General features: G+C 40.8%; 2 protein-coding genes across 2 annotated transcripts; one reads left to right on the top strand and one right to left on the bottom strand.

The window, feature by feature from the left end:
* Positions 1–54,501: 54,501 nt before the first annotated feature.
* Slc24a5 (solute carrier family 24 member 5) lies at positions 54,502–73,280 on the top strand. The gene is made up of 9 exons (XM_027421974.2): positions 54,502–54,631; positions 55,264–55,443; positions 65,465–65,548; positions 65,638–65,741; positions 66,063–66,163; positions 67,825–68,105; positions 70,426–70,632; positions 72,401–72,502; positions 72,958–73,280. The coding sequence occupies exons 1-9, from the start codon at positions 54,502–54,504 to the stop codon at positions 73,278–73,280; spliced, it is 1,512 nt and encodes a 503-aa protein (XP_027277775.1).
* Myef2 (myelin expression factor 2) lies at positions 69,185–108,595 on the bottom strand. The gene is given in 18 exon segments (XM_027421973.2): positions 69,185–74,026; positions 79,534–79,585; positions 79,757–79,965; positions 81,499–81,570; positions 81,843–81,941; positions 82,249–82,317; positions 82,603–82,653; positions 84,048–84,149; positions 92,412–92,475; positions 92,588–92,637; positions 93,088–93,241; positions 93,890–94,081; positions 98,497–98,590; positions 98,689–98,696; positions 100,068–100,120; positions 101,305–101,513; positions 108,354–108,390; positions 108,393–108,595. Coding segments are annotated over 18 exon segments (1,773 nt in total). The 5' UTR covers positions 108,487–108,595; the 3' UTR covers positions 69,185–73,862.
* Positions 108,596–110,046: the final 1,451 nt, after the last annotated feature.

Below are 110,046 nucleotides of genomic sequence, written 5' to 3'. Positions count from 1 at the left end.
ACACACACACACACACACACACACACACACACAAATAGATGACTCAGAAAGGAAGCCAGAGCCTCTGGCCCAGGGAGAAATATTCCCAGACTTCCACACTTAGCTAAAAAATGTTTGAATCTTTCATCTGGAGCTGAAAATGGCTGTTTCTGTAGCACCAATGACTTCTTGCCTCCACTTTTCTCTTTCATGGCCAGGCATGCCCATGGTGGTTACTCTGTGTTTCCTGCACTGTCCATGGGGTACTGCAGCAGATGGATAAGTGGATTTTCTCATTTCACAGGTGAAGAGGTGCTGTGCTTGAGTTGCGTTGAACCATCTTTGAGAAAGGACACCTGAGGAGCCACATCTTCTCCTCAGTCTGGTTTAATACGAGCTGATTCTTTAAATGATATTAAATGCTGGGGCCTCAGGCAAGAATGAAGGTGTGCTGCCTGTGACACTGGTGAGAAAATTAGATAACAGAGGGCAGGCTCTGATGCCCAGCCTCCACTGTGGTGGACTCAGTGTAGCCTTTCCCACCCTAGCACGGGTAAGCTGAATGAGCACATCAAGAGGTGCCCTTCTTCTGTACCATGTTATAAAATCGGTAGCTGCTGCTTTCACGGAACTCTGCTCATGTGGAAGAAGCTACTTGGTTTGCGTGATTAGCATGTAGAGAGGCCACCATGGCAAGAGACTGACACCTCCAGACAGCATCTAAGCCAGTGATCTTGTGGTATCTTCTACTTCAGATACTTGCTTTCCTGGGTGACATCTTACTTGCAGCATTCTGAGATTCTGAGTCCTTCTAACCCAAAGATCCCACTTCAGTCTCTTGGTCCACTGCAACTGACATAATAGATGCTCGTTGTTTCTGGAAGCTAAGTTTAGGGTCATTTGTTGCACAGAAATTTATAACTGAACCATTCACCCTCTCTAGAATCCAAAGTCAGCCCTGCAAGGATTTCTGAAATGGAGGTGAACAGCCAAGTGTGAGGAGGAGGAGGACGCTGAGTCAATAACAAATTAGCTAGCAAAAGATAAGGAAGCAAGCAAGGGGAGAAGACTCCCTGGAAACTGTGGATAAGAATCAATCTTCCTGAAGAATCATAACACATACCTCATATCAATCAGTCTGGAGATTTAAAACTGTTTTCTAGGGCAAAACAGTCAGAAGAAAGGCAGCAAGTAGTTAAACGTAAATAAGTGGATACCTGTCCAGCCCTCAAATGCAAGGCTAATTTAAGGCAGCAATATATTTTTGAGAATGGGACCTTCATCACTGTCAGAGTAAGAACAGACTTCAACTCAGTATGACAAGCAAGTGGTGGCCACTACTTCTGAGGCAGGGGGAATGGCAGGTGATCTAAGTTAGAAAGCAGGTCAACAGTGGTTTGCTGCAGAGTGTTGAATCACACACTGCTGCTCACACTGATAACAAACTGGTCCCTGGGCACATATGCTAGGTCAGTTTAATCAGGATTCACATGACAGAACAGAGGCAAGACAACAAAAGAATAGATAATATAAATTTGGACTTCAGGTGGGGGAAGATACCAGGAAATTATCAAGACCCTTAAATAGTGTTTAGGGTTGACTCTGGTGTTTCTAAGGGAGAAAAGTCAAAAGCATCACCATCATCCTCAGCATCACCACCCATCATCACCGTGTTCACTATTACTGTCACCAGCAATCACCACCATCATTACTATTGTCATTGCAAACGTTAAGTATCCACCTGTGTGCCAGACGTTCTAAATTGCTTTTATGGACTAATTTATTTAATCCTCACAATAACCCTGTGATAAAGCTGCTATTATTTCTTCTCATTTAAAAATCACCAGAGCGTGGAAGACAAGTGAATTTCCTCAAGCCACATAGCTGCTAGCAGGCAGTGCAAGGACACAAACCAAGATATTCTATCCCACCCTGTGCTGTTCTCTTCTCAGTGAGCCCATGTGGACCCCACTCCTTCTCTCTGACCTCTTGTCCATCAGAAAATGAGCTTGCACTTTAACCTGACAAAGCAAAAGGCAAAAGAGGAAAACTAGGCTTAGGAGCCCTGGATCCATTACCTTCCTAGGCGATCCTCAGCCAAATGAGGGGGAAAAGATCAGCCATGCTCAATAGGCCAGCCTTTCTCCCTGGCATCAGATCCCTGTATCCCCTTCCTAGGTTTCAGGAGGAAGGAGTCTCTTGGGGGGCACCCTTTCCTCAGATCACACTGGAAAACCCACCACAGAGAACCTCTGGAACCCTGAGTTTGATGGGAGTTAAAGCATGCCTTTATTCTTTAACTCCTTGCAGATGACTGATAAATACCCCTTACTCTTTAACTCCATCCTGTGTAGGATATCTTGACCAAGCAGTGTTTTAATGACACATAGGAGACAGTGGGTAATAAAGCAGAATGTGTGCTTGTGTGTATAAACTAGAATCAAGAATAAGCTGAAAAATTGTTGCTACTGCTTATAAACTAAGTACCCTACAGGATGCTCATTTCTTTATCTTGTTCCTTCTGGATTCTTCTAGAGGTGACAGGACATGAAGAACTATAATTCTCAAGTCTCTTGCACTGGTTATATTTTTGTTCCAGGGAGCATCAGGAAAGTGTTTCTAAGCCTCCTTCATAACCTCCCACTCTGCTCCAGAAATACATTTGAGGACATCTTTGCCTCCATGTTTTTGTGTAAGTCTTGTATTTCTTATGTCACCTCCTCTCTTGGTCCAGACACTGAGTTTTCTAGCCTATGTGGCTTATATAATCTCTGTCCCCAAGGCAAACTTACTGCTGTAACCCCAAGGAATCCATGGACAGTAACATATGAATGAATAAGCTTAAAGACATTCCCATAATATCTTATTTACAAATATTGAAATTTGAAGTTTATATGTTTTCATGTGTCAGAAGTTATTCTTTGGGATTTTTTCCTTTCCCATTTAAAGGCAGAAAAGCCATTCCTTTTTTGTTTGTTTGTTTGTTTAGCTTTTTTCTCTACCTTCAATTTATTCATTTATTTTACATCCTGGTCTCAGTTTCCCTCCCTCCTCGCCCCCGCTGCCTCTGTTCCCACCCCCAACACACTACTTTGTTTCTGTTTAGAAAAGGATTGAGTTCCCATGAGTATCAACAAAACAATGGCATATCAAGTTGCAGTAAGACTAAGCACCTTTCCATGTATTAAGGCTGGACAAGGCAATCTAGTATGAGGAGTACAGTCCCAAAAGCCAGTAGAGACAGAAACATCCCCAGTTCCCACTGGTAGGACTCCCACAAGAGGACCAATTTACACAACTGTAACATATGTGCAGAAGCCCTAGGTCAGTCCCATGCAAGCTCTGTGGTTGGCAGTTCAGTCTCTGTGAGCCCCTGCGAACCCAGGTTTTGATTCTGTGAGTTTTCCTGTGACTCCTACACTCCTTTCTCCCCATTTTCTCTCGGATTTCCTGAGCTCCCCATAATGTTTGGCTCTGGGTCTGCATCTGTCTCCATCAGCTGCTGGGTAAAGTCTCTCCGGGCTAGGCACCAGTCTATTCTTAGTTCACAGGACATGTGTAAGGAAGAAGTGTTTGAATTTGCTCCCCAGGCCATATCTTTCTGACGATTTCTGAAACTAGAAGCTACTGAAAGGCCAGTACTGATTCACCCTCTGAGTCACCAGCACCAAGCACACTGTTTCAGAGAAGTTCAATATTTGTGTCTTGAATGGTAAACCCCACATATGTTGTAATTCTCCATCCTGAAGATCTCAGTATGGATCGCTTAGCTCTTTGAAAGTTAATTTATCTTTGCCACAAAACCCCATGTTTCTAATTACTGTACCCAGACTTCAACCTCATTTCTTCCTATGAGCCGTATCAGCATCTGTATTTTGCCTTCGTGGTTGGTTGCTGGTTCATCTTTGTATTTACGTCTGTAGAGTGCTGGCTGGCTGCTCTGCCTTGAACTTCATATTATTTAGTTTGGGCCTGGTGGTTGTATTCCCAAGCCCACCAGCCCCAAATTCCTCAGGCATAATCTGTTTTCTATCTCTAACTGACATCTGCTTGCAAAGGAAAACTTAGTTTTCTCTGGGGGAGTCTTACTGGGTATATTAACCACACTTCAGGGTAGATCCCATACTCAGTAGTAGGTAGCCAACACAAAACTAACTCACTGGTGTTTTTGAAGACTTCTGTGTCAGATTGCTTTGTTTGGACAGTTTTCGTTCATTGGTTGTTTTTCTTGGATATTATGGTTTCTGATTTCATGTTTTTATGGTGTGTGTGTGTGTGTGTGTGTGTGATGTGTCTGTGTGGTGTTTCCTGTGCTTTTTTCTTTTTTCTTTTAAATCCTGGTTTGTTTGCCTGTTTATTTGCTAAGATAGAGAGAAAGAAAACATGAAGTTGGGTGGGTGGAGTAGAGGGCAGGATCTGAGAAGAGTTGGAGCATGGGAGATAAATCATGATCAGACTATATTGTATAAAAAAAGAATTTAATTTCAATTAAAAATAAAACAAAAACAAGATGCAAATATGTATACCTCAGCCTAGTGGGTGGAGATCACAGTGATGCTCAGTACATGACAGGAAGCCTCTCCCCTCCCTGCCCTGATACCCTTAGGTTGTGTAAGGAAACCAGATACCAACAGCATGGCATGTGAAGGCACAACTTCAGGGAGAGGCCATGGTCACAGGGAGAATAAAATAACAAACTAGCTGGACACTGTGACTCAGTGTGCTCACAGCAATGGCATTGCCAACCGGGGTCACATGGCCCACTCCAAGGACACCAACATCAAACTCAGGCAGACTTCTAGTGTTGATTCCTAGCTTCCACTAGCTTGAGCCTGTGGTCATGGAGGCATCTGTGGAAATGAGAGCAAAATTTCAGGCCAAATCTGCTACTTCTGTGCCCTGGGACTCAATTCTAGAGAGCTCAAGCATCGTTAGCTCAGACACAAACAGCCAAGAAGGGTCAAGAGACTCATGGGAGATACCTGCACACTCCCAGAAATACCCAGGACAGTGACCAGAACCATTTGAGTCCCCAAGTAGTTGCAGTCAGAAATGTATGTGGCTATGAAGTGACTGACATCGACCACAGCCCATACTTGGTCTGCAGAAGCCACTTGATGAATACCTGATGACAAAGTGATTGGATTCCATCTACAGCACTTACTTTATCTGTGAGTTCTATATCCCAGTGACCACTAAAACCATACCTGTTGTGAAAATGGTATACAGGATTTGATGAACTAGTTTTGTGCTTTATTTTTAATGTTTTCTATAATAGGATTTATTAACCAGGGATACCATTTAAGAGGCAAGTAAATCAACAAATCAGGGGAATTCTTTTGTTCTATTTCCCGATTTATGTTTTAAAACATGTGATCACTCTTCTTAATGTCATTCTTATGAGCTACTTTCCTTTGAACCTGCAGCGACCACCATCCTCTCATCCAGAAGCTTATAAATTAGAGAGGCTTTGTGTGCATGACAGCGCGGACAATGTTTGAATATCCACTTAATAGCAACTAGCACAGGCATTTTCTTCATGTGGTTTCTCTTGTAATCCTGACAGCTTTATGAACGCCCCGGTAACTTTCAACTAAATCATCACAGAGTTTCAATCTCCATCGTTAAGCCCTGCAGATAGATCTGTAACCACATTATGCTAATAAATAACTACATCTCAGGTGGCTGGTGGAAAATGATATAAACGAATGCACAAGGTAATAATGCAGATTTCTAAGGCCCAAACCGAACCTCATTTACTCATTTCCTCTCCAGTGATCAATGGCACACTAGCCAATTAAAAATGAAATTGGTAAATGGTGCTGACATGATTTCATTCTTGCCGTTTACTTTAAAAAAAACAGAACCCTGCAATTTCACTAGCCCTGTTGAAAACACTGCAGGCGAGTGAGCAGGACATGTGAGTGGCTGTTTTCTCAGAGAGTGGAAGGACAGAGGCACTTTGCTGTTAGTGTTGAAGGAGTTGATTTTTCGTTTACGATCCCAGCCACTCTAGGAACATAAGGGGAAAAAAAAGAAAAGAACTCTGACCTTCTTGGAACATCTTTAAAAACTACCATGCACAATATTTATTAGGATGTCTCAGGTTTGCTTAGGAAGACTTGCTTTAAAAGATCTTTTTTTTTATTCCATAATACTTCAGTGTTTCAGAGATTCCATGGTTTCAAGTGTCTGACTTGACTAGTTCAACGTGTTCTGTCTTTCAGAAGAAAACAAGAGTAGTGAGGGCTGTTTGGAGTGACTGAATGTCTCATGCAGATTACTTTCTCTTGGTCAATCTAATTCTCAGCCTTGGAGTCTGTTGGGAAAGTTGTTGATAAGATTTCAGAGTACACTATGCTTTGAAAACGAATTTACAAACTCTCTCCAGTAAATCATACAACCCCTTTTGTTCCAAGTATCCTCGGGGAGTGCTACAACTTCATCTACTCATGTGGGATCCAGGAGACTGCTCCACTGTCTACTGACAAGTCCATCAACAAAGACGTGCCAGGTCTCAGAGGGCACATCCTGTGACAGCAGACAGTACAACACCATTGTTGCTGTGTCCCAGTCCCAATCCATGGAGTCTGAGAGCTTTCTTTTTCCTGTGGAGGGACCTTGTGGGTAAGGCTAAAGATCTCAGACACTGACCAAGATTTACACTGAACCTCTAAGAGGAGATTTCAAACACAGAATCATGCAGAGAAGATAACCACACACTAGAGAGACGGTAGTTAGAGCTATACAGTACTAAACAACAGAGCTCCTGAAGCCAGCAGGAGCAGGGAAAGGCAAGGGAAGATTGTCCCCCTGAGATTTCAGCAGGAATGCAGCCTTGGAAACACCTGAATTTGAACTTTGCTTTCCAATATTAGAGAAACTGAATTTCTGTTATATAAAAACTTTAGTTTGTGGCAAGCTGCTACATTGGCCCTGAGAGAACTAGTGGAGCCAGACCTCAAGTTCACTTTCTGCTTGGAGACATGACTAGGATTGATTCTCATAGCTTTATTCGAATCCTTTTTTTCTGACAAGCAGCTTCCCAGCTCCAACTACCCTCCCCCTACCATGCCCTGCCAAAAGGAAAGAAAAGAAAATCTATTCTTGTATTCACTTTAACCATATCAGTACATAATGTTACCACAAGAACATAGTTAAGAATTATTGTCAATTTACTGTTGATAATTAAAATGGCTAATTGTTCCCTTTCCACTTGGGTGGCCTTTCATGTCCTCTTATTGAGAACGAAAATGATACTATTTTGTCATAATACTTCCAGTTATTCTTTGATGGATCAACAGCTCTGAAAGAGCAAGAAGGTCCACAATGATGAAGTAAAAGAATACAGAAGACTAATTTTGTCCAGGTCCTGGCCTTGAGCATTTGAGTTCCTGTAAATGTTTTTATGGAACTGGATGATTTCCATCTGGTTCCTTACATGCCCTGTCACCCACACATTTCAACATCCCTAAAGAGACACCATAAAGACAGTAATGTGATTTCCACCTCTTAGACCGTGCATGACCAACATACTATCCCAAGGACATATTCTTACCAAAAATCAAAGCCCAACACACATACTTCCCAGCTGGGATGGAGCAATCACTTAATCAAAGGCCTTGTAGCAACTGGTTAACACGCCAGGATGTCTTCTAGTCCCAAGAAGAGGCTCAGAACATTGCACAACTGAAAACAACTAAACCACAACTTCCAAAGCACTTAATTAGATTTCCAACTGTTATTCTAAAATTCATTAACAAGACAAAACAAAGCACTAGCTATAAACAAGGCTGTGCTCTGCCCATCCTGTGTTTAAACACAATCGTATAACATCTCCCAAGATGCTCCACGGTTCTGTGCTCCTCTAGGTATGGTCCCTATACTCCCTTCTTCATCTGGAGTATGGACTATGGTTTGCAATATTGTCCCTAGATGGCTTGCTCTTACACAAGATACACATGACGGACAATAATGCAAATGAACATTGGACTGAGGGGATTCCTAGGCACAGAAATCAGTGTACAGAAGCATAAACAGCTTCCTTATACCACACAGATCTCAGATATTCTTCATGCAACTCACCACTGAGTAGTCCATTCCTGCACTATCTACCTTCCCCAGGATTTTACGACCCCCCTCATTCCTCCCAAGTTGCAGTGTTGAGATCTTCCTGATCTAGAAGGTGAAACTCAGCTTCCAAAACCTGATTTGGCTCAGCGTGGAACTCAGTCACATCAGAAGTTATCAGGTGTGCCTGTGATGTGGAGCTGTCTGCCCTGAGCTTCAAGGGCTTTCTCATTCTCTTCCCTCCTCAGAAACCCCAGGCTTCACCCAAAGGAAACACTGTTTACTTTGCAAATATGCCAGAACCTTTCCATATCCTACGGCTTAGGCTGACTCCACCTAGAGAGCCCACCTCACCTATCTGTCTGGTTACAAGTCCGCCCACAGGGCTTCCTCTACCATGACACTTCTCTTGAGTACAATAGCCGAGAAGGATGTCCTGAGCCTTTCTGAGCGATAAATTTGATTTGTATACCTCCATTGCCTTTAATCCCAACCATTGCCTAATTCATTGCCAGAGGTCTGTGCTGCCATGGGTCTTTGTATAAGTCACAGGCTTGTCTCTTGTCTTTACCCTGCCCATTCCTGTTGCCCCCAGGCAAAATACATTCTGAGTAGGTATTTGTTGCTGGAAGACTGTGGACACATAAGTCATATGTCTGTTCTTGCAGAAACTGTTGGCTTTGATGATTAGAGAAGACTCAAACTGAACAAGGAGATAATAAATTTTCCCTGGGACAACATCATGTCCCTAGTGACTTCTCATTATGCCCTCTTTTCCTTTAGGAACAAAGCAATGTGGGAAGATATAAGACTCCCCCTGGGAGGGTCTAGATCCTGCTCCAAATGATGTCATAGGCTTTGATGGTTCCCCATGGGAAACCTCACCCTCCATGAGGAGTGGATGGGGGTGGGATAGGGGATGGCGGGGGGGGGGGAATGGGATGATGGGAAGGAGAGGGAACTGAGATTGATATGTAAAATAGGATTGTTTTTAATTTAAATAAAAATTACTTTTAAAAAAAGACTTCCCTCTGTGGTAGCTCCATGCCTGTGGACTTCCTATGCCATGACAGGATGTGACCATCCCACTCTATCCCCACCACTATCCTCCCATCCTAAACTTGTGGCAAAGTACAGAACAAGGGAAGGTCTGGAAGGGAAAACAAAGCCAACAGTGAGGAAAGGAGAGTCAAATAAGCCTACATGATGGAAGAGATGACTACAGAAGCCCACAAGTGTCCGCCACTTGGCTGCCTTTGGCCTCTTTCCACATCTTCAGGACAGGTTTATCATTTGAGACTGGGCTGTGCCCCCCGCCTTATCTCTGACCTCCTTGCCACTGAAGATTTTCCCAATATTGACTAAGAATTCTCTTTTACCCATAGCAAGGACCACAATGTTCATGTAGAGGAATGAGATCAGCAGTCCTGGCTAAGCAGTCAGACCACAGATAGAGATCACTTTAGGCCATTTTCAACCATGAGGACAGCCACAGGGAGGAGACTCATATCCTGTGTGGGCAGCAAAGTGGAAAGTGCAAAGTGGCAACACAGTTGTTAGTGGGGATGGTTCCAAACACAAGGCATATATTTGGAGCCAGGTGTGCTCTTGAACTGGTACAGAAGAGGGAAAGTTGGTCCAGGAGGGAGTCATATGTATGAAAGAAGAAGAGTTGGTGCAGAATTGACTGCTAAAGCAACAAGATGACCTCCTCATCAACATCCCAACCATGGCTGACAGTCTGCAGGATAAAGGGGAAGAGGTGGAGAAGATTTCAGAGAAAAAAAGAAGTGCTTGGTATGCACACAGTCAGACTGGAGAGAGCCTACTTTGGAAGAGGAGGAAAGAGCAGAGGAGGTGGGCGTGGCTGAGTACAGCCATAGAGCAGGGAAATCCAGATGTGCTTGGAGGAAACAAGAGTTCCTTCTAAAAAGATGAGGAAACAGGCCTTGACAGCCACAGTGGACAGTGTGGCCAGAAAACAGAGTAGCTGAAGAGATTGAAGTCGGACCACAGTACGGAACGCTAGCTTAAATTGGTTCCTGGGCAGATTGGAGAATTGGCTAGCTCAACCAGTTTGCAGAATTGCCAAGGACATTTAATAAAATGCAAGTTCCCAGCCTTCAACCAGAGGCTATGATTAAGTAGATCTTGCATAGGGTCCAGGATCTATAAACAAAAGATGCTGAATAAAAAGTCAGGCTAGAAAGCTAACACAGTGAATTCAGCTGTAGTGCATATCTGAATAAAACTCCCACTGACAATGTCAAATACTGTTGTAAACATTTTAATAATACTCTTGTCCTCCCCCGCCCCAGACTAGTGACAAGGCAAAGGCCCTTACTAAGGTAGAATAGCAGCATCAGGTATAATGTCTACACTTGCTATCTCCCCAAAAGATCTCTCTCCAAAGCCTGTACTTGGAGCCAATCTGCTTCCTTGAGGCAGGAGTACTGTGTGCTATGGTCCAAGAGTCATTGCCTTCACTTGCCTCTGTGGTCACACTGCCTTGTGCAACAGTCCATGCCATCCTCTCAATTCACAGTGCCTATCAGTTTATCTTGAGTGCACCCATGGAATGCAGTGGCATCTCCGAACTTAGGAACAAAAGACAATGCCAGGCCTTATAAAGTGGAAAAGTTAACTTCTCAATGCCACGAGAGTGACATGGGAATGGCATTGTAAAGGCTGAATGACCAGACAGACTAGTCATATGCACTCCTTCCGAGAACCAAAGCCATGTAAATATAAACTATCATTTCCTGTAATCCAGCCACCCTCCTAATAACTAAGCCACTGCCAGCTCTGGGCGCTGTGTACATCATTTGCCCCTGTTTAGAGCAGGGCACTTTGCCCCTGTTCAGAGCAGGACACTGGAGTCTAAGTGCAGGGGTTTCTCATGAGTGCTTCTGCTGCCAGACAGCAGAGCACAAGGCAAGTGGAACATAGCAGATGCCAAAGTGCTCCCTGGACAGCCAAGGAGAGCTGCGATCGGTGTCATTCTGAACACAAACTAGAGGATAGATGTGTTTCGAGAAGGATTTCAACCTTGTCCCCTGAGACACAGAGAGAAAAATTGGCCACCTTGATTCCAGTGGCATTCATGGTGCCAGCCACAGCATGAGTTAGGAAAAAAAAAAAAAAAAAAAAGTTTGCTCATCCATTGACCATCAGCAAAACGGCAAAGGAGACAAATGATAAGTACCTATGCCCGGTGTGGATGAGATTTTGAATGGTTATTAGGCCAGTCTAAGACTGTTGTTTGTTACAGACAAGCTAGATGTCTCATGGAGTCCTTCACAATCACACACCGGTTCAGAATATATTAAGGGATACAATGATACCCTTTCTCTACAACTTGATTTGTAGATTTTGTTTTTCTGCTTATAGGAACATTGATGTTAGCACTAGGTCTTTTCTGCATATAAAGTGCCTCTTTAAAATTCTCATTTGGAGTGAATAGTCCATTAGTGCTTTGTAGTATTTGGCTTTGTTCCTTGGTGTCTGGGTTGTTTGCCTCCCTGCTTTGAGGAAGAGGCAGGGGAAGGAGAAGATGAAAGCCTCGTGTAGCAATGGGGAAACAGTGTATATGCCACTGAGCCACAAGAGAGGGTGTCACAGAGTGCCGTAGGGTACACATTTTTCTTATGTTTCAGGCAAGTCTTGAGGGAGACTCTCTCTCACTGTTCCCATGGTCCCTTACCACCATTAACTAATTTGTGCATCATTTTCTGTGTGTAAACTTTACCTGGTTCTGGAAAGCTTTGGGGAAGGCTTCAGCATTACTCCAGTTACTCTGAGTAATGGATAAAAACACTCAAACACTCATTAGCAGTTGCACATCATGGACCAAAATGATTCAAGTATCTTGGGATCTGGAGAGGCTATAGACTCAAACTAGTGCTGATAACCCATTTCAGACATGTCCAGGGTTCCTACAAATCAACCAGGCAATGGAACTAGCCTTTCCAAGAGCTCAGGTGCAATACCATCTGGAGGGTGTCTTAGTTACTGTTCTATTTCTGTAAAGAGAAACCATGAGCAGGGTACCCCTTACAAAAGAAAGCATTTAATTGGGGGTTTGCTTATAACTTTAAAGGGTTAGTCCATTGCAATCATAGCAGAAAGCCAACAGGTGTGGTGCTAGAGCAGTATCTGGGAGCTTTATATCTTGATTTTCAGGGAGAGAGAGAGAGAGAGAGAGAGAGAGAGAGAGAGAGAGAGAATGAGAGAGAGAGAGAGAGAGAGAGAGAGAGAGACTGAGCTTTTGAAATCTCAAAGCCTAGCCCCACTGACACACCTCCTCTAACAAGGTCATACCTCCTAATCCTTCCCAAACAGTTCCACTCTTGAGAGTGACTAAGCATTCAAACATAGGGGCCTATGAGGGTCATTCTCATTCAAGCCACCACAGAGGGCAATCTACTCTCTTAATCTGTCAGTTCTTTACATCAGGGCTTTTGGGGAATTTGGGTGGTATTCCACCAAGAATATCTCAACATACCAGAAAGACAGTGAACCTCAATGGGGCCACACCTTCCCTGAAAGGGAGGAGCCATGATGAAGGGGACAAGAGTTCTCAGCTCCATAAGCTCCATAACATAACCCTTGCTTTACCCCTGAGCCCTAGGAGTCCATATGATACCCAAGGACATGGCTAAGCTCTGGTAGGTCATTGCACACCACACGCCACAGTTTTGTGGACAGATACTAGGCTGCCACAATTGTATCAGAGCATATTTGGTGGGTCATGGTGGCAGAACATTATCCCTAAGCCTCAACCCAAGTATTTTCAGTTAGCATCAAAGTTACTCTGCTTGTGTCATACAGATTTTATACTTGGAATCAGGACAGAGATGAAGTAGTCATAAGCCAGGAGGCAGCAATTACAGAAGTAATTTCCCTACTCTGTGTGGACACCTGAACCAGCAGTAGCATCCTCCAGCTAATAGAAACACAAAGGTTCTAGAAACCATATCAGGACAATATGAGCAGGCCAAGCATCTTGAGGGTGCATGATTGACTACATTACTCTGGAAGTCACTAAGACCTTTTAAACATGTGACTGATTTGGGTCCTACTGCAAAATCTGTCCCAGTATGGAGTGGGGTTCACCAGAAAGTTCACCCAGGTACCAGTGAACAATTTTCATAAAAAGAAGGACTTGTCTGTGTTACTTGTGGTCAGATTTCCAGGAACAGCAGAATGTCTGGTGCCTGGTGAAAGAATAAATGAGGATAAATCCCGACCTCAGAAGAAACCTAGAAATCTACTTCTGTAAACCCTGCATGGAGTGCTTTGTGATGATTTGGAAAGGAAAACTTCAAGGACTGGCTGATAGAAATCAAAAGATTCCTAAGTCTCTAGGAGCTGAAATAAATACCATGAGATAGCCCAGCCAGGCTACCAGAGGATGCTTGCAATGGAGGAGGTAGGAGGAAAACCACGTGGTGTCCCTGCAGAAGCACTCATGAGTCCACAGCCCCAGAACCTAGACATCAGAGACAGCTGTCAGTTGCCAATGTCCTCTCATCCTTCCAATAACAGCACTCCCATTCTATAGGATTCTTCATAGTAGACCATCTATGGAGCCATCTGATACTATTTTAGGGTCAAAACTGGAGAGTAAGTGATGATTCTCCACCAAAATGCTTTCATTTAGGAGTAATCTTAGAATGGTATTACTTGTATGGTAGTTGAATTCAACAAATCCTTATAGAATCTAAGGAGCTTGAACACGAGTCTGGCCCAGGCCTGAATTCTAGGTCCAGAACCAAGGCATTGTTTGGTTTGGAAAGCTCTTTACAGTTTGCAAAGTGCTTTCATTTTGTTTTAGCATCTGGACACACTGGAAACCACTAACACTGCTTAATGGACTCTGAGGCATGGGTAGGAAAGGGTTGGCCCCTTCTGGGTTCCTAAAATCCAATCATTCATTGGGCCTTCTTAAACTTGCCAACCACTGGGATGTAGTCATTAGTTATACGTTATAATGGTGGCTTTGTATAACCTTAGTTTACCTCATTTCCATGAGTGTGTAAGAGTTTTGTGAAATAAATTGAGAATATGAGAAAGTCTGAGCAATTCCAAAACTAAATATGAAGATGGGATTAATTAGAAAGATCAAAGTGGGTCTAGTTGGATGCCTAGGCTCTGTGAGCTAAGCAGGTCATTTACCTTTTCTAGACTCTGGACTCCTCACTTGTTGAATAAGAATTGATGCTTGCCTGCTAAGATGATCTGGGATTCTTGGGAGTATGTGTGAGTATGGGGTGCTCCACTAGCAGTGGCTCTCACACAGGATAAGACGGTGTGTGTAGCCAAGGTTACTGGCTGCAGGAAGGATGTATCAGGCTCCAGTCTAGGCTGGTAGGGTGTGTCCCATCTCTGCTTACACTTATATAAATAACTCTCTGGAATGCAGGTATCAAGTCAAGATACAAGAGATTTATCTCAGTCTCAGAAAACTAAGAAGAACTTTAAAGGTGAAAGAGCTTATTGTAGGTAAATAACAACCAAAACAACAATAATAATAATTTATGTGTATTGCCAGGCAGTGATGGTGCACACACCTTTAATCCCAGCACTCGAGAGGCCGAGGCAGGCGAATCTCTGTGAGTTGGAGGCCAGCCTGGTCTACAAAGCTACACAGAGAAAGCCTGTCTCAAAAAATCAAAAACAAAAGTAATAATTTATGTGTATGGGTATTTTGCATGCTTGCCGGTAAAACACACATGTACACTGCCCTAGGAGGCACTGCCCAGATTTGCCCAGAGGTTTGATCCTCAATCCCATCAAGTTGACAATTGAGACTGAGCCATAACAGAGCCTTCTTGACAAACAGAATCCACCATCTCGCCTGGAATACATTCACAGCCTTCAGGGAAACTCCTGTACTCTTATCTTGTTTGGACCCCATACCCTGTCAGCTACAGGATTGCTCCTGGCCCTACATTCTGTCCTAACAAGATAAGTTCTCGCACAAATGCCTCTAAACATCTTGGCAAAGTACTGGGTACACTATGTGTCCTAGCAGCTGGGAGAGTGGCTTTTAGGTATCATGGCTGACCTTGTTGGGTATGGAGTCAGCTTGGAATAGTCTCCTGGCTACTTCTTAATGTATCTCACTGAACAAAATCCTTTATCTGAGTTCAAAGTAGAGTCAAGGTTTTCTCCCAACCCACTTCCAGGTCACACTGTGAGAGCCAAAGTTCCATTTTAAATTTTAATTACTATGCCTTAGAGATCTACGAAACAAAAATTGTCTCTGATCTTGCCCCAGGGACAGATAGTTCCTGAAATGCTAGAAGCTATTGTTTATGGGAAATAACAAGCCACATGCTTTCATTCCCCTAAAGTTTGTTTGACCCAACTGCACCAAATGTGCTTGATCACATGTGGGCAGGAGGTTCACAGGCAGGAAATATGAAGTTATATGCTTGCCCCTGATTGGATGTGGGCTGGAGGTACCTCAGGATGTATGTTTGCCCCTCATTGGACCTAATGAGAAATGCAATGAATTATGGGTTTTCCTTCTTAAGCTGCTGCAAACTGTGACTCAGGGCCATTTCCCAGGAACCAGAACCCATCTACCTGGCCAGTATTTAATTAAAGCTTGCTTCAAATTTGACCATAGCTGCCATTGACTGCCTCAAATGGCTTCCAGGAACAAAATCAACCCTCTTTCCCCATATACAAAAGGTCTGAATATGCTTTGAAGAAAGGTTTCTTTATTTCCTTTCTGGTCCTCATTCTATCGTCACACACCAGGGACACACTCCTTCTAGAGTACTGGTTCTCAACCTATGGCTTATAATCCGTTTTGGGATCAATCCCCTTTCACAGGGGTCACCTAAGATAATCAGAAAACACAGATGTTTATACTATGGTTCACTACAATAGCAAAATTACAGTTATGAAGTATCAGTGAAATAATTTTATGGTTGGGGGTCCCCACAACATAAAGGGTTGCAGCATTAGGAAGGTTGAGAACCACTGCTCTAGAGACTCTTGCAGGTCTAGAACCTGATCAGCTCTTCTCTGCCTCATTTCTTGAAGTCTTCTCTAAAGTCATATACTATGAACTGTTTCTTGTAGCAGTTCATAATCTATATGACTGGCCAATGAAAACAGAACTACAGAATTCCAAGTAGAAAGGCCTCCTTCCTCTCTCTTTATTAATTCATTTTTATTCATTTTAATACCACTGGGTGTTCACTTTGCTTGCTCCCATAATGCATCATTCCACCCTATGGCATCTTCACACCTAATGGGAAGTCAGTGCATCCGACTCAGGCAGGCACAAAGAAACCACTTTAGTATGGAGAGTAGACACTGTAAGAAACGAACTCCAGACAACATAAAAGTAGATGAACTGCAGCTATTCATTACCAAAACAACAGAGACTTTGAGTCTATTTCATTTTCTTTTCTACTTTTATCTCTACCTTCTCCCATCCTGCCAGCTTCAGTCTCTCCATAGCCTCCCCCTACCAGCATCTGCCAGCAGACTGTAGCAAGGGGGTGGCGCAACCCTCTATCTACTTCCTTTGAATAGCTTCCAGCATTTCAGGAGGGCGAGGCCAAACACCAAGTCACCTTGACACTGAGAGGAGGGATACTCCCCTTGTGCTCTGCAGACCCCTTCCTGGCTCCCTCTTCAGTGACATTCCTCTCCACCTTCTGAACTGTTCCATATTGTCTCTAGCAGACTTTGACTTTTCACCTAAGCCAGCCTTGACCTACTATAACCATATCTGCATTGCTTAGCTTTCAGCTTCCAATATCTCACCTCTGTCACATTTTAAGAGAGTGCCCAATTCAAAACGTTACCCCTTTGGGCAGGCAGTCTTGGCAAAGGGGAAACGATCTGTATTTGAAGTCGTACATGTGCCGTAGTAGACATTTAACCAATATAACCATATACATCAAACCCATGCAAGACGTGGAAGTCTGAATGAAGGTGACAGTAAAAAGTTGAGTTATTTTCCCACAGTCATACCTGAGTAAGGGGCTGAGTGAGAATAGAAACTAGTACTCATAAATCTCAGGGCTCTCTGCACTGTCCTGCAGACACAGGGAACCATTCCCTCTTCACATTGTCACCACACTAGACTCACTAACCTTAGTCTCTGCTGCAGCCAGACAAGTCCCAGCAGGTAGAATTTCTAAACTTCTGAAGAGGAGGTTCCATCCATCACAGTCATGAGCCAGCCCACCTTGAGCCTGTGGGGTAATAGGAAGAATGGTTTTTATACTGAAGGAAGTGAGAGACTTAGGAATAGAGAGGATTTAGACTTTATTTATCTGAGGGGGTCAATTTTACTATAAAATGTCTTTTAATCCAGTTAAGTATTCATTTTGCTGTTAGTCTGTCAAATTTCTGAATTGGTATTGTTCATGCTTCTTTCCTAAGACAAAACATCTGCCCTTGTTTGGGAATTTGGGATATTTTTTTCCTTGTTTCACTTTCTCTCTTTCTTTTATCACCCTCCAGACAGCTACACCAACACCACAGCATCATTAACCCAGCTGCATCTTTGAACTGCCAGATCTTTACTGTGGACCACAGATGCTGCCTGCCATTGTCCCAGCCTGCAGAGAGGTCAGCGGAAGCTGTAACTCATGGGCTGAAACATTTGAAGAGATACCAGGGAGCCATCATCCAGGCTTTCAAAACAGCAAGGAGTCTACATTCTGAGAACTTTACTGCAGCAAGAAATCAGGACAAAGTCTGCCTTTTGTTGTCCTTGATGCTCAAGGAATCTTCCTGTCAACATCCTGAGAGAGACAGGAAGCCTGAAGTAGCTTGACAGATGGAAAATTATCTTCTCTTAATACCAATCACGGGAGCATCAACTGGACATCTGGACTAGTTGCTCTACCCAAATCATCCAGAGATGTTTTCTGTGATGTTTCCCAGTGAGGAAACCAAGGTTCAAAACAGCTTGCTCCTTGAGACCAAAACTGTTCAAATGGACCTTGTCCAGTGTTACACAAGCATCTCAATTCCTTGGGTCCTGCTCAGAGAATAGGTCAACATCCACCCACATGGAGGCTGAAGGCTTCCATCTGAAAGCTTCACTCCAAGTGAACCAGGACCTGTTGGCCACCCAGGACAGAAAGGCTAAAGACAGAATTTTAGCACACTCAGACTCGCTGCAGCAAGATGGTCTCCTGGGTCTCTGCTAAGAAGCTACTTGAGACAGGGCTGCTTCAGCAACTAAACCCTCTGTAGAGAATCTAAGATGAACTTGACTAGATAGCCTATGTAATGGTGCTATGTTTCCAACAGAGTCCATTTTCCCAAAAATACAAACAAGATTTGGAAGTGGAAATCATATTTTTTTGTGTTACAGCTAAATACAACATGGGCAGGTATCGGAAGATTTCCACCCAATTCTTGGATTCTGCCAACACTGATTGTGCTATACCCAGAAATCCATGATAAAACATCAAGGATACAACCATGACAAATGCAAATGTTTAGGGGAAATTTGAAGAAAAACACCATCTCCAGTATTGATACTTCTTAGGGAGGGCTTCGTGTTTTGTTGTGTGGGCTTTTCTGCTTTGTAGAGAGTTTAGAGTGCTGCTCTGCCTGTGTCGCTGTGTTTGCCACACTCCGTGACTTCTGATGAGAGCTTACTTGCCTAACGGCCTCATAGCACTGAGGAACACTCTTCCTCCTCACTGTGCTGAGAATTTGCGCTGTCTTCATGGGAGCAATGCACTGAAACGTTATGCTGGCTGGGGCTGTTAATGAGGCCCAGCCATATATGTACCCAAAGAATTAAACGGATGCATTTTCTGCCTTCAGAAAACTCATGATCTGGTAGTCCCTTGTTCCATATACAGGGAAGTCACAGGTCAACCTAGGGAGGACCCTTGATCGGTATCCATGTTAGCTGCAAACTCAAAGCCATTCAGAGTAGCAAAAGCTGACACACAGGGCCAGTTTTACATTGCTGCTTTTATATCTGAAGCACCGTCTCAACACTGTTTTTTATTGTCCATCTGGTAAAGCTGGGGGTGGAGAGGATGGAGAATAGAATAAAGATGTCTGGTTTGCATGTTCTTTGATATAACCTGAAATATATGGTTGTAAAAGTAACACATGATAACTTACTATAACTTTCAGATGGGGGGAGACTTTTAAGCATCATACCAAACCAGAAATAGTGAAGGAGAAGACTGTCTTATTTGATGATGGTACACACATGCGCACACGCACACATACACCAAATTAGGCAACATGTATCATGTATACTGTTGACTGTCAGTTATTCATTAGGTCTTTTAAGTTGGTTTAACCTTGCTTTGATTTTGCACTTGGATTCTCATTAAGCTCTGTCTTTTATCAACATGATAATAATTTATTTGCATACTTAATTAAATGATAAATAAAACCTAAGAAATTCTCATCAGTCAGTGGAGACAGCAAGCACATGATAATGAAAATGCAGCATGGGATCTTTGACTACATTCTGGAAAGAGATTACACACCTCAGGAAGAAAATGGCTGAAGGGTACACATTGGTAAGTCAAATGAAATAAGTGAAAATAAAACAGTAAAATATAAAAAGATGTTCAACCACAATCATTGTCAAAAGAAGGAACATCATATGTAATATAATGTTGAACAGCAATACACACACCCTTAGATTGGCAAAGGCAAAACCAATCAAATTTATTCATTTTTTTTAAATCATCTGCTCTCCAATACATATGCCTTGATCATGCCTTTCTGTAATTTGGTTTAGTTTAAGTTGTTGTCACCTGTCACTTGGATTCCTTCAATGACCTCCTAACTTATCAACATCTTCCTTCTTGCTTCTGCTACTCAGTTCTCTCTACTCAGCCAAAATTGTCTTTCAAAGTATAAAGATGATCTTCAGGCCCTACTTATATCTCTTCTTCCTATTAAAAATAAAGTAGGGGGGAGGGCTGGAGAGATGGCTTAGTGATTAAGAGCACTGGTTGCTCATCCATAGGTCCTGAGCTCAACTCCCAGCAACCACATGGTGGCTCACAACCATCTATAGTAGGATCTGATACCCTCAAATACATAAAATAAATAGCTAAATTTTCAAAACTTAAAATAAAAAAAAATAAGGTGGGATCCTTGTTATGACCTCTAAGCCCACTGGTGCTCGCTTCTTTTTCCTTACAACCTTGTCAGTCTACCCCCCACCCCTTCCCCATTTCCAAGCAGGCTTTCTTCACGTCCGGTCCAGCTGTGTTTTTATGAGCCAGCTGCAGAGCACTCACTAGTCCCTCATTAGTCAGTTAACCCCTGCTTGACCCTTGGGCCTTACCTATAATTCCTCTTCCTTCAGGAAGCCCCCCTTGAACTTCCAACTGAGTCAATTCATCTCTACCAACTCAAGAATACTATGAATCTTTCTTCAACTGAACAGCAGACTTCACGGAGACCCAGCACATGGTTCTTGAAACATACTTAGGTCTCAGTCAATGTTACTGAATAAATTATGAATCTTTCCAGAGATCAGTTTGATAACACATGCTAACTTTTGACATAAGTATATTCTTTGCCTGAGAATTCTACTCAAAGAAATTTATGTTGCTTTTATCTTTTACATGCATCCTGCACACATCACAAACATATACACATATGGGAGCCAGGTCTCAGGTTTCCCTTCTTTTAATATGTGCATATTATTCATGCAATCAAAAAAGAACAAAGAAGATATTTTTGTGTTGGGGATAACATGTAAGCTAATTGTGTCTAATGTGTGTTGTATTGCATCAAAGGAAGAGCCTCAAGATGTCACTATTGTTAAAGAGGCTACCCCAAATTCCTGTGGCAAAGGGATGATGTCAAATGGAAGAGCAGGGGCCAGTGAGATGGCTCACCAGGTAAAGGCACTTGCCACCAAGTCTGATGACACTGGACCCACAAAGTGGAAGAAGAGAATGGATTCTCACAAGGAAGTTGTCCTCTAACCTCTACATGCAAGCCATGGCATGTTTGTGCCCCGTCCCCTGCCACACAAACACCAAATAAGTAAAATGTAAAGTTCTTTATTTAAAAAACAAAAACAAAAAAAGGTAAAAGCAGGTAGACTTGCAGCTGGGATGGGCAGATGAGGAGGACCCAGCAATGCCTTCAGAAATTGGATGCATGGAGGCCAGATGAGGACTTAACAGATGAGGGGCTGTGGGAAGGGGTCTTGTCAGCAACAGGACCAGCACAGAGAGGAGCAGAAAGCTCATATGGGAACATGTAGATAAACAACAAAACCAGAGTGGAAGGAGTGTAGAGAGTCTAGAAGACAGGCTGGCAGAGTTCAAACATCTCCAACCTGACGCAAGACAAACATGATCAGCACAAGTGGACTGTCGCACAATGGGCTCTGTGCTTGTTTGTTCAACAATGGGCTCTGTGCTTTGTTTTTCTTTTCTACTTTACTTTGTCTTTTATATTTTTAATGGTAAAGCACACTACCATGTTCAATGTTACAGGAAATACATTTACCTATTTATATATTTATTCAGGTACATGTCTGTTTAATTGTTGAGCGTCAAGAGACCCAGTATGGCCGGGCAGTGGTGGCGCACGCCTTTAATCCCAGCACTCTGGAGGCAGAGGCAGGTGGATCTCTATGAGTTCGAGACTAGCCTGGTCTTGAAAAAACCAGAGAGAGAGAGAAACAGAGAGAGAGAGAGAGAGAGAGAGAGAGAGAGAGAGAGAGAGAGAGAGAGAGACCCAGTATGCAGTTGATCCATAGAGGGGTTCACAAGGTGTAAATTTTGATAGATTCTTAAGATGCTTAAGATGAACCTTCAGAGTTCTACTACTTTCCACCCCCGGTGTGTAGTTCACTACATGCTTGTCAAAACAAGCTGGTCAAAAATACATTTATAAAATCTTGGACTATTGGTCTTAAAATGCTATTTTAATTAGACATACCAATTGTGAAGGACTCAGGAATGTTTTCCAATACAGTGCTGATCTGTTTTCTATTGGTTTCTAGAAGTTTGTTGTATTTTCACAGATTTAGCCTTTCGTCTGACTTGGTTGCTACAAATATTTTTTACCTGTACATGAATTGTCTTTTGACTTTATTTAGTGTTTCCTACCATGGAGAAATGTTTGATTTTTATGGCCAAATGTATTAATCTTTCCTTTTATGGCTCCTGAATTATATCATGCTTCAAAAGACCTTCTCAACTGTAAGACCATTAAATCGTTTTTTCAATGTTTTTCTAGACCCTTGATAGTTAAACTTCCGTGTTGATAGTCCATCTGGCACTCATTTTGTTAGTAAGAGTTGGAGAAATACAACTTTATTATTTTCCAGATGGCTACTCAATTGTCCCAGCATTATTTATTGAATTGTAAAACTATTCTGCCCTGATGGAGATATTCAACATTTATTAAGCACTAAATCCTCAGCAGTACCAAGGTCAGCCTCAGTTCTGTTCATCTTATGGTTCTGTGTGTCCACACGCAGATATGAATCTATGTTCCTGGCCAAGGCTTTATAATGTGGGCAGCTGAGGGGACTGCTCCTACCATTTCATTCCTCCTTTTCTGAATTTTCCTGGATACTTTGGTATGCTTGTTTCTCCACTAAAACTCTCATTCCCGTGTATGCTGTTTCAAGAAAATATTTACTTGCTCTTAGTATTTTTACTTGGACTCTGCTAGGTTCTTAGTTAATTCACAGAGAATTGGCAGCTTTCTAGTAACTTGTACTCTTGGCCTTTTCATTTATGAAGTTTCATTTTTGAAACCCTTGTAGGCACTTGACAGGGCTCACACTGATCCCACAGGCACCTTTCTATGTGAGGGTTACTCGTTGTTGGAGAAGAGCAAGACTAGAAGTGGAATGGGGTATGGTAGCTCGTGAAGACTGAGGCAGGGGGGATGCACAATGAGTGCAAAGCCTGATTGGATAACTTAAGAACACTTGGTCCCATTGTTGCTTTTTTTTTCTTTTTTAACTTAAAAGTGGAACAATTGGAGATGGAGACCAGTGGTGGGACCTGAGGTTCCATCCTCCAATATTGGAGGGAAGGGGGGATGGAGAGAGAAAAAAAATGAGAATCAGATAACTAACATGAGAGGAGTAGGAAGTGAAAGGTTATAGCTTTTAAGTGATATGTCTGTCTGTACGTCAAATTGACAAGGGGTGGAGTTCTGCTTAGATTTTATTATTAACTTGAACGAACCTAGACTCCACTGAGAAGAGAGCCTCAAAGAAGGATTGTCTACATCAGGTTGGCCAACGGGCATGTCCATAAGAGACTGCCTCAGCTAATGTGGGAGGTCCACCCTGAATGCAGGCAGCAGCATCGAATGGTGCAGCCCAGATAAGGAAGAAGGGCATGGAAGAAGGAGATCATTTTGCTTTTTTGCCTTCTTGCCCTTCATTCTTGCTTCCAAGTTCATCTTCTCTGGTGCTGTTGCTTCTGATTCATTCACTGATCTTAGAACCAACTTCTTGATGCTTCCAAAGTGGACAGATGACTCTGCTGACTTCTTGGGGGTAAATGTCAGTGGTAAACTTCCCAGGCAAGATGTTTCATGAGTTTCAACAAGATGAAATGTCCAACAGATGGGTGGAAATGAGTGTCTGAGTATATGGGCACAGGCTTGGAAGGTAAACCCCTTGGGTGAGTCAAACCTCTTCTGAGAAGATGGAAGGTAGGTGCTAGAGAGAGGAGGACTGGGGAGGGACCTTGGATACACTCTTGTTTGAGAAGAAAGTAGAGCCAACAATGATGTGTGCCCATGAGCGTGGAGAGTGTGGGAGAAACAAGCCAATACAGGGTTGAGGAAGACAGACAGCAGAAGGGATGGAAAAGTGTTGCTGTGCTGCCCAGACATAAAGCATCATGATAAACTTACACTGGCGAGAAGCTAGTGAAATCTTGACACCAACACTTCAGACTCACATAAATCAAGACGAGGTCACTTCTCCTGGCCTCCACCTCATCATTTGTAAACTATAGATTGTAGCAACTCTCCCACTCTGCCACCATAATATCCATGCAAAGGGAGCAGGCCATCAGAGAGCTCAGCTCCACCTCCAGCACACAGGGCTACTGAGCAGCAGAATTTTGGACTAGACTAGACTCATTTCATACTGATGGAGGACAGAGAAATCAAGGAAGCTGGAGGCTTTGGCATTTAGAATATTTCAGAGGTGAGCCAGGAGAGAGAGAGAGAGATTTCTTCAGAACAGAGAGTACAAAGAGTAGATTCCAAGAGATTAAGAAATCACCAGCTTGTTCCTCTATGTTCCTTCCTTGCATCTTCTCAGCCTATCCCTTATATGGCCTTCCAAAGAGTCCTTTTCTAAGCATACACAAATACTGTCTGGACATGCACACTGTTCTGTACCTGGCTTTCACTGGCATATGCCTTGGAGCTCGGTCCTCTGGGTTTGGAGACCATAGTTGTTCTACACAGCTGCACTCCACCATGTGGCTATCAATGACTTTGTTCTCCACTGATGAGCACTTGGGTGGTTTCCAATAGTCTGCCTGTGTAAAAGATGCTGTGATGGTTAGCCACGCACACCTGTCAGTTCACACAGCAGTTCAGGCCACACTGGAAACTCCCCAAAGTAAAGTTGCTTCGGAACAAAAATCTTAATCAGACCTAAAGGACAGTCAACTCCTGAAAACACATAAACCAAAACTACGGCTCTTTGTGAGGTGTCCAGAGCAGCACAGGAACAGATAACTGAAGATCCCCACAGGGAAGATGTTTCTATTTCCTCTCGTCATAAAAACAGAAAACCAGAGCAAATATCCATGATGAATGTGAATTTTATTCCCTATTTAATGTGCTTTACTCCAGATGTTGCAGAAATCACTGCTTTTGACATGCTCTGCTGAGAGTTTATTCACGATACTGCTCTAAGACTTTCCAATAACATCGGGAGACAGCTAAACTTTGTGGGAATTAATATACAGAAATGTGGTTTGGAGGTGGTTAAGATGTCAACTATAGAGTAGTTTTGTCATCAAACAACTACAGCAATGACACACTCCTGACTGAATTGTTGAGTTGGTGGTTGGCAAGCCTATGGATTTGAATTCCCATGCCCTCCCCTCCTTTCTTGGCTGTTCCCAGCACCAAGCTCAGAAACAAGTGCATAACATACACTTTAAAACATGGGGCTTCTTCTTCTGGGAGGCCACAAGCATGAGGTCAGCCAATCTGTCCGTGGCAGCTGAGGATGGAGTCTTGGCACTTTCATGTGTAGGACAGAAGAGCCAAAAAGAATAAAGAGCCAGAAGATGGCCCAGTCTCTTTATTCCTAGCATGCATCATTTCCTCCTAGATGGTTCTGACAGGAAAAAGGTGGCGCTTTTCTAGGGGAGTTCCCTCCCAGGTTACAACCTCATAAATCAGGACATGCTGCTCCCCCACAAGTCCACACCAAGGACAAGCACTTTGGGTTGAACAGGAAGCCAACCCAGGCACCCTGAAGGGATGGCAAGAATCTGGCCCTGGTGGAGACATGGGAGAAGACCAAAGACACTGTCTACCAGGCAGAACATTGATGCCCTGTTCCTTGGAGCATTTCCTATCAAATTGAAAAATCGTTGTAATAACAAAAGGTCTCATACTTCAGCCTTCAAGAAAGAAGCAGGAGAGAAACAGGTCAAGCTAGAGGTGGCTCACACATGGGGCTGTGGAGCTGAAGCCACCTGGGGATGACACAGGGAGACACTACAAGGTTAAAGGAGAGCATCCAGGAACTCTGGAGATCTGTGGGAGCCTGGAAGAGCAGCCTCAAGAATCAAAGCACGGCTGCTCTTTTTTTTTTTTTTCCCACTGCTTAAATCATTATATATTAGCTACAAATTTAGTTTGTTGGCCAACACTCAAATGTGACATATGGCCAATAAAAGGTTCGGAGTTTTCCATCTGCTGCTCAACTTTATCATGGCGGCCACACGTCAGAACTCTTTCCTGAGTCTGCACAGCCTGTTAACTGGGCACTGTTTTAAGTCAGCATATGCCACCAGCACAGCAGAACGCTTCACAGGTTGGTATGCACGTCCTTTGAAATCTGTCCCACTCCCAGATCCAACTGCCTGCCAGGAGCTACAGACCCAAAGTGGCTGAGGAGAAGCCCCCACCATGTCCCAGGCAGTCATGCAGTAGCTGCCACAGCACGGCAACCCGAGGCATTGTCTAGATGCTCAGCAAAAACCTCGTGAGACGACACTCTGGGTACTCATTAAAACCCAGAGCCAAATGCAAAGGAATTGGCAAGCAGGGTGGCCAGGCTTTGGAAACTGTATCCACTGGCATCAAAACGCAGAGAAGAAGTCTATTTCCCTGGCTCTGGATCTTTCATTTCCCCTACCTTGAGACTAGAATTGTCTGCAGCTGAGCACACCAAGCCTAGGTGGCCCCATTTGTGATGTGTTCGTGCATCAGTCAGCCTGTTTGCTCCTTGTAAACGCTGTTCCTCTGCCACACAATTGCTTTTTTAACTCAACTGCCACAAGGACAAATTCTTACTGTGAAAGCTCATGATGAAAAGGATCCAGATACTCCAAATCATTCTAATCATTTCCTAACTGTTGTGTTCTTAAGAGCAGGGCACTGGAGAGGGACTGATAGCCACAGTGATTTTCTCTGTTCAGGCAGAAGAAAGACAGTGGGGGAAAGGTGATTTTGTTGATCCCACAGGGATGTGGTGGGAAGGCCGTCTCCACAGTGCTTGCTTGCTCCCGTCCTCCGTGATGATGTCATCTTGCCTGCCTGCTCTGCACCTGTTACAAATAGATTACTAGAGGAAGAGAGAGAGATTGGGGTAAGCTCAAAGCAAGCTCCTGTTTCAAATGTGTTGGCAAAGATGGGGTAGAGAGATGGAAAGGAGAGGAAGCAAGCCTCATTGAAACACTACACGGGAACTGATGTTTAAAAAAGGTCCCTGAGACTGCGAGGAAGTGACACAAATTCTAACAGAATGGGTCCTTGGTTCTGACAGACAGCAGGGATTTAGGAAGATGGATTCCTCCTGAGTTCAGCAAGCAGCTGTGGCAAGGAGGCCAACAGGGCTTGGGGTTTGGCTGAGAGTCAGTCTTTCTCCGAAGTGCTGACTTGGTGGAAACTGTTCACAGGAGCCTGCCTCTCTGGAGACTATATTTTTCAACTCATGTGTATGTGAGGGAAACTTTAATCTCTCTGCCTCTGACCCATTTACACTTAAGTCACTCAAGTTGGTTTGTTCTGTGTTACTAGATGGCTAGTTAGAGTTTAATTTAGAAACAGCCCCTGGGTCTGGAAAAACACCCAAACCAAGACCCAGTGTTCAGGCCCTTTTTCTGCTTGTCAAAATAGGAGGCTGTGTCTCTCTGGGAGCCACTTCAGAGAAACGGTCTACGTCTTCATATTTCCCTCAACTTCCACACTCCCTACATCCTGTGCACACTAACCTATGGGACTGGCTCTGGCAGACATCAGTGGAACAGGTTGTCTGGCTGGCTATGATGGCCATAAACACACATACAGCTGTGACTAAGATACGTCAGCTTGAACCAAGAACATAGAAGTGCTGCCTGGGGGTCAGGGGTAGGGAGGACATAGATTCAGGTACCACTGTTGTCCTTTCTTTAGTATTGCCTTTGGAAAGTGACTTGATTTTTTTTTCAAGACAGGGTTTCTCTGTGTAACAGGCCAGCTGTCCTGGAACTCAACCAGGCTGACCTAAAACTCACAGAGATCTGCCTGCCTCTGCCTCCCAAGGGCTGGGATTAAAAGCGTGTTGTAAATGGAGTTCTTAATTTGTCTAAATAGTGTAAAAAAAAAAAAAAGAGTCAGATATAGAGGAAAATGCAGAGAGATCAAAGAGAAGAAGGAGCAAGCCAAAGCCACCTTTACCTCATTAGCTTCCCAGCAGCAATGAGCCGAGTTCTCGTTTCTTCCCGCTTACATCTTCTCTCTACCCAGCCATCTCACTTCCTGTTTCTGCCCAGTCATCTCATTTCCTGTCTGTCTGTACAGACCTCCAGATCTCTATGGTTAGCTAGTGGCATGCTCCATCCGCTGATCTTTAGAGAAGCTTTATTGGTACAAGCAAGATATCACCACAATTTGTGCCACCACTGTCCAGCCTGTCTTTTAAATTTTATACTTATTTCTTATGTATGGGTATTGTGCCTGCATGCATGCCTGTATACCATGTGCATACCAGGTGCCTATGGAGGCCAGAAGACCGTGTCAGATCTCCTGAAACTGGTGTTATACATGGTCTGAGCCACCATTCGGGTGCTGGGAATGGAATTCCACACTTCTGTAAGGGTAGTTAATATGCTTAAAAATTGAATCATTTCTCCCCTCCCCACCCCAGGAACTTAATCTTTGGAGGTTTTATGATACCATTTGACAAATGCTGAGACTGAAAATATTGATCACATGTCACATTGTGTTTAGCATGGTCACTACGAGGCTAACTACCCAGAGCCTACTTAAGCTACTGAGCTCTGATTCTTTTTGCTGGGCATGTATCATACCTATTGGATTTAATCCTCTCAGCCTCCCCTGATTGCTGCCTCAGTGGTCTTTAGTGACCAGCCTCATGCACCTTTACACAGACATAATACGGTAGTACTCACCACTGGTCTGAACTTCGACACTCTCACCTTCACAACAGCCTCTCTGTTGCCTAAGGTTGGGTTCTCCCTGGATCAGATGCTGAGTTAAATGTTTAGAGATGATTCTAGCAATATTTTGCTGATATTTCCTGATCAAGTCTCAATGCCTTGGCAGCCCGGGCTGTCCTCAACTCATTATGTTGCCAAGGATGACTTTGATCTGCTGATCATCTGGCCCTACTTCCCAAGAGCTGGTATTACAGGTGTGTACCACAATGCCAGGTACTCTAAATTTTAAATTAAATCACTCTCCCTCCATCTCTCTTTCTCCCTGCCTACATTCCACCCTCATTCCCTCACAGTGTGTGTGTGTGTGTGTGTGTGTATGTGTGTGTGTGTGTGTGTGTGTGTGTGTGTGTGTGTATCCAGAGTCACAATCTGCTAGGCAGTGCTCCATCTATTACCTCTACCACTGAGACCATTGATGAAGTAATAGCAAGATGAGAGAGGAACCAGAAGACAGCAGATGAAGAATGGATAAGTTGTTGCAGTAGCTGACTTGGATGCTACTTCCCCCAAAGTCTCAGAAGACCACACAGCACATGTTTTATAATGGGCTTACTCAGTGAACAAAGGTAGCAAATTATTGGCCCATCACTTCTCAGCTTCCAGTGATGTTAACACCCTACCATGTAGACTTATCACACTTCTCTACCCAGAGAAAGCCATAGATAGCTACAGGTGCTGGCTGGAGAGCCAAAGTTTATGCAGAATTCGGGAGTTCTGAGAGCCAGAGGCAGACACAGATGCAACTCCACTCTTCTCTGGGACTTTGAAAGACTCTGGAGCTGTGCATATATCTAAGACTCCACAGGCAATGAGGAACACATGGCAGAACTCTTCCGGAGCTGATGGGAAAAACAGGAAGTGGTGGGTAAGTCCCCCGTTTATCTCTTCAGAGTAGATTTTTCTTTCCAGGGAACCCAGGCTAAGGTGAGTTAACGTCTTCTCAGCTGCGAATTTCCATTGCTGTACCAACTTCACAGAGACAAGAGGCACAATGTGGGCCATTAAGTCACATGGGCACCTATTGAGTGTGCCAGACCTCCAAAAGCATACAAGGGAAAATGTGAAATCCTAGTACTTGAGTAAGCCCCAGCTAAGGAAATTCTGACCCTGTGAATTATATACTCCACTACCATAAAGTTTCTGGTTCTGCATATTAATCAGTAGAATTTGCAGATAAACTGAGGATTCATCTTTAACGGCTTTCAAGAATGGAGCTGGAAGCAGTATCCTTACATTCTATTGTTATCTGCAGTTGCACACTATCCTTACTGCTGAACAGCAGAAGACTAGGCCCTTACGGAAAAGGAAATAAAAACACAGACCCTGTGGCTCACTTCAAGTGTTTCAGGTCAATGTCAGATTCTGCTGTTTCGAGCACAGAGACCTTAAGTGTCTTCCTCAATGAAAAATCCATGTGCAATAAAGGAAACAAAACTCACACCCTACATGCCCTGTGCTGTGGCGTGTCAGCACCATCCCAACCTGCCTTCTCATGTGTCCTGGCACAGAGATGTCAGCCTTGCAGCCGCTGAGGCTGCCCTGGTGCTTGTAAATGGGAAAAACTCAGTGCATAATATACCACTTGTTTCTGGGACGAGGGGGAGGGATGTCCCTTCCACTGCTGAATTGTCAAGAAATAGTCAATGAGGACTGCTGCCCCTACCCAACCATGGCTCACCGTGTGCTAGCAGAGTCCGTAATGACCTGAATGATTTGATATCCATGTGCCCTCCTGTGCCACATTCACCCACAGGGAGTACTTTGTAGCATGAAAAATAAAAGACCCAGAGACTGATATTGGGGTTCAAGCTTGAAGTTGAAGATAAGAGAAACAAAGCAACCAAGCCCAAGGATCCTACCTCTACCCAGCTGAAATGGCAATCCTGTCCCCATGAATCCCCAGAGGCAAAAAGCTCTCAGTTCCTATCTCCTCCTCCTCCTTTCATTCCTCTCTCTGCCCAGCCGTATCACCCCTGTCTCCACCTCCCTAGCGCTGGGATTAAAGGCAGGTGATCCAAGGTGCTGAGATCACCTTTATGTGAGCTGTTTATTTTAGAACTAGATCAATTTCTTGTAGTCAGTGTGGCCTTGAATTATCAGAGATCTGTCTACCTTTTAATCCTGAGTCCTGAGATTAAAGGTGTGTACCACCACTGCTCAGCTTCTGTAGCTAACTATATGGCTACTTTGCTATTTTGATCTCCAGTGGCTTTAATAAATCATAAACAGTATATCACCACAGTACCTGAAATGCACAGAAGAAAAAAATTGGCACTGTAGAGCACCTGTACATCAGCTTTGCCTTGAACCCACTCTAAGTTAGACACATGGTGGCCACAGTCCTAACCCTGAAGCCAGCTAGCCAATGTGTTATCCACTGTGGTTCATATAGTCTTGTTTGTAATCATTCCACTCTGTGAGTGCCAAAGCAGTGAGAGGCCAACAAATATATAAATGGATGTGCCTGCCTCACCGTAAAATTTACCCAAATAGGTTGTGTTCTGATGGACCTGGATTAGTTTATGTCACCTTCATGAACACACCAGGGTGATGTGTTGTCCATACTGTGGAGTTTCTCCTCAAGCCCAATTACTCTGAAAGGACATTGCACAGCAAGTCCCAAGCATCCTAGTATAGTTGAACTTACTATCTACTCCTCTAGAAATGAGAAGTGGGGGATGTAGTGGCGGTATCCTCTCAAACAACTGTGATAATCAGAAGATATTCAGGGAGGGAGGGAGGGAGGGAGGGAGGGAGGGAAGAAAGACAGAGAGTAAGGAAAGAAAGACAGAGAGGAAGGAAGGAAAGAAGGGAGATAGGGAAGGAAGCAGGGAGGAAGGAAGGAAAGAAGGGAAGGCAGGAAGGAAGAAGACAGCAAGGCAGGAAAGAGAAAAGGAACAGGTAAGATGACAAGGTGTAACTTAGGGGAATGTGGATGGAGTGGGGGATGGAAGCATGGCAAGGTGGGCTGCCCCTTCAGAAGTAGCAGGAAAGGCATGAGCTGCAGAACTCAACTGCTTCAACACAACCAGCTGTGCTTCTGACACGGCTGGTGGAACCTTGAGAAGTTATCACTGTGGTCATCCACATCCTCAATTGTAAAGTAGGCACTCATAGGACTGAAATGAGTTTAAAATTAAATAATTTGTAGAAAGTACCTAGTATAACTTGGCCACTCAGCGAGGGTCAGTTGTCATCAATGTTGGTGTGTTCCAATCCAGTATGAAACTAAGGAAAAGAATGTATCCATATGATAACACAACTATAAATTCATCCATGTTCGCAATGGGTAGTCAGTAGTAGGAAGACCTCTGGGGAGTCCATTGAACTGTCTGGGTAAGGAATGAAAGCAGAGGCTCAGCACACACACTTGCCCACAGAACAGAGCCCTTCTGTAAGTCCAGAGCCTGTTAGTCCTTGCCCCTAAGAAATCTCACTTTCCACAGATTTACATGCTTGGATATATTACACACTAGAAGTTACCTTCCACACTCGAAGGGTGCCTGTCAGGAAAGCTGAAGTGTGATTCTCCTGTCATTTATTATTTCACCCATGCTTTCCTGAAATTTCAAGTAGAAACCCAAGAAAGAACAAATCAGATAAAAGTATAACTCTTAGGACACAAGAGACTAATTGCTCTATAATTCTCCGTCTGTGGGAAGCACAGTGAGACCTTGTTCACTTCTCTTGGTCTTAATGGGCCAACATAAGACAAGGGCATTTAAGATACAGAATTAAATTCCTGGGCTAAGCACAGACACCACCAGAAAAACTGAAAATGAGAATTGGAAGGTGAGTGTTTCCTGGGTTGAAAATGAACATTTATTGTGAAGTCCTTGTAGCCTCAGTCCCTCTCAGCTTTGGAGATCTGAGAGCTCTGAGTTCTACCTCTTGGGGAGAAGTGTGGATGTATGATGCCATCCTATACTGGTGTCTGGCTCCTCTGCCTACAAGACAAACAGCAATGACAGATAATCTCAGACACAAGTTAAGCTGGGACACAGTAAAAATTACCTAGGAACTTGCCCTCCACGTTCTGATTAAGTCTTGATAGGACTAGGAATTAAAAGAGCATTTAGCTTTTTTGACGCAGAATATATTCACAGAAAGGCACATTGGTATACAGCTCAATACATTTTCACAAGAGTGCAGAGCTACATGACTACCACAGAGATCAGTAGATGTAACATCACAACAAAAGACCCCTCACTTTCCAGGCCTACAATTCCTCCAGTGGTAACTAGACTACTTCTAATGACAGACTAATTTTGTCCATCTTTGTGGATGCTGTAAATTAAACCACACATATAGTACACTATGGGAGTGTTTGTTGTGGTTGTCAATTGATACAATCAAGAATCACCAAGGAAGTCACAGTGAGACGTTGTTTAGATCAGGTGGGCCTGTGGGCGTGTCTGTTGGGGGATTGTCTTAAACGCATTGAAGTAGAATGGACCTGCCCACTGTGGGTGGCATTGTTCTTTAGTCACAGATTTCTGAACTGTAAGGCAGAGAAAGCTAGTCAGTTACATGATAACTAGTTACATGCATTAACTCATTACCCTCAGATCTTGACTGTGATCAGTTCTTCAAGGTGCCTGAAGCTGTGACCTCTGATCCACAGTAGACTGTAACCTGCAATTGTGGGCTATAATAAACCCTTTTTCTCTTAATTCCCTTTTGTGAGGGTGTTTTTAATCATAGCAATAGGAAACAGAACCAAGACAGCCATTTAATATGTAAGCTCTGTTTGCACTTCTGGGGACTGACTCCAGAGCCTTGCTAGGCAGGCACTCTGCCACAGAACTACATCCACACCCTTATGTAAAACTTTTGATTTTAGATTGGTCTTACAGAAAAAAACAAAAACAGAAAAAACACAGATGGCCCAGAGAGCATTTGTGCACCTATCCCACCCTGGGTCTCTCTTGTCATTAACACTTTGCCTAACTATGGAAATTTAAGGGGGGCTTTTCCTCTGTTTTCTTTCACTCAACATTTGACTTCAGAGATTTACCTCCTGTTGATAGTGGTCGATGTTCTGTCCTCATTGCTGAATGATGCTCCATTAAGGGAATGTTCCCTAATTATTTATCCATACTACTATGGATGTGCACTTGGACAGCTCCCAATTCAGAGTCTTTACAAATGGTCCTGCTATGAGCAGTCTAGTAGGTATGGTGTGATTAAAAGGCTCTTTGGGGGGCTGGAGAGATGGCTCAGAGGTTAAGAGCACCGACTGCTCTTCCAGAGGTTCTGAGTTCGATTCCCAGTAACCACATGGTGGCTCACAACCATCTACAATGAGATCTGGTGCCCTCCTCTGGTGTGCAGATATACATGGAAGCAGAATGTTGTATACATAATAAATAAATAAAATCTTAAAAAAAAAAAAGGCTCTTTGGGAATTCTAAGGTTCAACTCTGTACCAAGCTTTCTTTTTTCCTCTTGGGCCATCAGCATACATACAGGTAACATTATACAGATGGAGCAGGCTATATTTGGGGATATACTTCTATATACTTATACATATATGCATGCAATAGCATTTAGTGGAAAGAGAATTTGAAAAGAGCAAAGAGGGTGTATGGAAGGATTTGGAGGAAAGAAAGGAGAGGAGGGGATAACGTAAATTTATGATAATCTCACATACTGCAGTACCAAAGCCTCTGAACCCAGATAGGAGGTAAAACCAGAAAGACTCATATCCATTGCCTAGAGGTGAGTTGGTAAAGGGATAGAAACATTACTTTTCAGTATATATGATTAATACCTTTAGGGATTTGGACTGCCGTGTGCATGTGTTGCTTTTTATCAAAATATAAGCACGTTTTCTTTAAAGCCAAGAATATTCTCAGCAGATCCATTTCACTGGCATTCCAGAGAGTCAATTAATTACATTTGATCATTGTTCTCACAAAGTATTTCTCTAGTAGCTATGAACTTGTAAATGACAACTGAACACAGGATGTGAATTCAGCATTACCCCTCCCATGATAAGCCAAAGAATTATCGAAATATGTGCCTGGAAAGCAAAGGCACATTAGGAATGCGAGCTCATGATTCTTGACTGCTGAATAATAGTCCTAGCACACAACCAACACGCTCGCATGAGGGGTTTGTTTGCTTATTTATTTTCAGATACCAGGTCAGCAAAAGACCCCATGCTGAAGATTTTTGTTTCATTTGCTCTCTTGAGCCAACTGCAGGCAAGATAGAAGGATGTGGTTCTTTTAGGGGCTATCAATTTTTTTCCATCAGAAAGTTAATTTAACTCATTATTGATGCTTTTTTTTAAATGCCATTCTCTAGTCAACACACTACTGTTGACCTAAGACAAAAGAAAGTATCTTGGGAAATGCAAGGCTCGAGTCCTTTTAATACAGTCATTGCTTCATCCTAACAGCAGTCATTAAATTATCTTCCTTCACAAGTAAACAAAACAATGCTGGCAGAAATTCTCTGTAAACATTCCTACTCTTCTCTCCTAGCATCAGGCTTGATGCAAGAATGATGCTTGTGATTCTGGGTTGAAACGTTCAATGTTATACTGACTACCAGCTAACAACCTTAGCCAATTTCCTTAACTCTTCTAAGTTTCTCTTTGGAAAATGCAGACTATCTGGTGTGCTTCTTTCATTGGACAGGAACTTGGAGTAAAAGGATATCTTGCAGTGGAGGAGAGCTGTAGCATCAGCTGTTATGTTGTAGGTATTGTACAACATGGTATTGTAACAGCCTGGTTGGTTGGCAGGCACCTTAGTCCACTTCTCTGTTCAGCCATAGCTTCATTGTTGATCCATGCATGGACAGCAAGTTCCTGTTGATTTGCATGCCCTTCGTATCTCATGGTCTCATTCTGCCTTGTAGCCTAACAATCTATTCATACTGCTTTAAAAAAAATACCTGACACTAGGTATCTTTCAATACAAAAATTTACTCTTTATAGTTTGGAAAGGGTAAAGGGGCCAAGACCAAATTGCTGGCAGATTCAACATCTAGTAGGATCTGCTCTCCACTTTCAAGATGGAGCTTTGGGCAGAAGGAAAGAACACTATCCTCGTATAGCAAAAAATGGAAGGACAAAGCCCTTTTATAAGTCTACTAACCTGTTAGTCACCTGTGCCAATGGTGACTCAATGCCCTTGTCTACACAGGCAGACTATGAGGACCAGTGCTGTCTCAGGAATGAGTTCACCCCTCATCTTTGAAGAAGGCTCAGACTTATAGCACTGGGTCTGTTAAATCTCCCATTAAAGGAAATGAAAGAGAAAGTAAATGAAACTAAAGCTCTCCTTTAAAAAATGACAAGATTTTACCTTGTCCACACTACCTTGAACACAGGCTTAAAGTGTGATGGAAACATAGCATGAATTGGGTTATGTATGAGATATCTTAACGTATCAAATCAACTGGCTTTAATTTCAGTACTAATGGGTTGTGTTTCCTCCTTCGTCTCTTCTCAAATCCCACTCATTATTCTGGATTATGTTATAAATGTTCCTTCAAAGAATGAACAGACATAATGATGTCCTGTACGTCTCGCTAATCCTTGTTAATTCCAGACTTGAGTTGAGGTTATTTGGGTACTCTGGAAGTTGCTGACTAAGTTCTAGCTTATCCAGAATGCAACCAGAGCTCCTGCTTTTATTTCTTATCCACAGTGTATAATCCGAATCCCTTTTTCACATTGTGTCATCCTTGTGACTCCAGCACACACTGATAGCCCCATTTGCTATATGGACAACAATTACTGAGAGAGAGCCAGACCTATAGTGACTCATCCAAAATGACATTACATAACCACAACCATGGCATCAACCAAGAAATAAGTACATTGCTTTTTTAATAATGCAACTCAGCATAAGGAAAAAAAGTAATGCTGGAGCTCTTATGGTGGCATGCATACAGGGTGGAGGGGTGTTCTTTTAATAATGTGATACGGGAAATCTCAGGATGCCTCAAAATGGATTATCTATTCTTAGTTCCAACCTGAAAGTGACTTTTCTCACACATAAGAATTGCAGGCCTCATCAATAACTGAAATCCTTTAATTTTTTTTTTTTTTTGCTTCTGGCTCCCAAATTATTAATCCTCACAGAGGGAATGCGGCTGTCCAATCAATCTCTCTTTGGAGCCACAAAAGCTAGAAATCTATATGACCATAGGCAGCACATTGGAGCAATATTGATGAGAAACAAAGTCTAAAAAGTGTATTTGAGGGACTCAGAGATAATGACACTGGAGGCAGAAAGATCATTTTGTTTTCATCAACTTAAATCAACTCAACGCTCAAGTCCTTCCGTGGTGGGTAGATATGCCTTCTAAGACCTTATTCCACCTGGCTCCTCCTCCAGGAAGTACAAGATTTATAAGAAATCTTGAAAGGAGAACCAGAGACCCATCCCCTGATCTAACACAATTCTCAGAGTCTAACTGCCCACCAACAGAACACTCCACCCATCTTTCCTAGCTGCCCTGGCCAGCCTTTTCCTCAGAAGCAACACACACACACACACACACACACACACACACACACACACACACACTCACACACACACACACATCCAGCCAAGTACTGGGTCTCAGTGTTGTCTGGACCGTGACCTCAGATACTTCTTAAGATCTGGGACTCTGCCACTCTCACCCTGGTCTCCAACATTCTGCTCCAGTCAACGCTGCCTTTGATCCGTTCATGATTTTCTAGAACACTAGAGGACTTTGGCCTTCCTGCAGCTTTTCCTGTATACCTTGTAAAACTTTCCAGGAAAGAATTATATTTCTAGGAAAGACAAATAACCTTGTATCCTATGAAATGGGGAGATGAAAAATGGGGAAATGTGCACACCAATTGGTAGCTAAATATCTTATTCCACAATGAAGATATAAATAGGATGCGGGTGTCCAAGGGCAAATCAGATCTTTTTAGATAAGAGCAACCCAAGACATGCAGAGAAGAAATCAATGTGTACCAGAATTAGTCTAGAAAAAGATGATCTTTAAGGTTTTTTGGGGGTGGGTGTAGTTAGACACTTTTATGCAGTCTGCCCTGTCTGGTTCCCCAGACCAGTTTCTTTCCTACTCATGGGTCCCCACAACCACTTATGAAATAACACTCTGAGGCTTAATATCAATAAGAATTGTTTGACCAATGGCTCAAGCATATACTGACTAGTTCTCACAATTAAATTATCCCATTTCTATTAATCTGTGTATTGCCACAGGCTGTGACTTACCAGTGATGCTCTGGCATGTTACTCCTTCAGTGACTACATGGCATCTCCCCGACTCTGTCTTCCTTCTCTCTGTATCTTTGTTTGGAATTCTTGCCTAGCTATATTTTGCCTGACCATTGGCCAAAACAGCTTTATTCATCAACCAATAAAAGCAACTCATATTTGCAACATACAGAAAGACATCCCATATCAGGGGGGAGAAGAGGACAGAGGGCTGTATACCAACTCTTCTTAGCCTGAGATCTGCAAACAAGAACGGTGAATGGAGAGTCAACCCCTCTCCACAGCACATTTAGGATCATACTGAACCTCAAGTTACAGAGCACTTACTACACGTTAGACACTAGGCCTATGTTACCAAGCACTAGACATTGGGTTTATGTGATGCCCATTTGATCATGAAATCAAATAGGAAGCAAGCCAGATATACAGCTCCACTGAGACGACTGTCTCACCCAAGACTATTGACATCTGTATGAACAGAATGTAAAAACCACATCATTTTTAAAGCACATTCAGGTTTTGGGCACAGCTTTTACATAGCATAGATGATTTGAAAAGTAGCCCACCCTTGCGTTGGTGGCTCACGCCTTTAATCCCAGCACTCGGGAGGCAGAGGCAAGCTGATCTCTGTGAGTTCGAGGCCAGCCTGGTCTCCAGAGTGAGTACCAGGATAGGCTCCAAAGCTACACAGAGAAACCCTGTCTCGAAAAACCAAAAAGAAAAAGAAAAAAGAAAAGAAAAGTAGCCCACCCTTTGTCCAATTCATTATGGTAATCAGTTACTCAAGAGACAAAAATTTTGGAAATCAGCCATCTATATTTAATGCAAAGATTGGCACTTGTCAGAAAGGGGTGGAGATAAGCCCAGTTTGTCATGCCCATCACACCCAGCCAGCACAAGGCAGAAATCTTCCAACCATAGTATATGGTCTCAAGACTTCAATATTTTCCCCATGCAATTATTTGCAAGTTGGTCCTAAGTGGAAAAATGGAAGAATCTTGAATAGGTTTGGTGACCAGGCAACAAGCCAGACTCTACACGTGTGGGAAATGATGGAGTGGATCTTCACATTGCACAAGTAATTCACTAGTTCCTGTTTATTGTTAAACAAAGAATCCTAGAAATTATGTCGATTAGCTAATAGTAGAAGTGAGGGATTGCCTATTATCCTATCACCTAGTAACAGCTATGATTAATAACTTGGAATATATATTTCTACATGCACATAGAACACATTTCTAATTTTTACAGGAATACTACCATTGTGTGTATTGACTTTTTTTTGCTTACTTTTAAATGTAGGAATATATTTTCATATAAACAAACAAACTCCCATCTAATCTCTTTCCTATTTCCAGGGCATTCAGTTCCATCATGTTAGAAAATGCAGGTTCTCCCAAGCTTTTAACATTGTTAACAACATAAACAAATAACCTATAGATGTATTTGTGGTCACTCCTTTGAACAAATGCTTTCAAAAGGAAGTTTTGGTGAAAGCTATTCGGATTTCAAAAGGTGTTTTGATCCAGCCTGCAGAACTGCCCTTCAGAGGAGCCATTCCAATTTACACCACCACATTGTCTGGGTGAGGGTCCAAAACATAAATCTTAATGCTGTCTAGCCAACTCACTGACAGACTGAACTTGTGATTTAAGACTCTGAAGCCCTTACAACAGACTGTCCATCATGCACATGAGCACACCCGTGAATAAGATGGTCAGGTTAATAAACTATATATACATATATCAACTAAAACAAAAATCCTTAGCAAGAGATTTGCCATTAACTGTGACATCACAGGCTGTTTTCTAAACCTTGTTTCATCAAGTCCCCATCTGAATCTCAGTTCTTTATCAACTGGATCTACTCTGACCCTCTTCTGCTACAAAGTCTCTGGTTCCATCCTACAAAGGGCAACAAGGGGCCCAGCCCTCTGTCAGGCCCAGCCTCCTCTGTAGCTCCACCCTCTACTTCTCTTCAGGGAATCTCGAAAGCCACTGTGTTGCTTACTGAAAGAACTTGGTCCAGTATATGTTCCCTGTATCTCTAAACGACACTGTCCTTTCTAGCTCCCCACAGTTGTACTCATCTGTGAAAGTTCACTTGCTACAACGTCATGTTTGTGAAGCTTTGTTTGTCTTTCCCCTGCAGTCACTCTGCTCCCCGCCACACATCATTCTCTTTATGCCTATTTTGCAACACTTATCACACTGAAAAGAAAACTATTATGCATGCCTGTCTCTTCCTTATTACAATGAATTCTCGATGTTTTCTGGGTTTAATATTTTACTATGCTATAAGAGATGCTCCATGTGTAGTTGATGAAAGATGTGCGGCAGGCAAATGAATGAATGGGTGATGCACTTTCTTGCTTCATCTGTGACTTCTCCAAAAAACCCGAGACTTACTCAAAATCACTAGATGACCACCTTTTTTTTTTTATCTAAAGGTCAAGGTCTCATCAAAATCTAGTCACCCCTCAGTGGTATGTTCTCTTCTTGTGAACAGGTGCCTGCTGCCAGTTCTGACAAGGAAGCAGCTGACAAAAGTCCTTCCAAACACCCAGGACAGTGGGATCAGGCAGGTCCTGTCCCATCGATGGAGGGAGAGGAAGAAAGGTTATAGGAACTCTGGATGAACAAGGGTGGGCTGCTAAATGTCTGGGAAACAAGGCTTCCACATTCCCTTCCAACAGTGACTACAGCATGACAAGGGAAATAAACAAGGAGATTATATGGGGACATACCTCCACTGTAGTGAACTTTATCCCCTAGAACTCAGGCTGAGAAAAAAAAGGAAAACGTCCTCGTGCCGCGTGAGCAGGGTAGCGCTTTCGAGGTGCTGACTGTGCACCGCACCATTTCCCAAGGCACGCCCCGCCCTCTGTTTTCACAGCAGAGCATATCCCGATGCTTTGCAAGTAAGCACAAATCATAGACATCTGCACCAATTTTCCACGAAATTGCTCCCTGCAGCAGCCATGGGAGTCCTATCACTGAGCATCTGCAGGCAGCAAGGAGTTTGCAAGTCAGGGAGGGAGATTCTGCTTTCCCCACCGCACTCTAGACCAGTGGTAGAACTAGCCCTGAATGTGGAGGCAGGGACGATTCCAGATTCCACGAGCTTACATTTCAGCTCATTGTATAACCCTGAGCAAAAATTCATCGCTTTTATGAAATGCCAACTGCTCAGGTGTTTTCCCGTCAGAAAGGCGCTTGCAGTCCGCCCTGGGTGAAGTGCCACTTGCTGTCACTCTGCGTCATCGCCGCTTTGTATTCCTTCAGGCACTTGGGACCATCAAGAGTCTGTAAGATGACTCGGTTTTTATCCGCTGCTAGTAGGAAAACACCAAGAGAAATAGCCAGGTCTTTGGCTCTCAACACTTCGCAGAAACTTGAGAACTTGTTGTATGAATAAACGCGGAGATAGTGACAGCATTAGCCATCAGATGGCTAAAGGAGTGAGAAAATAAAACAGAAAAAGCTTGGGAAGTTGCCTAGAGCGCTAGAAGCATGCAATGTACACCAGTCAACAATCCTAATAGCACCAACAAACATTCCATTACCTATCATTTTTAAAAAATCCAATACTGAAAGTATGGCTTTGTATTTCCTAATAAATGACCCAGCTTCTTGCAAGAAAGGGCCTTTCAGTTTACAAAAATATGTAAGATTGTCTGCACCCACATAACTTACCAGTCCCAAAGATTTGTATAGTTGTCAATAAAATTTCAGCACATTTCATTTGACTTATTTGTCTATTTCATGGCAAACGCGATGAACAATCTTCTTTCCATGTATACAGCACTTCATGCTTCCAGAGAACAAAGCTGGGAGAAGGCACACAGCCATCTCTCACCACCCTGAAGGCCGAGTTCTGGTCACAAGCCACACATTGCAGATGCCCTGCTGAACTGTACTCCTGTGACTTGGTCTGTCCCTGAAAGAGTCACACCTGTAACCTGTAACCTGAGCAACACTCATAAATGGAGTAGATGCCTCATCTAGTGTTCTGGAAGAAACCCTCCCACAGTGACACACTCATACCTACTCAGTGTATTCACTGGCTCCCCAGTACCGTACAACTCACACGGTAATGCAGTTTGCTTGTTTCTTCTCTTTCGTTTCCTTTTTACTGTGTAGATTTTGTAATTGATTCTATAGAATCTCAGTTGTCCCCTGTTTGTGCTCGTTCTTCTTCATCTGCCATGGTCTCTGCTCACATCTGTCCTTTTGGTTTCTACATTCTTGTGCATTTGCATTTCTTTAAGGGCCTTTCAGTGCTTATTTCTATGCACTCATAAAATGACCTGAGCAAACACATGCTCCAAAATTTACGAATCCCCTGATTAGCTTAGTGAAGTCTCTGACAGGGGCCTCTGATTTAATTGGTCAGTGCAGAAAGGCTTTTTGCTTCTGGTGATCTATGAAACATACATGGACACAGTCAACATTTTGAGCTGTGGAAATTCCAAGAAGAGTGGCTGGTTGAGTCCTGGGAAATGTGTGTTGGTTTAACTGACTCTACTCTAGATCTGCAGTCATCGTTCCTGAAGATGGCCAGGGATTCTCGAATGATCACCAGACAGTTGAAAGCATCTGGAGAACAGGCTGGCCAGCCGTCCCAGCAAAACAACCTTCGCATTTCACTTTAGAGAAAGATTGAAGAACAGAAAAAGGAGCATAGGAAAAAATATCAAAAATGAGGGCATCAAAGAAGATAATTAGATAAACAAGGGATAAAATTAGTTCTTAAAAAAATACAGGCCCCACCCCTAGACAAGAATTACAGGCAAAGTAAAGACTACTGAGGGAAAGAGAAATAGTGTCTCCAAGAGATGAGCCCCTGATTAGTCATACAATACCAAGTGGTCAACCCTGAAATCATATACACATAAGCAACACTAAACGGACTCAGCAGCTAGTTTTCTCTATTTATGTATTTATATATAGGTAACATTAATAGTATAAAAGAGGCCATCAAATATGAGGGAGTAGAGGAGACATGGGAAGGAAGAGCTAGAGGATGGGATCTTGGGAATGACTGGAAAACAGAAAGGGAAGGAGGAAAATGGTACGATTATATTTTGATTGAAATATTTTAAAACTAACTTAACAATCTAAAATAAAATACAAATGTGTTAAACCATTTTCAAGTAAACCTTAATGATACCCAGGTTTTCCCATTGGAAAAAAATACTTGCTATGTTTTTCTGGATATTGGTTAAAGTTTAAGCTGGAGCATATAGCTGGCTCTAAACCAAAAAGGAAAACTCACTTAAAAGATTCACAGAAATGTATATTCTTATGAGGTGGAGGGGAGCAGAGGTGGCTTAGTGGCTCTGAGCGCTTGTTGCTCTTCCAGAGAACCCAAGTGAGATCTATTCCTAGTATGTGTGTCAGACAGCTAACAACTTCCTGCAATTTCAGTTCCTAGGACCTAAAACTTCCTCTGTCCTATGTTTCTGGAACCCAGATATATGTGGTGTATACCCCCATACACACACACACACACACACACACACACACACACACACACACCTATAAACACAAAGTTAATATATAAATGAATAATTTTTAGAGAATGTATCAGCTTATGTAGGAAAAGCACAGGTCTTCCTACCCTCAGAATCCTAGAATATATCTACCCCAAGCTGAGGTTGACAGTTGATGGCTGTTAGGGAAGGAAAGTCAGTTTTCTTTAGTGTTGTGGTCTTTGGTAGGTACTCTAGTGGGTGACCACCTCCAAGTGTATATGGGGGTACTTACCGGACTCAGTATGGTACAAAATAAACAAAAAAGAGAATATTACAATAGGAAGGAGACATGAAGGGGAAATCTATGGAGCTGGGGGCCATATGACTGAAATACATTATTCATATAGATGAAATTCCCAAATTATACACATGGTGTGTGAATAACTTTAAAGTAATTCTATATTTCTACAAATAAATAATATTTGCCTTAGAAAACTTTTGCCTTGCCCTGTGGAAGGACCAAATTATTTTTCTGGGAGTTTTTGAAGAAAAACAGAAAACAAAAAGCAAACAAACAAAAAATATCACAAGTCTTCAGGGAGTAAGACTCCTAAGACTTGTCTAGAAACTTTAGGTTTTACTTTGGTCTCCCCAAAAACAACAGGGGAAAGCCTCACCCTCCCGACAGCCCGCTTGTGACTTCCCACAGCAGAAGCTGAGCTTGCTTGCAGTTACTGGCTGTGTGAATGTCAGATGGGGTACAGGTAAGTCATTCTCCTTCAATGAGAAATCTGAGTGATGGTGGTTGGAAGTTTACCGCTAGCCACACATCCAGGCACATGAACATGAGTCTGCATGCAGGCAGGCAAAGGGCAAAACTGTCACATTCAAAGGTAAGCACAAAAGGAGCTTAAGGAGAGGCTGTCTTTGCACTTGAACCTCTTGTTCCTTCTGTATCCCATTGGACAATCTGCCAACTAGGCACAATTCACACAAAGATATCTTTGTGTGAATTGGAGGGAAGATAGGAAATGGTAAGCAAAATAGAGGCTGAAACTAGACTGTAATCATACTACAACCGCCATCAGGGCTGAGGGCTCTTCCTATCCATGCATATTAGCCTGCCATGCTACCTAGAACAAGATGGACAGATGAGACCAGCTAGGACTCTTGGGCTACAACCAAGTCAAAGAACAGCTCCCATTGGGTTCCAACAACCAGAGCTGGCCTGGTACCCAAGGGTTCATAAGTCTCTAATACACACACATTGGGAATATTCTTAAACACATTCTGACTTTGTCTTCATTTCCTTTTTTGCCCTATGGCTACCACCCATTGAATCAGTAGCATCTATGGTGCCTAAAATTCATTGCTTATATGCCACAGGGGAATCTGGAGTTCTGAGTACTGACCTCTGCAGAGCTTGGGGAGGCTAGTGCCCATCCATCACTGCAATGTCTCTTCAGAAGTTGCCACTGGGATACATTGAGGGAGGGAGCACTTGTGAAATAAGAGCAAACTAGAGGAAGCCCAGGTCTCAGGAAAGTTTCAACCTCAGTCAAGCCAGCAGGGAGTTCTTATTGTCTCACCCACCATGGCTGCTTTATTTTAGGCTGAAATGGCCGAACTTTAAGTCACTGCTCTGACTACAGCTGCCTGTGGTGGCGTGATCTCAGGTGAGGTAGCCTTCTGCTGCTGAGGCCTTTGCCTGAAGGGCTTGGATGCTGAAGTCCATGTGTTACCTGTATGTCTAGCTGCTGCGATAGCATTCCTTCAAGGGGTGAGGGCGGCTCTTGTCCATGAATATACTCTCCAGCCCCCTCCCAGTTTGAAGAACAGGAAGACAAGTGATGGGGGGGGGCGGAGCAAAGTTGTGTATGTCTTCATGTCTACAAAAGGAACTTAGTTCTGGTCTGGGTAGCCAGGTAATATGCCAGCAGCATGGAATGCAAGGTTTCTCCTTACACAGTTCTCCAGACAATGCATTCAGGAGGTTGATTTAGTAGCTATAGCTCCATTCTGAGAAGAGTGTTGGCCTGCAAGGCCTAGTGCACTGGTCATGGAGTGTTTCCAATCAATTCCCTTCTCCTCCAGCTCCTTGCCCTGACCCCCAAACAACAGACACAAGGCTGACCTGCAGCTGATTGTGAAGGAAGGCCTTTGGGGGAATATTAAGAACTTGCAGAGGCTGAATAGCATGGAGAGAATTACAAAGCCTATATTGGGTTTCTCTTTTTAGAACCAGAATCTCTTCTGTTCAGCCTGGATGAGCTCTGTGACTTTTGATTGCCAAGCCTAGGGGAGAACTTCCAAGCCCAGAAAATTCTGAAGAATCCCTGCCGAACTCCTTCATCCCGAGCAGAGGGAGCATCAATCTCTCCTCGTAGGGATGGCAGCCTTCCCACAGCAGCCGGAGGAAAAAACGATTATGCTAACTTAGACCCTGAGGGTGTTATTATATTAAAGCAAAGAAAATAAATCTCCACACCCCAGTGTGCTCGACTCAGGGTCCTCCGCTTCTTTGTGCCCTCAGCCCCTCCTCTGGACTCACAATGCAGTAGAGATGGAGGAGAAAATGATAAAGCCATGCTGGAGACAGGCCACTTTCCAGATCACTCATTAAACCACAAATAGTGAGACCCTGGGAGGGCATTGTTTGAGCCCTGAGAGCTAAGATTGAGTGAGATGGGCCCAGATGAACTGAGAGTAACAAGTATCAAAAATGTCAAAATTCACTGAATTTAAATACAGCCAACAGAAATCTGTTGAATTTTCCCCGGCTGAAGTTTTCTGCCCAGAACATTCAGTTTCACTGGGAGCTAGGCTACAAGCCAGGTCCCAGTACCAACCTAGTGCAAACTGTACTGTCCTCATGCCCTGCCTAAGAAAGGATGGAGGAGGGAGGATTTAATACAGGCTCTGCTAATTCTAAAATTATTTCAACTCTAAAATGTTCATTTTTTTAAAAACATGTATGTGTGTTTTGTTGGCATGTTTGTCTGTGCAGCACTGTGTGCAGCCCCAGAAGGGGGCACCAGAACCCCAGAACCTGGAGTTACAGACAGCTGTGAGCTGCCACGTGGGTGCTGGGAAATGAATCCTGGTCCTCAGAAGGACAGTCTGCGCTCTTAACCACTGAACCACCTCTCCGGAACTGTGTTGCTTATTTTAAATAATACCTGATGTGCAAAATAGTCGGAATAGTTCCCAGTAATTCAGAGGAGTGAGATGTGCTCTACAGTGAAAGAGAAGGGAAAAAGTTCAAGCTTAACCAGGCAGTGGTAACACACTCCTTTAACCCCAGCATTTGGGAGGCAGAGGCAAGTGGATCTCTGAGTTTGATGTCAGCCTGATCTACAGAGTGAGTTCCAAAACAGCCAGGACTACACAGGGCAACCCTGTCTTGGTTGCAGGTGGGGGTACAAGCTTTGAGAAGGCCTAAAAGCCCAAGAGTTGTTGGTGTGGTTTACTCGAGGTTCTTTGCTTGTTGTATCTCTTAGTGAACTTTTTGACAATTTCATACATGTATGCAATGCATTGTTGTCACTGACCCTTCCATACCCTGTCTCCCTCCTGTCCTTATTCATCTTCCCTTCTCCCTACAGTTCCCTTCACTTTCTAGCATTTTTATTAATTTTTGAGCATTTGATGCAATGCATTTTGGTCAACTTCACCCTCCTCACTGCTCCCCGTGGCTCCTCCCAAATATACCATCACTCCCGTACCTCCTCAACTTCGTGTTCCCTTTCTTGGCCCCATCACCACGGAGACCAATTTGCGTTGCTCATCTGCTCTTGAGCGTGAGGCCACCTACTGGGATATGATTAAGAAAACTGGCTCTCCCTCCCCGAGAAGCCACCAACTGTCTGCAACTCCTCAGAGGTGGGAGTTCATGAACCCCTTCCAACTCCTTTCTAGAATGTTGACTCGTTTGTGAGTTCATGAGTGCAACCCTCCTGTCATGCTGTCATGTCCAGAAGATGCTGTTTTGCTTCAGTCTCCCCTGGCCTCTGGCTCTTACGGCCTTTCTGCTCCTTCCAGTGTGATGGTCCCTGACCCTTGGGGATGGTATAGATGTCCCATTAATAGCTGAGCGGTCCACCGACACTCTAACCAGATGTGCATTTCTGAATTAATTATCATCCACTACGCAAAGATGAAACAATGAAACCCATTTCAACTGAGTTGCAAACTGCGGATGCTCACTCATGGCCAAGATCAGGGCTCAGTCTTGGTTTTGAAGCTCAATGTTAGTGGGTTTTCTGGCTAGCTCACTAAGGATGGGGTCTGCAGAAGGTGACTGGGCTCATGTAAATATAGGAAGCACTGAGCAGAAATGACGGCTTGCTTCCAGCTTGGCTGTGGCTTGAGTTAGCAATGCCACAACCATCAAAGGCACTGAGAAGTCGGATTCCCAGCTCTGATTCATGCTGGGACCCAATCCTTGGTATTGGGTGAAGAATACAAGAGAATGAAGTTGAGGAAAGTAGCGGTGGAGACAGTGAGGACTCCAAGGAGCAACCCTCTTACGTCAGTGCTCCCGCTATTTTCATCTTCTCAGGCTGTTCATGATATGGTGACAACCACTCGACACATCAAATGCTACATGTGAGACTTGAATCTATGTGTTTAAATAGCAAATGACAATTAGAAAAATATGTGCCCTTTTACATAAATACATTATCTATACTATCTAGGAGTTAGGAAATAAAAAGGCGATATTAACCAGCTGAGTCAAGCACAGGCATGGCCTCCCCTTCTTTTGCCTTGAGCAGTCCTCCTCGTCATAGGGCAGCATATGGGACCCTCCATTTCAGAGACGAGTGTGCAGGTGATACAAGCAGGGGTGGCCAGCATACTAACTGTCATTCCATCTGAGTCAGCTCTCAGTCACAAAGCCCAGCACCTACTTGATGCATCAACAGGTGGAGCTGAAGAGCTTTCTGAGCCAGAGTTAGGGGTCATCCCAGACAACTGTTTGGAGGTGCTGGTGGCATTTATAATCAGATAAATGACAGGAAAGACCTGATGTATCCCTACAGGTCCAGGGATGCTTTTTAGAGAAACCCAGTGAGAAACGAATGCATCACCCACTTCATTCATTTGCCCTTTCACTGATCACTCACAATGTCAGAGCACCATGCTTAACAATGACGAGCCAGAGGAAGGCAAGTAGACAGAGTCCGGCCCTGAGGAAACTCATCACTAAGGAGCACAACATCATTTTCTTTCATGTACTCTGGCGTCAGACAGGCCTTGTTCAAGTCACATCTTGACGGTCACATGGGAAGAATGTACTCTCAGATTGTAGGCCACTGACTCACCATACAAATGAAGCAAGGATTGGTCAACCCATCCCAATAGTTCTTCATCTTCTAATATTACCTGAATAATTCACTTTAAGCTTCATGCCTGGACCCCATACAAATTTTGGTTCAGCTGACCTAAGTAAATATCAAATCACCATCAATTTTCAAAGTCACAGATACTTCTAACTAAGAAGCCAGTGAGAAATCCGTTCTTCTTTAGAGTTGGGTGTTAAGCAACACACACGAACACCACCTGCTAAATGAACATGCAACCATCGGCTTTGATGCCCAGGCACAATAGTGGTTGTCTGCATCAGTAAACTCGAGGTATCTACAGCCTTTATCTGAAACTGGTCAATGAGCAGAAGGCACTGAATTCTGGTACCTTTCTTACAAAAAAAAAAAAAAAAATGGCTTCCCTTTTACAACCTGACCAAAATGCAGCAACCTCCTGCATTATTCATGTCTGTTGCTGTGATCAAATGTCCTAATGAAAGCAACTTGAAGAGGCAGGGGTTTCTCTTTGGATTTATAGCTTCAGGGAAGGGATGGTAGAAACATTTGCTAGCAGGTCCCACTGCAAGCACATACAGGAAACAGAGAGGGAGGACAGGAAGGGAATCCAGACTACAAAAAACCCAAAGCTCATTTCCAATGATGCACATCCTCCAGCAAGGCTCCACCCCCTAGAGATTGCATAACCTTTCCACACAGTGCCACCAGCTGGGAACAGAGGATCTGAATAGATATCAGGAGTGGTGGTGCATGCCTGTAATCCTAGCACTTGGAGAGCGGATGCAGAAGAAGCAAAAGTCCAAAGTCATCTTCTGCTACACAGCAAGTTCCAGGACAGCTTGGGCTCGAGGAGATGCCATCTCCAAACAAGATAAACATGCTAAGAAAACAATGAAAGAGGAAGCTCTATGAGTTAAGAAAAGCCAGTCTGAGCAAAGACGTTCTTCTATAAGTTCAGGAAAAATTAATTTTGTGTAAAAATCAGAACAGATGAAATCCCCACAAAACGTTATGACAATAGGAGCTAAGCAATATCCCTTCAAAGAAGGTAAAGACACGCCCTGAAACAGTCACAACTGTGGAGTCCAGACTCTAAGACACAAAGGAAATCAGAAGACACAAATATAAACTAGAATGAGAGAGGGGAAAACTCAGAAATGAGCTCGTACAAAGAGAGGGGGCTTAAAAATGAATCTTAATGCAGAAGAAACTACAGAGCAATGGACACAACCGATGATATCATAAGACATCTTAACAAGAATGGAGAGGAAAACGTAAGCAAACAAAATGAGCATGAGTGGCGAAACAGGACTGCAACACTGGGGAGACTGAGGCAGAAGCATAAGGGAAAGGAGCTGGGCTATCCTGAGCTACAAAGCAGAACTCATGAAAGTCCATTGTGGAAGGGAGTATAGAGAAGAGAAAGGGGAAAGAGGTTAAAAAGCATCCATCGGTGGGCAAATGCTGGATACTCAAAGAATACCTGTGATAGAAAGTGTAGACGTCTGTAAAGAAGAAATCCAAAGAAAGGGGAGTAGAAAAACACTACACACACTTCAAACAAACACTCTTGGGATACTCTCAAAAATGATACAGAAAAGAACACATTGCGCACTGAAGAGCATGAGCTCAGGACACTGAAAGCTCTGAAGGTCCAGTCTGCAAGAGAAAGGAAAGCACATGGCTCATAAAGGAAAGAAAGACATACCACCTTCTCAACACCAGTGCTTATGGTGGAAGAAAACAGGAAACGTATTTAAGATGCTGAGAGACCAGCAGGAGAGAACAGTTTCTATCTGGCAGCACTGCTCTTGAGACTCTTTTCCTCCTATTAGGCTGCTTGTCCAGTCTTACTAGGAGGGCTATCGCCTCATTTATTGTACCTTGTTTTGTTCTGTCATCTCTTGGAGGCCTGTTCTTGTCTGAAGAAGAAACAGAGGGGGGTGGATCTGGGGGAGAGGGGCGGTATGGGAGAGCTAGGAGTGGAGAGGGGAAACTATGATGGGGGTGCATTGGATGAGAGAAGAATCTTCAATAAATAAAATAAGTCCCTTGAAAACTTCTCAGCATGGTAGAACTCAAAGATTATTCTTCCATCTGTCCAAGAAATTGAGAAAATAAATTTCTGGCACTGGATATTTGAAGGAGCATCAGCCTGAAGACGAGGTGAACATCAAACACGCACATTTGTGAGTCCAGGGCCAATATGAAACTACTGGGAATGACAGAGCTAAGGCTGTGTGCTGGAGCTCTCCAGGTAAAGAGTGGTGCTCAGACAGAACAGAGGGAGGATAGAGGGCAGCAGAGTGCTGGACTCCCTGAGCAGTTCCACCGGTGTCCCTCCGGGATGTACTTATTATGTCGAGACTCTCTCATGATAACATGAGATCAGTCTGGTTCCATGATTCCCCATGTTCATGAGAACAGGCTCCTTGCATGTGAAAGAAGCACATACAGACAGGAGCAGAAAAGGCTCAATTTACAGTCTTAGTTGTGAACCTCAACGAGGTGTCATGGGGAGTCTTGAACTACTTTATTAGAAAGTAGAGTTATCAGAACTCTACCTGTGATGTCAGATATGGCAGCAGAGTCAAGGATGCCAGGCCAGCCTGGGCTACATGATGAATGGCCAGTCAGGCTAGCCTGCATAGTGAAGCTCTGTGTCCCAAAAACCAACAGAAAAAGAGGGCCATGAGTTTGCATGAAAGAGAGACACAGAGCCAGAGACACAGAGAAGGAAAAAGAAGAGCGATTGGAAACAAAGTAGCAATAAGCACGACTAACAATATATACTCTTGGATCCTGCGGTCTTGCAATGCTGCTTGAATTGCTTCAATTGCATTCATTTCTTTTCTGTGTGCACACCCCTGTGCCAAGGCGCACATGTAGCAGTCAGAGGACAACCTGTGGGAGTCCATTCTCTCCTTGCATCATATGGTTCCCAGGATCACAGTCAGGTGATCGGGATTGGAGGCAGGCACTTTTATCTGCCATGTCACCAGCCCTTTGCCTGGATATGGCTTCAATTTTAAAAGCAAATAAGCATTTTGAAGGAAAGGGCTGATCTCTAAGGTAAGTCTGGAGTGTCTTTTTCTACCAGTTGACAAGGAAGCTACTGGCAATCATGTCGGGACTCTCACCAGGCATGATAAAGAGGTTCCACCTAGCTGAGACAACTCAGACTTCAAAAGGAGTATCCAATGCGGTTGATCGAGCCTTTCAAATCTAAAGGAATCAGTTCATGCAAATCATTTTAAATCTAATTAGCTATTTTGGAGGAAGATGAAGGCCCTGAGAACTAGTGGCTGCTGGGAAAGTCCCAAGCATGCTTTATCTTCAACTGCTCGCCTTTGGGTTCAAGGCTAAAATGCTGTGGCCTTTGAAAGCCTCTTCATTCACAAACATCTAACCAATTAGCACGAATTGGCTGCTCACACTGTAGAGAGACAGACAGCAGATCTGGTGTGGTTCCTGAGAGCATGCCACCTCCATTCTGCCAGAACAATGGCAATAGGTATGAGGAAGCCTTTGCATGCAGCTGCCCACCTGCAGCAAGGGCAGACACAGGAGCAGAGACACAAGGATGACACAAGGACATAGGAATCAGAAATATGGGGAAGGGGGGAAGAAAGAGAGGCCCATAGCCCAAACCACACATAGAGGGCATCAATGGAGACAAGACTAGACTGTGGCTTCCTGAGGGGGTCCCCCAGAGGGACATTATATTGCTGACCAGATACACACACACTAAAGTAACCAGTGCATAGGTCAGGAGGGTGGTTTCCTTAGCAAAACACACACTGATGTGTATGAAGGGGCACTCGGGGTGGCTGCAAAGTTCTATTTCTTAACTAGGGTGCTTACAAGGATCTTCGACATATATAATACTATAACAGAAACTGTACACTTAACTTATCTGGCTTTATCTATTTTGTTTCCCAGATTTTTAAGATTGATGCACAGGAAGTAATAAATATTTAAAGAAATCTAACCTCTAACGTCTTTTTCTTGTTAAATTTATGTTTAAAAGGTTACTTTATTTGGACTGGCACTTGCATATTTCTGGGACTTTTTCCAAGAATCATTACTTTTTAATCAACCAACTAATGTTCCCTGTGTGTGCCTACTGTGTGCCATGACTTTCTGCTCTGTGTCACAGATGAGCTTGGACCTCTGGCACTTGCTTCCTTTCTTAGCTTGGTTGACATGTGTTGAAAGGTCTCACTGTGTCTGGGCTTCTGCTATCGCTGACACTCCAACTGTAAGTGATGCTTTGTTGTATGATCTGGTTTGTATTTTGAGGAAGAGATCACAAAGGACATCCCGTCAGCACCCACCGAGTAACCTGCACCCCTCCCCCCATTACCTGGCCCTGCTTCTGTGAGTATGTAGGCAGCTGCTGCTCCATGTACTGAGAGTGACTCTTCTTGTCTATATTTGGATGACTCAGTGTTCCAGCCTGAGCGCCTCATGGCACATCCGGAGAGCTGGGGCCACAGAGTTTGCACCAGGCAGGTTCCCAGCAAAGCCTCAGTGTGCCGGGTGCTTTTTTTAAACAACACAAGTTCCCAAACAGCAGGAAGCAGGTTACTCTTTTCACCAGATGAAGCAGCTTCTCCATCTTAAAGGCTTGGCATATCCATTTTCAAAGTGTTTCAGTTAATTTATTATTTGATAATTGCATACATGTATATAATACACTCTCACCACACCAATTTTACAAACAAAGCAAAGGAGCCATAACAGTTGCAAAGCTACAGAATTTCTCTATGGCAGCTTTTATCCCAAAGCAAAAATTAATGATAGACAGACAGACAGACAGACAGACAGACAGACAGTAAGATGAAGACAGAACACTAGCCATATGAAAGAAACTGTCTGCAACAGATTACATGCATTTGTTATGTAGTACTCATCCAACCCAAATAGAGGTGATCCCTGCTTTACAGATAGTAGAAAAGAGGAACAGAGAGGTTAAATACCTTGCCCAGGTCACATAGCTAATACACATTGCTAGAACTCAACCCGGGAGGTCTCCTCCATTGCCACAGGTTTCTCAGGATCTTGGCAAGCTAAAGAATGTGTTTCAATGCTGGCTGCCTTGTCCAATTAACGTTTTATACAGCTCCTTCTGGCAAAAAGCACAGCTGATCTATGATCAAACAGCATCCATTCTGTCTCCTTAATAGCTCATGGCATGTGGGCTTCTCTCCATCCCCATTGCTGCTGCCTTCATTCAGGCCGCCCTCATTCCCCAGTTCAACTGTTACAGTCACCTCCTTATTGACCTTTCTGTCACTAGATGAAGATGAGTGGTCCAAATCAAGATAAAAAAAAAAAAGGTGTCATGGTGGCCAAGCAGTACATATGCACCAGTCCAAACAACTCCTAGAGGCAGGGGCAGGAGAGAAAGAAGGGCAGCATCAAGAAAAATCGGGCGCTCACACATCTAAAGAAAGTCAAAGGCAGTGTCAGGATGAGGACATTAAATAGATCCAGCATGAGCACAGACGCAGGCTGCCCGGGCCTGCCCTCGGAGACCCCGTGTGGAAACAGCTGGAGATGCTTATCTGTGCCCCTCCCCAACTCCTCTAACTTCCTTGGGGCTCGGGTCTTCTGATCAGAGGAGCTAGGCTCCTGTGCTGGCCTCCTAAGCTGTGCCCCGCGGCAGGCACTGGGCAGGAAGGAGCCTCCTCACATGATTCAGCATAAGCCTCGGTTGCTCCCTTCCTGAACCACATACTGCAAAGAGCATGCTGAAAATGCAGACAAAATGGGGCCCCACTTGGACAAGAAGGGTCCTGCTGCTCGGGATCTTCTGGGTCTCTGCATACCTTCCTGTCCGTGGTGTCTCCCTACCCCGGCGCCTTCCAAGGGCCACAGGTAGGTGGACAATGGATTCAGACACCGCGGTCTCACATCTAAATATGGGACAGAGAGGGGAGCCCCCCGCCCCCCACATACACACACACTCCTGCTGTATCTATTCTGCTTCGTGGCACCACGGAGGATAGGAAACACACTTGATAGACAGTGCGCTCTCAAGAGTGTTCCGCAGTAGTTCACAGAGACCAGGGCGAACTGGCTGCACTTTTCTTTGTTGGAGAAATTATCAGAGCATTCTACCAGAAATTCTGCAAGCAGGGGATGACTCTTTGGAGGTCCGAGGACAGCGTGGGCTCTGACAACAGAAAATGACATTGGCCAGTGGCCAGAAATCCTTACTCATCAGGGCCATGGTTTCTTCTTGGGGAATCGGGCAGTTTCAGAAATACCATTTAGAAGCAACATGCAGGAGCACTGCAATAACTCTTTGCTTTAATTCTCCCCTATCAGCTCATTTAGTGACATCATCTCTTCCAAAGACTAAGGTTTTGTATCCTGCTCGTACTTCACATTTCCACTGATTTCTCCATATTCCAATCAAATACCCCCAGTTCTGTCATGGTGGACTTGAGATGTGTGACTCCAACATCTTGTGATCTTCTCCTTTGCCTTTGCCTTTGCCTTAGCAGGAAATGGCACGCAGTGTGCATCCTCTCCAGCGTCCGAGTTTCCCGAAGGGTTCTTCACGCAGCAGGAGAGCACAGATGGAGGCATAGTGATCTACTTCCTCATTATCCTCTACATGTTCATGGCAGTGTCTATCGTCTGTGACAAGTACTTCTTGCCCTCCCTGGAAATCATCAGTGACTGTAAGTTGCTGGGAAGCTCTCCTGTGACCTCCCAAAAGAGCTGTCACACAATTCGCTATGCAACAGCTCAGTAACTGCTCTTCACCTCAGCTGGCAGCCGAGTGTCAGTGTCTGTCCTGGGGTCCTGTGTGGCTCATCCTGGAAGTTCAGGCAAGGGCGCATCTTGCCGTTATTATTACACGCTGGTTACTTCCAGAAGCTTGCTGTGTGTTCTAGTGGCTAGGTGGCTGTTAGAAAATGGTCCCAAGAATGTGCCCTCCATGTGCCCCGGTACTCAGCTTCCTATTTGCAAACGTTCTTTGTTGTTATGCTGAGTAGGTGATAAGCAGTTGTGACTGAGGACCTCCTTTCACTCTACTCCTTTACTGGCATCCTGCCACTAAGAAAACTGATATTCATGAACCAATAAATAAATAAATCCTGAACTCCATGTAAAGTGATCTCAGCTATCAGAAAATGATAAATTTAGATATTAAGCACTAAGTGTTAGTAATTTCTGGAAACAAGATCAGATAGAAAAAACCTCTTGCACTTATAGATTTCCCAGAACTCTGAGTATAGTAGGCCTTTGTGTGTGCACTGGTTCCTAAAGCAAGGGAAAGTGATGGCTATGCCATCTACACAGAAATGCCGGTGTCTGCAGTCTGTCCCAAGGTTGGTTAAATTGTTGAGCATCTTCATTTCACAGAAAAGTCAAAGTTAAGGGCTGTGTCCTATTGCAAGACTACAGGGAACAGCATCCTCCCCAACTCCATCCCACACAAGCACACACACACACACACACACACACACACACACACACACACACACGCTCATGAATTGAGTGTCAATGTTCTTTTTTCCATCCTCCCACCCTCCACTCTTGCTGGAATGCTAGGCAAGTTACTTTTCCTTTTCACAAACACCACCATCATCCTTAAGAACTAAAGCAGCACCTGTTTGTTTTATTTGTTCAATAAAATAAGTTTATCATAATTAATATTTAATAGACACAAGTGGGTTTTTTATGTCACCAGCATATTTTATGTTGATAATACATGGCTATGTTCCTGTTAGCTTATTTTAGTACATTATTTTTATTTAATGAAATGCACCACAAGGCTAAACCCACCTACATTTGTATCTCTTGAAGATCCCCAAAGATCCCTGAGCCTACCATTTTGCAAGAGTATTTTCTGTCAGCCTTGAGTATTGCTATTGTATACCCACCCATCCATCCATCCATCCACCCATCCACCCATCCACCCATCCACCCATCCATCCATCCATCCATCCATCCATCCATCCAAGGGTCTTTACTTTTCCCAATATTTCCCATATCACATATCTTCAAAACCATGATTTTTAATGATAGTATGACAGTCCATGATCCTATGACCATAGTGCCCAGTGAAAATCTATCATTTTAACTATTAATCTCATAGGATTGCTCTAAATAGTATTATGTCCATATTGTATAAATTCTTGGCATACTTCTCTGATTAAATGACAAATCTATGGATATTTTAGCGTTATGATAAATATTGCCAAAAATATTCCATGAAGGGTATGTCAGTTCCAACCTCCATAGCATACAGCAGCATCCAATCCTGGAAATGAGTATTAGTTTTAATATCTTTGACAATTATGTTAAACTAAAAGTTCATGTTATAGAATTCATATTTCTCCCATTTGTAAAGTTGGCTATTTTTACTTTTGTGCTTTCTTGCTCTCATTTGGTTGGAGAGTGTTTGTCTTGTTTTTCCTACTAACTTTTTCATGACTTTAAAAAGTTCATGCATATATACACTAACATAATTTTTATAATTTTTTGGTTTGTCATTTCCTTTTATATTGTGTGCATTCATAGTGTTGAAGTTGAGACATTTTAAGATTAGGAAGTCTGCTTTGGCTTTTCCTTCAGTCTCACTTTTGAAAAGATCTCTTTAACTGCAGCCTCCAAAAGCAGCAGCTGCTGCTGCTTATTTGCTTTTCTTCTACATTTATTCCTCCCACCCCAAACTCATCTTCATAGAATACATGGTTTTGCAAACTTGATCAACTCTCACATACTACATACATCTATATGTCTGTTTCCATAATCCTCACTGTAACTGTCTTTTCATTTTTATGTCAGCACTGCACATTGAGCTAGAAAATGTGAAAAACTGAAAATATAAAATATTGCTCACACCTCACTAAGAACTGTAAGGTTCAATGACTCAGCTGAGCTGACTGAATAAATCTAGCAAGATTTCTGTTTATAAAAGTTGCCTGTAAATGGCAAAATACAAAAAAAAAAAAACCTTCGTCCTGCAGAAGCCATAACTTACTGCATTAGAAGTTAGATCATGACCTCCACATATTCTTCATTAAGTGATTTCCACCATACCACTTGTACAATTCTTTGAAACATCGGCAAATATGCATTTCTCAAGAAAGTCACTGTTGTCAACACAACACAGTAGCTATTAGGATGTGTAATGGATGGATACCCACAGGACATGACACAGAAGCCAGTCTTCCTCAGCTGTAATATTTGACTCAGCTCTTGAGTATCAGAAAGACTGCCTACACCACAAGATGAAAGTAGTGCTCCTTCAACCCACTTGTTAGAGTATTATCATTCCTCTGCCAAGGTCTGCTTTGAAATGTCAAAGGACAACATCAGCAAGAAGAACCAATCGCCACAGTGTGTCTCCATCCACAGGAACTGGCTTCCAGAGTCTGCAAGCCTTTCCTCCATGCCCCTTGAGAAGTAGAGTTGTACACTTCCACTCATTTCATTAGCTAATGAGAAATAACATAATCCTCAGAATATTCCATGAGTATTCCACATTCGACCTCAGATACCTATCATGATGCAATCATGGAAGCCCAAGCACATTGTGTGTATATATACATGGATGTGTGTATCTGTACATGTGTGTGCATATATATATATATATATATATATATATATATATATATGGCTTCATCTACATAAGAGCCTTACAAAATAAGGACTAGTTTTACTGAGGAGGAAAATGAAGCTAAGCCCACACAGCCAGTACAAAGAAAGCCCTATTGTCTCTGGTGTTCCACAACCCAAGCATCATGTCACCTGCTATGTGCTATACTTTTATATATCCTCTTTTGAGATTAGTTACCATCATAGGGTGGTTTCAGAAGACCAGTTCTATTTGAGCAATCTTCAAGCCATTTTCTGACCAAGGGCAGAAAAAAATTTTGACAAAAACATATATGAGGCATTCACTGTAACCATAATGCATACTACAAAAAGCAAGAGTTGTTTACTGAAATAGGACTAGACTCCTAGAACCTATTGAGGGTTGTAAATTAATTTTATAAACATTTTCCAAGATGTCTAGGCTTTCAGCCTATTATTTTTCCTAAAATACAGATGGGATTACTGTACACTAGTATGGAATTCAATGGTCATATAAAATGCTGAACTTCCTGTTGGTATGTATATATGCTTTAGCTCAAATAAGGCTGTGATGGACGAACTGATGGGCCCCTGTCCCAGTACAGTGTCATCGCCCTAGTGCTCTCTCCTCTAATTGCTGGTGCCTTACTGGGTCAGCAGCAGAGTCTTCAGAAAGGTGAAAGTGTAGGGGTCTCAAGACTACAACCTTCATGTGAGGGAAGGGTTGGAAGCAGTGGAAAATAGCCTCTTATTGACAACATGGCAGGACCCTAGCCAGGTCAACAGGTGTTCTGGCTCATTCTGCCTATCTATGGTTTGCTGGCAATTTCTCCTTAGAGCTGCTGCCACTAAGGGCTTCTAGCAAGAAGGGTCACAAAAGCCACACAGCCCCATTCATAACTTTCAACCCTGAAAAAGCATGCATTTCTCTCTACTGGAAGGCCAGAGACAGTCTGACAGTTGTATGAAACCCACATCAAGAAAGTGATGCTGGTTCTCCCCCTTCCCCTGACTCTGTCATCTTCACCCTTCTCCTCTGCCCATTTTGACTCAGATTTCAATTCTGTTTCTTTTCCCTTTAGGTTGGGGTGGAATGGGGAGTTACAGGAGATTCTTTGAACGCAGAGGTCTAAATTATTTCACAGGGAGAATAGCTGCTCATCATGTTTTAACTGGAGAAAAGACCTGGCTTCTGTGGGGAGAAACAGAACACAGACTCTGCAAAGGGAGGTAAAAGATCAGGTCAGCTAAAGCCAAGGGAACTAGGATATGAGGTCATAAACCCAGACTGTCCTCACCCTTGCCAGTTGTGCTTGCTAGACCATGATGTGGAGGATGCTGAGGAGTGGGTGGGGATACAAGAGACAAAGAAGAGGTAAAGGATTCCTCTTTAAATGACAAGAAGAATGGGGCCTTGGTGGTGTGTGGTCATTTCAGAATGGCTCAAGAAGCTATGTCAACAACTTTCCCACTTGGTTTGTGAAGTTTGTTACACTCACCTGTAGCTATGTCTTACTTCTTACTTGCTTGGGGATTTTTTTTTCCCTTTTATCTTTTCCTCCTATACGTTCATGTGCTCAATGAAAGGTCTACGACACTGCTGAACATACAGGAGGGCTGGAGGTGGAGACGCAGCAATCACATGGCATAATTGCTAGAGTGAAATAACGGAAAGTGTCCAGCCTAGAGACAGACACACCTGGGTCTAACTCCCAGCTCTGCAAACTGCTAGAGCTTGGGCAAGTGCTTAACATCTTAGGCATGCCAGCTGTGAAGCAGAGAGTTTACTTCAAAGAACTCTGTCCTATATACGTGAGAAAATATAAGTGAACAAAGGAGATAAGCACTGAGCATTTTTACAGAATACACTTAGAAGGCTATTGAGACTCCTTTACCAAGGAGAAAATTAAAGTGTAAGAAGGGAAATAAGTCAATAAAAATGTGCTTGGAGCAAATACCAAATCTGTGGTGCAACTATGACAGCTTGAAGCCCATCTGAGGGTAAAAACATCAGTCTCACAAGGCAAGACGTAAGCTTATAAAGCCTTTACCTAACAACCCATGTGGCAACTTCACACTATTTAAAGTTCCTTTGGGTTTTTTTCTTGAATCAACATCCTTATTGTATTATTCCATTAGTAATCTTTGTTACAAAAGCAATCTCTAAATATAAACTAACGTATACCCATGAACACACAGCTCAACTAAGAGTCCCTCTTCTGTCTACACAGTGATGAGATGTGCATCTCTTTATAAATAGAATACAGCATAAAAACAGTATCCTCTTGCAGCAGGTATCTCAGGTATACTGAATCACTCTTTTTTTTTTAAATTTTATTTATTATGTATACAGTTATCTGCATGAATGCTTGCACACCAGAAGAGGGCACCAGATCTCATTACAGATGGTTGTGAGCCACCATGTGGTTGCTGGGAATTGAACTCAGGACCTCTGGAAGAGCAATCAGTGCTCTTAACCACTGAGCCATCTCTCCAGCCCCATACTGAATCACTCTTGAACAACTTTCTTTACATTTTAAAATATCTACATAAAGAACAATGAAGCTCTTAATAGTCACTTCCTGCAGCCAAAATTCCAGTGAGCTAGCTATAAAACCTTTCATTTAAATGTTACTTCAATATGCTATCCAATTACATCTAATCTCTCCAGCATGCTAACACATTTTAAGTGAAAATGATCTTCCTGTTTTAGAAAAACAACTCAAATATTTGCCTTTTGTTTTTAAAAAGTACTTCTATTACCTCTGCATGAACCAGTGTTTGCCTCTGTTCTACAGTGTGTTTCAGACATAGATGATTTTTTTAAAAAGGTAAGTTTTAATTCCAGGTAGAGCCAACTCTAATGGGTGAAGTTGGGACTTAGTAGTTCCCAGTCTGACATTTGGAGGGCCTACAGTTTGGGGAGATTATCTGACTCTTAAGCCTCATGAAATTTACAGAGGCAAAAGCTGTCTCAAAGAACAAAGACACAGAATAGTGCCTCTTTCTCTCCCCTGCTGTGCAAGCGCAGCCTCCTGAGAGCCTGGCAGAAGCTCCACTGGTGCTTTTTTTCCTCTGGCCTCAACTGTGGGATCCTCGCACTGCATCTGCATCTATAGTAGGAGCTAAGTACTCTGTGTACTTTCAAGATGCTGGTGCAGGAGAAGGCAGAAATGTTAAAAATCAGGCTGTGTGCGAATGGCTTTCTTAGTGGGTGGCCAAATGAACCGCTTCTTTGACAGCAGAAAGATATAGGTCCTATTCTGCCTCTGACCTTGGGCAACAGTCACCATGAGGCTCAGAGGACAGGTGAATCCACTGTAATGGTACAGCTGGCAGTTTAGGGGAAATCCCTTTCCAGCAGAATCGGACCTTTAAAAGCATGATAGGGATATTTACAAATTCACTCGGTTTAAAATATGAGGTGGTGAACACAAGGCTTTTCTAAGTGACCTCTCTCAAGTTTCCCATCAAATTATTTGGCAGTGCCAGAATTTGGGTCTCCATTTTATCTTAGTTCTTTTTACTACATGATATGGAAGAGTATTTCCAAAAACTATCACAAATTCCCAACTGGGCATTACAGAAAATAATACACTTAGGAGATAATCCAGTGGATTTTAAAGCCATTTCATTGCCACAATGCTGTACATTATGTAAGCAATATGTTGGCTATAAAGAAAGCATACCTTAGACATCTATATCTGCTATCTCTTGAGGTAAATGTGGTTGTTCTTTCAGAAAAACAGAGAAAAGGAATAATAGCAATAGGTGAAAAACCGAACAATTTATCTTTAGTAATAAACTACAGCAGAGGAAAATGTTACCCAAAGGTCAAGAAAGACAATGCCAATCTACTGTAAAGTTCAGAGGTATAAACCATTTTACAAAATATTCTTACAACAATAAAGCAGGGTTCGTAAAAATACCTTTGAAGTTTTATTCAGCCATCTAGCAGAATCTTTCCTTTCATAACTACAATTAGAGCCCAGGGAAAAGCAACAATGCCTTTTGAGGCCAAAAGCATTCCAAAGGCCACTGCTTTTCCCACCTTGATGCAGCCCAAACCAACGCCGTTTCTCTCTCCAAACAGTTTGTGTAATGAAGCAGTCTTCAGGGAGGAAACTAAGGGAAGACCGGTCACTCACTGTGCAGCACCACTGTAAGGTGAAATGCTGTCTTGTTCCAATGTCTTCCCTCACTGGTTCTGGAAGGCAAAGCCTAAGAATTTGTAACAGTAATTTTTAAGTTCTTGGAAATGTGCTAGGAAACTGTCAGGGATTCTTGGCTCCCAATAACTAATTTTCTCCTACTTAAGAACAGATTAGGGGGCTGAGGATCTGGCCCAGTTGCATGAAACCCTGGGTTCAATCCCCAGCACAATCCGGGGGTGCTGGCATTGCTGCAATCGAATCTGCTGCGAGGCAGAGGCAGGGAGAGAGATCAGAGGTTAAAGGTCATCTTTGGCAACACAGTGAATTCAAGGTCAACCTGAGATACACTCCAAAAAGGAAAAATATATATATATCAAAAACATCAAATATAGTTATGATGCCAATAGCACAAAGGCATGGCAGTGCTATTGCCCACATAGGTCTGCACCTAATTCCCACATTTGTAATCTTTTACAATCCATGACTTGACAAGGTTTCTTTACTCCAAAGTCCTGATTTGTTTTAGGGGGTGTACTGGCTATTAAAGCCAGGGACTTGTGCATAGCAGACAAATGCTGTAAAATATAAATTCCAAAACTCACATCTGAGGAGAGTTAACTTATGAATACGAAAGTAAGTTGAATACCATATTGTAAGATAGCGCCTCCATTTCTAAAATGAAACACTGAATTATAGAACAGTCTGCTTTGCCTTTTTTTTGTTCAATTTAAAAATTCTATGGTAAATTAGTAATATATGTACATACGTGTGTGTACATTTGTCATGTTGTATACACCCTGGGGGTTTGGTTCTGGAACATCTCCAAGAATGCCAAATTCTGAGGACACTTAGGTTAAGCATATAAAATGATCTATTATGTGTTCACCACCACCCCCTGAGTACTTCAAGTCATCTAAACGATTTATAACTAACACAATGTGCAGTGTTGTTCATGGGGAAAGAAGAGTCTTGTCCATATTCAGAATGAAGGTAATTTTTTTCTTTGAATATTTTGATGCATGAGTGGCTGAATCTCAGGCTATAGAACCTATGGGGACAAGGCTAAGTATGTATGATTTATATATGTCCCACATGTATGACACTCTCAAGCACTAAAACACTATGAAAGCTCTCAAAGTCATTACTTATTTCTCCCTTCATTGCTCACTGAAGTCCAACATTTAAGTGATACAAAGGAACAGATAGGAAAGCCTTGACTGAAATCTCATTCCAACTGTTCTCAACCCTGTTCACAATTAAGTTGTCAGGTGGCAGAAGACTAGGAGTAGCACTGTTTAGAGCCTCTCACTGAACAGTTCCAAAGGATAAAAATGGTGGCCGGGCCTTTCCACTAACCTTTTCTGTGTTTCAGGGTCCAAAAGGCCATACATGATGAACCTTCAATCTTACCATCTATTGTTCTCCTTTGTGCTCTTCAATCCAGACCTGGGTCTGTTTGAAATATACAGGGTCAATAGATGCTGCCCCGGGATGTCTGTAGCCATTTTACCTGCCTATGATTCTCTTACCCACATGCATGGGTAACACTTTCATTTTGAAGTCTCCCCTCCGGTTATTTCTAATTCCATGACATTTTAGATCTTGCTGCGTCGAAAACCCAGATTTTGCTTGTCTACCTTTCCCCCACACTATAAGCAGGAGCTTTTGTCTGTTCACTGTCATGTCCTGACACACAAGCATCTGGCATAGTGGTATTGGTACTCAGCAATGAAAGTCGGTGCTTAACAAACTGCCTCCAAAACTAGTAGTTTAATATGAAACATTTTTATTGTCCCTCAAAATTGGGGTGGGGGTTGCAGGAGGGGCTTCACTGAGCTCAGCTAGCTGGTTCTTGTTTAAAGTCCCTACCGCAGTTATAGTGAAAGGATTGATACGGAATCATTGAAGTCTTTTTATGTCCTGTCATCTGCCTGTGCTAGAGCCTGGGAGGAAAGAAAGACAGGTTTTGTTTTTTGTTTTTTTTTCTTTTGGTTTTTCGAGACAGGGTTTCTCTGTGTAGCTTTGGAGCCTATCCTGGCACTCTGGAGACCAGGCTGGCCTCGAACTCACAGAGATCTGCCTGCCTCTGCCTCCCGAGTGCTGGGATTAAAGGCTTGTGCTACCAACGCTCAGCCATGACTTCCTCTTATTTTCCATTAGATAATGGTGTTTGTTTTAAGTGTGAAAAAGAACTCAATCCAGCCTCATTGTAGATGTTAAGAACCTTTCTTCTTCCAAGTTAGGAACCTCAACTCTGTAATCTATTTTTCAAGGCAGTTGTTTTTGCAGCTCACCTACAGCTGGAAGCCATCAACTCTGAATTAGCTAATAGCTAATTTTTATTTACATTTATTAATTTTACATTTTTTTACATTTTACGTTTTTTGCATTTATTTTTATTTTACATTTATTAATTTGTTTGGGAGCAGAGACATGCTGTGGCATGTGTCGAGGTCAGAGGACAACTTTTAGTCAGTTATCTCCTGCTATGTGGATTCTGGGAATAGAACTCAGGCCATCAGGCTTAGTGGCAAGCACCCTTACCCCTTGAGCCATCTCTAGCCCTGACATTTTTATTATCTTGTGTATGTGTGTATATACATGTACAGGTGTTATGGTGCTCCTGTGGAGGCCTAATGACAAGTTTGTGGGGTCAGATTTCTCTTTCCACATTTCCATGGGTTCCGGGAATTAAACTCAGGTAGCCAGGCTTGCATGGTGTCTTCACCCACTCAATCATCTCACCAGCCCTCCTCTCTTTTCTGTAAAAATGTTAAGTAACGAATTCATAAGAAAGCTAAGATACAAAATTCCTCTATTTTCTAAGACAAATGCTTCTCTTTCCAGCTTTAGTCAGTATTGGTGTAATGTAAGGCATAATGTGAGTATCGTTTATGCAGCACTATTGTATACTCCTTGTCATTTTGTCAGCCATACTAACCATTTCCTTTATCTTTAGCCCTTGGATTGTCGCAGGATGTTGCAGGTGCAACTTTCATGGCAGCAGGGAGCTCCGCCCCTGAACTAGTTACTGCCTTCTTGGGTAAATATCCCTTCAACTTGCTGCTTATTCAGTGTGATTTTAATTTCTTCTAGTCTGCTTTAACTTACCTACTAATATCTTGCTCCTAGGTGTATTTATCACAAAGGGAGATATTGGTATCAGCACCATTCTAGGCTCTGCAATTTACAATCTCCTTGGCATCTGTGCCGCCTGTGGCTTGCTATCCAACATGGTAAGAAATCTATTCAGTAAGATGTATTGTCTTGACAGATTTTAAAATTAAACTGCCTGGATGAACAACATAGCACTGGAAATGTATTCAGTCAAATTTAATAACCAGTAGAAAAACATTTATTTAATTTATTTAACCCACAAATACCTTTTATTAATCAAATTTGTAAGTCAGTACAGATTTCTTTAAAATTGTTTTCTCTTTGTAATATGTAAAACATAACAATATTTTTCCACAAATATACAAGCAATTTCGGTATTATACTAAACACTGTCCTTGAATTACTTCCGCTGTAATGCAGTAAACCAAACTGTTTTCCAGATTTCAACAATTTCACCCTGGCCCCTGTTCCGAGACTGTATGGTGTACGGAGTTAGTGTAGGAGCAGTTTTTGGCATAATATTTGACAATCGAGTTTACTGGTAAGTTTCAAATAATCATCACTCCTGTGTAAAACATAATTACAGGGAGAAATTTTCAAATCTGATGGCTTGCTTAGTAGTGTAGTTTTCAAAAATGCTACTTCAACTCACTTCAAGGACCTGTCACTTGAGCGCTACTCCAGTCTCAGCTGGTTTCCTCACATGACTACTGACGGCTTCTTCTTTCTACTGAGTCATTTCCTTTTCATCATCAGTCAGCGTCCCTCTCCTAGTCATTGGAGACAGCCGCTCTTCCTTTTACCATGGCCTCCCTGTTCAGAACTTTCCCAGTTTGTTGTCACTTAAAGCTCCAACTGTTGGTGCTTTCTTCTACAGTGTTGTTGCTTAACTGACCTCGATTAGAAGTGGTCAGGCACAAAAGCTTGGAGAACAAGTAAATGCCCCTTCATTCCTGCAATTTCCCTCATCTTCCAAGAATGTTACATGTCAATATTAACCTGTTGTTTTCCCAAACGAAGTATCTCTATACCCAGCTGGCCCAAGAAAATGAAAAAAGCAAGTGACTCATTGGGCAGACATAAGCTTCCCAAATAGGCCCAAGCATCTCCTAGGCCAGTAGTCCTCAACCTTTTTAATGCTGCAACCTCTTAATATGGTTCATGCTGTTGACCCCCAACGATAAAATTATTTTGTGGCTACTTCATACCTGTAATTCTGCTACCATTATGAATCATAATGTAAATATCTGATGTGCAGATAGCCTTAGGGGCCCCCTTGACAGGGTTGTTTGACCCCAAAAGAGTTGCAACCCAAAGGTTGAGAACCACTGTCCTAGGTGTTTATCATTATGCTGGGCACCACAAAATAAATATAAAACATATGGCCACACATGTATGGGTCTAGAGGATGCCCAAACAGGAAGAAAAACAAGATAAGTGAAAAGCCAGACTGCTAGTACAGCAAGGAACCCTGGGATTCAGTTGTTATCTATAAGTGACAGGGACCATGAAAATATCTAAGTACATAAATACATTCCCTCATTAGGGAATTCAGAAACTAATTTTTTTTTTCATTTCTAGCTGCAACAGAGAAGTGATTCACTGGCTATGAAATAAAGTAACAATATTCAAATGTGATGAAATTAGCTAATTACAGTAAAATGGGAAATCATGGATAATTCTTGGTGCCTCATGTTGGGTTCCCATTTTTTGATAATACCTTTGATTTCTTGTGAATACAAGCCAAATTCAGCTATAATAAAACCGTCAAAAGGGGGCACAATAGTAGCACAGACCTGAAATCCCAAAACTCAAGTAGAAGAGGTAGGAGCATTGTGAATTTCAGTATTTGAGGAGAGAAGGTATATAGTGTTCAACACCAGTCTGGGCTATTCAGGGAAATACTGTCTCAAAAGCCAGTAATACGCCACCTCCAACTTTCTTCTAAATCTCTACAGAGCAAATTTCAAAGTTCAACCTAAAATCTAACATATTTTGAATAATTCACACAAAAGTTCTTATACCAGAAAAATCTAACAGTATATTCTTTTCCAATCATTAAGTATTTGGAGAATGTAGTAAGTATGTCAATGAAATAATTTGGAAAATGGCCATTATTAATTAGTTTTAGTTTGAAAAATCAACACTGTTTAAAACTTATTCTGGATTGGCTTCAACGACACACAAACATCTTGTTTTCAGGTATGAAGGGGCACTGCTGCTGCTGATTTACGGGCTCTATGTTCTGCTGCTGTGTTTTGACACTAAGATCAGCCGGTATGTCAGGAAGAAATGCAGTCCCTGCTGCCCCTGCCTTGCCAGAGCTCTGGAGAGAAGTGAACAACAGACACTGCTGGGATGGGAAGATGAGAGCCAGCTCTTCACTCGCCGTCAATCAAGGACAGACAGTGGAATATTTCAGGAGGAGTCTGGTTACTCCCAACTTTCTCTAAGTTTACACGGTCTTAGTCATATTTCTGAAGGTAACAACACCATCTAACCACTAGAAAAAGTTCTCATTTCAAGGTAGTAATTAGCATATGCCTATGAAACACACTATGGAGTCAGAGATGAAGTGCAAATCCTGGCCTTTTAAGAGCCTCCAATAAACATTTTTAAAATCAGCTCAAGTGTGCAGAAGGGGGTATACACAGATGTGGAGGATAGCAGTCAGCCCTGGGTGCTGTTCCTCAATCCTTCTCCACCTCATTGAGACTACACTCTTTCAGTGAACTTGTAGCTCACTGATTAGACTAAGCCAGCTAACCAGAGAGCTCTAGGGATCTGTCTCTGCCTTCGCAGCACTGGGGTTACACAGATAGGCTGCCATGCTTTTTTCATATGGCTGCTGGGGATCTGAACTTCACAAGCCTATGCGCCAAGCACTTTACCCACTGAGCCACCTCCCCAGACCCCAAATCAGCTGAAATTACAGTGTAACTACCATAAAAATAAATAAACTGTTACTACTATGGTTCACACATTAGGCAGATTGAATAAACTTAGATAACATTCAAATGGGAGATGCACATGGAGAAAAGAGCATTTCAATTGGGTCTTGTGGAATAGAAAGTCTTTAACTGAATAATCTGATATTGTAGTCAGGAAGCAACAACTGACACCTTATTGCACAGATAATCTGGGGATTCGAGCACGATCTATGGACTGAGTCCAGGGGACACTAGCAAAGGCTTGCTCTCATGGGTGCATAGACAGAGCTACGGAACACATGCTCTCCTGTGTGCAGAGACAGAGCTACGGAATACAGGCAAAGAAAAGAAGCAGAGGAATGTTGGACAGGAAGGAAGTGAAACAGAGTCACGCAAGGCAGGTTCTGAGGAGTAAAGTCACAGAGCTACTCACAGTATTCACAGGAGACTGAACTAAGATGACAGGACATGGACAAAACAGACATGGCAGTGGGGATAGAGCCCAGGCGAGAGCATGGAAAGGAAGCATCACCAAACAAGGGCAGCAGCAGAACCATGAGAGGAGATAAAACTAAGGCTTCAATCTCCACTGGTGACAAATGCAGCCATTGAGGAAAGAGGGGTGGTTTTGAGGAATAGTAAGGAAAAAAAAAAAAAAAAAACAGGTGGGAATGAAATGTGTGAAGCAGAAGCTAAACGTGAATTTGGTATGTTCGATATAACAATGTCATTTCTGACCAGAAAACTTTATAAAAAGTGATTCTAATTTCAGTTAAGTGATTAGGAAGGAAGTTTCTAGTTTATCATTTAAAAAAAAAAATGACACATGACTTTTTTCAACCTTACAAAACATACTTCGTAGTCTTTAAGGTAGAAAAGATTTATAACAACAACAAAAAGCCCTCAAAAGTATCAATCAAAATGTTCGTATTAAAATTTTATCTAAATTAATGGTGCATTGCTTGAGTCTTGGTATGAGCCAAGTATGGTATAAGTGCCATATAAATTAGTCCACAGCCCGATCAGTCTCACTTTTATCCAATCTAGTCATCCCTGTGCCCTGAGCACACACTCTAGAGCTATACCAGGAGACTACTAGGCCCAACTTACTCTAGGTTCCTTCTAGCAACTGAAGCACGAATTTAGTACATGATAAGACACAATGGGAATGAGAATTAGATGGAACATTCCCTAAGCATGTATTGGTATACAACAAACCATAAGCCTCATCAATTTTGGAAAAGGGATGAAATGAAATACCATGGGTGGGGGAGGTACAAGAGGTGGGGGGTGTGGGTTGAGGGGAAGGGGAAGTGCCAAGTTAATCCTAAAAGTTCCTAATAATCCATACTGCTCCATACTATTCTGCAAAGACTGTCACCAGAGCATTCAGCAAACAGTTCAAGACATTTGATTCAAGTCCTCAGAGAAGGAAGGGGAAGTTGAGCATCACAGCTTATGTTGTCTGCCTAGTTTCAGTTAAGTTTCTTTTGACCGGCAATAACAGTAATGAAGTATCCAAATGTTTGAGGATCAGTGGTTCTCACCCTTCCTAATGCTGCAACCCTTTAATACAGTTCCTCATGCTATGGCAATCCTCAACCATAAAATTATTTTCATTATTACTTCATAGCTGTAACTTTGCTACTGTTATGAATCATAATATAAATAACCATGTTCTCTAATGGTCCTAGGCAAACCCTGTGAAAGGGTCATTCATCCTCCAAAGGATGACCTACAGGTTGAGAACAACGCTGTAGATAGTCTTTCAAAAATGTGTGCAGTGCAGTAATTTCAACACAGCCTTCTAAATGGGCCTTTGAGAAACAGGTCATTTGAGAAAACTCAAAATTGTTTAATTTTTCCATAACAGACCCACCAAGTATTTTCAGCATGCCTGAAGCAGACGTAAAAAGAATTTTTTGGGTACTCTCTCTTCCTATTATTACATTACTTTTTCTGACAACACCAGATTGCAGAAGAAAATTTTGGAAAAATTACTTTGTGATAACCTTTCTCATGTCTGCACTATGGATATCTGCATTCACATACATCTTGGTTTGGATGGTAACAGTAACAGGTATGTCATTAAGTAAAATAGCACAACAAGAAACTAATCTCATGTAAGAAGAGACTGCAAACATTCATTTAAAGTAGTCTCTTTTCAGAAAGACTAAAAACTAGTGTTGTTTACAAAAGATGAAAGCTTAATATCACAATCTAACAAGCTCATTTGGGTTTTGTGAGTTAAATACAAGGGCATTTCCCACTATTACACAGTCTGGGGTATAATTCATAGGACCCCTTAATTACATAGGGTTCATGAGAACTCTTCATACTGAAGCCTAATCCACAGTGGAAACCAGAGAAAGGAACTAACTGGGGTTAGGGGTAAGCAGTAGGTGCTTGCTGTTTAACTAGATGTTTTCTTTTGCTTTACAATATGGCAATGGAAATACAATATAGATGACTAAGTGAATATAAAAGTTTTGTATTAGGCTTCTAGTATCTTCACAAGTAAGTTTTACTGCTTAGACATAATATGCTCTAATCCCCAATGAAAAAAATGACTATAAATAGAAATAAAAATTAGGATTTTCCTTCAAAAAGATGAACTGTAACTAACTTACATTAGAAATGAACAATCTCAGCCAGGCGTTGGTGTCGCATGCCTTTAATCCCAACACTTGGGAGGCAGAGGCAGGCGGATCTCTGTGAGTTTGAGACCAGCCTGGTCTACAAGAGCTTGTTCCAGGACAGTTTCCAAAGCCACAGAGAAATCCTGTCTTGAAAAACCAAAAAGAAAAAGAAAAAGAAATGAACAATTTCCTTCTGACATGCCTAAGTCAACCAACCTGTTTGTATCAATGAAACTCACTGACCAGTTGCACCCGGTCATCTATTTACATGTATATATTGCTGTTTTTACATTGGGGTGACTCAAGAATCTCAACAGAAATGACCACAATGACTGCAATGATGAAATAATTATTACCTGGCCCCTTCTCCAAAATGGCTGACCTCAACTTCTCCCAGATAACTAGCTTTATTATAATTATACTAACAAAAACAAAATAGTTTTCTTTTTTATGATGACAATAAGAATGTCCAGGTAGTTTGCACATTCACTGTATCCAATTTTCCTAATCGGAATATTTTACATTAAAAGAGTAGAATCAAATATAAGGTCACACATAATAACTAAGATGACAAACAGCACTGTTCTTATTCTAAACCATGTTTTCAATTACAACATTAACAGTTACCTGTCCCTACCCTTTTTACCTGCCCTCTGGTTTTCTCAGAATGAACTCATGTCTGCTATCAATTTGATACAAGTATTAAGAAATTGGTGCCATATGTTAGACTCAGACAGGAAAGTAGGTCCCTGTCTACCTCAGAGATCTATGTACTTCCCTAAAACAAAGCAAACAGTAAACAAAGTAGCATGTTCAAAGCCCTCATTTCAATCTAATAATGGATAAAATTACTATAAGGTGTTTAACTCTCAAGTATTTTAACTTCAAGAAAACAGAAAATAAATAATTTCACCACACAAGCCAACAGTGATAGCCACTGCTTTCCTCAGATTCCAAATGAGGATTTCTTATTGCTCAATATCTTTAGATATCTGTCATTAAAAATGTGTGCTGCCCTGGTTAGCCAAATTATCAACATGTTTCAAATACTTTGCCATCTAGAAACCATATAAGCAGCATATATTGGTTCAAAAATCTAGACATACCTAAATACTTTTCCTGAATAGGGAAGACACATCCAAGCTGTCTTCAAAACTGCTTCATATAAGATTTGTGATGTGTAACCTGTAGTCTCTGTGTCTATTACAGGGGAAATACTAGGAATTCCAGACACAGTAATGGGCCTCACTCTATTGGCAGCAGGTACAAGCATACCAGACACAGTCGCAAGTGTGTTAGTTGCAAGAAAAGGTAAGACTGGCAGTCTCCCAGAGGCACTGGCTGTCCTTTAAGCTTGAGTACCATAAAGCAAGTAAAAGGAAAGGTAATAACATACTTTGAGGAAAAAAGAAGTGACTCATGGGAAGCATTTAGTTTTTAATAGGTTAATTCCACCAACCCAACCCCCCAAATACTTTTTACCTGAAATGTGCATTAGATGGTAATTCACTGTCAAATGAGAATGAAAAGCAACAGATAAGCTGCACACCTTATTAAAAATGGTTTAATAAATAAAGGTAATTATTAAATAAGTGTTAAGACTTTAAATACTAACTCAAGGAAATACAAATTCAATAAGACTCTTGCTCTAACAATAATTTTTCTAAAACTAACCAACAAAAAGTATCCAGTGTTTTTCTTATGAAGATTATTAATAAAATATAATATTGGTGTGCACATTTTAACAACATGCTGTTCTTTTGCAGGTAAAGGAGACATGGCTATATCTAACATCGTGGGATCCAATGTATTTGATATGTTATGCCTAGGTCTTCCCTGGTTTATTAAGACTGTACTTACAAATCCATCTGCTCCTGTAGAAGTGAATAGCAAGGGACTCACTTACATAACCATCTCTCTCAACATTTCAATTATTTTTTTGTTTTTGGCAGTTCATTTTAATGGCTGGAAACTAGACCGAAAGTTGGGGGTGGTCTGCCTAGTGTTATACTTAGGACTTGCTACCTTATCGGTTCTATATGAACTTGGAATTATTGGAGGTAACAGAATACGGGGCTGTGGAGTTTGATATTTTTAATAGTGTTGTGTGGGAAAGGAATGGTAGAGGGGCAAAAAAGAAGGAAAACAAAAACAAAATAAAGAAAAAAAAACCCAACCTATGTCTTCATTTAGGACAAATAAAAAACTCCCTCAACTTTAGAATGTGACACTTAATTACTATTCTTTATAAGTGGAGAAAAGTAATTTAAACCAAACCAAAATCACATCCTAATTTGTCTGAGCCCTTTCTTTTCATTAACAATTTGATACAAAGCAGAGATTTGAGGGGTTAAAGTGTCTGTTAACTTATAGTAAGATTGGGGAAATTAGAACAAACAAACCCTACTACTGGAAACAACAAAATGGCTTATTTCATTAAAATGGTGTGTCCATCCATCGAAACTGAATAACCAGACTTGCCGACTTTAGAAACGCAAACTTGAGATAACGAAAATCACAGTATATTTTTCAACATTATACTGTTAAAAGCTGGTGGGAGTTTTAAAAGTTCATTTTTACAGCATTTGTAAGCATACAACATTACTAAAAAAATGACTTTTACTAGGAGATTCAATAAACAGATGAAGGAATGTTCCAACCATGCTTGAAATTATGCATTACGATCCAAGCGAACATCGATTTCCCTGCCACTGATTTTGATGCCGTTCATTATTCTGCAGGCCTTTTCAGCTGACTCAGGGGATTCAAACCTAACTGTCCCGCAGCCTTTTGACTTGCCATTCTCCATCTTTATTTCTGCAAACATTACATGACCTGCAAAAGAGAGTTACACACTTACTAGTCCATTTAAATGTGTTCCATTTCACTAGACAAGTTGTGAACTCCTCATAGCAAAGGACATCACAGGTAATTTAGTTAAACATATTAATATAAAATACATATATATAGGCATTATCAATCTATGGTCTGAATATAATTCCTATATAACTACATATACATACATATTAGCCACATAAAATTGGAATTGGACAATGAGTTTGGTTTTAAATCTCCAATTTCTAGAGTGGATGTTATAGCAATAAGGCTAGATAGCACGAATACTACCAACTCACCATGGCCCCTAACAAGATGACACCTTTAATCAAAATCTCCTGAATCTTCTTCCTTCTCTTTTATCTTTATTTCACACATTCATCCTTATGAGAACAAATGTCCATAAATCTAAGTTCTGCCAGGTCACAAAAGGGCCATCAATTCTACTTTTCAACTACTGTAACAAAGCCATCTAGTCAATATCACAATTTGAATCCAAAATCTTAAGGATGACATCAAATAAGGAGATTGTTATAAAAGACAGCAGATTTAAGTCGGGCAGTGGTGGCACACACACTAGGGAGGCCGAGGCAGGCGGATCTCTGTGAGTTCGAAGCTAGCCTGGTCTACAAAACTACACAGAAAAACCCTGTCTTGAAAAAGAAAAAAAGAAAAAAAGAAAAAAAAAAGACAGCAGTTTTAAAACAGTAAAGATAAAACAATGATGTGTTAAAGGGAAATTTCAGAAAAGCTTCTGGAAAGAACAACAAACCCTGACAACTGTTTTTACACAATTAACATACAATTAACATCACTGTTAACATGTGAAAATCTATAGTTACTGTATGATCAGTAACATCGAAATACAAAGTAGCCTTAAAATTACCAATTAAATCAAAGTACTTCTGAGAGCAAAGAGGAATGACAATCACATACAAACAAAGACAGAACAGTAAGACTACAGCTCAGGCCAACTGGGATGCACGATGATCAATACAAGCAGGCCATAACTTGAGGGCACAACTACTTATGTACTACTTCCCCCACTCAGGATGCACCTGTCATCAAATCATGCTAGACTTTGAATATTACAGCAGCTACATTACTGTTTACAAAGGGACAAAAAAAAAAAAAAAAGAGAAAAGTAAAAGGCAAGGGTCTCTGAGATAAAGGAAATGAATACTATTCTTAATGAATAAGTCAACATCGTTTTCCTGTTAGCAGCATGAGCTAAGTGACCTCTTATCTACAACATCCTAGGCTACTTTTGTGTATCCATCACTTTCTGCTATTGCACTTCTTTTCAAACCCCAACTGATAACAAATCCTTCACCTTCTCAACTCAGAGACAATGTCAGACTGATTCAGAATCAGGAAATTCTTGAGTGCATCCCTAAGAGTTGTAAAACACATTAATCCCACAAAAATTACATAATGATTAAAGTAGAATGAAAAAATATTTAGCCCACAAGGAGTAAAACAGAAAAGAAAAAGTAATCTTAATTTCTAGTGAGAAAAAAATTCACAGAATTACACTGAAATATATATAAAAGAAACATTAGTGGTTGTCTTAGTCAGAGTTACTACTGCTATGATGAAATACAAGACCAAAAGCAAGTGGGCTTATTCAGCTTACATTTCCAAGTCAATGTTCATCATCAAAGGAGGTCATGACAGGAACTCAAGCAGGACAGGGACCTCGAGGCAGGAGCTGATCAAGAAGCCACATGGAGGGGTACTGCTTACTGTCTTGCTCTTGCTGCTTGCTCAACCTTGCTTTCCAGTACCCAGGGTCAGCAGCTCAGAGATGACACCACCCATAATGAGCTGGGCCATGCCCTATCAATCACTAATTAAGAGAATGTCCTACATGGCTGTCTACAGCCCAATCTTAATGGAGTCACTTTTCAACTGAGATTCCTTCCTCTCAGATGACTCCAGTTTGCATCAAGTTGACACAAAATTAACCAGTACAGTGGAAAACAGTACAACTTCCAAAATCCTCCAGCATGTTGGGAACTGGCACCCAGGAAGGAGCAACTCCATTAAGGCAGCATGCTTTGGCACATGGCACTTAAAACACTGACCTCCAAGGGCTACTGCGAATTTTACAGCATTTGAAGCTGGAGGTTCTTCCCTTATTCTAATTTTATCTAAAAATCTAGGTTTTTTGAAGTTCCACAGCATAGGGTTATAAATAACAATGGAGTTTACTTGAGCTAGAATCTTGAAAACACATTACTATCTCTTGCATTAACTATCTTTCAATATTATAGACAAGATTCTCTCTTTCCACTTTCCTCTTCAAGTGCCACCATTAGTTTAGGGTGTCATCACTTAGGCATTCAAACTCCTAAGTCCACAATGGTCTGGTCTGCCCCTTGATAAGACCTCTCAGCTACGACACCAGAACCTTCTCAGTTTGGATTTTTACACTCTAGATCAGCCCCCACACACCTGTTTCCACAGTCAGACCACCCCAAGTAAGAAAAGAATCCTAACCTGCTGGCTGGCTTGGTTATTTCTAGAACTTGGAGACTAAGCCAGGGCCTGGCACACACCAGGCAAGTGCTTTAATGTTGAGCCATATAACATTGTCAACTTTTGGGTTAGTTTTTAATTTTTTTTTTTTTTTTTTTTACTTTTTGAGACAGACTCACTAACTTGCCCAGAGTAGCCAGTAATTTACTGGATAGCTGAAGCAATCCTCCTGCCTCCATCACTGAGTGCATTCACCACCACACTAAGGTGAATCCTACATTTCCAACCTTATGAAAACACAAATTAAGGTATTTCCTTTCTAAAATAAATAATTCAGGAGGTAAAGTTTCAAATAATTAAAATCAATCTGCCTAACATTTTACATGATAAGAAAGTCTTCAAAGGGCCTACTAGCATTTTATCAACTGTACAGGACTAAGCTCTGGCATAAGGAGATTTGACATCCTGTGGTCACAGAGAAGGTGCACACAATAAAAGAAAGCTTCCCACTTTACTTAGTCCAGGCAATTACTTTTGGAAATGGTATAGTATATGGGGAAATGCTGGCATAGACCATAACTAAAAATAAGCCAAATTAATACATTTATAAACAAATAACAAAATCAGCCTAAATAAAGCTATGACATTACTACCTGGGGTTCAATACTGTTGCCTTTTGTTGTTGTTGGGGCTTACATTAGCAAGGCACCTGCCAGTGAGTTATTTCCTGACAGACACTGTCTAAAGTATCACTAGATTCTTGCTAAGCAAGGAAGAAGAACATTTACTTGTCTAGCCTGGGATCAGGAAAACAAAACACTGCACATGAACAATCAAACCCGCTTTTATGAATAAAAAGGTCATTGTTTGTGTCAGGTTAAAAGAGCACTATTAAAACAGAAAAACTCTTAAGATTCATAAATAATGTGATATGGCAGAAAATAGATGGTTCAGTTCAAACATGTCACATAATACTCAGGGAATAGAGATTTAGTTCTGTATTAGCAGAATTTATTTTCTTTGCCATTAATGTAACTCCTGGTTAAAAACTAGGCCTGGCCCAGGATGATGTGGTAGACTTTTGGGAGCCCCTTTTGAGGGCCTTACCCTGCCTGGGGAGTGGAGGGGGAATGGCTAGGGGCAGGTGGGATGTTGGAGGGGAAGGAGAGGGAGAGGGAGAAGGGATTGCCATCTGAAGCAAGCTTGTTCCTAATTTGAACTAATAAAATAAAATAAAAATTTTAAAAAAATGGGATGATATAGAGTTATGTAAGTATAGTACTAAATATAAAATAAAAAACAGCTTTTATACCTAATTTGGAAGCAAAAAAAAAAAAAAAACCCAAACTCATTAACCTTTTAACTATCAGCTAATTCAAAAGGGGAAGAGAAAGAAATACGAGCCCTATATAATCAAGCCATTATTTCTACATGAAGACTTAGATACTTTCTCTTCTCACAACATGCCTTCCGTGAGGTCACTATGCTACCCCAGCCCTAGCTTAAGCTGTTAAGTGTTACTCCTACCATCTCAAAAGAGCACCTGCTTACACAGTGTCATTACTTAACTCCACACAGGCTACCAACACCTTTCCAAATAATGCACTAGGCTGCTTTCTCTCAGTAGTCAACAACTGCCAACTCTTGTAGCACGATTAATAACCCAGAGGCAGATACTGGGGTTCAAACTGAAGATCAGAGAAGCAAAGCAGCCAGCCACTAGAGACTTCTCACCTCTACCAATGCTCAGACTGAAGGGGTGATTCACTGAACAGATTGCATCTCCAGACTACACTGCTCTCCACCAAGTCTCAAAATCCTACACTGCTTCTGTGGGAGATCCTGTCTCTTCCAGCCTTATATTCTTCTCCACCCAGTCATATCACTCCTGCCTCCACCTCCCTAGTGCTGGAATTAAAGGCATGAGCTCTGTTACTCTTTTAGACTGCTTCATTCTCATGTAGCCCAGGGTAACCTTGAGCTCACAGAGATCCATCTGCCTCTGTCTCTTGGGTTCTGGGATTAATGGTGTGTGCCACCACTGCCCAGCTATGGCTGTGGCTAGCATTGCATTCTGATCCTCGGTGACTTTATTAGATCATAAACACTGTATCACCACGAACTCACTTGCATTTGACAAGGTTTTTGGAAGAGCTGCCTCTTGGTTGAATTTAATCCCAGCACTCTGTAGAAGAGGCACGCAGGTGGATCTTAGTTTTCTGTTAATTGTAGGAGGCCAAATGGACTTACTTTCAGGCCTGTTTCAGCATAATGTGCTATATAAGTATCTTAGTATTGTGATTTTAATCTGGAATTCTATATACTAGAAGGAAAACTGCTGCTTTGTGCCAGTCACATAATTCCGTATCACACTTACACACACACACACACACACACACACACACACACACACACACACACACACGGAGGCTTTACCAATTAAGATCGTTTAAAACAAAAATGAATATGGTACAGAAAAAAGCTTTATTTGAAAGTAATAAATCAGCCAATAACACAGAGACCTAAGGAATAACTAAGGTCTGTAGCTAGTCTCCCTACAGCCAAAAATAGTTTCCAAAGGATTAGAAGAGCCACCAAAATGAATCTGTGTAGAAAGTATCTATGCTACTAGATTAAGGTTCCTATGATATGCAGGCAATACAGTGTACAGAATGGATCTTCCCATCAACTACGAATCAGCAAAGAAGTAAAGGTGCCTTTTACTAATGTTTCTCATGAGGGAAAAAAAAAAAAAACTTCTAATGCAAAAACATATCAACCTCTTTAAAATTTGGAATTAAAGAAAACTTCTTTACAAGTAATGATGGGATATCCTGTCAAGTTTACATTAAGCCCTGTTGTTTGCTCTAAGTCACCAGACAGCAAAACTATTAATTATCTGAAGTTGTGTTAGACAAGAATACAACTGGGATGAGCCAAGATCTAAACAAAGCATTTCAAAGCTTAAAAACAAAATTTTCCTCCCAAGAAATATCAGCACAACCTGTACCTACTAGTATACTTACCACATTGGCTGAATTTCTCTTTTAGTTTCTGCCAAGTCAAGTCAAAAGGTAACTAGAATGAAAGAAATTAGTAATATATGTTATATGTACATATATATATATATATTTATGTCTTCCATTATATGCTAATAGTAAAATTAACAATATACTCCATATATAGATAGATAGATATATGCAAACATATAAAAAGAATTTTAACTTTCCAATACATTTATTTGCTTACATTTCTAACAAATATCTGGTTGCCTTTGGAGCCTAATCTGTCTCTCATTCCGCTTCCCATGGGGCCCGATAAAAACCCTCGGTCTACATCGATGCTCCTTTCCAGTATCGCTCCAATCCCTGGCCCCATCCTGTCAAAGCTGGAGCTCATGCGGTCCAGTCCCATCCCCATGCCTCCAGTCACACTGCTCATGCCACCCATGCTGCCACCTGCAGTGTGAAGAAGGGCAGGAGGATTTGGGAGTTTCAAGTTTTAAAAACAAAACAAAAACAGCAAAAGGAAAGACAAGAAAGAAAAAAAGAAAACAATCAGTTTTGGAAAAGTGAGAAAAATTCATTTCTATAACAGAAAAATATTTTCATATAGAAAACAAGTAATAGCTTGACATACATTTGGTTAAGAAAACTTTAGTCACAATATAATTATATATGCCTCTATAAAATTATAATCATAAAACATCTCACATAAAATATTTAAATTCTCCAATTACATTCATATTCTTATATTTTTGCAATAACAAATATAACAACTTGAAACAAATTAAAGAGATGAATACAAATTGTTACAACTCTAGCATACAAGTTGCTCTCACGTCACACTCCCCTACACATCATTCCTTTCCTTGCTCGCCTTTTATCTCAGTATGTGCACATCTGTTTCCCACACAAATTCTACTTTGTTATCAATTCAACTGTCAGTAATCACAGACAATAGGAACTCAGTATCATACAGAACTTGCAAAGGGAAAAATGTACTCTCCTTCAAACAAAGCTTGAATTTAGTCTCGTTCATATCTCCTCTATTGCACTGGCTTTACTACTGTCTCCCTTAATTATCCTGAACTCATTCTCAAAATGTAACTCTTCTTTCTCATAATTAATATCTCTCCATGAAAATCCTGAAGAAATACTATGACTTCCCAGCCGGCTTTCTGCTAATAACAGGTCTAACTGGGAAAACAGAAATGCAAGCACTGAGATAAAAGGGGAAGGTAAGGATGTTACTGAGAGAAAAACGAATGTTGAAGGATGACAGAGCAGGAAAGAAAATGAGAAGCACGTGGCAAGCAAATGTATCCAGCGGACAGGATTTCAGAATTCATGCTTAGTAAGTTTACTTCCTGTTTCCTGAAATTTCACCACCCAAAGGACGTCAGCAAGGTATAGAGATTTCATAGGCACAGCCAAGTTAGCGATGCCATCAGAAACTCAGCCATGAGTGCAGGCATTATGTGAGGTTTAGTATGTGGGAGCCAATGAGAGGGTATCTGGCATTCTCTAGTGTTGCAATATGCTTGTTTAGAAAGGTCTAAGAGGGGAGGAAAATAATCATCTCTTCATCTTTATCCCTCAACTTCAAGAAGTCCCTAAAATTTGGTGTTTTGTCTCCATCTGCCAGAAAGCATAAGGCTTACAGATGAAACAAGCTAGTAGCTGCTGTGCAAAATAAAACAAAAGTGAAGATAGTATTCAAACAACAGCTGTTTGTGACATGGGATGTACAAAGACAGTTCTTGGACTGGCTACTGAATACACATTCTGGAATTAGTTGAGAAATACCAAAAACAAAGTTAATTTTCAAACATCAACCAAACAAATGTTAACTCATTAAAGTTAACAAAATATGGCAAGACACATTAACACAGAAGAGCAAAGAATTACTGTACTACAATAACTACTCTTGCAAACTCCTTGCAAGCACTCAAATACTACTCAGTAAGTTCTATTAAAATTAAAACCTACTTATTCCAGTTCCTACTGGACCCATGTTAGAAGCTCCTATTCTTCCTGCAAACCCTCCAATCATTGCACTGCCTAAACAAGGATGGAAAGATAATATACTAATTAATTATGACACTTCAAAATTCCCAAGGTACTATACTCACAAATAACTAAACATAAAATTTTCTGGAAATAAGAGTTAAAATATTTAAGATATTGTAAAATAGAGCCATAAAATTAAAATTCTAAAGTATTTTCTTACAGTAACAACTATATAAATTACAACTTTTAAAAATTTTTCACCAAAAAGAACAGCTTTTAAGAGTATGACCTGCAAAAGGAAAAAAGTATGCAACCAGCCCTACCAAGTCTACCAAAGGAATCGCCAAAGCCTCGATTTATTCCAATATCACCACGTCCGAAATCTCGCTCCATGCTACTAGTCATTGCACCACGGTATAGCTCTGAAAAGATGTGCAACAAATTAACCCCTCTTCAAGTACATCAATGCATAGAAAACTATTCAGGAATACGTCTAAGCTAAACTGAAGAAAAAAAGAGCAAAAGTTATCAATACAAAACATCCTGTGGCACACCCACTTACCTCCAACAACCCACCCCCACCCTCCCTGCCATGTTTACAAGTGTACTCTAGAGCCCAAGTACCTTCTGAAAACCTCTACAGCATCTATTGCTACATGTGTGTAAAGATAACTATCTCAGTACTAGGGAAAGGAAAGATAGCAGAAACCCCTGAGTACATTCACCTACCTCCCATCCGGCCAACTCCGCCAAATCCTGCCATGCTATTCATTGCTTCCAGACCACCAAACCCAACTCCTATGAAATAAAGAGTAATTTTGAGACTTGACTGCAGCTCTGTAGATGAATGGTCCATTCTGGAAATGTTAAGTCTCCAGTAAGTGCTTCCTCCATTCTACCTTCTGCAGGTACTTCACACATCACCTTCCTTTAAGGGTGTATTAGGCTCAATTTTTGCCAACAGCATTTAGAACATGAGCCAACAATAAACCATGACTTTTTTTTTTTTTCTAGAATTATCAACAGTTTCTAGTTTCTTTAAAATGGCGATGAGTACATGCAAAAACAAATACTTATACATACCTCCTCCAATTCTATTCATTCCTCCAAAACCCGGACCATCCATTCCCATACCTCAAATAAAATACACAGTATGTACTTTCAGTAAATCTTATTTTGTGACTAACGAATGACATTATAGCAAAATAAATACCATTGGTTTAGTCACAACGGGACACTAGAGAAGCAGGTGCAGGGTATAGAAGGATGGTTTACAGAGCTACGTCATAGTGGCTGACTAGTCACCAGTCTTCAAAACAGGCCTCTGAACATCAGACAAGAAAAAAAGAGTTTACTGGTCACACACAACATCCAGTTGGAGAGCATCTAGAACCAGTGTGCACTCTTGCAGGTACAAAGATATCACTATAGCAGATTTAGTGATAAGACTACAAAGCAAAGATTCCCTCTCAACACAGCAGTTAATAGCTGGTTTAGAAGGGAAGGGTATGATATCCTAAAATAAACAAGAAAACACTTTTTGTCTCAGAATGAGAATTTCCATCACTATCTTATATTTTATAAAGTTTGTACCAATTCAACAAAAAGGAGACTATAACAAATTTATCAGCCCATAAAATGAAATGCAATTCTCAAAGGATGGTCTGGGGACCTTTGAAAGGCCAAGAGATCAAAATAATCTCCATTACTAAACACTTCTGAGTTATAGGGATGCTTTCTCTCATCTCACGACTGCAATGTGGAACTTTCCATAAACTACACGGTGCATGCTGTCACAGCAGACACAGCAGTGCAGCTATCTACATGAACACAAACACTACACCAAGAGATGCCAAAAACAGAACCACTCTGCTCATTTATTAGAAATACTTTATTTTCTTAAAAATAGTACTTGTGTTTATTACATGTTTCCTACGATATGCATTAAATATATTTTTAGGTTTAATCAGGGTTAAATATGACTTATTAAGTCAATTTTCACAATTTTAAGTTTTTTATAATACAGTAAATATTAAGAAACATATCATTAGCAAAATCATGGTACATTTTCAAACCTGAAAGAATAAAGTTTGCTAAACTTAAAAGTTGGAAAATCAATCTCTAAGGACAATGGAGTCCAAGAAGAGGGTCAATAACTACCTCAAAGCTACCTCCAAATATAGTAAATTTAAATTGCCTATGCTATGGCATGCTGCTACCCATTCCACAAACCCTGTATTCCACAATGTGCAGGGCACTATGTTAAGAATTCATCTACCTTAAAGCCACTTCAGTATGCATGGCACTCAAGAGCTAGCTTTCACATGCCTGGACCCAGAGGCAGTCCCGACCTGCATCTGCCCTCTTTTCATGTCAGCTGCTCTCAAGGTTTTTGTCATTTCTCTTTTCAACCTAAACTGGCATCCTAAACATATCTAAAGCAAAGTTCTCTAGACAATGAAACTAATAAATATAAGCTTTATTAAACAGCAAATAGATCACTTAGAAATGTTTTAAGAAAAACTTACCACTTGGACCCAAATTTCCCATTACACCACTTATGTTCAACTGGCTGGCACTAATAGGTTGTCCACCTGGACCAAGTCCCATTCCAATGCCTCCAAGACCACCTAAACCACAAATAACAACATTACCAAGACGCATATACAACTGGTACTAACCTTCAAAACTAGCTATATGATTGTAATAGTATCCTAAAAGGTTACAAATAACAGACGTTCTTGTTTTCATTTATAAAACATCATATAAAAAGACTGTAATATCATTTATGAAAGAACAGAATTTTATGAAGTAGGTTCAGCTTATATTCTACTTGAAGGACCTGCAAAAGGCCTAACAAAATGGCAAGAGAGAGGCTAAGGAAATGGTACCTTGAGTAAAGGCCTTGCATTGCAAACATGAGGACCTGACTTCAATACCCAGAATGCATACATTTTTAATCTTAATGCTCATGAGGTTAATAGATCCCTAGAGCTCATTGACCAGCCAGTCTAGCTTACTTGGGCAAGTTCCAGGCAGTGAGAAACTCCATCTCAAAATATAATAGACACTGCATGCAGAAAAACACCCAAGGCTGTTTTCTGGCCTCACTTCCATACCTATCCACTCCCAACCCATGGAAACACACGCACGCACATGTACCCCAGGAAAAGATGAAATACATCACTTCATGTCACACTGCCATGGGCAATCTCTTCTCCAGGAACAGTATTTCCATTGCCATCTTAGAATCAGAGCAGTTGTGATTAACCACTGGAAGGGAGCTCACAAGAAAGCACTTATACCAATTGACTATTGGCTTGGGAAGTGGGGGAGGCATGACACACATGACTATTTATTGCTGGAATACCTATCTATAAATTGTCCATGTTTCTGTAAATGACCACAATTCAATTCACCAATTTACAAAATAAGACTTGGGTGAAGTATTTGGGTAAACCTTTTTAGTCTATGGCTGGTACCCTCTCTGGGGTAAAGAGACATTTCCAGGCATCCTCAGGTAGTCACACAGTATACACATCTGAAAATGAGCATCTTGGCCAGATTGTGTAACGACTAAAACAGAATTACTTTCAAAGTAGTAAAGTAAAACTGAAAAGCCAACAAATACTGAAGATGTAAGAATGAGCCTGGGCAGTGAACACAACCTTTAGTCAGCATTCTTAGCACTCAAAGGCAGAAGTGTAAGTTCAGGGCCAGCCAGAGCTACATAACAAGACCCCTATCTCAAACACTCAACACCAAATCCATTTTAAAATTCATAATAATGGAGGTATAGAGAGATGACTCAATGATTAAGAGCACTTGTCACTCTTGCAGAGGGCCTAGGTTCAGTTCTCAGCACCCACATAGCAGATCACAAGCATATATAACTCCAGTTCGAGGATCCAGACACAACTGCACACAGCTGATGCAGAAAAAAAAAAAAAAAAAAAAAACACCCACACACATAAAACATCTTTAAAAAACCTGTAACATTGAAAAAAAAGATACTAATTGTCTGGCTTTATCATGAACATTTATTTACATTTACAAAATAAATGTTCTCATATCTATTAAGCAAATGTAAGGAATTTTGAGACCTTAAGTTGCCTGAACACTGCTTACCTATGTGATTAAATTTAGATTTTTAAATTCTGGAGGTAGGTGTGTGTGTGCTCTTTAAGTAAATAAATAAATTTAAAACCAACTTAGAAAACTGGAGCTATAACTACTCCTGAGCATAATTCCAAAGAACTTCAAATTCTTACACATCCATGTCCATTATTGCTCTATTTACCATGGAGGAAACGTAAAAAATAAAAAGAAACCAGCCTAAACATCCACCAAAAGACAAAGAGATAATAAAAACATGCTAATATTCACAAAGGAGATTTATTCAGCTATAAAGAAAAATGCAATCTGGAGAAAAAAACTGGTGAACCTGTAAAGTATAACAGCAAATGAGATGAGCCAACTCAGAAAAACCAGGCATGTTTCTCCCTCATTTGCAAACCCCAGCCCAAGGGCATAACTGCAGAAAGGAAAGCAAGAGTGGTGTTACTAGGTGATGGAGGGGGACAGATTGTAGGAAAAGGACATAGCAGCTAGGAAAAAGGTTATAAAGCTATTTCCTAGTTTTCAAGGTCGGTATATGGATTCAACTGTAACCATTTCTACATTCCCAGATCTACCATGTGTTATTTCCTTTAGGCAATGATTACGGAAGTTGGGCTTTCTTATAATGCCACTGACCATTAATGCAAAAGGAAGCAGACATGACAAGTCACTAAGCCTATTGGTTACATTACATTAGCCCAGTTAGAACAAAAGTAAGGTTTAAAACAAAAAAATAAAATTTTTAGGGGTGGAGATCTATAACCAGAATGAAATTTTTCTTTTCCACCTGTTTAAAACACTATTATAGTGTTGTTTAAGGTATAAATGGCACTGCTATAGGCAAGTAAGGAGACTTTTGTTGAAATGTAAAAGTATGGTACATACACACAAGGAAGTTTTACTCATCCGCATAGAAGAATGAAATTATTTTCAGGGTAACAGAACCAGAGAGCATCACGTGAAATAAACTAGACTCGAATAAATATCACATTTTCTTTCATGAAGACTTTAAACATAAATTGTGACATGAAGTAGAAGATGGCTACGAAGGAGGAGGAAAAGGACTAAAAAGTAATGGAGGTGAAAAAGACAAAATATTGCATGTCTTTTCTTATATGTAGAATATAGATTTAATTCTCTATACACACAACATATACATGTGTGGCCAGAAAGAAGGCAGAAAGAAGGCAAGAAAGAAAACTATCTGGGGAGAAAGAGGGCCAGCAAGAAGATGAGGCAGAGTGAGAGAAGACACAGGGAAACAATGAGATGTATGAAAATGACTTAATAAAATCCACTTTTACTCTAGCTAATGAATGATGTAGGGAGGAAGGGAGGGAGTATTAACATGACTGATGGCAGCTTAATGACAGCAACACTAAAACCGGAATGGCTGTTTACTATACCTGAGTATGTTTTTCAAATTCTCACTAAGGTAGCAATTGGGATTTGAAGCTGAGAAGACTTATATCCTGTTAGCTGTTGAAATCAGAGTACAGGCGCATGCTATTTTAAACTACACAGATCAATACGAAGTAAATGTGTTCCTATGCCTAACTGTGATCCACTTGGAGAAACAGCATAGCAATGCTCCCATGTACAAGCACCACCTTGTCCATTCTGATGTCACAGGAATTTTATTAATCTCAAAAAGTTATAAAAAGAAAATTCTTAATATTAGAATCATGAGAAATTTCCCACTTGCCAACTTGTAATAAAATTTGGTGAAGGAAAGAAGGGGAAAAGTAGAGGAAAGAGTTTAAAAATCATCTAAAGAAATCTACCAAAGCCCACAATACAAATTACTTCAAAATGTATACATAGGACAGATTTTTTCAATTTCATACATGCATACATTTGATCGATGTGCTTTGATCAAAGCACTGCCCCAGTCCTTCCCAACTCCCACATAACCCTCCCCATTACTTTTTCTTCCCAACGTCATATACTTTGGTGTTGCTGTTTTTAACTACTGCGTTCATTTACTATTCTATGTGTATGAGTGTAGGGGCCAGTCACTGGAGACTGGGAATTTTCTCAGGCACTGCATTCCTGAAGAAAACCAATTCTCTCTTCCCCAGCAACCAATAGTTACTAAGCTAGGGCAGGATTTCATGTGCTCCTTCACCAATCACCCAGGCTGAGATTTCAGCCATCTTGATCTTGTACAGATCTTAAGCACTAAAATTTACTGCTAATGGAGGAAACTGCAGCTGGACTCTTGAACAATGGTGGCCCTGACCAGGTAACTGGGAAGGGAAGAAGACTACTTACAAAGAGAAAGGGCAGAGTTCAAAGATATATGGTTGATAATTTCCAGAATTTATCTTTTAAATTTTCAACCACTGTAAAGCCTCTATAAACAGTAATCTACACTCATACTGCAGTAAAACTGTCACTAGAGAACAAGACTTTAAAATTAGTTCCATGAATAACAGACTACCAATAAAAAAATGGGGGAGAGGGAGATAATTCACCAAAGAGCTTATCTGAATTATAAATTAAAACAATGGAAACCAGAAGACTAAACTATTCTCAAAGTGCTAAGAAACTGTAACTTGATCTTAAACTCTCTAATAAGTCAAACTATCTTAAAAGACATTTATACAGCAGCCAAAATTGAGACTTTACTAACAATAACTCCTCACTGAAAATAATAAAAATAAAAAGCTTAAAATAGAAATAATGTCTGCTTTGTGACATTTGAAAAACAGAATTAAAACCCTCAGTGTTAATAGCTTGCAAAAGCATTAGAATTAAAGAGGATACAAAAACTAACTTTAAGATTTCTACATACATAATACCCAGGGTTACCACTAAAAACAGAGAAAGATTAGTATTTATAAAGTGCCAAAAGTGAAACACAAAATAAGAAAATGGAAATCTATTCAAATGATCAATATGAGGAAACTTGAATTCAACTTCACATAAAAGACTGCCAAGCCAATTTTTAAAAAATATAATTGCATCTATAACATTTAAGTATACCCACATCAAAAACATTAATATTAAAATAAAATAAAAAACAACACAAAATTATCATATTTAGTATTACACAAAATCACCTTCTAAAAATTACTTTATTCACCAGAAATTTTTCAATTTTTATTTTTCAACAATTCTAATATTTATTAATCATCAATTCTAATTTTGAATATACTTGATAATTAGGCTTCAAAATATTTTCAACAAGAAAAAAATAGGTAAATCTATCAATGTACTAAGAAATTTTACCATTAAATATTTCTCAGTAACTGATAACCCAAGTAGATAAAATTATGAGAAAGGATAGAAGATAGTTTAAGTGATTAACAAACTTGATTTTGTAAACATAAAAGACATAAAAATGGGCCTATGGTAGGCCATCCACAGTAAAATTCTAATAATTTCATAGAAGCATAATCATATGGACTATGTTATATTACCACATTGAACCTAAGTCAGAAACTAGTAAGAAATAAAAAACTTATGCATTTAAAAATTCAAAATTCGTATTTTCAAATATACAGGATACAAAAATAAATTAATTTATCAACACTGAACTATAATAATTTAGTCCTAAGTTTAGTCTTCTGTACAAGAAGAACCTATGTACAGTAGCTAAAGTGATAATCCTAATTTCTTATGTTAGAAAAGAGAGAATGAAAATGAGTGAAATATACATCCAACTCAGAGTCAGAGCAAAAATGAGACTAAACCTAAGGAAAGGAGGAAGAAAGAAATGAAGAAATTAAATATACTAAAAACAAAGCTCAGTCTTCATAAACACTAATGAACTGACAAGTTTCTAATGATAATGAGCCAGTAAATGGAGAAACAATATTGGGCAGGAGAAACAGCTCAGCCCTTAAGACCCAAATTTGGTTCCCAGCATCCACACTGTATCACTCATAACCACCGACTCCAGCACCAGGGGATCCCACATCCTCTTCTTACCTCTGAAGGCACTGAACTAACATGCACAAGCCTACATACTGACACATATATATGCACATAATTAAAATAACATATTTACAAAGAGGAAACAGAACTATGAATACAGGGAAAATTTAAGACAGTGTTGTTAACAAAGTTTAACACCAAGCCATCAGTGGGTAAAAGTACTTGCTGCTAATCCTAACACCCTGAATTCAATCTCTGGAACCCACATAGTAGAAGAGACCTGATTACCAAATGTTGTCCTCTGACCTCCACAAGTGCCACCACAACAAGCACACAATCTTACTCTTCACACATACACACACACACACACACACACACACACACACACACACACACACACACACACTAAATCAATGTTTAAAAAGCTTTGATGTTCAAGATAGACAAAGGGGGGAGGCATCCTTAGAAAACTAGACGTTACCAAAACTAACTTGGGCAGCAATAAAAAAATATGGCCAGTAAATAAGTCTGCTGCAAACATGTATGAAGGCCAGTTTTACACATTTTCTAGAAAATATCAAAAATAGGTAATTCTTAAAGAAAAAGAATATTCCAATTTAGTATTACTTCTAATACCTGAAAATGCAAATCTAAAAAGCAAAAAAATGTATGAATGAAGAATACGTTAAAATGAAGATACCAGCTTTATTAATAAAATAGAATCGAGACCAAAACACAAAACAGTGAACTATGAAATAACATATCACACTGAATCTTTAATTCAGGAGTTATTTTTTATGTTTATGGATGTGTAAAGGTGCACTCACATTATTAAAATCTATATAATAAACATATTCATTCATGAGCTGTCCCCTCTGTGCGAGTGACACATTGAGAGGTGGATGTGGAGTTGGAGCATTTCAAGTCTATTTATAAAATTTTACTTAATCAAAAAATCTAATTAAGTGTATGGCACACAAGAACTACAAAATAATTTTATTTCTGTCTATGTATTTAAAATATTTTGCTACAAACTTTAATAATAATGAAAGGACATGAAGACAAACATCAATGTACAGTAATGTTGCAAGAGCAATAGCCAACATGGAGCGCTTTACACTGCTGTTTTATAATGCTTTGGAATATAGTAATTAGTGGGCATATCTTGAGAATCTGTAGATCTAAATCTGGAATTTTTAATACTGAAAATGAATTCAGGACCCCATCCATGCTAATCAATTGCTCTACCACTGAAGTATACCAGCACTATCCCAACTGACACCTTGTTTACGGTGCTAAGGCTAAAACCCAGGGACTTAAAAGAGCTCTGTACTGAGTCTATCTCTAGGTCTCATTAAGTTGTCCAGGCTAGCTTAGAACTCACTCTACAGATGAGGCAGACCTTGAACTTATACTTTAGATTCTCCTGCCTTAGCCTCTTGAGGATCACAGGTCTGTGCCACCGGCATGGCTCAGGACATCTAAAGAAAATAATGAAAAACAGCCAGTATTTTTATACAAAAAAGTATAATTTACTCTGCTATGCTGGTTAAAGTATTTAAGATAATCTCAGAGGCACCAAAATGTATCAAGGTCACATTAAGGTATGAAAACACAGACTCCCTCTTGAATTAATCTGACCACGAATGAGCCAAAATTGAATTCTCCACTTGTTTCTGTATCTTCCATCTGTCTGTAGTTTGTAGTTACTGGACTGACTACAGTCTGTTGTAGGTGTCTGTGACTACCCAAATACCTGTATATTGTTGTTATATCTGACTGTCCCTATGTCTACCTGTTTCTAACATAGAGCTGTGTCCCGTATTCATCAACAACACAGAAAGCATGGCACAGGGATTGGGTTGGCTCTTCAGAAATCTTTAACAGAACTTTTACAAGGGAAGAGACTTAACTGACCCAGAATAGTAAGCAACACTGCAAACAGACATTATCAAGTAATATTCTATATTGCTTCCAACATTTATAGTGGATATCTGTTTTAAGGTTACTTTCAATCTCAAAGTTGCTGGCCATTTTCAGTAAATGATTACAGCATATACACACACATTATTCTGGATCAAGGGCATGGAAGAGACAAAACTTAAAATTAAAGGTAGGATAGGTTGTAAAAGCTGATTACATGGGAGATCCAATGCATAGTAAAGTTGGTTATTACACTGTTCTCTTAAAGACAGGTTAAACTTAAACAGGTTGAGTACACAGTAGGATAGCAGGTTAAATACACAGTCTTTAATGTTCTCAAGGGGTATTATTAACTTGGCTATGAGGTGCAGAAAATGTTTACTCTCTCTGAATGCAAAATATTTTCATAAGACTGCATTACACTTTATTGGTTATTAAAGAAATAAAGGTTAAATCATATAAAACACAGAATAGCAAAAAATGATTATGGATCACTAATAAAAATATTTGGAATGAATTTTCAACATGGAAAAATGGTTGTAATTTATTATTAAAACCAATCTCTAACTGATATAGTAGTCTAAAGCTATTTAAATACACATACACACACACATACACACACATACACGGAAAGATAGCAAGAATATACATTAAAAAATGTTAAAAATGGTAGATATCTATAGTAAAATTATAGGGTTTCCCCCCTTCTTGTATATGAACTCACCAAATATATTAGTACTCTTTAACTAGGAGGTCAGAAACAAATTTTAAAAAGTCCCATATTTATCTTTTCAGTCTATACCTAACCAGAAGCAGCAAGCTGTCCAAAAATTCCAAACTAATCTCAGAGTATAAGGAGTGTGAGAGCGACTTCAATGTAGTCATAAAAACTGACTTCTGCTTTATACATAATGCAAAATAAACTAACAAAAAACTCCAGCTGTTTTCTAACAAGAGCTCCTACTTACGTGGTAATTGTGATGTCTTACTATCATGTGAACGGTAGTCTTCATGAGGAACAGATTTATCATCCTAATTACAAAAAAGAGAAAAGTTTATTATAGTTCAAACACAGCCAACAAGAACTACTGTGCTAGAGACAGGTCTGAACAAGTGAAGGCTGAGATGACAAGTAGGAACTCACCATTTTCACATGCATGGGTCTATCAAATAAAAACTGCCCATTGAACATGGCTGTCGAATCAGTCAAGGAAAGCCAGTTTAGATGACTGTAAAATTATTCTTGCGGACAAATTATCATATTTAAAGTCTGAAATGTTCTCTACTATTTTACCATTAGACTTTATTTATACTAGTCTCTTCCTTTGATTTGTAACTTAATTAGCCAAAATTAACTAGGTTTCATCAAAAGCAACTGCACTGGCATGCAATGGGGTAGGTAAGTGTCAAAGTATACATACACACATTTTGCTGCAGCTGGAAGGAAGAGCAGAAAACAAATTCCTACCAGCCCTGGATAACATGGCTAATTCAAGTGTGAAGAGTGACTCTAAACTTAACAAGTCTTAGTGCTGTAGACAAAAGTCTAATTTCTAAGCGAGACAACATTATATAACATAAACAGGAAACAAAGGTATTAAGCCTCACCAACTTCATTTAATGCTAAAATACAAATCAGGATACAAATTGCTTGAACTGCTTCAATTGCTTGCTCAAAAGTGACAGTGCCCATGCCTCTGCTCTTGCCGTCCTTGTCTTCTTTAATATCTGCCCGCTTTACAGTTCCAGCTATGCTGAACACTTCCTTTAGCTTCTTCCAACCAACTTTGAAGTCAAGCTTAACATAAAATTATAAAGTTACATTCTTAACAAATGCTCCTTCCTGATGTGAATACAAAATAATCTTTTCCAAACTCCTAAAACTATAAACTGTAATTCTTGTTAAAAAAATATGCCAATGATGTACAATTAAAAATGGTCTTGCTTAAAGTCAGTTCAGCTACCTCTACCTTCATTTAAATTCCCCAAATCACCTTTCAATTCCTTAATTTTGTTGTGTACATGTGAAATTTAAGCACCAATTTGGACTAAGGAAAATTCAGGTTTTGAAAAACTGTCCATTTCGATAACTTTCAAGAGCATAAAACAAATGGGAAACCAGCCACAATAGGCACTTAAAACACCAAGACTACAAGAATGAAATTCAGCTACCAAAATGAATAAAAATACATACAACTGCCTTCGAAAACAGTTCAGTACTAAGAATTCCACAGTTCTGTCTTAATATGCTAACCAGTTATATTTGAGTCTAACTTCAGACTACATACATAAACTAGGTTTGGGTTTAGAATAATTATATCTTTATTTACGTAAGTTAAAAATACAAGAAGGATCTACAAACCTATCAGCATATATCTAACAAAATAATGACATGATGAGAGTAAGTATGGGAGCAACAAAAGCTTAAACTAAAGCCTAAACTTACATTAGCAACAAAAATTGTGGAACCAAGTCTACCAGCCTGCAAATTGCTGATAACCTCAGGAGGAATGTTTGGATTATTGAGAATGGAAGGTGGCAAATTCACCAACCCAGATCCCACATCAGAGGCATGCGATCCTTGAAATGATGTTCCTGTTCGCTGCAGTGCCCGTCGAGCATTTTCTCCATCAGGATCCTGTAATGCACACTTAATGTTAACGGCCAGCAAATACATCAGTGAATATATACAATTCAAGTGGCTTAAACTCAACAGCAGCTAACTCATCTGGACCAACATATTGACATCTGTGAGAGTAAGGTTTTGCTTATTCTGGTTTTTTTTTGTTTTTCTTTCATCCAGGAAGTGAGTCCCATAAAAACCTGTGGATAGACAAAAGATTTCAGACTACAAAGCTGGGAGCTAATTACCTTTTTCCAGTCACTGAGGCCACAAAGAAACTTAAATTCATTTTGTTTTGCTCTTACACTGATGTAGAAGGGTGTGGCATACACATATAAATGTCCTTACTAAGAATAACCAAACACTTACTGTGCCTCTCTTCTTTCAATAATACAGTAAAGGTGAACGCTCACCACTAGATAGCCAAAGGAATGACAGATTCAGACTCATTCACAGCCTCTTACTATGCACTCAGGAATACTGGGTTAGAGTAAGTTTATTATCACTGGTTGATACCACTCCTGAACAGAATATAATAATCCATTTTATAATCTCTTAGCTTCCTCAACAATGAAAAGGGTCTGTGATGGGAAAAGGGGAGGGATAGGGATAACAGAAGGCCAAGTATTCAAGTAAAGAATTGTAGCAAACATTTTTAGTTTCATTGACTTTTAAAATAAATATCCTTTAGAAAAACAAAAACGGCAAGTACAAATGTGTTTCACCCACTCATTCCACTAAGTAGAAGGTCAACAACAAAACACACATAAAACTACATGAAATGAGGACTATCATTTGCATACAAATTCTCATGCCAAAAATTCTACTTTCTCATTCATGAACTCACAGCATTTGTGCTTGCCTGCATGAGATCAGATTAGTCCAGCCAACATTGTAAGATGGAATTAAAAAGGGGCTCTAGAGCTCCTACCCATTAGGGATCTACTGGCAGTTGATAGCTTCTGGGAAGAGTGTCAATTTTCTTTAAAGGTATGATTCTTGGCAGGTCAGTCATGCAATAGTGGATCCCACCACCCACCCATCTTCAGCCACCCTCCCCCACACACACACATACACACACAGGAGAATATGGGTAGCTCAAACTGGACTCAGGTTTTAAAAACTATTTGGGAGGGACACAAAGAAAGTTGGTAGACCAGGGAGGTAGGAGTGGATCTGGGAAGAGCTGGGGGAGAAGAGACGGTAAAAATGATCAAAATACATGATATGAAATTCTCAAAGAATAGAAATATTATATAAAAATCTTCCCTTCTGTTGTTAGTCTGTAAATACTGATTAAAATAATAATAATAAAGTAGCTGGGTGGTGATGGCACACGCCTTTAATCGGGAAGCAGAAGCAGGTGAATCTCTATGAGTTCAAGGCCAGCCTGGTCTACAGAGTGAATTCCAGGACAACCTCCAAAGCTACAGAGAAACCCTGTCTCGAAAAACCAAAAAATAATAAAGCAAAATAAGGAAGGATGGCTTCAATAAATAATCCAGCATAGCTGGAAGGACAAAAGAAAAGGGAAAAGAATGAATGGAAGAATAAAAGTATGCTGGACACCAATGTGTTTATGATAAAGAAATTAAAAAGATTACAGAAGTGAAGAAATTATTGTTACCAATGAATTGCTGTAAGACTTTTAAGTTAATAAATAGGATGCTTAGTGCTCATTCTGTCACTTGGTGGAATCGCTTGTGGGGAATAACCTTGATCACATTAATTATAACTACTTTTAATAGTGAGCAGGACCATTCCCTGTACTGGATCCTTGGATGCATAAAATGAAGGACATGAGCTGAGCATGCATTCCTATCTCTCTGCTTCCTGATAATGGGTTCAGCTTTTGCAGGCTCCTGCTGCCTTCAATTCCCACAACGATGGACCTCACTTCAAAGAGAGAACTAAAATAAACTCTCCCTTAACTTGATTTTATTCTAGTATTTTATTACAACGACAAGAAAAGAAATTAAGACATTCATAAACATTTCAGGTTTGAGAATTGAAAAACTTGTACAAAAAGAAAAAAATTGAGAATAGTGCTTATCTACATAGGAGGATTAAAAAAAGAGAGAAAGCTCCTTCAACTATTAAAATACATACATTGTTTGTATTAACAGTAATATATTTTTGTCACACATAAGCACTATATAATATACATTATACACACATAAACAAATCACATATGATCTTAATTAGTTTTTATTCTTCTTTTCCCCTTGTTGTCCAGCCTGCCAATCACTAACTTAATGCTATTAGTGGACCTACTAAGACATACAACTCCTACTGATCTTCACACCATTGGATACTCTAAAGACCTGCTAAAGAACACTACAAATACCCCTTCATTGGATAACCAGGCAAGCAGTCCTCCGCAGTTTTATCGGCCACTGATTTATAAATCGGATATCCCAAGGAAAATGACTGCCTTTACTGAACATTAGTCAAAGAGTTAAATAAATCCTTCATTATTTAGTAAAGTTGAATTTGACCCTTTTTCCCCCTTCTAAAATAGTTAAAAATAGAGGCTTCCTATGACTTCATTCTAGGGTCTCCACAATAGGTCTGGGCTCTACAATATGCTGCAAAATAAAGGAACACAATCACATGACCTAAACCTTTGTCAATCTTAAAAACAAAAACAGAAGATACTATAAACACAGTATGCTTGATGTCTACAGGGTCTCCATGGAGCCTTTAAAATACTTGTTTTCTCTGAAGAGAAACAGGATCATAAAATAGCAAATTATAATCATTAAGTTATTAGATTATAAATTGGAACAAATTACTTAGGATGCCAGCACATTTCTAAAGCCTTAGCCCTGGCTTATTCATAAAAGCACCAAATAAATGACTAATCAAAGCACAAAGCTTAAACATCCCCTACCAAATCTCCAGGTCTCTGTCAACAATTTTTAGGTAACTATAATCCCAGGATCAAGCAGAATTCAAGGAATTTAGAAGTTAATTCCAGTAAAGAATGTAGGATACGTGAGTATTTTGGTACCAGGCCATTGAAGCTATCATCACACTAAAGAACAAGATATCAACAATCACTAACAGGAATTGTTATTAAAGCTTACATGCACAATATAGTTAGACTATTTTAAGCACTGTGCTAACAGCTTTATATAATATCACAAGTATAGTAACTAGGAAACACTGGTTAACACTTTGAGTCTTTACAACACTACCAGAGAGACTCCAGTATTTCTCCTATCTCAGTGATAAGGAAACTTAACAAAGGTTAAGTGACTTGCTTTGTCTGGGTCATTCGGCTAGTCTCATGACAGAGAATGAGTTATAACAACTTGACCTTCATAAAAGTCACAGTAGGTATGATCATGATCGATGTTATTATAATAAGTAGTGAAGACAAGAGAAGAGAGGCCACATGTCCTGTCACCTGGCCATAAAAGGGTAAGCCGAAACTCAAAATCAGTGTTCTTCTGTTGAATTGGCCAGTCAGGGAACAGCACCAGTACTAGCACAACATTTCAAAGACTCAAAATAACACTGCCTATTTCTTTCTTCCCTTTTTTCTTTTTTCATTTTTTTGAGATAGAGTTTTTCTGGGTAGCCCTGGCTGCCCTGAAACTCACTCTGTAGACCAGGCTGGCCTCAAACTCAGAGATCTGCCTACCTCTGCCTACGAAGTGCTAGGATTAAAGGCATGCACCACTACCACCCAGCTGCCTATTTCTTTTAATACAGATTTAGTAAGGATATGTGTACAAATGGGTCTATGGTAAAATTAACAACATAAAATAAGAGCTCATGAAATTATGTTATTTAAGCTAATTATTACCAAGATCAATTACTCCTAATAAGTAGTATTTTGTAAAGTACCTTCTGATCATTTGTCAATCTATTTATACTATCACAATTCTATACAGAGAAAATTCCCATTGTAGATTATTCTAAATTCTAGTTATATACCTCAGTAAGTTATAATACTTCTTAAACTCTAACCTTATAGAATCTAAATTAATTTTATTAAAGATGAATACCAATATTACTCAAATCCACAAGCTTAGTGTATTATCAAGCAACCAGTAATCAACTATAATATCTATTTAATTTTCAAATTAAACAACAGTCTAAAAACTGAAAATGTTATAGTAAATAAAATCTTCACCTAAAGTTTGTCATCTCTAAATTTATGGGTCCTCATTTTTTGTTTTAAATTGGAGACCTCTAGCTATAACATGACATCAATTAAATATAAAGAATAACTTAAGGATTCATAGCAAATTATCTATAAGCAAAATTATCATTAGGCACAATTCTTTAATAAACATATATCCTTAAAAAACAAGTTGTCAGACAACTAAATGAGAAAAACTAAAAAGTGAAAGGAAACATGCTCATATAATATTTAAGTTCCAAATACCAAAAAAAAAAAAAAAAAAAAAAAACCTTACCTCTTTAATATTCAGAGGTCTTCCACTGAGGTCATATTTATTCATAGTTTCTAGTGCTTTCTTTACAAATTCTTCATCTTTGAATTCAACCACACTTAATAGGGAGAAATATATAAGAAATGCTTATGTACAAAGATTTCTTATTCTAATCACAAGATTAATTTGACTGAAGATACTTAAAAATATCCTTACCCACAACCCTATATCCAGTAGATTGTCAATATATGCAAAAGAAAAAAAAACATTTTAGGTCAGTAGTTGAAGTTAATGGAAGACTCTAATATTTAAGTCATCAAAAGTAATCAAGAACACATTTTCTTTTTCTTTTACACCTCCAGAATGTAACAGGCAAGTGACCATGCATTTACTACAAATTTTTAAATCCATCTAGCATGTTACAAGCTTGGAATACATTCTTACTTTCTTTAAATTACAACTAGTACCACTGCACAAATTCAGTCAACAGTAAATAAAGGAAGAAACTGAAGGCCCAATATACATGTTCTTACACAGTAATATGTATTTCAAAAGATGTGTACAATATGCTTTTTAAATCTAACTAAAATAGCAAATAAACATGAATTTTTTTAAAAAAAATTACTATTTTATGTGTATAGATGTTTTGCCTGCATGTATGGCTACACACAATGTGTGGGTCTAGTAACAAAGGTCAGAAGAGGGTGTCAGATCCCCTGGAACTTGAGTTTCAGAGGGTTGTGAGCTGCCATGTGGTGCTAGAAATTGAGCCCAGGTCCTCTGGAAGAGCAGCCAGTACTCTTTAACTGATGAGCCATCTCTCCAGCCCCCTTGAATTTTATGTTTAATAAAGATATCTCCTGGATTAAAACTGGCTGAACACAATTTAGGAGCATCTAGTTGGAAGCATGTAAAACAAATTACCCATGCTAAGGAAACTTACAGAATCATTTTTTAAAAATAATTCAAAGTGCCACTTGAATGTGATGACAAAGTTTGTATTTCTCATGTACCCAACCATTTTATGAATATGATGAGACGCTATTAAAAGCTTTCCGTTATAGTCTTCGATATACACATGCTGCTAAATCAAAATCTATCATCAGCCTTCTAGGTCAACTTAGTCATAGACATCATTCATACCAAATGGTCAGAGCACTGCCTCTTACAGGATCCTGAAGGCTACCAAATTAAGCTTTTCAATAAAAGTTTCAAAATTATATTCTAAATTAACACCTTTAAGCCACAGGCCTCTCATGAAACTCTTGGGAATATTAACAATTCAGTGACTTTTAAAATATCCCTGAAGACATCAAAATACAACAAGAAAAACTGTATTAAATTTTATTAGCTAAGAAAAAGCATACCTTAAAGCATTAGAAAAATGAATACCCTTTATGAGTATTTGCAAAACCCATCATCCCTTTCAGGAAGCTGGTTTGGTTGGCATGTCAGACTTGCTAGTATAAAAACCTCAAATCTTAAAGTAAAACAAAATGAAACTTAAGTTTCCAAAAGTCTGATAGAGTATTATACAAAAATAAACTGCTGAGGAACTTTTAAACCTCAAGCAGATGATGGCCCACAGCACTTACCCTTGATTTTCCTTCCGCATCCTTAAAGAGCTCCACGTATGTAACCTCACCAACTACATAAGACATACAAAAGGAAGATACCAAGAAACAATACATTTAAACACCAGTATCTTGCTTTACTGCACACCTGTGCACAACTCTACAGAAAAGCACCTATTATTCACCAGCAATCAGGACCAGATCAACATACCTCCTATCAATAGCTATAGAAATTTAACTAATTTTCAGAAATTGCATCATCCACATTCTCTAAAAAAGCTAACAACCATATTAACCCAATTCATACTGCAGATCATATTTGGCCAGCATGATGTGGTTGGTGAACAAATGCACATATACATACAAATGATCCCTCAGCCTGTCATATTAACAACATTGGTCAGCCTACACACAACAGCTGTTTTAAGGTGACTTCCTACCTGAATGTCTTCAATCATGTTTGCCATCAGTAAACTAAATTTACAAGTCATGCTTCACAGCAAGCCACACACTTCTAAATAAAGTCAGTGAATAAAACCAGTCAAATAGTTGTCACCTTACAACAGATACACCAATGCAATTAAAAAAAATAATTAGAGAAGATCACCCTCAAAGCCAAGTACATAGTTTGCAGGACTGTTGAACCTCAATTTTTCAAGAGATAACAGAACTAACTTTTACAAGATCAAGTATTGAAATTGTTTTCCCCCAAAACCAAGCATGTGCATAAGATGAAGGTTTTCAGGTTATTCTGAAAACAAAACTGCAGCAGCAGTAACACAAATTTAGTACAGAACTGCAAAGACAGCATCATGGCAGTCGTGACAATGCAAGCAAAATGAATTCCACAGCCAGATTCCAGACTCCACCAAAAACATCTTTGGGGGAAAAAAAAAAATCGACCTTATTATACATACATTAACAAGCTAGATGCATTGCTTAACTAATGCAACAGTCCTTTAAAATCTATAAAAACTTCAACTAGACAAAGCAATCACTTTAACAAAATTCTTGGTGGCATGCAGATGCTGGCTTCACTATCCCACTAAAATGGCAAAAAGAAAAATACTTCATTTATCCATACTTCCTTGTAATGAAATTGCCAAGTGGAAGAAAAAGAAAAGATTAATTCACATGTCAAGAAAGAAAAGTCTTTTTTTTTTTTGAGTCTGTGTGGCTAAGAGGAATAAAAAGTTTGCTTATTTCTTCCCCCTCCTATATGACAATTACAACAGTAAGTTACTGCAGAAACTGTTACCTTTTTCTCTCATCAAGTCTTTAATAGCCTGCCATTTCATGTCATAGGGGATGTTGCTAATGAACACTCGGTTCCGGTTTGGACCTTTCTTTTCTCCAGTGCCCGAATTCTTATCTTTTGAATAAGGATGAAATCGATTGGCCTTCTTATTTCCTGTAGACTTTTCTTTTAAATCAGATTTTTCTTCTTTCACTGATTCATCATTCTCCCTGTGAATCACAAGACAAATAAAAACATCTTCAGTTAAGCATCTAAGAATGGAACTCTTGTGTATCAATCATTCACATTTGTCACTTCACAAATTCTCAATTAAGATAGAACTCGGCAAAGAAGCTGGAGGTCAGCCTCAGTAACAGCTCCATACTACTCACGCTTATCAATTTCTCAGGTAACAGTTGGTACTTTTCTTCTATGATATAGTTGTAAGCATCCCCAAATCCAGCTTTTCCCAAGATATTACTTAATATTACTAGACCCTATGGCAGAGGCATGTGAGTTATCTCAATATCACAGTTAGGGAAGAATTAACTTTTGGAGCATCATTCAACTCTAAAACCTAATCTGGACCAACAAGATGGTACTTGCTGCAAGAGCCTAATGACCTGAGTTCAAAACCACAACCCATGTTAAAGATGGAAAGAGAGAACTGACTACACAAATTTGTCCTCTGATATCAATATGCACTTCATGGTTCACATGCTCACATGCATCATACATACACACAAATGTGCAAAATGATAAAACATTCCATGTTTTAACTAAATGAAAATTTAAAAACTAACTCCTACTTAATGCATGGTGGCACACACTTATAAATTATTTCAGCACTCAGAAGACAGAAGCAGAAAGATTACCACAGGTTTCAAGCCAGCCAGGTCTATATAGTAAGTTCTAGCCAGCCAGACCGGAGCTACATAGTCAAGACTCTGTCCCCCAGTAAAGTAAATAAATGAATAAACAAACTAATATGATTATCTGAAAATTTTTATTACCTAGATTAACAATTTTATTAGAATTTTCTCCTCCCTTTAAAACCATAATCAAAATATCTACCTTTTAATAAAGGTGTACACTCATATTCACTATATGTTAACTTTTATCTATCCTTTATGTTGATACACAGAAAATTTAAAAGGCATCCTAATAGCTTCATGTTGAGCATAGGCTAAGACACTTCATAGAACTGTCTCTTTTACTAATAATGTTATCTATAATGAAAGGGTAGAGTCGAGAAGGGGGATAGAATTGTCTCTTTTACTAATAATGCTATCTATAATGAAAGGGTAGCGTCAAGAAGGGGGAGATAATGAAACATATCACGAGGCAGAATCTACAGAATCTGTCTTTTCTAATGGAGCTAAATGGAAAAAAGCTAATTTATAAGACTTTAATCACAATGCAACTATTATGATGTCATACACCAAGATGGGAATAAATAAGATATGTGTATATACTTAAAGTAATCCCTAAAGATAAAAATCTGGATTAATATTTAAAAACAGAATTTATTTTTTAAAGCAATATGCAGGTACATGCATGTGTGCAGGTGCACATGCATGTCTGTGAGCATGTGTATGGAAAACAGGGGACAGCCTCAGGAATGTCATTCCTGTCTTTGAGATAGTGCCTGTCTTTAGATTGATGCTTATCAAATTGGCTAGACTGACAGCCAGGAAGACCCAGGCACCTCTTCTCCCCAGCACTGGAATTACAAGGATACACCTTCCATGCCCAGCATTTTCATGGTTCTGGAGATCAAACTCAGGTCCTCAGTGCAAGCACTTTTTCAACTGTGCTATCTCCAGGCTTTGGAAGCAATCTTATTACAGAGACAACAGCAGATTTAACTCACAAATCTGTGAGTTAAATCTTTAGTCAACCCAAAGTATTTTCATTAACAAAATAATTTCAGGGCAATTTTTATAAACTTTAATGAGTCAAAATCTCAAAGAATGAGCAAGAAATCAGATTTAGAAAAAAAACTTTATGGATTATTCTCATGACAAACCAAATGTCTTAATCCAGGCTACAAATTCTAAGGTAAGCAATTTTAGAAAGCTATAAACAAAATTCGTATTGCTTTTTTGGTTTGGTTTGTTGAGATACGGTTTCTCTGTATAGCTTTGGAGTCTGTCTTGGAACTCACTTTGTAGACCAGGCTGACCTTGAACTCACAGAGATCTGTCTGCCTCTGCCTCCCAAATGCTGGGATTAAAGGCGTGAGCCACTACCACCCGGCTAATTTTTTTTCACTTCTTAGATACCACTCTTCTGAAGGACAACAATACTACCATAAATAAAATACATAAGGTCTATGAGAATAAAACCTATCTCCTTTGATATACACACTGTATCTAGTATGGTGACTAACTATAACACATGCTGGCTAAATTGTAATTTCTCTATTATCAGTTAAGGACCCACACTCTGGAGGTTGGGAAGATGGCTCAGTTGGTAAAGTACATGCTATGCAAAACTGAGTACTAAGCTTTGGATCTCCAGCATCCACATTAAGAAGTTGGGCATGGAAATAGATATCTGTAACTCTAAAGCATGTGGAGGGGAGGTCCCCTCTCTGGCCAGCCAGGATGACCTAATCATTGAGCTTTAGGTTCAGTGAGAAACCTCTGTGAACATGTACACACACGCACACACGCACACACACACACACACACACACACACACACACACGCACACACGCACGCACGCACGCACGCACGCACTCACCCCCAAACTTCGATGAAAAAGGTGATATATGCCTGTTAATACCAGCACTCAACTAATAGAAGCAAAAGGACTGCCAAGAGCTGAGGGCCAGTATGAACTATGAAGAACCAAGCTAGCAAGGACCCTATCTCAAAAACAAACAAAATCCATACTCTGAACAGATGGTGGCACCATCTTTGAGAAATGCTCCTATAATCAAGAGAAAAAAAAACATTACTATTAAACTTGCTTCACCACCTATTCAGATTTTAACAGGGATGTCGTCTCTATCAACCTTATTCTTTAATTAAAAAAAAAAAAGGCATGACCTTCTCAACTGTTCAACTCTAGAATTTATCTCTGTGTGAACAGAATGGCATTTCTGAGAATAGAAGTAAGCAGACAAAATGTACAAGGCCTCTTCTCTGGTTCCTAGCTACAGTAGACATAACAAACCTTTCTTCTGAATTCCCCTGATGAACTATCTGCATAATAATGTACTTCCACTGAATGTTTCCAGTCTGGGGTCAGGTAAGAAGATATCTAGTCTTTTGATAAGTATTCCTCCTGTCTACTTTTATCCTGAATGAAACCCACTGTGAAAATGCACAGAATTCTAAAGTACTAAGTTCCTCTAGTCTTCTCCCGGCTGAAGGTTATATGACTGTGATAAACACTTGTTTACAATACTCACACCATTCATTAAAAAATGCATTATTAGAATATCTTCTTTTTGTTTACTTAAAGGATAAGGAGAGAGCAACTAAAGGTTTCTCGAAAAATCAGAAACCAAACTATCAAATAACCTAGCAATTCCACTTTTTATATATAACCAAAGAAAATAAAAACATCTCAGTATCTGAACTCTTTCACCGGATCATTCAAAATAACTTAAGATATGGAACCGAACTTAAAGACAAAGTCTGTTAATCAATGAATAGTTAAAGAAAAGATTAGTGTGGCCATGTATTCTATATGTATACTGCAAACACACACACACACACAGATAGAGAGAGAGAGAGAGAGAGAGAGAGAGAGAGAGAGAAAGAGAGAGAGAGAGAGAGAGAGAGAGAGAGAGAGAAAGAGAGAGAGAGAGAAATATTCAGTCTTCAGAAGGAAAGCCTGCCATCTGCAGCAACCTAGAAAAACCTGGAGAACAGTGTGCTAAGTGAAATAAGCCAAACACAGAAAACTGAATACTACACAACATGAATGAACAAAACTGATAGAATCAGAGTACAATGATCATTACTAGAAGTGTAATGAGACATATGCCTAAGAATATAAATTTCCAGTTACCAAATAAGTTCAGGAGAAAATATATAATATAATAACTACAGTAAATAATGACTCAGTGTACAACTAGAAAATCATTGAGAATACATCACAAATATTTACAACACTTACAAAAGATGCTAGCTACATGAAGATACAGGTATATTAATTAGCTCAATTATAATAATTATATGATATTTACAGCAAATCAAAACATCTTATTTATCTTCAATACACACAATTTTTATTTTTCAATTATAACTCAGCAAAGCTGAGAGACCAACATCACAATTGTGATCTTCACTCATGATAAAATTGATGCTTTATTAGAAAACACTTCACCCTGCCCCAATGTTGGATATTTTAAAAATAGTACAATATAAATACATTTAAAACTATACAAGACTAATGAAGAGTCACAAGACAATTGCTGCTTCCCTTCCAATTTACTAAAGTGTGGAAAGAGGGAACAATATCTTTAATTCCTGTCTAAAGAACAAGCTTACTACATCTTCTGCATGAGTTTCATGATCACAAAAATTCTTGCTATATTTCTTCAACATATACTCACTGGACCTTTAAAATTTAAGGTCTCAAGGTGCAAAGACAAAAAAGTCTATGAATTAATTTAAATACAGTCACTTCAATCCTGGTGACAGCAGCACTTAGTTCACTTCTAAGCAGTGTGTGCTGTGAAGCAGCATCTGGTCATCACAATGATTTTAATGAATTCTTATCATTAAAAACCTGGTAATCAAGCCAGGCGCTGGTGGCGCACGCCTATAGTCCCAGCACTCAGGAGGCAGAGGCAGGCAGATCTCTGGGAGTTCAAGATCAATCTGGTCTACAAGGGCTAGTTCCAGGTCAGCCTCCAAAGCCACAGAGAAACCCTGTCTTGAAAAACCAAAAAAAACAAAAAACAAAAAACAAAACAAAACAAAAAAAACCTGGTAATCAGCCCAAGGTTCAGGGGTCCATCAGCAACCCTGACTGGTTCACAGTTGATGCACCTAAGATTTAAGGCCCTCCTTGTTCACTGCGAGTGTCTCATGCTGGCACCGCAGACAACATATCCCTTGGGAGTATACTGGTCTCCCCTCAACTTTGGGAAAATTGGGAAAGAATGAATTAGAATATGGAACATTCTCTATTTACTGCTGGCACCCTGTTTTCTGTCCTTAGATTAGAAAATGGATCTTTCCCACCTCTTTTCGAATTCTGCAATGCAACTGTTGGCACTGTATTTTCAAAACTAACGGAGGTTTAGAGGCCAGCTTCCCAAGTACCAACATCACAGGACGCAATGATATTTTCTTTCAGAGTAAAGGGTTGGCACACGCAAGCATAGACAGAAATGAATGATACATACCTGCCATCCCTCCGCCCCATTACAGCCCACAGAGCCCACATAAGCTCTAGTCATTTACCCAAAATGGCAGAGTCTGCATATGACTTAAACACAATCTTGCACATACCATACCTAAAACAATGCATATGCTATGCTTATTTTGCATACAGATACAATATGGGGGGATTTTCAAATCATGATTAAATCTATGGGCAGACTGTATTGCTACAGTCATTCCTCTGGTTTTTTATTTCCATCTTTCATAGCAAATCCCTGAAAGCCCAGACTTGGCAAATATGAGCTTCACTTGCTCTCTGACTTCTCAGTGGGTGGTACACTCAGGTACACCCACATGTTTCATCCAGGAGCAAACTGCACTGAGTTCTAATCTCGGATACCTGCTAAACTCAGTTCTGCTCTGAAAATGCTGCCTGTCCAAACTCCACCAGGGAACTAAAGTCCTTATTTAAGGTACTTCAAGCCAACTCAAAGGAACACAACACAATGGATTCTGCCTAATGGCTATTATTAAGGTGCCTCTCCACATATATCATTTCAAAAAACGAATACACGCTTCAGAAGACACCAACCACTGGACTTCCAAAGCTCAGCATAGGTCCCAGGCACATGGGGTAATTCCTCTTAAATACACTGTCAGTGGTTAAGAGAAAATTTTATCCAATGATGTCATCCTAAGAGCAAGACTGTCATAATGACGCTGAGGAGAGGTAACCCATCTAATCTGCAACCAATTCAATTCAGTCCATTCCAAGAGACTGGCCAATGGTAACCATCCCTACCTCAAGCATTTCCACACACACACACACACACAAAAAAAAAAAAAAAAAAAGGCCAGAAAGACATGTGTACACTGCTTTTCTACCGAGGCAGAACTGAGAGGCGAAGGGTGCCTTCACTAAATGACTGACATATTCCCAACTTCAGCTTTACAGAATGGGGCACAGGAAAATAAATGTTTGCCTTCACATCGCCCCACGTGACAAGGAGAGGCACGCATAATATGCCCCTATCCTGCTGCCTTATCGCTGCATATCGTATGGATTAACGCTAACTGGATTCTCTACAGACACAGATGGCAGACCCAACCTAAGAAATCGTGGGTTTTCTTCCAAGAAAAAAAAAAGTGTATTCTGTGGGTTGGGGGGCGCGGGGGTGTCATTTTTGTGGCCTAGCGCCTGCCTAGCTAGCATACACAAGGCCCTGGGTTCCATTCCCAGCTCTGCCAAAAAAAAAAAAAACACGAATATTCTAGTGACTTAATTATAGCATCTCATATTGCATTATAGTAAAATGAAGGCCACCACACACTGAGTTCGTGTTTTTTTTTTTTTTTTTGCGGGGGGGGAGACACCAGCCTGCACCGACGACAAACATCACCGGGTGAGTGGAGGAGGAGACCGAGCGAGTCCCCTTTTCAGAGAGCCAAACCGAGGGGAACACAATGGGTTCGGTGTGCTGCTCTGCCACTTCGGGAAGCACCACGGCACACGCGGCCCTCCCCGGGGCTCGGAACCGGGCCGGGAGGGGAAAGGTCCGATGATGTCATCCCTGGGTCCTCCCCCGAGATGAGGCTAACCTCGCTCGGGCCTTTAAAGGGGACCGTTTTCCGCGCGCCCGAGGCCGGGGCCGCCGCGCCGCACCTGCTCCCGCACCGGGGCCGCCCGCGCCTCCCGCCCTGCCCGCCCGGGGGAGACAATACATTTTAACGCCGTTGGCGCTGCTGCGCGGCGGCTTCTCGGCTCGGCGGGGTGCGGGTCTCGCCGCGGCTCGGCCGGCTGCTGCTGCGAACCGTCGTCGCCCGCGGCCGCCTCGGGCTTGTCGGCATCGGCCATCCCGCCGCGGGCTCCGCTCGGCCGCCGCTGAGGGCTCCGAGCGCTACAATGGCGGCGGCCGGCGGAGCGGTAACGGACCGCGATTTGAAAAGGCCCCGAGCGCTCGGCGGCCGGGATCTCGCGAGAGCCGACGAGGCCCCGCGACTTGGAGAGCGAGCGGGGGGCGGGGCTCCTGCGCGGCCACCTGCGGAGAGAGCGCGGGCCGGCTCGGGGCGCGGAGATGGGGGTCCTCCGGGGAGGGGCCTTGGGATACGAGAAGTACGCCCGCGTCGTCTCTGCCTGTGGATGCTCTGCGTGTCCGCCTTGCCCGCGAGTCACCCTGGGGGACCTTCGGTACGGTGCATCGGTGTCTGATGGAGCGTCACCAAGTTGACCACTTTCTGTAGACCTCAGCAATCAGCTGGGAAGTTCAAGTCTTTACATTCTCGGGGCAGCAATCGATGGTGGACTATTCATAATTTTCTCAAGAACTACCACTGTCTGTACAAGGGGTCCGGGGATATAACCTGCTGCTCTTTCAGAGGACTCAGGTTCGGTTCCCAGCACCCACATGGAGCGGAGCCAACACCCTCTTCTGACCCCACAGGCACTGGGCATATACTTGGTGCTCATAGTTACATGCAGGCAAAACACACATACACGTGAAATAAAAATAAATAGTTATAAAATAAAGCCGGCGGTGATGGCACACGCCTTCAATCCCAGCACTGGGGAGGCAGAGGCAAGCTGATCTCAGTGTTTGAGGCCAACTGGGCTGGTCTGCAGAGTGAGTTCCAGGACAGTCGACGCTCTTACACAGTGAAAGCCTGTCTTGAAAAAAAAAAAAAAAAAAACCAAAAGATAAATGGAAAAATATATTTTGTACAAGATTAGCTACAAATACACATTTGTGGTTTTGGTTATAAATTTTTTCCCTTAAATATGAAAAACTCATAAATTTAACTTGAGTGCTATAATTACACTTCACACTAAAATGATCTTTTTGAGTTGAAAAAATGCAAACATCTCCTCAAACGTTTCCTCCCATTAAAAATTGAGTGGCATACTGCAAACATGTTTTTATAAATGATGGAGAGATCAGTAAAATACTGCCTTTAGGGTACAGTCCACAAAGTGTCCTGACACAACAGGAGCTACTGCACTCGATTGTGTTTCTCTTCGGCCAACCCTGGGGGCTAATGTTTGCAGTTACCGGATGGGTTCTGGAATCAGGCAGAGGCAGTTGAGTGAGAGCCCACCTCTGCCACTTTCTCCTTCTAACCCTTGGGTAAAACACTTCACTTCTCAACCTCTCTTCATAGCAAGGACAGCAATACCTCCCTTGCAGGGTAAGGATTTAAAGAAAACACTTCATAGAGGTCCAAGTGCAGTCTGTCTCTTAAGGAGCCCACGGCATTTCAGTCAAGGAGAAGCCAGGTTATTTTTCCACGAAGTAGTAAATTGCAATAACTTTCAAAGTATTCATCATCCCATTAGTCTTTTGCTGGCTATGAATTTCACCGAGAAACTGTATGATGGTCCCTGGTCTAGTAGATTACTGCAAAACATTTTTCTCACTTC

This window comes from Cricetulus griseus, chromosome 6 (assembly GCF_003668045.3).
Source record: "Cricetulus griseus strain 17A/GY chromosome 6, alternate assembly CriGri-PICRH-1.0, whole genome shotgun sequence".
NCBI lineage: Eukaryota > Metazoa > Chordata > Mammalia > Rodentia > Cricetidae > Cricetulus > Cricetulus griseus.
The sequence above is the reverse complement of the archived record's forward strand: the minus strand, read 5'-3'. Positions and strand labels throughout refer to the sequence as shown.

What these genes read in the sequence shown, in the direction of transcription:
- Slc24a5 (XM_027421974.2), top strand. Translation starts at nt 54,502, where the DNA reads ATGCTGAAAATGCAGACAAAATGGGGCCCCACTTGGACAAGAAGGGTC. An exon ending in CCTGGAAATCATCAGTGACT is followed by an intron (nt 55,444 to 65,464) that starts GTAAGTTGCTGG and finishes CTTTATCTTTAG; the next exon opens with CCCTTGGATTGTCGCAGGAT. An exon ending in TTTGACAATCGAGTTTACTG is followed by an intron (nt 66,164 to 67,824) that starts GTAAGTTTCAAA and finishes TCTTGTTTTCAG; the next exon opens with GTATGAAGGGGCACTGCTGC.